Here is a 144,179-nt window from a genome sequence, read left to right as displayed (position 1 = left end):
TTTTTTTTTTAAATTGGCCCTGAGCTAACATCTACCGCTAATTTTTTTTCTTCTTCTTCTTCTCTCCACAGCCCCCCAGTACATAGTTGTATATTCTAGTTGTAAGTCCTTCTAGTTCTGTTATGTGGGGTGCCGCCTCAGCATGGCCTGACCAGTGGCGCTAGGTCTGTGCCCAGGATCTGAACCAGTGAAACCCTGGGCTGCTGAAGCAGTGCATATGAACTTAACCACTCAGCCACGGGGGCCGGCCCTTCTCTGATTCATTTCCAATACATTTTCTTAACTAAACCATGTATCAACTTTTTAAACTATTATTAACACCACATTTATTGAGATGCATTTTACAACCAGTGACAGCGCACCATGGGGAGAACCTCTGATCTGGGGACCTCTGGGACTGTGTGGTTCATGGCAAACAGACATCCACCTACTGTTTAATCTCCCTTACTGCTAAAGATTTCCACCCGAAGGCCAGCTAGGAGCACTCAGAATAAACAAGGACATGCCTTCACCTTACATGTTGCTTCATTTCTTTCTTTCTGATAATTTTTTAAAGTTATGTACAAGTTCAATTTATAATTCCACCATCCGGAAGCATAAACTGTCAACAAGTTGTGATATTTGCTTCAAGGCTTTATTTTCTTTAAATAAAGAGGGAATAGACAGAACTAAAATCTTTTAAAATGACCGTTTTCATTTCTATTCTTTTCGCATTTTCAGCACATACAATCCCTATTCAGATTTTGGTATGTGGTTTATTTCCAGATCTTTTTTTAATAGATTCGCATACACTGGATTCATAAAAAGTATATAGTAATTATTCATATATGTTTTGATTTATATATATGGTAATATAATCTCCATCTTACTTTTTTATTCAAAATTAGGAATTTTTTGTTTTTGATTTTAGATTACAGTAACAGCCAGTACTAATAGAATGTTTTCTATGTACTAGGAACTTTTAAAAATACGTTTCATACATTTTCATATTTAATTCTCACAATAAATCTATAAGTGGCATAATTATCAGCATTTTAAAAATGAGGGAACACTCAGATCTTTTAAATGGAGATGAAATTGTTGAGGGTTGAAAAATATCGATACTAACACAGCAAGTGTGGAGCCTACACTCTACTTCTAGCTTATGTTTTTTAATTGCTGGAGAGAATTTATCATAGGCACAGAAAAGTGCATTTCTCTATAGACCAACTGTTCACTATTTAGGTCACTTTCATTTTTTTTGCTTCTGGAGCAGTTTCTCTATAATGTGTTTTACAAAGTGAAATTACTAGATCTTGAGATATAATACTACAAAATTATAAAGTGGTCAGACCAATTTAGATCGCTAGCTGAAATGTATGAAAGCGTCATTTTCCTCTCATTTTTCCCAATACATAATGTTTGCCAAGCTTTAATTTTTGCCACTACCAGGCAACAAATATCATGCCACTTAAATTAATTAACTAATTTATTTAGTATCTTTCTGATTACTAGTGAATTTGAGCTTCTATTCACATTTGTGTTGGCGATCACATTTTTTTTCTTCCATTAGTTGTGTATTTTTTTCTTTTAGAGGAAGATTAGCCCTGAGCTAACATCCATGCTCATTTTCCTCTATTGTATATGTGGGACGCCTGTCACAGCATGGCTTGATAAGCGGTGCATGGGTTCACACCTGGGATCTGAACTGGTGAACCCCGGGCCACCAGAGCAAAAGGTACACACTTCACCGCTGTGCCACCGGCCTGACCTCTAGTTGTGTATTTTTAGTTTTTAAACAATCTTACTATTTTGCTGATTGTTTTTTCAATATTGATGTGAGAGAAATATTTATATAAATAAACTGAAAATGAGAGAAGGGAGAAGAAAGAGAAAAGTAGAATTAGATCATTGATTGTTGTATAGGCAATGGGTTACAGTTAAAAGATACCAATAAAATCTGATAAACCAGATATTAACAGGTTAAATAAGAAAGAAGGAGATGAGAAGCACTAAGAACAGTATACATACAAAGGTAACCATTAGGGCAAAACTACAAGCCCTCCTAAATACTAAAATTAAAGAAAAATTATAGATTAAAGAGTGAAAAATACACATTTCGTGGAGAACAAAATACAGGAAATATCACAAAATATACATAATTATACAATATTGTGACAGAGTTGAGACCAAATCTATAAGTCATATCAAAAATTGAATAAGTGTAGGGGCTGGCTCTGTGGTGCAGTGGTCAAGTGCATACTTTCTGCTTCAGCAGCCCAGGGTTCACTGGTTTGGATCCTGGGTGCAGACCTACACACTGCTTATCAAGCCATACTGTGGCAGGCTTCCCAGGTGTAAAATAGAGGAAGATGAGCACAGATGTTAGCTCAGGGCCAATCTTCCTCAGCAAAAAGAGGAAGATTGGTGGCAGATGTTAGCTCAGGCCTAATCTTCCTCCAAAATAAAAACCTGAATGAGTATAAATCACCTATTAAACGTAAAGTTTTCACTAAGCTCACAAAGTAAGACTCAACTGTATTCATTATACAAGGAATACACCTAAAATGAAGTTATTTAGAAAGGTTAAAAATAAAGAGATGGACTAGGGTACAGTGGACATACAAAAAGAACAAGAAAGTAAGAGAAGTAATTCTTATATAAGACAAAGAATTCAAGCCAGAAAGTATTAAATATGACTTAATGCTTAAAATCCACAATAATTCACAAAGAAAATATTAAGATTATAAATATTTTTCCACCAAATAACACAGCAACTACCTTTCTGACAGATAGAAATGCACTAGTAAGCAGAGACTAACACCCCACTCTTAGTACAAGAGATAGGACAAAAAATAAATGTGGAGATAGAAGTCCAAGAACACAAAAACAAAAATGTAGTTCTTATGGATATCTATCAAACTCCACACACTGATGACAGAGAATATATCTTCTTCTCGAATGCCTACATAATATACTCCAAAGAATACATTATCATCTCAAAAATAGTTTACGAAGAAAATTAGTACATTCTATTAAATAGAAATATTACAATACTCTGTGATTACAATGAAATAAAATTAGAAGTGATTAACAAAACACAAAGGCCCTTCCACCTGGAAATTCAAAAATCTTTAATTAAGACACTTCTGAATGAAAAGAAGAAATACAAATTGAAATTATGGAATGTCTGAAAAGTAATGATTATGATAACACTACATTATTCTAAGAACTATGAGATACATTTAAAGTAGTGGTCAGAAAAAAACCCACAGAACCAAATATTTTCAATGGTTAAAATGAAAATAAATTAATTAAATACCCAGCCCAGAAAACTACCAAAAGGAACAATGAAAGAAACAAAAAGCTCAGAAAAGAAATAATAAAGATAAAGGCAGAAGTTAATGAGGTGGTGAGAGAAAAATAGGACATGATTTACAAACAAATTCCTGCTTTTAAAAAAAATGAACAAAAAAGCCACTAGCAAACTTAATCAAGAAACAGGGAGAAATCCCACACAAATTAAGAACTGACAGGGAGGAAAGAACCGATTAAAGAGGAGAAATTTTTTAATGAGTTTTTTTTCAGACCTCTGTACAAATAACTTAAAAATCCTAGACGAAACGGATAATTTTCAATGGAAACATTATTAAAACGGACCCCATTTAAGGCAGAAATCTTAAACAGCCTAATCTCCATAGGAAAAAGTGGCAAAAGTGGGCACAAGGCCCAGATTATTTCACAGGGGAATTCAAACAAACTTTCAGAAAATCAGATACCCCCAATGCTGGCTATAAATTGTTCCAGCACATTGAAAATGAAGGAAAACTTTCTAATTCCTTTTATGAAGTACGTTTAATATTAATATCTAAATATAACAAAGACAGTGCAAAAAAGGAAATTGCAGACAAGTATCACTCATAACTATAAATACAAAATACTAGATAAAATACTAGCAGAATCAACATTAAGAAAATCATACACTATATCAAAGTGAATTTATTCCAGGAATGCAAGGTTGGTTCCATATTAGTAATCCATTAATATCATATACCATATTAATAAATCTAAATGGCAAAATTCATATGATTACCTCTATGGATGCTGAAAACAACTTTGACAAAATTTAACATTCTTTTTTTCTTTCTTTAATTTTTTTTTGCTTGAGGAAGATTGGCTCTGTGCTAACATCTATGGCAATCTTCCTTGATTTTGTATGCGTAATGCCAGAGGCTAAACCCCAGGCTATTGAAGTTGAGCACACAAACTTAACCAGTATGCCACCAGGCTGGCCCCCAAAATCCAACATTCTTCATAAAAATTAAGAGTTAACTGACATTTCCTTAACAAAGATATATATGTACATTTTTACATATTTTTATACATTTATATAAATTTATACATATATGTATTTGAAAAAGACATACTAAAAAAGGAAATTAGAGATCAAATCTAACTACAGATCTAGTGTTTCCAATGCGGAAAATAAGGAATAAGGCAAAAGGATGCCCTTTTCAATATTGTACTTGAAGTATTTGATAATGTAATCAAGAGAAATCAATTAGAGGCATAAGAATTGATAAAGAAAAAGAAAAATCATCTCTGTTTGTGGAAGACATGATAGTAGACCTCAAATACACTAGAGAATCAATGATAAAACAAACTCAAGCAATAAAAAATTCAGTAAGTTCTCATAATATACAATTAACAAGAAGTTGATCAGAGGATATAATGGTATAGAGAGAATCCACTTACAATAGGAGCAAAGAAGATTAAATAGTTAGGAACAAACTTAACAAGAAATGTATAAAACCAATACAAGGAAAATTTTACAATGTTCCTGGCAGACCCAAAAGTTGATTCAAACAAGTGGAAAGACATCCCTCTTCTTGAATAGGATGACTCAACACTATAAAGATGTCAGTTCTCCTTAAGTTAAATTCTAAATTTAACACAATCCTCATAAAAATTCCAAAACACTTTTTTAAATGGAGTTAGACAACTTGATACCAATGTTCAGTTTGACAAGAGTAAACATGCATGAATAACAAGACATTAAACGTACTACAGAGCCTATATAATTAACGCAGTTGAGTACTGCCATATGAATAGACAAGTATACTGGCAAAATAGAACAGCTCAGAAAAAGGCTCAAGTACATATGAAATTTCAGCGCATAATAAAGATTTCTCAAAACACTGAAACCAAAATAGACTTATAATAAAAGGCACGGGGACAATTGGCTTGCTATTTGGAAAAAGGTAAAATTAGATCCATACCCGGTATTTAAGAATACACTTAAAAAGGATTAAGGATCTAATAGTACAAAAGGAAACCTGGAATACTAGAAGAAAACATGGGTGGATTTCTCTTTAACCTCATTGTAGGGAAAGGCTTTCCAACTATGGCTCAAAATCAGAAGACAATAAAGGAAAAGATTGGTAAATTTGACTACACACAAAAAAAGTCATGACAAAAATCCCTAAACTTAAATCAAAAGAAAACTGACAAACTGGGAGAAAACTTTAGCACATATCACTGTCATAGGGCTAATAGCCCTAATTTCTAACGATCTTTAAAAATTGAGGTCAAAAGGACCAACATCCAATAGAAGAAATTGGGAAATGACATACTGACCAATGGTTTTCAAAAGGATCAAAGTCATGAAATACAAAGAAAATTGAGATACAGTCATAGATTGGAGGAGGCTAAAGACACGTGACGACTAAAGGCAATGTGGAATTCTGGATTGGATCCTGGATTAGAAAAAGGACATCAGTGGAACAACTGGAAAAATTCAAATAAGATCCATAGATTAGTTAATAGTGTATTACTGATGTTAAATTCCTAGTTTTGATCATTGTACTTTGGTTAGGTAAGTTTAACGTTAAGGGAAGTTGGGTGAAGGGTATATAGGAACTCTACAATTTTGCAACTTTTTCGTAAGTCTGAAAGAATTTCAAAATTAAAATTTTTAAAAAATAATTATTTATATATTCTGATGCTAATCCATTGTTTTACAAATATATTCTCCCATTTCGTAGCTTATCATTTTACCTTCATGGGATGTTTTCATATGGTATACTTTGTTGGTCTTATATAAAAAGCTTTCACTATAACAAACTCATAAAGATATTCTCCTAAATTTTTGTTTAATAATTTGATTTTTGCTGTTTACAATTAGGTCTTTAATCCGCTTGAAGTCAATTTTTCTTTCTAGAATAAGACAGACAAATGATAGTCTATTTTTTCCATATGGAGAATTATTTTCCCAGCCCCATTTATGTTAGACTATTTTTAACCCATTTGTTCTGTAATACCAGCTTTATCACAAATCATGTTTCTATATATACTTGGTCTATTCTTGTCTATTGCACCAATTTAGTTGCTCCTATTCCTATACCAATACCACACAATTTTATTTATTACATATTTGTAATATCTTGAAAATAGTAGGGTAAGTATATCTTTGGATCTTTCTAGGAATTATCCTGACTACTCTTGTACATAATTTACCTTTCATTTTACAAATTTAAGGATCAGCTTTTGAAGTTCTCCTAACAATCTTGTTGAGATTTTGATTAAAATCATATTGACTTAGTAGATTACCTTGTGGAGGATTGATAGTAATAAGTTAAATTGATATATCAAGGTATGTCAATTTCTACGCTGCCAACTCCCAACAGTAAAGTTACAATAACTCTCCGTTATTTCAATCTTCTTTTTGCCCTTCAGTAAAATTCAATAAATTCTCCCTTATAGTCACACGTCCATAATTTTGGTGAGGTTTGTCCCTTGATACAACACATTTTTTTTATTGCTATTTTAAGTAGATCAAAGAAAAAAAAACTCTGATGGAAATAAGAAAATATTTTTAAGGGATAAAGTAAGGAGGAACTTTTCCTCTCTTTCTATTCCCTAGTATAGTTTATATAAACGAGAGATTACCTGTTCTGTAAAATTTTAGTAAATAAAACTTGAAAAACTAATTGGGTCTGGTGTTTTTGGAAATAGTATATTTTATACCACCACTTTAGTTCCACTAACAGATACAAATTTAATTTAGTCTTAGACTTCGTCTTGGGCCAATTTGCATTTTTCTGGAAAATTGTCAATTTCTTCTAGGTGTACAAGTTTATTTGTATATCTCTTGAATTTTTAAAAAAATTCTACTTTGTATTTTTATGCCTCTTTACTCCTAGTATTGTTTATTTCTTTTAAATTCTTTTCATCTTGATCAGTCTTTTCGGAAGTTTATTCTACCTTGCTAGCCTTTTCAAAGAACTAATATTTGTTAGTGGTGACCATCTCTTTTGTTTTGTTTTCTACTTTTTACTTTGTGTTTGTATGTTTCTTGTTTCCTACCTTCTATGTTCTTAGTGTTTGTCCTATTGTGATATTTTTTAAATTAGCTTGTAATTTAAACACTTGGATAATTTCTATTCAGTTTTTCTTTGATTTGAAGCCATAAATTGTCCTCTAAATATTATTTTATCTGCTTTATATGTGTTGACATATTACTGTGTAAATATTTTATAATTTTCATTGGAGTATCATTTTAATCTATGATTACTAAGAAATGTGGGTTTTTAGCTTTTTTTTATGGTTGACTTGTAATTTAATTGCATTGTAGTTGAGATAATGTGTTCTGTAGATTTTAAACTCTGTTGAAATTTGTTGTCTACTAGTCAATTTTTGGTAAATAATCCTCAATGCTTGGGAAAATGTATGTTTTCTTTTTGATGGGTACAGGCAAGTTTCTATACATCTCTATTACTGTAATTATTCATTTTATTCAAACCTCCCCATGCTTATTTATTTTGTCTATTTATCTAGCAGTTCTTGATGGAGATATTTTAATACTTCCCAAGATGACACAGATTTTTCAACTTCTTCTAGTAACTGAGACAGCATTTGCTTTGTACATTATGAAGCTAAATTGTTAGATGCCTACAGGGTCGTGATCATTATACCTTTTAATTGAGCAGGGTTTTTTTTTGAAATCTGTAGATAATATCTGTCATTGTCTCCTTCAAAGAAATTCCTCATGATTTTTAATTTCTGCCTGAGATTTCATCTTTGGTGGAATTACCTCCTGTGGGAGTTTTCTCCCAAGACTGTCCTGGGTTTTATAGACTACAAAATGGTCAGAGATCTACATTGTCTGCCAGGCTCCACTGGATGCACTGGTTTTAAACCAGGTCCTGTGTTGGTGTGTTGGCTGGAACCTGGAGGATGGGGTGTGGGAATGAGTAGTTTAAATCTGGATGGTACATATGGAAGACCCACACTAAACGCACTAGGATTCCTGAATTGAGCCAGGAGGGTATACTTTGTTTCAAGTTTTATCCCAGTTAGTTGACTGGGAGAATAAGTTGAGGATCACAATTTCAGAGAAGTTGTGGGTGTGGTACTCCAATTTTAAGAAATTTGCTTGTGAAGGGGTATTGAGGAAGTTGAAGCAATGAGTAAAGGCTATTCTTTCAAGAAGTTTGGGGGTGACTGGAAGAAGAGACATGATATGATAACTTGAGCAGCAATAAGGTTAAGAATTATTTTTAAAAGGATGAATGAGATGTGAACATGTCTACAGGGTGAATAGAATGGATAAGCTAAGATTTGGAAAGGGGGTAAGTCTATTTTGACACCAAGTGGAAGGAAAATGAAAAGATGATATTTCAAAGAAAATTTATGGTGAAGGGAACAGAAGATGAGGAGGCTGCTTTGGTGGCCTCAGTCCTCTCAACTGAGGAGGTGAAGGCTTAGAAGCCTTGGAAAGATTCTCACGGACTCTTTCCATTCTGTTCATGGAAGAAATGTAACCAGAAACCCCATATTTTATTAAACTATTAAGTATTTTGATAGATGGAATTCTCTTTTAAGGATGGCCTCACTGTATGTAACTCAGCTGCAGAACAAGATGGTTCCCCTGGAAATTCCAGGAGTCTTTCACTACGTATGTTAAATCAGAAGTAGGATGGAGTTGCATCTACACTCCATGTTTTTTGCCTCTAGAAGATGCTGAAAACAAGGAGTCCTACCCTACCTCTAAAGGGAACAGACAGCCAACATAGTTCTGTGAGAGCTGTTTTTCTGGTATAATTACCCTAACGTCGTATTTATCCTCAAGGTCAGTAGTGGCTGTTAAAAGGCTGTCCCTTTCCCTGGAGAACAGCATCCTCCCCTCACAAATAATTTCTGCTGGAAGAACATTCTGTAAGTCCTGTTCTCACTACAAATATTATCCAAGTTAGCACTGGAGGACATTTTAAAAGCAAAGCTTTTCTTGATCTTTCTGAGCCAAAATGCCTTGGACTTCATTCCCTTTCCACGAAATAAGCAGAATCATTTGGATGGAGGATTTGTCTTTCAATGCTTAATCTCCATCTTCTTCACAAGTGTTTTAGTTTTGGTTCTCACATATGAAGGATGGATTTGGATAGACGACCTCCAAGTTCCCTTCTATTTCTAATGTGCTGGGGCTCTTTGAACCTGGGAGATCACAGCAATTTGTGTCTTATGTCCATAGTATAGTCTATGCTTCTTGAGGCTAAATAGGGAACACGCTCCATCCCTGGCTCCCCCGAAGCGTGTAGGATGGCGTGATTGTATCAGTAAATCTCTGTTAGTGAAAATATAAATGAGTTAATTAAATAAATGGCAATACCTCCAAATATCATAGCATTGCCCACGGATACCACCTTCATGAGAATTAGAAAAGACAGGCCATTCCAGGTGGATGAAACATCTAATTGCATGGCTTAATTGGTGGAGCACTGGCTGAGTTTCACCCCCAGCCTCCTCTCTTGGTCACATGCTCTTGTGCAGTGTACAACCTCTACAGCTGTACTGAGCAGCCCTGCTGCTGCCATACATCACCTTACCTCCTGTGAAGCCTGAAGAGCAGACTCCCTCATAGCTCCCCAATAGGTCTACATGTAACCTGAGGGGACTGCTGTCCTGGGAAGCACCATGCCACTAACCCAAGCATCTAGACCACAGCCACAAATAATACACACCCTCCTCTGAGATACTATTAGGGATCAACATCATCATGCCGCATGTCCCTGTTTACCTTAGGCACCTGCAGAAGTAAAGCCTTGCTGTTCATCAACTCTTAACCTCATACTATTCTGACCCAATCCCTTTTCCTCTCACAACCATCACTAGCCCTTCTCTTGCTCTGTCTTTACAAACTAACTTACTTTCCTTATCTTTAGCTTCTTCTCTTATCATTCCCACTGTTTCATGGTCTTAACTGAAATTAAGCTGCTCCTCAAAATTGCAATTTTTTTTTTTTTTTGCCAATTTTCTTTTGTTTTGTTTCCTTATCTCCGGTGGATTTCAGGATCAAGAGGCAATTTAGTTTTCTTCCCTGCTATACATTGTGACTTCAGGATTCATCAGCCTCCTTGCTCTCACAAAATCAACTTGTCCTCTAGCACTCACATCCCCTGGATATGGACACGGTAGATACGACTAGTTGCCTATGCATTACTCATTCTCTTTTTCTTTTCAAAATAGAAACTTGATTCTGCATGGAGCAGCAATATGCCCAGCATTTTTTTAAAAAATTAAAAATTAAATTTCCCTTGCGGCTAAAATTACCCAATTACATAGTTTTATCTAATGTGGTAGAAGCAGACATCACTGAATGGAATTTGCAGGAACCCATTTGAAAGGGAGGCTGACTCAGCTGACTCAGCTTTGGTCCCTCTCCTTTCCCTTCTCCTGACTATAACGACAACTTGATGATGTATGTAGCATTAGGTTGGCATTATGTCTTGGTAACCACGAGGCAGCGGGCACGAGGGCAAAAGACACAAGCTAAAGATGCTTTAGAGGAAAGAACAAAGGATCTTGTTGGTATAAGCCTGAAAAGCCTACATCCAGACTTCTGGTTATGCCAGAAAAATAGAACTTCTCACTTTTTGTTTTTAATAGGTTTTTTTTTTTTTTTTTTGAGGAAGATTAGCCCTGAGCTAACATCTGCTGCCAATCTTCCTCTTTTTGCTGAGGAAGACTGGCCCTGAGCTAACATCCGTGCCCATCTTCCTTTACTTTTTTATGTGGGACGTCTACCACAGCATGGCTTGTCAAGCATTGCCATGTCCACACCCGGGATCGGAACTGGTGAACCCTGGGCCGCCAAAGTGGACCGTGTGCCCTTAACCACTGCACCACCGGGCCGGCCCCTGAAGAACTTCTCATTTATTTAAGCCACATTTGAAGCTGCATAAAACATCTAACTTCTCCTTATTCTCCAAGGACTTTGGCTGTGACCTCACAATCTTCCTCCAGCACTCTGTACCTTGATTCCTGTCATCATTCATTGTGATATCAGGATGTGGGCGGTAACCCAATCAACATTTGCACCTATGGATTCTTTTTGAAACTCTTTTCTAACTAGCTTTGTCTCACTCTACCAAGGACTCACTCAGGATTTCATCATAACCAGAAACTGCACCAGCTCCAAAATCTCAAATCCAAACTTTCCATTTTCAGACACCATCTCCTGTTCCTCAAGATTGTTGATCAAGTAACCCCATTAAAATAATCTTTTGACCTTATCAGATGATCAGTCTAGTGAACTCTCCACTTTATGTATAAATACACATCTATATATCTACATCTATACGTATATATGTATAAGCAATCTAAATCTAGTTTTGTACATTTATATATTTAAAACATATATAAAATGGAATGATTTGGAAACTTTCTTTTTTCCTCAACTTTAGACTTTTGAGATCTCTCCATGATGATTCATATTTACCTACGTCATTCATTGTAAATTTTGTATTGTATTCCATAGTGTGTATTCAAAATCATTAATCTGAGAGGCTGCATTGTACGCTGATTAGAAGCAGGGGCTCCGGAGCTAGGCTGCTCGGGTTTAATCCAAGCCCCTGTCATTTACTAGCTGTGTGAATTTAGGCAAGTTATTGAAACTCTCCAACGTCAGTCACTTCATCTATAAAATGTAGTTCATAAATGTAGCTCCATTTTTGGATTAAACGAATTAACCTATGTAAAGCACCCAGAACCTTCCTGGCCTACTGTAAGCACACAGTACTAGTGTGTCAGTAGGAAAACAGATGGCACACTCAAATTAGGATAATTGGAAGAGGGCTTACTTATAAAAGGACTAATTACAAAAGTGTAGGCAGAGAGTAGGGAAACCTCAAAGAATAGTACAGTAACCCATGGCAGCAGGAGAGAAAGGGGGCTCTTAACACTTCCAGGCAAGAACAAAAACAAATATATGATTAGGAAACAATAAGTCATTGCAAATAAATTCACATCTGCTCTGTTTCCCTTCCCAATCTCCTTCCCCTCCTTTTCCCAAGAAAACCATTATTAGGCATTTGGTTTGTATCCAAACTATATTTTAAAACTTTTATACATACACATATGCAGACTCTTAAACCTCTTCAAAGAAACAGGTTACTGGAACCCAGAGTAGAGTCATGCAAGGGAGGCCTCCTCTAAGAGGAGCAGTGTCCTTCCATCGAAGGACACAGCCAGCTTGAGGTGCCTTCAAAGAAAGGGAGCCAGGAGACTATATACTCCCATCTCTTTCTTTTCTCTTCCATCAATCTCCTTCCAGGGCTCTCTATTCGGCAAACCCAACCAGAAGCCAGAGGGCAAGGAACCTCTTCTTACTGGCCAATCTCCCTGGACAGACAGTGTTTGGAAAGAGAGCAGAATAATTGAACAGCTTACTACATTTGTCCTCCCTTCCCTTCTCCCTGCTTATAATGTCCATCTGATGCTGGAAGTAGAGCAGCATTGAGCAACCTTGAAGCAACCAACATGAGTACAAAAGCCACAAGCTAAAGATGGCTTAGTGGAAAGGAAAAGAGTCCCTGTTGCTGTTGGTGTCACACTGCCATTGAAACGGTCCAGAGAGCTTACGTTCAAAACTTCTTGTTATGTAAGAAAGACAAAACTCCTAATTTATCTAAGCCACATTTTGAAATTAAATGGAATAACTTCCTTCACCCTCACCCTCCTGGTTTCTCCTCCTCAATCTCAAAAGTCTTTGTAGGGAAGGAAGGCATATTCCTCTGCCATCTAGGTTCTTCTGATTGGTCTAAGAATTAAGTTGACGTGAGAAAGAATAACAGAAGACAAATCAAACAAATTTAATAATACGTATATACATGGGAGAAACCCAGGAAAACTGAGTAACTTGCCAAAATGGCGAAAGCCTCACCTTAAATACCAACTTCAGTTAAAGACAAAGGAGGATGTTAGGGGTAGTAGTTTTGGAATTCAAAGGGGAGGAAGGCAATTCAGATGGAGAAGAAAAAGCAAGTTTTTGGCAAGTGAATGGTTGCCATAACTTGCAAAGACAGTGAGACCTAGGGAGGACTTTGATTAAAAGGGCCTTGCTAGCTTCCTCCCTGTCTATCATTATACTTATTTATGATGATAGCTCCTTCCTGAAATAGGCTTTTTGTCTTAAATTTTTTTAGGCAGTTAGGGGAAAGGTCAATGTTTCTTTCTGAGTCTTTTCTTCTTAAGAATAATAAAGCCAAAGAGAGACATTTGGGGTGGCAAATTCTGATCCTTCTCACCTTCAACTCCTGGCTCACAATCTTCTGCAAGAATTCTGTAATTGGTTCTTGTCATCATTCACTGTGGCCTCAATATTCATGTGGAGTTCCCAGCCAGCATTCAGACCTATGAATGTTTTTTGAGAAGAGTGGAAAGTGAATCTGGAGGGGAAAATATAAGACATCAAATGCAGTCTGTCCCTCTTACTCTTCTGTGTTCACTCTTGTCCTTTGTCTAGGGGAAAATTTGCAAGCTGAACACAAAGTACAAAGTCCCAGCAGCTAGCGTATTGTGGGGACTGGATTTGGCCACCCCAAGATATGTCTCTTTGGCATGAGGATTATTTGAGGCTGATTGCTTTTGATAAACTGGGACAGGCAAGGAGGCTCTGAGGAGTGGAACTTGCTTGCCCTTTGTTAGGAGACATTTACATTGTAAAGGAAATCTCTATCTGTAAATGTGCCTCCCTCTCTGTACCAGGAAGAAGAAAGGGAATGACCTTCTCTCTAGAAACTCTTAATCAATGCCAAAGGCAAGGACTTAAATCTGTATTTTGTTTACTGTACTTGTGTGGTAATCTCCTATGATCGACTCCCCCTCCCAACGTTTGCATTTCTTCAAGGATTAAGCATCTTTCCTTAGGCTAGGAACTGATTGCTGCACTCACCTGTGACCACCCAGCTCAAGACAATAGACTTGCCTCCTGCTATGTCCATCAATCGCTGTGCTGACAGGGAAATCTTGTGACTGTTGTGGGAGGGACATTTCAATCATATGTGAAATACCCTGTTTGGGGGTATATAACCACTCTGTACACCCCACTTCTTCGGTGCCCTTTCTTCCTTCAGGAAGAAAGGCCCCAGGCCATGGTCCTCATAAAGCTTTGTTTAATTTTCTCTTGCTATTCTGTCTCATGTGAATTTAATTTGTTCTCCAGCCAGACAAACCCACATTATGTAGAGGAAAAGTCTTCCTCCCCACAGTATCATCATGGGGAGAGATCAATTCATTCGTATGGTGACCTAAAACAAAAAATGTTATTTGACACTGATATATTTCAAATGAGGAACCAGAGAGAAAAGGAAGAGAAAAAAATTGTTTAACATAAAACATAGCTGCTACGAACTCTGATCTAAGTTTGCATCATAGCTGCCTTCTACAACATGTTGTATCTCGGGCAAGAGAGTAATAAAGCATGTCCTAATGGATGCCCTGGGTTCCAATTATAGTCCTTTCTGCCACCTTTGTAGCAACTGAATTTTTTGCTGGTTATTAAGATCAATCACTCAGGCCAGTAAAGTAACTCCCTCTCTGCCTATTGGCTTAGCAGCATGAAAACCCCAAATGACCAGAAGGCAGTCTCCACTTCCAATTTCTTGGAGACTTGGAGATATTTCCCAGTGAAACTATTCTTTGGCACTAGGATTTCCAAACCCACTAAGCCTAAGGTCAAAGGGCAGAAAACAAAAATTGATTAACTGAGACGGTAAGTGTAACGGTGAGTGGAGTCATTTCTGCCTTCAATTCTTGGTTCCTGAACCCATGCATTATATTTATGGTGGGGCTGGCCCTATGGATAGTCTGCTGGCTAAGAGATACACTGCATCTACCAGCACAGTATTCCAGCATTCAATGAATCAAGTTCCAGCTGATGCTGTAACTATGCCCTCACCATCCCATTTAGCTGCTCTATCAAGCCAGCTGCTTCTGCGCCTTGTGACCTATAGTAAAAACCAGTGAATTTCATGGGTGTGAGCCATTATCACACTCCTCTTTTGTCATACAATGTAATCTTTGATTGGAGGCAATGCTGAATGGGATGTTATGGTGATAAATAAGGTATTTTGTAAGATTGAAAATGGTAGTGCTGGCAGAAGTTCTGCAGGCAGTGAAAGTAAACTCATATCTGGAATACAGATCTATCTCTGTGAGTCAAAGTGCCCCCCTCTCTCTCACTTTCGCCAGTTGTGGTAATGACCATAACAGGACCTCAGCATTGGCCTCTGCTGTGGGCAGGTTGAATATTTTCACCCTATGTCTGGAGAAGGTAGTATACTTCAAAATGCACACTGAGAAATATCATTTCACCTTCTACATTCCTGTGAACTGTAAACTCTTCATAGACAAATTTTTAAAAAGAAAGAATTGATGGATTATACCATTTGGATCTTCTGACTAGAGTAAGCACATGATCTTTTTAAAAGTCATATGATCCCTTCTCTCTATATGTAGGCCCATCTTTTTCTTCTTTTCTTTAGCTTATCCATCAGTGGAGGGGAAGATACTAATCTGATTGGCAAAATCCCAAGGAATGGATCAGCATGGGTACTAGTGGTCAGGGGACCTCACGTGTGGCCTGCCTTCATGTGGTGACCTGACTTAAGCAAGACATGATCGTTCAGTGTATGCTGGCCTTCATCTCTCATCTCTTCCGCCTCAGGCCTGCATGCAGGGTGTATTGAATCAGGGCCTCTCTTAGGCCTGAGGTTTCTTCCCTTGCCTTCCCTTCCTTTTCCTCTCTTCTCTTTTCTTCTCATCTCTTCTTTCTGCTCTCTCTTCTCTTCTCTCTTCTTTTCTCCTCTTCTCCTCTTATTCCTTCTCGTATCTCCCTCTCTTGATGGGATTCAGTACATACTACCCCCAAATGTGGAACCTTAGCATATTGAGTATTTTCAGCCAAAGAATTTGAGGAAATGACAGAAGCAGGAAGCTCTCTCTGAACTTCCCCCACCCTTCACCCATGAAGCAGATCATAAGATGCTCATGTGAGAGGTGTCCTTCCTACACCTGGAGGAAGGGAACACCCTTATGTCCAAGATGGAGGGACACCAAGAAGAACTCAAAGGAACAGGTCTTGCAAATTTTCCCTCACTTTACTACACTTAGCTTATACTCTTTGTCCTCCCATATTTCTCCACAACTTTCCACTCTTCATCAAACCTAAGGTAAAAACACTCAGGTTTAACCATCTCTTCAGATCTTCATTTCCTTATGAGGGCTCCCATGTCACATAAAACTTATATTAAATAAATTTCTATGCTGCCATCCTGTTAATCTGTTTTTGTCGGTTTAATTTTCAGACCCAGCCAGGGACTGTAAGAGAGTTGAGGAAAACTTTTTCCTCCTCTACACACTTTATTCTCATCCATCTCTTCCTCTCTCCTTCTCCTCTGACCTCAGGATAGATGGTGTCACCTACAATACGTCAAGTCCTCAGGACACCCTGCCGACAGCTCCTCTTCCTGTTCATTCCCCTCCACTATATATCTGTGTGGATAAGATTTTTAAAAATCCAATTCTTTCTTCTTAACTTACTTTCTCTGTATGGCCAGCCAAAGAATGGTAAGATCCCAATATTTAAAATGTTCTTAACCAGACCTTTAACAAAGTTTTCGTTGGGGGACCAAGAGCTAGCAGAGTTATCAACAAAATAATACTCCTGGTTTCCTTTCTGCTGGTGATTCTTCAAAACCTGGCCAGAGTAGGAATATTCACTAGAGTATTTTTCTGGCCATCCTGGGTCTTCTGACTATGATAGTCCTAACTTTCCATTCTAACCCCACATAATTTTCAACAAGCACCAATAGTATAAAATACACTATATCTTTTTTTTTTTAAAGATCTTACTTTTTTCCTTTTACTCCCGAAAGCCCCCCCCCCCGCCCCAGTACATAGTTGTATATTCTTCGTTGTGGGTCCTTCTAGTTGTGGCATGTGGGACGCAGCCTCAGCATGGTTTGATGAGCAGTCCCATGTCCACTGCCCAGGATTCGGACCAACGAAACACTGGGCTGCCTGCAGCAGAGCGCGCGGACTTAACCACTCGGCCACGGGGCCAGCCCCCGCTATATCTTAATTTAGGTGTAAGTACAGGTTTCCTTTTTCACTGTGTTTATATTTTAAACCCACTCTCTAATTATTTTGTGAGAGATTTATCTTTCTGATAAATAATTCATACATTAGCAAACACACAAGAAGATTTCTGATAATGACATAATAAATAAATGAGGTAGGGCCACCCATTTCATCCTCGATGGATGTCAGGTATATTCTTCACTGACACTACCTGGAAAATATTTCTCTAACAAAGGCCACTGAATTTTATCTTGATCCTACCTGCAGCTGTTCAGTGATACCACCGTCTCCTACCCAATCCACTGGGCTCGGAACATATAACTGTTTTGAGGAAACAACTTAGTTTTACTATAATGCAGGCGCATTTCAAAGTCCAAACTATATATGAGTGAGGGAAATCATAAATTTTACCCGGTTTAGTTCTCTTAAGTCAGTTGGGAACATTGTGCTCTCATCAGATGTCCCAGAAATCATGCCAGGCAGATCTCTGTCCCGTGGCCTGTCGGCCACGCAGCTAATCAATTCTTTAAAAGGCCATACAGAATTCAAGTAAGGAATTAACAGATAATTCAAGCCATTAAGAAAGCTTCATTCTCAGAAAGGCAGGCGGCTTGGATCGAATCCAAGGCAGTTCCTGAAACTACTGTTCTTCCCAGCAGGCCAGGTAGCATGGTGGTTAAGGAACGCAAGATCCACTCCTGGCTCCAGAACTATAAAATTAGAATAATAATACTTCCTACCTCACAGGGTTCTTGTGAGGCTTAAATACAATAATGCATGTTAAATATAACATAATGCCTGGCACATAATAACGGCTCATTAAATGTTCATAATTGTTATTCACAGCTTTGTACAAAATCAGAACCAATTACCTCAGTCTCCAATAAAACTTAAGTATCATAGAAACCCTTCATTTTAATACTTTAGAGGCCTCCATACACACTTACATATACATTCAAAATAACTTGAAACTTTACATGGAGTTTTGAACCCTAACAAGAATTTGGCTCTTGATCGACCTCTGTCTCACTCAGCAGACAAAGTTAAGAAAATCAAAGCGTCATTAAAACAGAAATGCCAGGATGTTTATACCTTTTCTGTTTAGCATTTCAATCCTTTATTTATTTATTTTAACCTGCTTTTTCCACTCCCAAATCTCTTACTCCAGATTTCCACAGAGAGAATTTAGTCCTCTCAATCTTCTGGGAAAATTTCAAAAAAAGTTATCAATATAACTTAAATCTTTTAGAGAAAAAACAGAGTCATGAACAACTAATGATCCAATAAATGCCAGGATTGTCATGGGGGTGAAAGGAAATGAGCATTTATAGTAGTACCGACTCACAGTAAAGGGGACATTGGCCCCTTTTCTCTTCCTGAAAAGATCAAGAATATGGAGGTCAGGTGATCTTTCCTTGTCCTTAGATTCAGTAAAGATTTAATAAGTCCTCAATGCATGCCAAACCTTTCCTCCAAATTGTTTAAAGTTTTTTTTAAAAAACAAGACAATTTAGGTGATACAAACAAACTTTATTTAACACTTCATGAAGCGGGCAGTTTGCATTCTCAAGAGCCCAGAGAACCGTGAGGCAGGGGAGAAAATGATTAAGGCATAAAAAAATAAAAAATGAACAAAGAACAAGGAAAACATTCAAGTTACTCGGCTGTCAGGAATTGGTAGCTTGGATGGCGCGACTTCTGAGCAGATGGAATCCTTACAAAAACATGAAGCTTTAAATGTCGCGTTCTGGTTTGCTGACACAATCTCCCAGAATCAGTTAACACTCAGCTTACGGAGGAAAGGTCATTGTTAGGTTAATTAGAGATTTCAACACAAGGCAGAAAAGACTTGCCCAGCGAGCTGAAGGCAGAGTTTAATATCTGTTTCCACCAGCGTTTCCAAAAGTGTGTTCAGTGGAGCATTGGTTCTGTAGCATGTTAGTGGGTTTCTTGTCAAAGAAGTTTAGGAACAGCATTTAAAACTAAGTTAAGCAACTCTTTTCACCAGGACTTCTTAGAGTTTTAACTGTGCTAACGTGGGAGTCAGGGAAGGGTCCACAAACTCACATGGGGATGGGCTGGTTATATCAAGTGTCAGGGCTAGAGACAACATCTTCAGATTGAAACATTATTCAATGCTCGCATGCCATTTCTTGTAACTGCTTTGACCACTGCACCTATTACCAACCACCTTGACATTACTTGCATGACCAACAGGTGTCTGAGTTCCACATCAAAGACAAGGTCCTTACAGATAAAACCAGGACAGACAGAAATGGGGCTCATCATGTCTGGCTTTATTTTTTTTAATCTCAAAAACCTATGCAAATAAAAACCTCTTAAAACAACAGTAAGAAAACAAACATTGCATTTTAAAAATGGGCAAAAGATGGTGAACAGGCACCTCACCAAAGATTATATATAGATGAGAAATAAGCATATGAAAAGATGATCTACATCGTACAAAAAAATGAGATACCAACACGTCCTTCAGTAGGTAAATGGATAAATACATAAACTGTGGTACACCCAGACAATGGAATATTATTTGGTGCTGAAAAGAAATAAGCTATTGTCGACGAAAATAATCCATAACCAATCTATCAATGAAAATTTGGGTGAGTTTATTCTGAGCTTAAATCTGAGGATTATAACCCGGGCCTTTCTTCCCGAAGGAAGAAAGGGCACCAAAGAAGTGGGGTGCACAGAGTGGTTATATACCCCCAGAGAGGATGTTTCACATAGGATTGAAATGTCCCTTTTACAACAGTCATGAGACTGCTCTCTTGGCACAGCGATTGATGGAAACAGCAGGTAGGTCTTCTGTCTCAGTGAACACAGCAGGGTGGCAGTCTGTTGTCTCCAGCTGAGTGGTCACAGGTGAGCTGGGTGGTCAAAGGTGAGTGCAGCAATCAGTTCCTAGCCTAAGGAAAGATGCTTATCCCTAAGGAAATGCTAACGTGGGGGGAAGTTGCACCTTTATCTCAAGGGCCTTTGTTCTGGCCGTAGGAAATGTCTAAGCAGATATATAATGCGTGCTCAATAGCCACAGTCAGGCCCTTTTGGAAAAAACAAAGTCAGGCCAAATTAGGTTTATACCAAATGGCTTCCTCATATATTCCAATATATCCTATTGCGTACCATTTTTATTTGTCACCATCAAGCCACACAATAGACATGGAAACTTTAAATGTATATTACTAAGTGAAAGAAGCCAATCTGAAAAGGCGACATACTATACCATTCCAACTCTATGACATTTGGGAAAAGGCAAACTACAGAGACAGTAAAAGGATCAGCGTTTGCCAGAGGGCTGGGGAGAGAAAGAGACAAATAGGCAGAGCACACAGGACTTTTAGGACAGTGAAACTCTTCGCTATGATACTATAATGATGAATACTTGTCTTTATACATTTGGTCAAGACCTATAGAAAGTACAACATGAGAAATAAACCCTAATGTAAACTATGAACTTGAATTGTTAATGTTTCTGTGTAGGTTCATTGATGTAACTAATGTACCACACAGGGGAGAAGTATGTGGGACCTCTCTCTACTTTCCACTCAAATTCTCTAAAAAATAAAGTCTATTAATTAAAAACATTATACACAGCTTTTTAAAAAATGACATTGATCTAGTCAGTCATGTTTGCTGTCATAAAGAAGTCTATGCAATTACAAAATATTTCACATATTGTGTGAACATTATTATAGACCAACATCATCATTAAATATGCATCTGTGTAAGGCTCCCTGCTAAGTACAATGCAAAGGATTTTAATTAAAACAAGTATAATCCCTACACTTTGGGAATCAAGTTCACTCAAATAATACTCTCTTAAAAAGAAAATTCCCTGATACTTTGTTTTAAATATAGAGAATACATTGAACAGCTGGATCCCATTCAATTGACATTTTCATTAACCCTCACGAATTATCAAGTGTACAAGGTGAATCCTAAAGAAAATTGAGTTAATCATCTTATATTTGTCATCTGTTAATTTAAACCAGGTCTGAGTTTTTTGTTTTTTTTCCCCCCTGAGGAAGATTAGCCCTGAGCTAACATCTGCCAATCCTCCTTTTTTTTCCTGAGGAAGACTGGCCCTGAGCTAATATCTGTGCCCATCTTCCTTTACTTATATGTGGGACGCCTACAACAGCATGGCTTGCCATTCGGTGCCATGTCCGCACCCGGGATCTGGTTATTTTTGTTGATAATGATTCTTTTTTTTAAGGATTGGCACCTGAGCTAAGATCTGTTGCCAATCTTTTTTTTCCTTCTTCTTCTCCTCCCCAGCCCCCACCCCACCCCGGTCGCCCGTACAGAGTTGTACATTCTGGTTGTAAATGCCTCTGGTTGTGTTATAATGATTTTTAGATATTGTTTATATATGATGACTGAACACATTGTCATGGATTTCAATTGTATTTCTACATTTATCATTTGATTTTTAACCTTGTTTATGGGGTCTTTTTCTTCAAATAATTTCGTGAGTCACAGTTTTTTGTCTTTTTTATTATAGTTTCTGTCTTGGTGTAATGCTGTATTTTCTTTTAGTTCCTTATATGGTTTACTATTTGAAATTTCTATCTTCAGTTCATCTGGAATTTATTTATTTTTGGATGGTATTTAAAAAGTGTTTTGCCAATTATCTTCACTACACAGCTTTTTTTTGTAAAAAATCTATACATAGTTTTTTTTCTGCAACATTGACAAGGTGCTGCCTCTGTCAGATGATAAGACTCAACTATTCAATACACCTTTCCTGTGGAACAGAAGAAAAAACACTCATGCCTTTACTGTGGGTCTTTTGGCTGAAGGAACGAACACTGGTTGCCATAGAATGTCTCCTGGAAGACATCATCACTTGGCACTTATTTCACTTGAAAGAGGAGAAATTTGGGGCATAAAACAGAGAGCACTATTGGTGTCCTTCCGTATGTTCTTTCCTACTTTGAAATTTTAGTAGACCCACTGCTAGATATTGAATTAATTTTGAGTATTTTAAATATTAATTTTCACAAATTAATAAACATCTATAATATCAGAATTATGTTTTTAATATTTTCACAACTGTATTTCAATCTAATTTTTCCTGCAACCCTATGCATTTTATTTTATGCACTTAAAAACATTATTCTGTGTCTACAAGCTTCACCGAAGTTCCAAGGGGGTTTGTGGCATAAAAAAGATTAAGAACGTTTGTTTATCTCCAGTAAAGTTAGTGAGAGAGGAGATGGGGAGACAGGAGATTTAGGAACGGGATTGTGATAAAAGAGAAACATTGCCTCAGGCCAATCCCTAATAAGTGTTTTCCACCCTACAAAAGGGACAAAGGTTTTTCTTGTGAAGATGCATCTGGGAAACAGCTGGGGACCAACAAGTAGATTATGATGGTGCCTCCGCACTCAGAACTATTGTTTAAAATCGCCTCAAACTGAGGTCATTAATGTGAGGGCCAGAGAGGGATGGGCTGAAGTCAGAAAGCTTGTTGCTGGAAGCCTGGAATTCTCAGACTCAAAGACTCTTTCTGGACAGAATTTGTGGCTCTGAGTAGAAATATATAGATTAGCAGCTCACTAAGTTTTTAGAATATTTTTATTTGTTTTACTCTTTATTGAAGTGTAATACGTATACAGAAAAGTATTATAAGACTACAGATCTGTAAGTTTCCACAAACAGAACACACCTTAGAACCAGCACCCAGATTAAGAAACGGAGCATTAAGAGCTCCCCAAAGGATCCCCTTGTGCTCCCTTCCAGTCATACTCTTCTATTCTGACTCCTAACAGCATAGTTTGGTTTTGCCTGTTCCTGGACTTTTTATATAAACGATATCATACGGTGTGTACTCTTTTGCATCAGGCTTCATTAAGTTTTGGAAATTAATCCATTTTTTTGCATCTTTGTTCAATTGCATCATTGTATAAGTAGAAGTTCTCAAAGTAGGACTGAGGGACTCCTGGGGTTCCTGGGATCTTTTCAGTGTCCACAAGGTTTGGACCTTTTTCATAGTAACACTAAGAGGTCGTTTGCCTTTTCACCCTGATTCTGTCATGAGCGTCCAGTGGAGTTTTCTAGAGGCTACATGATATGTGATGATGGATGTATTCCTGTTTTAAAAAATTTCTCAGTTTTAATTTCCAGTAAATGTTAATAGGTATAACCCACATAAACAAAAGCTCCTCGGATTCTGCAATAATTTTTAGAATGTAAAGAGGTCCCGAGACCAAAAAGGTTGAGAATCAGGACTGTAATTGCGGGACTATACCACAACTTATTTTTCCATTCCATTGTTGATGAGCATTTGGGTTGTTTCCAGTTTTTGGCTGTTATGAATACTGCTTCTACAAACATGTCTTTTGGTAAACACATGGACTCATTTCTGTAGGGTATATATACCTAGGAGTGGGGTTGCCGGAACAGAGTATATATTTAGTTTCTAGTAGATACCACCAAATAGTTTTCTAGAATGTCTGTAGCAATTTACACTCCCACCAACAATTTATGAGTTTCAGTTGGTCTACATTCTCACTAACATAAGGTATTGTTTATCTTTATCATTTTAGCTATCCTGGTGGTTGTGTGGTGGTATTATATCAAAGTTTTATTTTGCATTTCTCTAGTGACAAATGAAGTTGAGAACCTTTATACATATATATATATATATATATATATATATATATATATATATATATATATACACACATACACACACCATTTAAATATTCTTTTGTGAATTATTCAGCTATGCTACATAGTTTTCTACTGGGTTGTGTATCTTTCTTTTTGATTTCTAGGAGTTCTTTTCCCTTTTAAATATTTTTATTGCATCTATTGAAATGATGATGTTTTCTCCCTTTTTTTTTTTGTCAATGTGTATTACATTGATTGATTTTTAAAAATTAAATCACCTTTGGGGCTGGCCCCGTGGCCGAGTGGTTAAGTTCACACGCTCTGCTGCAGGCGGCCCAGTGTTTCGTTGGTTCGAATCCTGGGCGTGGACATGGCACTGCTCATCAAACCACACTGAGGCAGCGTCCCACATGCCACAACTAGAAGGACCCACAACGAAGAATATACAATTATGTACCGGGGGGCTTTGGGGAGAAAAAGGAAAAAAATTTTTAAAAATCAAAAAAATCAAAAATCAAAAAAAAAAATAGCAACCTAAATTTCTCTTTAAAAAACAAAATTAAATCGGGGCTGGCCCTGTGGCCGAGTGGTTAAGTTTGCGCACTCCACTGCAGGCGGCCCAGTGTTTCGTCGGTTCGAATCCTGGGCGTGGACATGGCACTGCTCCTCAGACCACACTGAGGCAGCGTCCCACATGCCACAACTAGAAGGACCCACAAGGAAGAATATACAACTATGTACTGGGGGGCTTTGGGGAGAAAAAGGAAAAAATAAAAAAATCTTAAAAAAAAAAACAAAATTAAATCACCTTTGAAAATCTGGATTAACCCTACTTGGTCATGATGTGTATCCATTCTTTGTATAGTGCTGAATTTGATTTGCTAATTCTTCAAAGGGCTTTTGCATCTATGTTCATGAGAGAAATTAGTCTATAATTTTCCTTTTCTTGCAAATGTCCTTTGCAACAAGGTTATGCTGGCTTCTTAAAATGAGCTGTAAAATGTTCCTCCTTTTCCTATTCTCAGGAAAATGTTGTGCAACATTGGTATTATATCTTCCTTAAACATCAGAAAGAATTTACCCATTACGTCATCCAGGTTTGGGATTCTCCTTTTTACCCCTAGCTTTACTGAGATACAACTGATGTGTAACATTGTATAAGTTTCAGGAGTACAAGATAGTTATTTGATATATGTACGTATTGTGAAATGATCATGACAAGTTTAGTTAACATTCATCACCTCACATAGTTACAATTTTTTTCTCGCCATGAGAACTTTTAAGATGTACTGTCTTAGCAAGTTTAAAATATACAGTTATCATGCTGTACATTACATCCCTAGAACTTATTTATCTTAGAACCAGAAGTTTTTCCCTTTTATCCATCTTCTTCCATTTTTCCCACCCCTCCCCACCCATTCCCACCTGTGGCAACCATCAGTGTGCTCTCTGTTTTACAAGTTCAGTTTTTTAGATTCCACATATCAGTGAGCTCATACAGTATTTTTCTTTCTCTTACTTAATTCACTTAGCATAATGCCCTCAAGGTCCATCCATATTGTTGCAAAGGACAAGATTTCTTTCTTTTTTATGGCTGAATAATATTCCATTGTATATGTATATCACATTTTCTTTATCTATTCATCTGTCAATGAATACTCAGGTTGTTTCTATGTCTTGGCTATCGTAAATAATGCTGCTATCAACATGGGGGTGCAAATATCCCTTGGAGATAGTGATTTCATTTCCTTTGGATAAATACCCAGAAGTAGAATTGCTAGATCATATGGTAGATCTGTTTTTAATTCTTTAAGGAACATCCATAGTGTTTTTCATAGTGGCTGCACCCATTTACGTTTGTACCAGCTGTGCACAGTGTTTCCTTTTCTCCACATCCTCACCAACACTTGTTTTTTTGATGATAACCATTCTAACAGGTGTGAGATGATATCTCATTGTGGTTTCGATTTGCATTTCCCTGATGATTAGTGATACCGAGCACCTTTTCCTGTATCAGTTGGCTTTCTGTACACCTTCTTTGGAAAAATGTCTATTCAGAGTCTCTGCCTATTTTTTAAATTGGATTGTTTGTTCTTTTTTTGTGTTGCATTGTATGAGTTCTTTATATATTTTGGATATTAACCCCTTATCAGATATATGATTTGCAAATATTTTCTCCCATTCTGTGGTTTTCTTTATAGGAAGATTTTAAATAACAGATTCAACGTGTTGGCAGATGTGAGACTATTATGATTCTACTTCATCTGTCTGTTTTAATCAATTGTCTTTTTGAGGAAATTATGTTATCAAAATTATCAACTGTATAAAGTTCTTATAATATCCTCTTTTAATCTTTTTGCTGTTCATAGGATCTATATGGATGTCTTTTTTAAATTACTGATACTGATAATTTGTATTTTTTTACCTTAATATATTTTTATTTCATAAGTTTCAAGCCTACAAAAAATTACTATAATAATTAAAGAATTTCCATATCTTCTTTACTCAGATTCCCTAATTGTTATTTTTCCACATTTGCTCTCTGCTTCCCTACACACACACACACACACACACACACACACACACAATTTCTGAAACGATGCCTCATCAATGTAAATACTTCAGGATGAGACTACACAAAATGAGGACGGTTTCCTACTTTACCACAGTACCATCCTCCCAATCAGGAAGTCAATATTAATATAACACTATTACTCAATCCACAAACCCCTTCAAATTTTACCTACTATCCAAACAACGTCTTATTTTCTTTCTATTCCAGAATCCTGTGTGTGTGTGTTGCACTTAGTTATCATGTTTATCAACCTCCTTCAATCTTCAACAGTTCCTCTTTCCTCTCTTCATGTCTTTGACAATCTTAAAGAGTTCAGCTCTTTCATTCTGTACGGTGGCTTTCAAACTTAGCCTATCTCACATTTTCACATGGCCAATTCAATGGAAAACCATAGAATTAATGCTGTGGTCTTGTGGTAGTCTGAATAATGCACCCCAAAGACATCTATATCCCAATCCTCAGAATGTGTGAACATGTAACTTGACGTGGGTCTTTGCAGATGTGGAGACACTTGATACCCTGAGGCACTTGCTTCAGTAGGCACATCAATGCAATCAATCACAGGTAATAATTTGATTCAGTGTGACACTACTGCACTCCATAAATTACTAGTATGCCATTGACCACGGTCAGAAGCTTGGCACTGAGTTCAAGCCCAAGGATGCAACCAAACCAATCTCAAATTCCATCTCAGAGGGCTTGTTTCTTGCGATGATCTTGGTTTCAATTTCTGATTCAATCAGGGTCCAGTTAGGAGGTAAATATCACAAGTAATTTTAAAAGTAAAAATATAATATGAATAACTGTTAATTAAGTATAAAAATTGTTCACTAGGTATAGGGCAAAAAATGGGTACAGGAAATTATTACTGAGGTAGAAACTACAGGAAGCAGCTACCACCTCTAGGGATGGGAGAAGTGATAAGGTTGAATGATTAAACTTAAAAGCTTGGATAAGCTGCCCCATGGAGCTGTAACCCACACTTCTGAGGAGCAAACACTGTTCAATTGGTGCTAGCATCTCTGGGTTCCATGGAGGGGCACTTAGGGCTGGGAACAAGACCTCTGAGGAGCAAGGCTGTCCTCACGAATCTATCGCAGTTTCTGAGATGTACCTCCACCCTACTAAATATGCTCAATATGCTGGCCACAGAATGTTCTGTGACTTGAATTTGCCCGTGAAACAAATGTCAATCATGTGTACAAAGAACAGCTAAACTGGGGAATTACTGTCTTCTAGTCAAGAATAGAAAAATGATGACAGATGGGGCTGAGTTTTACGAGATCTGTGAGTCTTTTAAGTGATTGCTGCCACATCTAGCTGAAAATAGGGTTTCAAGCAATTAGGATTTTATTGTTATCTGTGCTTAATTTTCCCAAGAGAGAAACTAAATAAGCTGTTTGCTTACTCCATAACTGCCCTTCAAGGCCAAAAGTTGTTTTGCTTTCTTGTCTACTTTAGTTTTTTTTAAAAGAATCATCTTTATAAACATCGGGCATTTATCTAAGTGATGTGAGTGACAAGACAGCAGGAGTGACAGTCCTAAGGCTTAACCAGAATATACCACTTGCACTCCCTCCACTGCTAGAAGCCTGGTCCAAGCTACCAGCATCTCTGACTCGAATTAATGATTTAGCATCCTAAATGTTCTCCATTTCTACACACTTTGAGTGTACTTAATTTGTTCTTAATATGGTCACCAGAGTGATCACATCATGTTAAAAGCTATGGTCACATCTCTGCTCAAAGCATCCTGATGACTTCCCATCTTACTGAATAAAAGGCAAAGCTGCGGTGATAGTCTTCAAGGCCTCAGAAGACTTACGTATATCCCCTCCATCCTCAGGCCCAATGACTGCTATCTTTCTGACCTCACTTTCAACTTTTTTCCCCTCACTCACCCAGTCACAGCCACACTAAACTTGCTGTACGTCCACCAAGCCAGGCACGCTTGCACCTAGAATAACCGAACACACAGTTCCCTCTTCTGGAATGCTCTCCCTAGATATCTGCATGGCTTCCCCCACCCCCAACCTCCTTCAGAGTGTTACTCAAATATCTTTTCAGTGAGACTTCCTCTGTGATTCTAATTAAAATTTCAACACGTACACAGACACCCTGTCCTTAGCCCCTTGCTGCTTTATTGTCTGATTCCTCCCACTAACATCTGAGTTCCAGAAGGGCGGGGATTTCCATCTCTTTTGTTCATTGCTGACTTCCCAGTATCTTCCAGATACCTGACTCATAGTAGGTCATTAACAAACATTTATCAAATTAATAATTAGATGAATGGATGATATATAATAAACCCGGGCATTTTAGCTACTCATTGGTGGATTGGAAGCAAGCCTCTTCATGTCTTTGGACCTGAATTCATTCCTCTGTAAAATAAAGGTCATGATATTCCCATCTAACTCACTGCCTTTTCACCATTGACAGTGAATTCATGTTTAAAAGGCCTTTGACTTTCTGAATAAAAAGCACTGAAATATGAGATGCTCATATTTATAGGTAAAATTGAAAACAGATTTGGTCTCGGAGTCAGAAGACCTGGTTTAAGGCATGGATGAGTCATCTTGAAAATCGCTCCCTACTTCAGATTAATAGAACAATGACCTCCCTTCCTACCTCACAGGATTGCTGTGAATTTTGACAGTGAACATGAAACATAATAGGTATACAAACATGTTTCCTTTCTCTTTATTTCCCTGTCAGGCCAAAACAAAAGTTACAATAGTTAACTTTTTGTAACTTTAGTTAATGCTAAGAACATCAATAGGAGCTACTATTGCTTTGTCTCTGAGTGGTTAACTTAATTCTAAAATACCAAAGTTTTAGTTCCACATGGGTTAATTAGTTTAACTCAGTTTTGTCACTACTGACTCCAACCACACCTTGGCCATACATGGCTATCAATAAAGGCTGTCTCAACCCAGACCTTTGTTACACTACTTTAAAAGGAGTTTAAAGGTTCAGGTTTTGATGATAATTGGTTCAATGACACTATACTGCCACTAAATTACTTTTGCTATTAATTATCTCTGTAAGTGTTAAAAGACTTATTCGACTTATAGGACCTTATCATTGACTTTCAGGAGCTCATGGTATATTAGACTTATATAAAAAGAAGCGCACAGTACATAGACTAGTTAGAACAAAGTTCTTTTAAAGCAGTTTGTCTGATTATTTGATTCTTTCTAGACGGGGTTCCCTGTGTCACATAGCAGTCTATATGGCATCTATCTGTTCATCAGGAGTCCTCTGGAGAAATCCATACAGACTCACACATCACAAGAAATTCAACCCCATTTATAATCATTTTTCCCATTATTGATTATGAGATGGCACTCTGCACTTTATATAGACTTTATACAAGTTATCGACATTTTTTTCACTGGCAGATCAAGTCAGGAAACATTTTCTGGCAATATAGCAGGGTGGAGGGGTGAGAGAAACTGCATGCATGTCAGGAGCTGCGAATGACCAGAGGGATAGGCCAAAAGTATAAAGATGTCATTTAGAGAAATCTTTCCAATATCTTTCTCTCTCTCTCTCTTTAATATTAAATCATAACAGGTGGTATTGAAGAAATCTAGCTCTTAGGGGGCTCTGATAACCATAATGATCTTATCCATTTGTTCAGTATTTAAAATTTATAAAATGCCTTTACATATATTTATGTAATTAGAGCTGCACAAGACTTGTGCAATAACTAGAGCGGTTATTGTTACTCTTCCCATTTTACAGGTGAGAAGACAGAGGCATGGGGGCGAGAGGTGGCTTGCTGAAGATAGTGTATGGCTAAACGACAGGGCCTATGTTCAGATTATGAGGGGCTGGGAGGGAAGGGTGTGTTGCAGGAGTAAGTCCAGGAAAACCTGAGCTTTTGTGAGCCCCAAATGTGATCTCTTGGGAAAAACGACTTTGCCCAGAGAATTTAACAATAGTAAAGCAAACAATGTTCCAGGAATAAACACTGGGTCTATTTTTAGTCCAGTGGTATGCACAAGGCTACAGTAAGTCTGAAGGAATGTGTTTTGTATGATGAAGAATAAACTGAACTTATTTGGTACTGTTTCCTTTTAGCAGCTCCCTCTCCCTAGAGTCCCTAGGACCATTTGTATGTATTAGGGCTCTGTTACCTTGCGCACCGGGAAGAAACAAATGGTAAAACCAAAGGGTAAACGGGAAATGTCTTCTCTTTGGGGTTAAAATTGGTGCCTTAAAGCTCTTGGAGAATATCAGCCCTTCCACCTTTCCTTGCAGTTGCCACATGTGCAGAAGTAGAACGCTTCCACAGCCACAGTAGCTGCTATAACCTAACAGATGTAGTTTTCACACTGAAGGGCGAAATCTGAGAGGTTGAAATGCAGCGAAAATTTTAAAAAATAAGTTATGAGACCTAGATTCTCGACCCATCTTTCCCGCTAATTGTGTATGCTTGAGTGATTAATTTATTCTCACTATTCCTCCACGTGTTTTGTTTTGTTTTGTTTTCCTACAAAATGAGGTGGAGGACCAGGGGTTGAGGGAGGGAGGACAGTGAACCAAGCAGTTGCTTGATTCGGTTTAAGATGTACCACTATAATTCTGTGATAGGTTGTTTTGTGGAAAAACTATGGGATGGAGACTGGTCCGTTTGTCTAAAATTTAAAGTAGCAACAATTTTCTGAGTTGCCTGTTTGCGATGAGCAGAGATACAGTCTTGATATCTCTTCATTCACTGTTCATACTCAATGAAACTGCCTGTGCCTTCTGAGGAAAAGAATATATGTCTGATATATTTCTGGTATGGTCTTCCCAGATTGTTAAAGATGAGTACAAACTGGTTATGGGAGCCCTAGTTTTATACTTAGTAAGTCTGGGAACAATAATGACTGGCTTGAAATTTGCCATGTATGTTAGTATAGAAATATACTACACTTCTTGAGAGACTGGGGATCAGCTGGCAAAGTCTATCTGAACAAAGAGGAGCATCAGGTAAAAGAGAAAGTCATTAAACAGAAGATGTGCCCAGGCACGGCATCCTGCCTCTTCAGTCTGCTGAGACGCTGTGACCTCTATTTGATCAACTAATCAATCAATACAATAGTGTGTTGCACACCATAAATACACCGGAGTTCTGAGGAAGAGGACATGATTATGGACAGGCATCATTAGAAAAGATTTCAGAGAAGAGGTGGAATTTAAGAAGGAACTTGAAGAATAGGAGAAAATGCATAGATGGAGAAAATGAGAATGCTTCCAAGGTGAAGGACGGCATGAGCCCAGATGTGAAGAACAGAATGTCTCTGTGAGCACTGGGGCAGAGCAGGTTAGCCAGCATCAAAAACTGAGTGGAGAGCAGTGGAAGGCATGTCTGGAAAGACAAATTAGGTTGAGACTGAGGATGGTTGAGGAAAGAAATTTGAACTTGAGATTATACAGTTCAGGAGGTTGCAACCTGGTGACCCATGAGTTGGAAGTGACCTGCTGGTCTTTTTTTTTGGTCCAGAGGATTTTTTTAAAACTGGATTTGAATGCAGTAGGCTGGGCATCTGTTATTCTGTTTATCACAGTTTCCATCACTTTTTTTTAAATTTTATTTTTTTAAGATTGGCACCTGAGCTAACAACTGTTGCCAATCTTCTTTTTTTTTCTTCTTCTTCTCCCCAAAGCCCCCTAGTACACAGCTGTATAACCTAGCTGTAGGTCCCCCTGCTTGTGCTATGTAGGGCACCGCCTCAGCACAGCTTGATGAGTGGTGCCATGTCAGCGCCCTGGATCCTAACCAGAGAAACCCTGGGCTGCCAAAGTGGAGCACACAAACTCAACCACTCTGCCACGGGGCTGGCCCCACCATCACTTTTTAAAAACTTTTTATTTTGAAATTATTTGAAAAGAGTTGCAGGGTCAATAAAGTACTCCTTCATATCCTTCATCTAGACACACATACAGAGACATCTATTTTTTTTATAAATCATTTGAGAGTACACTGCAAATATAATGGCCCTTTACTTCCTAATAATTCAATATATATTTCCTAAAAACAAGGACATCCTCCTACAAAACCATTATACATTGATCAAATTCAGAAAATTTAGCATCAATATAATAATATTTACTATACTGCCTATATTCAAATTTTATGTCCTCTATATCATTTTTTCCTCTACTTCAGGATCCAGTACAAGATCTCTCATTCATTTAGTTGTCTTGACTCTAATTCTTCAGATTTTTATGACCTTGACATTTTTAGGGAGTAAAGGTCAGTTTTTAGAATGTCCCTGACTTTGGATTTTTAAAATAGTTCTTCATGGTTAGATTCAGGCGATGCATCTTGGGCAGGAATACAACATGGGTGATGTTTTGTCTTTTTCAGTGCATCATATCAAGAGGCACATGATTGGTGACATTAACTTTGTCCCATTATTGGTGACATTAACTTTGATCACTTGATTAAAATGCTGTCTGTGAGGTTTTTCCATAGTAAATAACTATTTTTTCTCTTTGTAGTGAATAAGTGATATGTGGAGAGATGTTTTGAAATTCTATAAGGATCCTATTCCTCACTCAAGTTTTGCCAAATAGCTTTACCATCTATTGATAATTCACGAGCAGGCTATTTCTTTGCTTTAAAAATTCCCAATGGCAGCAGGATTCTTTGGAAATCTCTATGTGAATAATCCTACTACTTGAAAATAAATATTTAAATCAATCAATCAATATTTATTTCCAGTCTCTAAATCTTTTATTTATGTTTCTTGACCTACTGCTGGCTAGGACTCAAGTACAATGTTGAATAGAAGGAATAAAAGCAAATATCCTTGCCTTATTTTGGATCTTAGGGAGAAAGCATTCTGTCTGTTCACTGTAGGATTTTAATAGATGTTCTTTATCAGAGGAAATTTCTTTCTATTCCTACTTTTCAGAGTATTTCATAATCATAAATGGGCATTAAAATTTCAAAATTTTATGCCTCTACTGAGATGACCATATTTTCTCCTTTATTCTATTAAGATAGCAAATTAATGGTTGATTATTAGTAGACCAAACTTGCATTACTGGGATAAAACTCACTTGGCATTGATATGTTTTGCATTTTATATATTGCGTGATTCAATTTTCCAATATTATCTTAGGGATATTTACACCTATGTTCATGAGGAATATTGATCTAACACTTTCTTTCCTTGTAATAAATATACTTGGTTATTTACATCACAGTTTTGCCGACCTCAAAAAACTAGATATGAAATATTACTTCTTCCTTTATTTTAGGAAGTGTTTGTGCAGAATGGCTTTATTTCTTCCAAAAATATTATAGAATTCACTTATGAAGCCATCTGAGTCAGAGGTTTTCTTTGGGAGAAGATTTTTGATAACAAAGTCAATTTCTGCTTCAGTTATCTATTGCTGTGTAATAAAGTACACAAAAATTTAGAGGTTTAAAACAGTAACAATTTATTATTTCTCACATCTCTGTGAATTGGCTGGCTTGGTATGGGCTCACTGATAGGGTTGCGTTTACCAAGAGGGTTCGCTGAGCTGGGAGTCCCAAGATGGCCTCACTCCCAAGTCTGTCAGTTGGTGCTGGTTGATGGATTAGTCTTGCCTTCCATGTTTTCTTTCATCCTGGGAAGTCTCAGAAGAGTGTTGCAAAAGATTAAAGGTGGAAGCTGCAAGGTATCATAATGTCAGGCCTCAGAAGCTGCGCACCATCATTTCTGCCACATTTTATTGATCAAAGCAAGTCACAGGGCCATTCCAGATTCAGGAGAAGGGCAAGAGACTCTGTTTCTAAATGGGAAGAGTAAAGGGACATGCAGAATGTAATGAATTGCTGCAGCCAGCTTTGCAAACAATCTACTGCAGTCAATTCAGGACAGAACAATTCATATCCCTTCCACATGCAAAATATACTCACTCCTCTTTCAGACCCCCAAATTCTCATCCAATCAGAGCATCAGGCTTAAAGTCCATGATCTCCTAATATAAATCTGGTCCAGATATTGGTGAAGTATCTTGGATGTAGTTCTCTTAGCACAGAGAACTGTGACCTAAAATGACATTATCTCTGCCCAAACATACAAGACAAATGTTGAAAATGGGTAGGATATTTGCTATAGGAATTCCTATTCAAAGGCAAAGGACAAGAAACTCATAGAAACACTGGTGTGTAGCAGTTCTCACCTCCAACCATGCGCCTGTTGTTAATTCCATCTTCTACAGGTGTACAGAATGTTCCTTGATTAGGGCCCAGTACTAATCCCTGAGAGGAGTTCCCTAACCTATGGTTCTTCTTATCTCTTGGTCTTTCCCTCTGAGTGTTGATCTTGCCCTCTGAGATACCTTTCTTTATTCATAAGAAATGATGACTGTGTTTGCAGCTGAGTAAGTTTTTCAGTGTACTTTCAGCCTGTAGAAAGTTAGGGGTTCAGAGAGCTCTTGCATTTTGTGTTGTCTTTGACCCTTCTTAATTTAATCTGTGTAGCTCGAATCAGCTCGTTAAGCTGTTGATCAAATTGATGGACACAGCAGGTAGGTCTGCTGTCTCGGTGAACACAGCAGGGTGGTCACAGGTGAGCTTAAAAACTTTGTGGGCTTTCTATGTATCAGGTTATATCAGGACAACGCCTTTACGATTCTTAGAAGGTCTTTTGCCTAGTTAAGAGAGTCTAGCTAGTATCACCTTAAATACTTCAAAGGATTCAAACAAAGAGTTTTACAGTCTTGACCTTAATTTTATCTATAACATGAGGCCATTTCTTACTTTGAGAATCTTATGCTAGTTTGAGACTAGACATGTGAAAAAGTTTCATTTTCCAATCTAATACATCCTGGGTCCTTCATATTTCCTTTAAATTCTGTTTGGAAACTGTTACTGCTTTAGATTGTCTCTCTTCTCACATCTTATGCAGCTTAAAACAAACAAACAAACAAAAAAATCAATTGATACTTTCAAGCTTCTACTTAGAAAACTTCTTACCCTTGCTTTGTTACAGTCAATTCTTCACACAAAAGACAGAACGATCCTCGTAAAAGTTCATGGCGGTGGTCCACCACTAACTCAAACGGTGTTTTGAGAGAGTTAAAAAAAGCTGTCTCTTCCTTAAGACATTTGCTGACATCTAATGGAGAATTATAACAAATATACCTATCTATGATGGCTACAAATGTGAATGGCAGTTCCTAAAGTTGTGCACTGCAAAATTTGCATAACTATACTACTGGCTTTGCGTTATTCCATGCTCAAAATCTTCTGATGGCTTCCCTTCACAGTTAGACAACAATAATATTAGAAGTCCTTACCTTCCTGTATGCAGAATATATAAATAGTTCCTACAAACTAATAATATAATGGGCAAAACACTTGAATAGACCCTCTAAAAAGAAGGATATAAAAATGGACAAGAAGCATGTGAAAAAGTATTCAACATCATCATATGTCAGAAAAATGCACATTAAAACTACAATGAGATCTATGAACCCACTAGAATGGCTAAAATGAAAAAAGACTGGGTTACATGGGTGAATGTATTTATCAAAATTTATCTAATTCTCTACATAAAATCTGTGTATTTCGCTGTATATAAATTTTGCCTCAATTAAAAAAGAATCTGCCTGGGTCCAACATGATCTTTCTCCTGACTGCCTCTCTGATCTCATCTCCTAGCTCACAGTGCCCCAAGCAACATGCCCTTCTTCTTCCTCAAACCCACCATATATACTCGCCCATTCTTTGCATCCGCTCTTTGCCTGAAACACTCTTCCCAAGATAGTTTCATGGCTTGCATCCTAGCTTTTTTCAGGTTTCTGCTCACCCGTCATCAGGTGAGAGATCTCTGACCACTCTCTCAGAAATTATATCTATTCCTCCACTTATCCTTGGATGCTATATGACTTTAACTTCTTTTTCTTCTATAATGTCTGAATTATGTGTTATTTGTTTATTTTCTTCTCAAACTAGATTGTATGTTTAATGATGGCAGGGATTTTTGTTGTTGTTCATCACTGTATCCTCAGTTCTTAAAACAATGTCTGGCATAGAATAGGCCCTCAGTAAATACTTGTTGAATGAATATCTCTAATGTACTTCGAAGTACATTATCTCCTGGTCTAAACATTGCCAGCAGACTCTCTCCCATTGCTTTAAAATCTTTTCCTTGACAAACTGAAATGGCAAGCAATAGGATATATTGGAGTATATGAGGAAGCCATTTGGTGTAAACCTAATTTGGCCTGACTTTGTTTTTTCCAAAAGGGCCTGACTGTGGCCATTGAGCAGGCATTGCATATCTGCTTTAAAACATTTCCTATGGCAAGAACAAATGGCCTTAAGATAAAGGTGCAACTTCCCCCGACACTGGCATTTCCTTAAGGATAAGCATCTTTCCTTAGGCTAGGAACTGACTGCTGCATTCACCTTTGACCACTCAGCTCACCTGTGACCACCCAGCTTGAGACAACAGACCTGCCACCCTGCTGTGTCCACCAACACATCAGACCTACCTGCTGTGTCCATCAATCGCTGTGCCGACAGAGCAGTCTCACGACTATTGTAAAAGGGACATTTCAATCATACGTGAAACATCTTGTTTGGGGGTATATAACCACTTTGTGCACCCCACTTCTTCAGTGCCCTTTCTTCCTTCAGGAAGAAAGGCCCTGGGCCATGATCCTCAGATTTTAGCTCAGAATAAACTCTCCCAAATTTTCATTTATAGATTGGTTATGGATTATTTTCATCGACACCTATAAGACTGCATCTTATCTCTCTCTACAAGTGCCTCCCTTACCTGCAGCACCTAGGAGGAAATTGTTTTCCTGTGATAAAGTTGTTCCTCTAACCCATGTTTCAGACTATAGTTTTGCTGGTTAACTGTGTCCTTCCAGGCAGGTATGGGTCACGCATATGCAACTCAAGACCCGTAGATCATGTCCACTCTCAGTATCTGAATTCCAATTCAGCTGTGTAGCTCGAATCAGCTCGTTAAGCTGTTGATCAAATTCACTTGTTAAATTAAAATGACTGAAATTATCAGGTTGACCAGGCTTTGGTATGGCCACTCAATTCTTATCTGTTCAGTTTAAGATAGAAAAGACGGACAGAAACAGACATTCACATATAAAAATAAGTTAAAATATTTGAAATAGAAAAGGACCCAATATTTTCACTGGAGATGGAGAATTGGCCAGTGGCTATAATTGATGGAGAACTTTGGTTGGCCTTCTAGGGGTATGATTAGTCATTATTAGGAAAATGAATGGCTGCATAAGTACAGTACTTGTATTAAGTATTTTATGCTCAAGATTAAACAAGAGGAATTGTCCATAGAGTATTTATCTCAAGCACCTCAGGCTACTTCTCATTTCATAACTGGCTCTGGGATCAAGGAAGTGGGACATCAAATTGAATCTCTTTGTTTTGACCTAAACACCTAAGTTAGTGGCTCCATAAAGACAGATAATGGATCAAACATGGCACATTGTTTAAATAAATCAGAAAAATATTTACATTTGTTCATTTCATGGCATAAGTACATTCTGTGCAGTGCTGAAACGAAGTAGTTATAGTAATGGATAACAGTAGTGAATATTTGATTCAACTTACCAACATTTTCTGAGCATGTGTTAAGCATTAGGCAAGACATTGTAGATACAAAATGAACCAGATGTTGTTCCCAAGCTTGACAGGAACACAGGTGGAAGAGAGCTGTGACGTAAGACAGATACGTACACAAATGAGTATTACACTTGAAGTCAAACTTTGAAATACACCATAATCAAATTTAGTGTACAATTAGAAAATGCAAAGGCAGATTCCGTCTTAAATGTTTTCAGGTGGGAATTTCAGGCAGAAGGGATATCATCATGCAAAAGGGTGTACAGACAGGAACTTGCATGTATATTGGTGGGATGCTGGTGTCCTACTTCAAGAAAAACTTAGAATTGGAAGGAAGATATAACGAGAAGTAAGTTTGGAAAATTAAGCAGAGGGAAAGTTGATGGAGGGCTGAGGAGTTTAGACTTTATCACATTTTCCACAGAGAACTCCAAAAGTTTTCTGAGGGCAGTAATGACATGGTCAAATCTGTATAATAAAAAGTTACCTCCATAAATGCGTGTTGGTTGGACTATGGGTAGGAGAGAATAAAGGCAGTGTCTATAATTAGCTGCAGATCACCTAGAATGGTGATAGATCTATTACGTGTTAGCAAATATTCTATACTCAAAAGAGCAGAGATACGTTTATATGGGTGTCTTTATACACAGGAGGAGGCATTTACACACACACACACACACACACACACGCACACACGTGCACGTGCACGCACACACACACATACATTGGTTTGGCAGAGAATCAGCGAATCTGAGAGGTAGAATATTACAATGCTTAAGGATATGGGCTTTAGAATCAGATGAAAGAAAAGCCTGGCTCCTTCAATAGCTGTATAAATTTGCCTAAGGTATTTAAACTCTCTAATATAAAATTTAAAAATACTGACTTTACAGTTTTGTTAAGCAATAAATGTAATAACTTACATGAAGGATTGAATATAGTTCTGGCCTATTGTAAGAATAGCTGAGAGCTAACATTACCACTGTTGCCATTTTCACTGTTGTTGCCAGTTTGAGACCTATCCCAAGTCAATGAGTAATTTGGTAAAAGCATTTACCAGAAGCAGCGTGGGGTCTACAGAGTCAGGAAGATAAAGCCCGACTCTCCATGACAATAGTTTTGCCGACACAGAACACAGAATCCTCCAAAGACTGTTCCAAGTTTCATTCCCAGAAATTACTTCGATGAGTAAACACTTGCTGTCTCTCTTGCAGCTTCTCTATGTATCTACTAATTCATTAGGCTGCTCTTGCTCAGGAACGATCCTCAAAGCGCTGAACACACCAAAGTTTATCAAACAGATTGTTCCCAAGTTTATACCGTAACAGCTTCTATGACTCAGAGACAGCAGGCTACAGGGATTACAAGGGATTTTTTTACTTTTTTAAAACAAAATTTTAAAAACAACTTTAGCAGAAACAATAATATTTACAACAAATGAAAAACAAAATAAAGAACTCAGAAAAGATGATGTGGGGACTTTGTCGTCAGCTCTGGTTGTTGACTCACTGCATGCTTGGTTCCAAAGAGAGAGTAAACGAACCAACATATTCCCTGAAAACAGGGATCCATGAGAGCAAGACTGAAGACTGAAGAATCACACACTCAGCACAACACAGCATCATCCGAGGGTTTAATGAGTCAGAAAGCTTTCATTAGAACAGCCAATCTCTCACAAATCCAATGACATGGATATTGAAGAGAGCATTGTCCCGGGCTCCACTGTCACTGGAAAGGCCTGGTTCCATAATGGACATCTAGAGGTCTGCCTCCCAACTATCTCCCTCTTTACATGCCCCATAAAGGTACACAGATCTTGGATTCATTTCCTTCTCCCTGACTCCCATATTATCTAGGTAGACAGAGGTGAGGGGGTACTAGAGAGAGAGGACCTGAGAAATAAAGCCTTAGATTACATTATTGAATGTACTCTGCTGAATAAATTTCCTCAGAATAGCAACAGTGAAATATAGACTTTTATCCACTGATAAATCGTGAAATAAGTGAGAACTTTTGTAGCTTTAAAACTCTTCCAATTATTTTTCTTGGGAAATAGGCTGTGGCCTTGCTCCTTTCACCCGTCTCCACTTTTCGAGCCTCCTGCTCTTCAACAGTCCCTCACGCGTCGGGGAACTCCATTCAGCCATCTATCCACTGACTTCCAAGCATACCCAATATACTTGTTCAAGCACCCTTGCCCGGAATTCTCTTTTTCCTCATGATAACCTGTAGAAATAATTCTTTTGACGTTTCACCAAGTTCCCTTCTCCTCCAAGAAGCCTTCCCAGTTGCCTCTTTTGCCTTTTAAACATTGCTATAAGACTTTGCTTCTAACATATTAGCTTGACATCACTTTGCTTTCCTAAATATCTAATTCCCCAAGCATATTGTAAGACCCCAGGAATCAGAACCATGACTTTTATATTGCTGCATCTTCTGAAATGCCTGGCATAATGGTTATTGCATCAGAGTTGAGAATGCAAAAGCAAATCCTAGCTTTACTATGTACCACCTGTGTAAATTTAGGTATATTATTTTTTATTATTTTACCTCTGATTCCTCGTTCGTAAAAATGGATGTAATATCAATTTCAAAGCGTTGTTATGAGGATCAACTATGACAATATACGTAAAATACTTAAAATGACACTTGACCCATTGTGTGTGTTCAACAAATGGCAGCTTAAACAACTTCTGTGTTCTATACAGTTGAGGTGTAATAATTATCTTCTCCAGATAACTCACTCAGATTATGCCCTCGATTTGGCCTGCAATTAAAAGCAGAATAGCCATTTGAGAGAAAGCACACCTAAGCACTTAATGACAACTCTAATCTACAGGAAGAATAGCTCTTAATGTGACATATTGTTATCAAACCCACTTGTCTCTGTGAGCAATTTATGCTATGCGGCTAGTATTACCTGCTGATTCCTATGGAATTTATTGCGATGAAAAACGTTCCAAAAACTGGAAAGTCTTTCCAAGACACATTAAATAGTCATCTGAATAACTTAAGAAAATTTTTAAGAGGAATGTGAGTTTTGTTTCAGTCAGGTGAATTAGTGAGCTTTCAGGGTTCTTCCCAGCCTTGCGATATTGGCACCATTCTTAGGTCATGTCTTCCTAACCATATTATCTGTGACCTGGGTGAACTTCTATTTTAGATCACTTTGGTATGTAATCAGTAACTATTAAGATTGACCATCGGGCAAACAAATCCAATTAAAGTGCATTTAACTCCACCAAAACATTTTCAAATTATCCATATACCCCTTTAGTTACAGAAATTATATTGCATATTGCAATTGCATTGACTAAAAGTTGATTATTTTATATATATATATATACATAAAAAGGATATATATCTTCTTTTCTGAAAAAATGGTCACTCCTTCCTGAGTGATCCCATTGTATATTACACAAAGTTCTTTTACAGCGCCATCAATAGTTTATTGCTCCTGGGGGGCAGGCAACAATTAGTATTTATTCATCTTTTAATCCTACTCTTAGAGCCCAGCACAATGCTGGCCTATGGTAGATGGTCAATGTCTGTTCTTTCAATCAATTAATACATTTTCTTAGTTGTTCCTACTCCACCACTTCCTTGCTCTACGACTTTGAGCAAATCATCAGTCTCTCTGGGCTGCACTTCTGTTTCTTCCATGCAAAAGGAAGGATTTGAATCTCTGAAATTCTATAATTTTATGAAAATAATGAAACAGCATGAAAAGAGACATTAGATACAATGGGTTTGTCCTTAGGGGCACTCCTAGATATGTGTACAGGACAATGCTGGTGCTCAGCTTTCCAGATCTCACTTTCTTCTTGCCCAGATTATCTCCCTCAGTACAGAGAGTGACAGTGTTAATAAGAGCAGAGATAAAACCACCTTCTTTATTAGATCTGGGTGAGGGCAACAGGCCCCCGAAACATGCAGAAAGTCAGATCTGCCTTGGCTTTAATATGGTTAGAGAGCGTTACTGGACCTCACCCTCTATTTTTTTAATGGACTGATTACCAGGCCCAAGGATCAAAGACAACATCCTGTTGTTTATCTTTACTCTTTTACTTTAATGACTTCTGACATCCATCAGGGTGTCTTGGAGATCCAGATGGAGTTTTGATTGCCATAAAAGATGAAATGATAGAAAACTCATCAGGCTCTATAATGTCCTACACTATGAATCTAACGGGGGATGGAGAATCGCATTACCCTGGTTTAAAATGAACTCTCCCTAATGCTTATTTTTTCAGATAAGGAACCTAAGACTTAGACAGACAAACTGATTTCCTTGTCCTGGGGACTGGTCAAGCAGAAAAGCAGAGTTTCCTCAAAATATCAGGAATGAGCGTTTCCTCGGAAAAACACTGCTTGGTGAACATGAACCTTTGAATTCCATCCCCAGTGGTGCTCCTCGTGCAATCTCAGGTACTAATAACCCTTCCTTTCCTTAGAATCCTAACAGGTATAGAGGGATAAAAGGTAGAAAGAATCAGCTTTACTAATGGCTGTTCAGTAAAACACGAAATACAGAGCTTCTTGGTAAAGCTAGATTTGAGATTGCAGCCAGGATCTTGGGCCAACCTGGGACCATCTTAACACTTTGCCCTAAATGTGGACATCAGCATCAGTGGGAAGAGTAGGGTCCAATTTATTCGTTCACATGACAAAGAAGAAGCTGGAAAATGGTCCACCTTCACCAAATGGAGGAACATTTGCCTCGGTTCGTCTGCTTCATGCTGGATGCGAGATGTGAGAAAGCCCTGTGCCCTCCTATAAGACAAGGAGCAGAAAGTACAAAAGGGAAGGAGAATAAGAAAAGCACTCATAATGTCATTCAATTTAATAAACACATTGCCAAGTGAAGTTACCCCACAGGGCATGAAGCTCTCAACTTTCAAATCCTCCACTCCTGTTCCCTGAGTTGGAACAAACATGGGTGGAAAGAGACAGGAAGTGTCCACTCCAATACTCTGCTTTAAGGGGAGTAGAGTAAAAATGTCTCTCCCATGATATTGTAAAGAAGGAAGAATCAGCTCCTCCTTCTATAAGCTTTTAGTTTAGGTTTTCATTTCTCACCTGCACTATGGCAACAGGCCTCTTAATTAGTATGTTCATCATCATTCTTCTCATTTGTGTTTTTCACAACGTCAAGGAAGATTTTCCTTTTAGAAGATTAAATCATGCTACCAACATTCTACCAAACCTTCAATATTTCCTTGAAAAAGTCACTAGTTCTTTCTGTGCCTCAGTTTCCTCTTTTATAAAATGGGGAATGATGGTAATTGCTGTGTAAGGTTTTTAAGGAGGTTAAATGAATTTATATCATAAAGCACTAATAGGTGCTAGCTATTATTCTCCTCATTAGATTTATCTTCTTCTGCCTTGGCTCAGCTACTCCTGGTTCAGTACATGGCATTCCTGTCAGTTGGTACTATACTGCCACAGTTCCTAGAGTAATATGGGTTTGAGGCTGGAAGTACTTAGCCCATTCATTTACTTTAACACCACCTAATAGATCTTGTTGACCCAGGACACAAGGGCCCAGAGATGACCATTGGGTTTTCCAGTTGAGCCCTGTCTTTCTGCAAATGTGGCTTAGGCTACAGTGCTGCAGAGCGAACTCCTGATCATCTAAAACTGAGGTGCTAGAGAGAGAGCGTGACTAGAGACACAAGTTGCAGCTTTAACCTTTTAGAAACAATCACAGCAGCCATGAAATTATCATAAATGAGTGCAAAGAAAAAAAGAAAGCCAAAGACAAATATGTAAAGAATATATTACGGGCAGTGGCCTTTAACCACCTATATGTCTTGAACCAATCATGAATATTGTCTTACGTGTTCCCACAGTAAACTGAAGAGGCAGTGAAAGTGAGGTAGTGGTATAGCATTATAATTGAGTCATTGCAGCTTCGAGATTAAAAGACTTGTCCAAGGTCACACAGCTAGTTAGCTGCATAGCTACAAATAGAACCCAGGTTCCCTACACCTTTGCTAAAGAAAACCTGTTGAAGTGAGCTGTGATGGGACTAGAGAAAGCCTTACTGTGGCTGATGCAAGGGTGAAATTTCAAGCTTTGGTCTTTGGGAAGGCAATGCCTTTTTCTGCTCATCTCACCTCACGACTTTTAAGCTCTTGGCAGAGAGACCCTGAAAAAATAGAAAATATTATTAGTGTTAGAAAAGTGCCAATTCCAGCTAAGCTCTGTTGAGCCAGTAATTCAATGTCAGAGGATCCGTAGAAAGGGTAAGAATAAATAGCTTCTAAGGTTCTCTGAGCATTTGAATTTATGATCTATAAAACTCCATCCATAAAAGGGAAAAAAATTTGGCCATGTAAAAATTACAGACAAGTTCTGCCCAGGACTTAGTCATTAGCAAAGGAGTTTCTCATAAATGTAAAGTTAAGGGTATTTCTGGGTTTTTAACAGACCTAAATGTTTTAGGTATTATGGAGCCTTACTAAGTGGAAGTGACCATGTAAAAAAACTAGATTGTTACTATCCCTCACCTTATGAAGCTTAGAATCTAGAGGAAGGGAAATGTAAGTCTGGAAGTCGTCTAGTAATACAATTTAGATTTTTCTTCCCTGAGTTACCTTTATGGAAGACAATAAAATGTATACCAGATGAACTTAATCTTCTATCATGCCTATCAAACACCTTAGCTAATGTGTTCCTTGAATTAACAAAATCTTTCTCTGTGAGGTATGTGGGTTTCTCAGTGGAGCTGGAGTACGTAAAGAGATCCCAGAGCAAGCAATAGAAAATTTGCTTTGTCTTCAAGGAGTTTGCAATCATATCAAAAAAGGTTTGAGCTGGGTTTTTTTTTTCCTTTTTAAAGTAATAAAATTTCAATGGGGAAAATATGAAAAGAAAAACCATCATCCCAAATCCCACCACTCTTACACTCTCTGGCCAAATCTTAGTTTCTTTTGCTTATCCCTCCTTCTCTTGTGGATTCTTAAATATATCCGACCCAGGGCTGGCACTTGGACTTTTCGTCTTTTCTGTCTTCACTTTCTCCAAAGTGCATCTAATCTCCTGGCTTTAAGTGCCATCTGTATGGTGATGGCTCCCAAATTTATAACTCCAGCCTGGATAACTAGCTACCCCTTCAGTGTGACTCATCGCCCTCCTCAGCCTCCAGCAACCACTAATATGTTCTCCAACTCCATAATTGGTCATTTTGAGAATTTTTTGTAAATGGAACCATACACAATATAATCTTTTGAGATTAGCTTTTTTTCATTCAGCATAATTCCCTTGAGATCCGTCCAAGTTGCCGCATGTATCAATTGTCGTTTCCATGCTATGTATATAGCACTATTTATTTAAACATTCACCCATAGAAAGGTATTTGAATTGTTTTCCATTTTTGGCTGTTACAAATAAAGTTTCTATGAACATTCACATATACGTTTTTGTGTGGACATATATTTCCACTTCTCTGGGATAAATGACCAGAAATGTGATTGTTGGGCTGTATGTTAAGTTTCCTAGGAAACTGCCTAATTATTTTCCAGAGTAGCTATACCATTTGACATTCCCATCAGCAATATGTGAGAGACCTAGTTTCTTCCAGTATTTTTCAATTGATTTAACCAAGGTTACTTTTTTGGCCCATATTTAGCATCTTACATCTGTAAGATGAGTTTTCTACAAAACATTGAGTTTTCTACAAAACACAGACTTAGAAATGTCATTCCAGCCATTTCCTTTCTTCCACTCCCAACAGCCAAGTGTGCCTGTCTGATGCACCCAAATCCCTCAGGGTCCTACTTTCTACCAGGGGTCAGGAGCTAATCTGAAAACCAAATTTATAGCAGGAAGTGCTATGAGAATGCACCATGCTCCCCAGTAACATACTGGTATTTTGTCCGGGGATTTCTGGAGACAAACTTAAATAAGAAGAGATTTGAAAGGTGGGAATTTTAGTCTCCAAGGAAGCTAATTGGAAAAAGACTTTCTCTTGCTAAAAGAGAAGCACTAGACATGGACTCTAATTCTAGGTTTGCCACTAATTGTGTGAGTTTGGATAAGCCGCTCCATTCTGTGCCTGAGTTTCCTCACCCGTAAAAATGAAAGAGGCAGAGCAAATTTAATGTTCTATAATTCTAAACCACACCAATGCACCATCTGATTGAAAAATGTGAATCTCATCTATGATGAAATTCTTGCATGACTCTGATTGGAAGCGCTCAAAGATAGGGATAATTTGAGCATTGAGCGTATTTAAATGACGCCTAAGAGCCCTCTGGGGTGAGCCAATTTTCTGAGCACCTTTCTAATAAAGACATAAGGTGTTTTCACTGCTTCTTCCGAGAGCACAGTGTTGAAGAAATCCTCCACTTCTACAGGTTTCCTGTATCAGGATACTCTAAAATCTACACTCTGATTCTCTGATTGTTTTATTTCTAATCTAAATCAACATTGAAAATCAGTGATCAGGAATAAATCAGGACAGAATGAGACCACCTTTTCTAAGGTTAAATGGAGCTTGGGGGTAGGGAGGGAGCAGGAATGAGAGAGGAGGAGGAGGAAGCTGGTGAATAGGCCTGAGATGATTAATTAGCCAGTAGGCAGATACACATCCATCCAATAAGAACAGTATCATTAAGATTGGTTTATAACTAATTGCAAAAGCATCCTTGCTTAAAAGGAACTTCACACAAAAAAGTACATCACCTAAGCAATTTGGAAATCTGTTTCAAAAGATGTTTTTCTCCCAACCTGTCATCCCAAGACAAAGGAGCAAAGAATACTGTGTATACATGGAGGAAAGAGAAGGATGAAAGTAATATTCAGCCTAAGAATGCTGACATTCTGGTGCTGGAGGAGAGACAGGCAGAAATGTAGGTCCAAGAAATAGGTAAGTAGAAGTCTAAGAAAACAAATAGTGAGGAGTGATAAGGAAGAGCATTGTCAGAAAATCATGTTGACATTCAGAAAACTACTTGGTTAATTGGATCAATAAAAGTTTTACAATCTTGGATTTGAAAGGATTTGAAAGGTCATATTGCCAGCCACCTTCCTCTTTTTCCTTTGCTCAAATTTCTTTTTCAAGGCAATCGTTTATTTATTCTCCCATTTACTCAGCACATACTTTTTTGAGGTCTTACTATGGACCAAGTACTGCCATAGATCCTAACACCAAAGTGATTAAGACAGTGCTTTTCATCAAGGAGTTGTCACTCTGGTCCGGTCTAGTCTAGGATGGACATCCAAAGAAATATTTACAAAATAACGAGATGTGTTTTTTTTGAGATACGTACTGGGGGCTATTGAAAACAAAAAGGAAGAACACTTATTTTTGCCTGGGTGAGTGGGAAACCCACAGGAAGGGGATTTATGGTCTGGGTGGGTAAGACTAGAAAAGGCTTCTTAGTTAGAGGATTATTTAAATCCAGCATTCCCCTTGAGAGTCTAACAGCACCAGTTTTGTTGTCTGAGGCACAGAGCTGGGGTGGGGGTTAGGGTGTGTGGATCCTCAAGCTCTTAGACTGTCATCAAATGGCAAAACGTCCCCCTCTTTCTTTTTGTGTTCTTACTTTCCACACATTCAAAATTACTGTTGTTTTATGTTCTGTTTCATGTCTATTTTGCTTTTTAGCCAGGGGATTTACTTGATAGCAGCACCATAGAATTTCAGCGCTAGCAAGTATCTCACAGAATGTAACTGGAAGTGACATTTCCACTGAGGAAACTGAGGCCCAGAAAAAGATGGCAACACACACACTGGAATATTCTAACACGGTTGGGACTAAACTTCTAATTGAGTTTTCTTTCCATTACCCCTCTCTCCCCACCTCACTCCCTTTTTTTTCTTTTTCAGGCTCTGCTTATAACCTCCCAAGGGTGCTACATAATACTTGTACATTCAGGCTATTTTCATTCTCGCATAATTTTCCCATGAAGATTTTGTTGTTTCCTCTTTCAGACGTGACCCGAGGACCCCGGGCTGGCCTCTTTAACTGATCCCTATGGCACCTTAAAAGTCAGTCCTCCCCAGGGAGACACATGGCTCAGGATTGCTTGTCCCAGTTACTGCATTCCCACCAGCCCTGGCCCTCTCAGCAGAGTGAAAATGCAAATGACTTGCAATCCATGTTGAGGAAAATGTTTAACGCATGCAGCTAGTTTGGCTTCCTTCAATGCCATTTACAAACTTTGCGGTTTGAATCTTTTCATTGAAGAATTAATTGATGGTTTTGAATGTTATTGGAGAAGAAACCCAACTAGTTTCTCAGGATATCCTTCTGGGAAATTTTCAGCTTCCGGAAGATTGTACTTCAGACGGTGTCAAAAAAATATAAATTCATGCCCTTGAAAGAATTCAGCTGTGGGTGGGCAGGAGATGGATATAAATTCCAAGTAAACAGAGATGGCTTAATAATGGAAAAGCGGGGCTGGCCCGGTGGCGCAGCGGGTAGGTTCACACGTTCCACATCTCAGCGGCCTGGGGTTCACCGGTTCGGATCCCAGGTGTGGACATGGCACCGCTTGGCACGCCATGCTGTGGTAGGCGTCTCACATATAAAGTAGAGGAAGATGGGCACGGATGTTAGCTCAGGGCCAGGCTTCCTCAGCAAAAAGAGGAGGACGGGCAGTAGTTAGCTCAGGGCTAATCTTCCTCGAAAAAAAAAAAAAAAATAATGGAAAAGCCGTTTCCCCTTCTGTATCCTTGTCTTTCTCCAGTGACTTATTCAGAATTCTAAAGCCACAGCTGGTATTACACAGAGGCAGGAAAGTGTGGCTACGTTTACATGTGATCTGGGAAAGCCAAAAGTCCTCATCTGCTAAAAGTTTCTCTCTCCGTTGAACTTCCATCTGGTTTGGCCTGGTAAGTGTCTCTTTCAGATGTACATACCCTGAATTATGTAACCAGAACTCACAGGAGGAGAATACTAAAATGTACATTTGAGTACAGGTAAAATCACTAGCACAATGCTAGGCACAGAGCCAAGGTGTTTTGTGTATTTGATGATGATGCTTTATTCATTCATTTGCTGAATTAAATATCTGAACTCCCAGTTTACATCCAGCACTGCAGTTAAAAGATAAAGTAAGACACGGTCTCAGCCTTAAAGAGCTCACAGCCCCAGCGGAGGGAGAGCTTTAAAAACAGATGGTTTCAATACAGTGCAGCGAGCGATTATAATGGAGGGAACCACAAGTATGATGGGAAAACACTGGCACAGCTGGGACAGGAAGGAGCCTGTGATATCTGACTCCTAAATGCCAGTGGGAGTTATTATCATACAATTCCTGGGAGCTGCAGAAGTTCTTCATCACTCAGAGTTATATAATTTTCTAGGAATCTATGGAGAAGCCACACATACCTGATTAGAAAGAGGAATATTTTGGAAAGGAAAGTTCCAGGAGCTGGAAAGGAGGAGAGAACATGGCATCAGCAAATCCAGAGTGGCTAGCAGGGGGCACAGAGGATTGCTTGGGAGGAGTGCAGGTGCTGCAGGAGCTCTGAGCACTGGTACTCAGGTAACAAACTGACTATATCCTCTGCAGTAAGGGAAGACACCTAGACAGATGCTGGGGAATGGAGGTCAAGTGCAAATTCCAAAAGAGAACACTGAAGGCACCCTCTAATTGCTTTAAAATGTCCCATGTTCCATTCTGCTCATAAAGCAGTGATATATTATCACTATACATTATTTCCATTTCCACTCCTGCATGTAATCCATGCATACCTGTGAGGGGTTACGTGGAAGGGAGCTAACATTTTTTAATAATTGCCATTTATTGAGCACTTACATTATCATAATATTTTTATCATAACATTATCATATTTTAAAATTATCACTTGTTAAATATATCTTCTCAACAGCAAACCAGTGAGATTGGAATTACTAATCTCCTTTTATGTATGAGAAGACTGAAGCTCAAAAAAGTTAAGAAAAGTTAAGCAACTTGCCCAAGGTAATATAACTAGAAAGATCTGAAAGAGGAATTCAGATCCAAAGCCTACGGTTTTTTTGTGTGTGTGATGCCATAACACTTTGCAAGTTTTGGAATCAGACATATTTGGATTTAAATTAATAAAAATAAATTTTTTTCTTGTCCTGTGTGATTTCTGTTTTTATCTCTCTTTCTTTACAGTCTATATGAGGTCTTTGGCTCGTTTGTTTTATTTATGAATCCTATATAAATACTTGCGTCTCTCATTTGCTATTTTCGCTTTCTTGAGAAAATGTTAGTGAAATTATTGCCAGTGCTTCAAAGAGCATGAGTTCCAGTCAATTCAGTTCAATGGTTTCACCGAGCAAATATCACGTATTCAAAATTAGTGCACACTCTCAAAATAAGCCAGACAGAGAAAGACGAATTCTGTATGACTCCACTCATAGGTGGTAGTTAACATATAGACAAAGAGAACTGATCGGTGGTTACCAGGGGAATGGGGGGCTGGGGGGAGGGCACAAAGGGTGAAGTGGTGCACCTACAACATGACTAATGTACAACTGTAATTTCACAAGGCTGTTAACTATCATAATCTTAATAAAAAAAAATTAGTGCACACTCTTGATAACCCTTAGGCCCTGAGTCATAATTTTCACTGGGCTTGTCACCATCTAACGTGGCATGTATCTGTTCATTGAATATTGTCCATCTCCTGCACTAGACTGTGAGCTCCATGAAACCAGGAAGATCCTCAGTTTTGTTCCAAGACGTATCCTCAGAAACTAAGTAGTCCTGGAGACTCAGAGATGCTCTCCAAGTATCTGTTAAATGACTGAGTGACCATTAAATACTGAAGGAACGTAGGACAAGCTCTGGGGGAGATGCTGTCTGGACTTCATTCGTCTATCCACACTGGTCATCATTGTGATGACCTTTGGTCCCCTCTCTGTGGTTCCTCCAGGACTGACAGTTCTTTCTGCCCCTTCTTTCTTATGCATAAAGGCATGGGAATTCTCGCGCTGCTTTTCAGCCATCACTTAAAGACTGCTTTTGGATCTCTCTGCCTAGATACTGTAAGCATCACACCCTCTCTGAGGTCTTGTCACCTTTCCTAAACTCTGTCTACAAATCTGGGTCTATTTTCTGCCCTTGAGAGCACCACAGACCTTATACCGCCCTCCCAGGACTATATTAGAGAAGAAAGGTACAAGGCCTTTCTCTCTGTCAGGTTCACAGAACTCTGCTCTCATCAACTTCCCTCTATTGCTCTCTCCCTTCCCAAACCTGGAGGAGTATTTTTCTAGTGTGGGATTCGAGACATCTCACTCTTCTCAATCCATATGTCTCCCAAACATTTTGGCTCTCCTCTAATCCTTTCCTGCAAGGCTCTCGGAAAACAAAGCCAGGATTAAGAGACTCACGAGCTTTGTGCCTTTCCCTGGAATGAGGAACACAGCTAATATCTTGTGTAGAAAGAAAGGAAATGGGGAAATATCAGGGAAAAAGGTTAATACTTCAAAAATGTTATTCTACTATATTCTTTTCCTAGTAAATCGTTGCATTTCTATGAAGACAATGTATTTCTCATCCAGTTTTACCTCTACTCCCTCCCTAAAAGGGTCGGACCTAAGTCTATCCTAAATTGGGCTCTCCAGGGCAATAATATCATTGATCAAAGCAATCCACACAAAAAGTAAATGACCTAGTCTGTATAATGGAGCTAACAATCTACAGGTCATGAATCAGTAGCCAAACTGGCTTACATGATTAATACTGGAATAGAGACGCCAGTTCATGTTCTGGGGAAAGAGCTGAGCACTCTGTGATTAATTAGATTTTACTCAAGTCCACTGGCTCCTTCTCACAAGGCATTTACTCAGCACATGCGTGTAATGTCAATATTTCTGTAGTTATTTTAGTAATAGGACACGAGTTCTTGAAGGTCAGCCTGCCTGTCAGTGTCCATTCTTGATCTTACATGGCACATTGCCAGAAAGTCTAAGATGATATCTGTTGAAATGGCTCCACACAGCATCAGTATTCTCGGATTCTTTCTTTGTTATCAAGCAGTTTTCTCTGCTGCAGACACCATGGAGATGGCTTGGTAAGAAATGGACCTCTGATGGTTACCACACTACTCTATGCTGCCATCACCATCATTTTCTACATCCTCTGCTGTGTGGGAGGTATCCCTACTCCACGCCTCATCGTTTAGAGTGTCCCCTGCCTCTTCATTCAGTCCTCCAGCGATTGCTCCCCCTGCAGCTAGAAGCCCTCTCTCTGAGTCACACAGATTGAGACTTTTTCTATCACTGCCACTGACATCACATTCTTTCTCACTGTAAGTATCTCCACGGGCTGACTCCCGTGTCTCTGAGTAGTGGTAAATTCCCTACTGGGCAGGGAGAACTTGATCCCACAAACTGATCTAGGTGGCATCTAACTGCAGCTCGCCTCTCTCAACTCGTCCCCACCCCAACCCAAACCGACACTTGATGTAATAAACAACCTCAGGAACTTCACTACCTGAATTTTACATCCTAAGCCCTTGTCATAAAGTCTCAACAGGAAAGAGCTTGCTTAGCATTTTTGCATCTTACTATTTTCAGTAATTCTAATTTGCTTCTGTCTTGCCATCTGTAGGCTCACTCCATTCAAATTCATGGCAATCTGCCCATTCAGTATTTCCCTAAAAGAGGGCCCTTTCTCCAATATTCACCTGTATCTGTATTCAGGAAGGAGATTGCTTCCTCAGATTCTTGAAGTCACTTCTTTTCCCTTTTTAACCTCTCTAAAAATGGTTTTGGGTACCTGCATCTCCCACTGTCAGGCTGTTACCGTTTCTTGACGGCCTGCCATATTCCAGGCACTACTGTTGGGTAGGGAAGGAGCCCAAGACTCACAAAGACCTCATTCCTTTGTGGGTAAACTCTGCAAAAATTAGAGGAAAGTGGGAAAGAAGAATTAATTCTCCTTTTCTTTTTTAGTTTCCTGCCTTAATAGTTACAGTGAGTCAAATAGAAGAAATAAATGACTATAAAGTCTAATAGTAGGGATTGTGCTACTCAGGTTAGCGTTTCAGAAACATTTTGTTTAAATAATTATCAGTCCTCTTATCTTTAAAAGGAAATGAGAGTCCTTAGAAAGAGGTGAACAATAAGAGCTGAAGCATCCAGTTCTTTATAGGTTGTTGCTTTTAAGTAGAAATACTTGAAGTAGCATACTAAATCTTCCATCCCTTAGTTCCTGACTCCTTCACCTGACATTTTATCCAGGTGTAACAGAGTTAAACTGAAAGTCAAGAAGCATCGATGGTGTGGTGGAGGGTCAGTTCTGCTCTTTATTTTGAGGCAGCTGAGGAGGGGTTATTATTGAGGCATTGTACATAAGCCTTTCATTTTCTTTGGCACAAACTCGGAGAAACACTTTTTCTTCAACCAGCGGCTTCTGGGAAAGCACCGCTTACCTACTAATGGGTCTTAATTTTATATTTTTATTTTCTTTTGTTTGGAATAAGACATTACATGTTTAGAGAACCTCTGTGAAAAGTGCGACCTAAGGGGTAAAATTTTATCTCCACAACAACGGCGTGTTATCCTGGAAAGAAGAAGAGAGCTACAGTCAGAAAATGTGGGCTTGAATTCCAGCTTTGTCACTTACTGGCTGAGTGATTTTTGTTTGGCAAATCCCAACTTAACTGTTTCTTTATCTGTAAAATGAGACTAATAGTCATGTCTACGTCATAGGTTGTGAAGATTAAGTAAATTAATATCTGTGAATAACACTTTGTAAGCTCTGAGTTGAATAAAAGCTCATCTGTTCATTATTTACCCGATAATGCATCCCACACTTCTTATTATTAAGCATTCTGGTATGACTCAGTTTTCATATTTGCCCCAACTCCTGCCAAGATCACCTATGATTGCATCATGCATATGGATGCCCATTCAACAACCTGATCTTAAGCTCCTTGACCCCAGAGTACTTCTATTTCAATAACCCAATCACACGGCTGAACCCTGACCTTGGAATATCCTCATATCTGGAATGTTAAATTCCAACATTTCAAACTCTGACTATCATCTCCTATCCTATAGCCATTATATTCCCCTATGTCCACCTATTCCTCCACCTCCTTGAGACTTTGTTCCTTTTTTCCCTTTTATCTCAATTTATCACTTTCCTGATGGTTTGCCTTCTTTTCCTATTCAATCTAAATCTATAGTGAATCTCTCAAATTACTCTCACCAGCAATTCAACGTCTACAGATCCTTACCCCTCTGTATGCACCCTGTCAATTACAACCATTGATAAACAAGGACATGTGCCTTTTCTGCTCATACATATGGAATGCTGAGCATCGCAAAAGGATATTACATACCTGTGTGTATTGTTGCCACTAGAAATTTGTGGACTCTAACTCAGTGGTACCCCCTGTACTGTCTGACAAACCTTCTACCTGTCCCTGCACAGCTCTCTTTTCTGTCCCTCACAGGGGCTAGTTCATTCTTTCTCCGTACTTCACAGATCCTTATTCCATCTCTCCAGCAATTTCAGCAGATGATCATATCCCTTAAGTTTATAGGAAAAAAAATTTAAGTTATCAGACATGAACTCCCTTACCATCTTATCTCTGACGCTACAACTTACGACTTCTTTAAATGTATATTCATCCTCACTATTTCTGCTTCTATATCAAAGGAAGAGGTTTCTTTTCTCAAGTTTAATGCTAATTTCTTCACGTGCTTTCTCCATCAGATCTCCTATTCCTACAAGGGAGCTTATGTCTTCACTATCCTCTTCTAACCTGTATTTACTGTCTTTTCCTTTTCTAACTCCTTTCAAGTAGGCTAAAAATATGGTTAAGACCCTTTAATAATAATTTTAAAACATCTTCTCCTTCAAACTTGCACCCTATACTTCTCCTTCCTTTTACAATTAAACTTATGGCAAGGCTCAGTCATCAAAATCAGAAAACTGGGAGTCATTCTAGTCTTCTCCCTTTCACTTATCCCCTCACATTTATTCATCCATTGAATCATCTACATATTCCCTAGTTAATATTTCTCGTATTCATCTCCACATCCATCTCGCTGCTATCTACTTAGTTTGGGCTTTCATCTTCTCTTTTTTCATTGCTGTAGCTTTCACCTAACTTGCCTCTATTACGCTGGACTCACATCTCTCAAATCACCACCAGAATTATGTTTCTAAAGCATAGTATTTTTCTTTAATGGCTCTCTACTTTTTATAGGCTAAAGTTCAAATCCTTTAGAAGGTCATAGAGAGCTTCCAATGACCTATTTGCATGCCTGCCTCAATGTTTTAATGTCCATACCCCTCAAATCTGCGTACCAAATGCTTATTCATTCTTCAAGATTCAATTCAAAACTTACTTTTCTCTGTGAATTCTTACTCTACTCCCTCCACCTCAAAACCTCTCTCAGCTCCTTCTGGTAGAACGATTCATTTTCTTTTTTGTACTACTAATTTCCTCATTTGTACTTATACCACTGCATCTTTTATACTTTATTACATTTAGCATTTATCTCCTCCTCTGGATTGCAGGGAAAGAGAAAGCAGGGGCATATCTTACTCATTCTCCCAATACCTACATCAATGCCTGGAAAATACCTAGTTCTTAATAAATATTTTTAAAGAAATAAGTAGATGAGTTGGAACCCTAAGTGGGCCTTAGAAGAGAGTGGAATAAAATGATATAGTAAAAAACAAAGTTGAAGGATGCTCCAGAAAGAAAGAGACAATAGCTGTGAAAATTGTGTGCTTTATATTTCTAGGAAGTGCCATTCACATGGTATTATGGAATGAAGTTTTGTGTTCCCACAAAATGCGTATGTTGAAGTCCTATCCTCCAGTGTCGTGGTATTGGAAAGTGAGGGCTTTGGGAGACACTTACGGTTAAATGAGGTCATAGGGTGGAGCTCTCATGATGGGAATAGTGTCCTTATAGGAAGAGACACCAGAAAGAGCTTCTTCTCACTCTCCCTTTCTCTCTCCTATGTGAGAACATAGACAGAAGTCAGCCATCTGAAAGCCAGGGAGGAAACTCTCAATAGGAACTGAATCAGCCAGCACCTTGATGTTAGACTTCTCAGCCTCCAGAACCGTGAGAAAATAAATTTCTGTTGTTTAGGCCATCCAGTCTAGGATATTTTGTTATGGCAGCTTGAGCAGACTAAGACACACGGTGCTTATTGTTAGAACCTAGAGCTTCTTTGGTTATCCTAACCAGAAGGTATTTATCTATTCTACGCAACCCAGAATGCCTCTCCCTTGACACTATTCTTACATTTACATATTGCAGGGTGTATGTCTTATCTAAATTGAAAGCATCTGGAGGACCGGGATTGAGTCTGATTATGAATCACGCCCCCTAGGGTTGTACAGTCTATCTGCATGAGCACACATGGCACTCCTATTCTAAATCTGTTTAAAAGTTATAATATATGCAGCCAGGTTAGCATCATTGGGAGGTCATTTGAGTTACATAAGGGTTAGAGAGGGAGAATGAAGATTTAAGAGCATGATCTCTTTTTCTATGAGTTCAGTTTTTTTTTAGATTCCACTTATAAGTGAGATCATATAACATTTGTCTTTCTCTGTCTGACATTTCACTTAGCATTAACACCCTCAAGGTCCATCCATTTTGTCATTTTGTCCCAAATGGCAGGATTTCCTTCTTTTTTAAGGCTAAATAGTATTCCACATTTTCTTTATCCATTCATCTATCAACAGACACTTATTTTCTCTATTTTTGATACTCTGGAAAATGAGGCCTTGATCCTGGAGAGACTGCCCCTCCTAGGGTTAGCTAATTCCTAGAGACAGCAAATGACTCCCCTGTGCATCCACCTTTGATATGCAAACCTACCAATCTAGAGCCCCCAAACCCCAATTGTCTCTTCTATGAAACTCTCACACACCAAGACAAAATACCCCTTGCCCTAAATCATCCCATGGCACTGGACAACTAGGAACCACTCCTATAGCCTGAAGCTCTCTGAAATTATTCAAACTACCCAATCCTAAATTTACCTAATGTACCTATGCTGCCACACTAACTCTTTCCCACAAGAACCCCAATAAAGGCTCTGAGCCGTGCTCTCCCCTCTCTCTCTTCTGCCTCCTGACCAACCTGGCTGTTTCCCCACATGGCCCTGCATAGCATGCTGTGCCTCCTGTTTCTAGGAATCTGTGAGTATAAACTTCTTCCTTCATAACAATCCTTTCCATATCTCCTGTTTTATCATACCTGAGTAAAACAAATCCCAGTACATTTCTAGGAAAAGGTCACATAGATTAGTAGTAAAAGATTTGTGACTAAGACCTGAGTCTCCAGACTGTCAGACCTCTGGGTTTTGCTCTAACCTGCTAGAGCATCTTCTCTTGGAGTTCTGAAAGGGATGAAGACCAGAGATGTATCTCTGGAGAGGATCAAAAGAGATCACAAAGATAATGTCCTTCTAGAAAATAAAAAAATTTTAAAAAGTTTTACACAAATGCACTGTATTACTAGTTTCTGGGAATAACCAAAGAAATCTAGGAACTACTTATGTCCACGCATATCTTCGCTTACATGTGGAAAGGGTTACTATGAAATTGGGCTGGTGCTAGAGAAGTGTACCTAAGTTTGCAGATCTGTGTTTATTCCTTAGCTAATGGGTATCTGTGCAAGGCACAGTGCTAAGCATGGTGGCAGCTTAGAGGATCAATGGGCCAAATCCTTGCCTCCAGTTGCTTTTAGTCTGGATAATACATATACATCCCTTCAACTCATCAGGGCTGGAGGGATGCAAGAGAAAAGGCATGCCAGGATTGCACAGGAAGGAGAAATCAATTCTGGTTGGGATAATCAAAGGTCTAAACAATAAATTCACCTATTTCATATAAACATTTTGTTTATCATGTGACAGGATCACATCTGAACTAGAAATCACTTTGGTTGTTTTATATACATATGGGAATGAAGATACCCAAGTATCCAACTGCATGTGGAGATATGCAGGGGGTAAGAGAACCTTGAAGCGAAGTTTCTGCTCACCACATCTGAGGAAATTAAGAGATGGTGTCTATTTCATAACCAGGTCCAGGAAGATCTGACACCCTTTAGAGATAAAGGACTAGGAAAAGCACCAACAAGCCATCTTCATGAGAAACACTGTGGAATTCGAGGCCCATAAAGTGCTGCTCTAGGGCCCAGATAGCCATGTGATGCAGAGATGGGAAAAGAAGTTCTCCTCATCGCTCTGAAAAAGTCAGCATGTTTCTAGGAAGACCAAGAAAACTAAAGAGAACAGAGCTTTCAAGCACTTGAAGGATTTGCATTGTTGAAACCAGTAGTCAAGGAAATAATGAGGGTCCCTCTCAAGTGACAGACAAGAAGGAGGTGAGAACAGAAAAAGGTGAATAAATTTATTCCTGAGCATTCATGAGACCAAGATTCCTTGACAGGGGTTGGAAGATTATGGTCCTGAATTATTTTAGGACTTTAAGGCAGGGAAATTTGGGTCATTAATATTAATATCACTTCATTTGTACATATCCTAGGGTTATATAGGACCTGGAAACATGTTGGTTAAGATTACCAATTAATCTTAAAATTATAACCAAAATAACCAAAAAATTAGTTTTCTCATTTTATCATCACAGCAGCACCATGCACCTAATGTTATTAACAACTCCATTTAATATATGGAGAAAAAAGAGAATTGAGGATTGTAAATGTCTATAATTGTAGTTATTAGTAACAAAACAGAAAGTAACCTCAGTTTTCTGACTTCTGCTCTACCACTGCCCCTGTTTTGTGTTGTTTCTGCACCACTGTTTGGAAGATGAAAATGCTATTTAATCACTAATCTGCATGTGTACAAAACTGACTTGACTGTCTTACTTCCCTAGAATGATCTTTTTCCCTTAATTGAATCATTTATTTTGACATTATATGGACTCTGTCAAATCCACTTGGAAAAGGAGACACAAACTCAAATATAGCGATTAAATAGGAGATCTATATTATTAAACTCTAAAGAGTAAATATTTACCAGTATTTAACTACTTACAATTCTGTGAATGCATAAAGTCCGCACATATATCCTGGGGGTCACTCCCTTTAATTATTCAGAGATCTCTGAATTCTTGACACAGTTCTTTTTCTTCATCTCAAGAGCTCACAAGGATATTATACCCTGCTATGGACTGAATGTTTGTGTCCACCTCAAATTCATATGCTGACTTCTTAAGCCCTGATGTGATGGTATTTGGAGATGTGGCCTTTGGGAGTTAAGTAGGTCATGAAGGAGCCCTCATGAATGGGATTAGTGTCCTTATCAGAAGAGATACCAGAAAGCTGATCTCTCTCTTCCCTGTGATGATACAGCAAGAAGATGGCCATCTGCAAACCAGGAAGGAGACTCTCACCAGGAACCAAATCGGCCAGCACCCCGACCTTGGACTCAGCCTCCAGAACAGTGAGAAACAAATGTTTGTTGTTTAAGTCCCCCAGTCTATGGTGTTTCCTATAGCAGCCCAGATCAGCTAAGACAGAGCCCTATAGTTGATTTAGTCTGTGGGGGCTTCACAAAGTGAATTTACCTGTTGAGAAGAGAGATTATTGGGCAAATAAACAGGACTACTGGCAATCTGTCTTGAAAAAACATTTAAAAAAAATCTTAGAGTCTTTATCATTAATGAAATTCAAGCATCTGTTATTTGGATGTTTCTCCTCTGAGGACAAGAGAAAAGTCAAAAGTCCTCTAGGGAATCAAGCATTTAACGTTCCCATAAACTTTTACTACTGAAAGCACAGTTAATCAAGTCAAACAATGCGAAAGAGAAACAATCACTGCTCAACTTAGTCTTTGTCTAAATACACAAGCCATACTTGACCAGAAACCTTGGTCTTTTCCATTCCTTGTGGCTTTTTAAGCCTCATTAAAAAAGGATTTATTGAGGTTTAATTTAAATACTATAAAATTCACTGACTGTATGTATACAATTCAATGATCTTTAGTAAATTTATAAAGTTTTGCAACCATCACCACTAATCAGCTTTTGGACTTTTTTAATCACCCCCCAAATTTTCCCTCAAGCCCATTTGCAGTCAATCTACTCTCTCATTACCATTCTCACTAGCCCCAGATAACCACTGCTTTCTCTCTCTGTAAATTTGCCTTTTCTGGCCACTTCATATAAAAAGAACCATAAAATATGTAGTTTTTTGTCTGTGGCTTCTTTTAAATTTAATCCATGTGGTAGCATGTATTATTATCAGTCTAAGGCTTGTCTTCATGTTGTCTTAATGGTGTCTTTTGAAGCACAAAACCTTTTAATTTTAATGAAATCAAACATCATTTTTTTAATTTTATGACTAGGCCTTTATTACCTTATCTAAGAACTTTTTGGCTAACTCAAAGGCACAAAGATGTTCTCCTATGTTTTCGTCTAGAATGTTATAGATTTAGCTTCCATATTTAGGTCTATGATCGATTTTGAGGTAATTTTTGCGTAGGCTCTGAAGTCTGAGTCTATGCCTTTTTTTTGCACATGGATATCCAATTATTCCATTACCATTTGTTGAAAAGACTGTCTTTTTCCTTTGAGTTGTCTTGGCACTATTGTTGAAAATCAACTGACCATAGATATGTAGGTTTATTTCTGGGTTCTCAATTCTGTTCACTCATCTCAATTCTTTTCCATCAATCTACATACCTATCCTCATGCCAGCACCACATTATCTGGATTACTGTAGCTTTTTGATAAATTTTGGAATTGGGTAGTTTAGTTCCCAGCTTTTTTAGTTTTTAAAATGGTTGTGGCTTTTCTAGGTGTTTTGTATTTCCATATAAATTTTAGAATCAGCCAGAAATTTACTACAAAATGTCTTCTGGTATTTTCTAAGGGATTGTGTTAAATCTGTAGATCAGTCTAGGGAGAATGGCCATTTTAACAATATTGAGTTTTCAATCCTTAAGGCAGAATGTCTCTCCACTTATATAGATCTCCTTTAATTTCTCTCACTAATGTTTTGTAGCTTTTAGTGCACAAATATTGCACTTTTTTTGTTAAATTTGTTCCTAAGTATTTTATTGTTTCTGATGCAATTGTAAATAGATTTGTTTTTTTAAAATTAATTTGCAGATTTATTTTGCTAGTACATAGAAATGCAACTGATTTTTCAAATAAACCTTGTATCCCGCAACCTTGCTAAACTTGTTAATTAGTTCTAGTAGTTTGTGTGTGTGTGTGTGTGTGTGTGTGTGTATTCCTTAGGACTTTGTACATGCGGTATCATGTCATCATTGAGGACAGCAGTTTCTACCTCTTCCTTTCCATTCTGATGTTCTGGACACCCCTCCTTGCCTCTCTTTTTGGCACCTTATTGCACTGGCTAGAACCTACAGTACACCTGTGAAAAGAAGTGGTGATGCTTGACACCTTATCTTGTTCTCTATCTTGGGGGAAAGCACTAAGTTCAAACTAACACAGAACAGTACAGATAAGATAGCAAAAAATCATCCCGTATCCCACAACCTAGAAATCATCAAAGTTAACATTAGTCGAACATCATTCCATAAATAGCTTCAGTGAAAACAGACCAATAGTTACACAGAAAGATAGATCATTCAGCTGATCAACTGCTATATAGCAAATAAATTGATAGACCAAGGGACCCTAGTATTCGTGTTATTTTAAAATAAAAAAAAATTAAAGTGCATTTCATTTGAATAAAAAAATAGAAAAGAGACAAGTAAACCAAGAAATTGTTAAACCTATGATAAATATTTCTTTAACAAACAAGTTATTAATTCTTAAAATTCCCCATCAGTTTAAGAAAAAAGATCATGATCAATATTAAGAAGGTGAGTTCAATTTTTGTTTAACAATCTCATGTATCAATTTTAGATTATTATATATTATATATTACTGCTATAAAGAAACGTTATTTTATTGAAAAGCATCTCCAGCAAAATTATGATTGATTGTGATAACAGAGTACATCCTTGTCTTGCTCCTTACTTTGTTGGGAATCCTTCGAAGTTTTATTATAAAGTGAGTCATATATTTGTGGTACAAGAAAGTTTCTTTATATTCCTAGTAGCTAGAGATATTATCATAAAGAGGATATGAATTTTATGAAAAGCATTCTCTGGATCTAATGGGATAATAATGTGAGTTTTCTCTTTTAACCTTTTTAATATGATTGACTATATAAAAAGATTTTCTGACGTTGAAGTATCTATGCATTCCTAGAATACCAATTTTTAGTAAGCTCTTGAATTTCATTTACTATTTTTTTTGTATGATTGAATAGTGTGTTTGAATTTCTGCTTTAAGAGAGTCTGAATTACAATTCTCTTGTTTTGTTGCTGCTACATATTGGATAAAATCCTTGGTCCAATCTTTCACTTACTAGTTTGCTCTTCAACTGAGTCCATTAGATTATTTAGTCCACTATTAAGTTTATTATTCAACAATTGTATACTCATTCACAAGATCTCTTTGATTCTTTCATAACCATCTATTAATGCCTCATGACTGCAATATCTCCTATCCTAACTCTTAAACCACTGTTCAGTCACTACTGTTTACGGAGATGTACATTTTCAATGTTTGTTGTTTCTGTTTCATGGTGCTGACACTACACAAATATCTTTTGCGGGCCAGCCCCAGTGGCCTAGTAGTTAAGTTCAGCATGCTCCGCTTTGGCAGCCTGGGTTCAGTTCCTGGGTGTGGACCTATACCACTCGTCTGTCAGTGGCCATGCTGTGACGGCAGCTCATATAGAAAACAGAGGAAGATTGGAAACAGATGTTAGCTCAGGGTGAGTCTTCCTTAGCAAAAAAAAAAAAAAAAAAAAGTGTTTTGATTTTCATTCTACGTATATGTTTGCCATTGAGAGTACCTGGACACAAAATTCTAGTCATAGTTTCTTGCTCTCAGACCTTTACAGACTGCTATATTAAGTTCTGGTAATGACTGTAGTTTAGAGAAGCCTGGGGCCAACACCATTTTTCTGCTTTGCAGGTAACTTTTGCTTTCCTGCTTAGATGCAAATAGGATTCATCATCCCTACATCCTGAAGAAGAACTACACCATGTCAACACAGACAATGAAGACACCGAAATTCTTAAAGATTGTGTTTACCTTGGTTCAGTCATCACATTAAATGAAGCCTGAAGCCAAGAAATCAAGAGAAGATGAGACTTGGAACAGCAGCAAGGAAAGAATTAGGAAAGATCATCAAGTGTAAGAAAGTGTCCTTAGAGACTAAGGCCAAGATTCTCCACAAACTCATTTTTCCAATTATTATGCACAGGTGTTAAAGCTGGACAGTAAAGGCGGCTGACAGGAAAAATAATTGATTTATTTGAAATATGGTGCTGGAGGAGAGCTCTACGGATGTCCTGGACTGTCAGAAAGATGGACAAATGGGTCCTAGAGCAAATTAAACCTGAACTATCAAGGGAGGCAAAAATGTTAAAACTGAGGCTGTCCTACTTTGGGCACATCATGAGAAGGCAGGATTCTTTGGAAAAGACAATAATGCTGGGAAAAGTAGAAGGCTGCAGGAAAAGAGGAAGACCAAACACGAGATGGATAGAATCCACAAAGGAAGCCACAGACGTGAGTCTACAGAAGCTGAGTAGGGCTGTTGTGGACAGGACGTTGTGCACAGCACCCATTCATAGGGCTGCCAGAGTCAGTCGACTTGATGGCACATAACAACCTTCCTTCCCTCTCTCTTCCTCTTCCCATCCCTCTATCTCCGTTCCCCTCTCTTCCCCTCTTTGTTTCTCTTTCCTCTCTTTCGTTCTTTCCTTCAAGTTCAGTTATTTCACTAGGCTATGTCCCATTGTTGAATATTCTGTATTAGCTTCTCTTTGGACATTGTACACCCTTTTAAACTATTTATTTCTCTCTATATAAATTCTCCCACTATATTTTTCCTTGTTTTCTCTTTTCGTCTTATTATTTGTATTGGATATCATTTATCTGTTCTCCAAAATTATCATCTCCCTGATCACACTTCCCTTTTATTCTTTCCTATTTTATGGTATTTTATCAAGGATGCCCTCTCTATCACTTATCGTATTTTCAAAAATGACTCCAATACATTTTGATGCTTCTTATTTGACTTTCTTTTCAGTAGTGTTTTATTTTTATCCTTCATTTTTTCTCTAATCTCTGCAAGCTCAACTTTTATTGTCTTTAATCTCTTGTTTTTATTTTTAGCTCATATTCAGAGTTATATGAAAATTTCTTTGAACAATTGGAAAAGATTTCTTGTGAAGTTTCTGTTTCTTTGAGCAGGGAGTTTCTTACTCTACCTTTTACTTTCATTCCTCTTGGTAGTAAATATAAGTATCCCCTGCACTGTTTATAACTTATCTTTGAAGAGGAAATCCAATATGCGTGGAAGCAGAGTGTGGGGAGTGAGGTTAATCTGGGGAAGGTAAAAATTTAACTTTAGGTATTATCTCAGAACACTTTTTCACAAAATCTTTGTTATTCCTCTACTCTTGGGATAGATCTCTCAGTTTTCATTTTTTTTTGTCTGAGATAAGTAAAAAATTGACGTGGTTCATAGTGAAACCATGTATGCCACAGGTTCCCTGGGGAGAGATTTACTGATTTTGGTCAACCACCACAAAGTTGTTTGCTGTTTCTCTTCTCACCTTTTCTCTGCCTCACCTCCAGGCAGTTTCTCTGTGTAGAAGGCTATGTCAAAGAAAATATAAGGATGGTAGCCCTTTCAGCCTTATTCTCCCTATAGTCTTTATCTGGACCCTGATCTTTATAGAGACATTCCCAACCTCCACCTATCTCTCCATCCCCACTTTCATAGCACCCATACTTCTGGATCTCATTAGTTCAATTAAAGAATCAGGATGAGCTTTCAGGACCATGCCATTTACTTTTTAAGTAGATTTATACTCCAGCAGATATCTACAATAAGGTTATCCACTCCTGGCCTCTGAAATGGACCTGTTTGGTCCATGCCATTGAATTACGTGTTATATCTGGTGGCTACAAGCATGAGGTTTTTGAGAAGTCCTTACGGACCAAAGATCCACCCATGAAATTCCTTCCATATTGCCTTCTGGAAGGCAAGACATCATGTGTTTCTTTAATAGGCCTCTCCAATATATTCTCAAGTTTGTGAACCTCTTTACATTCCACCATAGCTTTCTCATTAATTTGTCCAAATGTTAGCCCAAAAGCAGATTGCCTTCATATTTTAACGCTTCCTTATATGCTTTTCTTCAGTTTATTGAAAGTGGAGTTTTATTCTAAATTTTTGGTTGTTTGCTACATTCACTGCATTTCCTGAAGGGAAACCTTCAGTGTGTCACTGTAACTGAAAGTCCCAAAACTGATTTTTAATTCTTCCTGATCATTCTGATAATTGAGAATAATGTAAATCACAAAGCCAGAAAATAGATTAAAATTTTTCTTTAAAAATTAGACACATTTAAAGGCACAGATAGTTTCTATAAGCCCTTCTCTGGCCCTAATACTTTTCAGTTTCTTTTCAAGTAACAGACACATTAGAACCTATGCGTTTAGATCCAAGAAAGGACTAACTGAACCCACAGCTCTGAAGTTACATTCAACAGTTCTCTACTACTTAGACAAACAAAAAAATAATAATCTGCAAATGGACGTTGAATACTGGGGAGAGAGTAGAGATGAGAGAGAGTTTAAAGTTTTATGACAGTGTGGTACAGTGAGAAGAGCTCCAGACTGGGAGTCACCTCAGCCATTTATCGTTCCACTGTGCAGTATGATTTCCAGCATGTGGTTTTGCCAAAGATTACCAAACATGACCCTATGACCAAATCCAGTGAAGCTTTTCAAAGCTTGTCTTTCTAGACCTCAATGTAGCATTTGAGATTGTTGAACTCACTTCCTGAGATGGAACTCTCCTTAGCATCTCTAACAATTGATTCTCCTTGTTTCTTCTCTGATTATTTCTTGATAGTTGTGTTGTGTGTGTCTTAACAGGTTTTTAATCAGCGTCCAAAAGTCTTCATTATTTATGCAGTCTCTTTAGTTGTCTCATTCCTTCTCATCATTTAAACTAAGACCTATATGTTGATGACTTTTCCATATATCACCCTAATCTGACTCCATCCTGAACTGGAGATTCACATATCCTTTTGGACATATCCACTTGGATGTCCCACAGTCATCTCAAACTCACTGTGTTCAAAACTGAATTCACTTATTATTCCAAACTCAAATTTCTTAGTACTCAGGCACCAGTACTGAGGCACCATCATCTCTACAGCCACTCAAATAAACAACCTGAAAGCTACTCCTCACCCACGACAATCCCACCTCCTCATATTTCTTGAACCTGTAGCTCCTTGGCATTCCTATGTTGGCATATTCCAGTTTGATCCCTGTTCTAGATCACAGCCTCCTTACTTCTTGCTTGGGTTGCTCTAACCACTTCTGAACTGGTCACTTTTCCTCCACATCACAACAAGAACTGCAAGTAAATTCATGTTCAGAATATTCTTAGGCTTAAAGCTCTTTGAATACCCCGTAATTATTGTTCTAAAGGATGAACTCCACGTGTCTGCCATTGTCGCCCTACAAGACGTTGCCCCTATGCAGCAAAGCTCTCGCCACCTGCTGCCTGCACACTTTTCTGCTCATCAGTTCCTACACGTACAATCCTCTTATGCTTGTCCTCCTGCAGTCACCTTTCCCTGAAATGTCCTTCCTACCTTTCTTAGCTTGGCTAACTCATGTGTCATGTTCTCCAGAAAGGCTTTCAGAAACTCTAAGTCAGGCACTTTGTACACCTCTGTGATAGTACTTATGATACTATACTCAATCTTTAAATTTAGGGAACGCGTGGCTCTTCAAGCAGATATTAAGTAATTAGATCAAAGGTAGGCTTTGGGTTTTTTTAAATCTTTGTTCCCTGAGCTTCTAAGTACTTGACACACAGTAAGTACTTAATATAATTCTGCTGTATTAAACTTAATTGTGATATTGACTCTGACCTTGGAAAAGTCCACCTTTCTGAACCATATTTTTCATACTTTAAAATGCTAGGGCTGGGTTCATTGATCTTTTAGGTCCCTTCCTGATCCAAAATTATGATGATATAATTCCATTACCTTCTGGCTTAGTATAACTATAGCCCATCTCACATTTAATCTCACAAACAACATCTAACCATTATCTAATTCTGTATAACACTTGTGAGAACAACTGCATAAAATTTCTTCATTGTTTACTAAGCCATCCCAATGTATTTACAGAGATGTCTCTTTAGAATAATCTAATTATGCCTTTATTTTTCACCAGCAGAGGTTTTTTTATTCTCTTGTAATAAATACCATATTAATTTTATATTCTTCTTTCTCATGGCAATAAATCCATATTCACATATCTTGTCTAGAAGACACCTGCAGCTCATATAGTGAAAAATAAATGAAGCTTTCAAAGATCTCAGAATTCAGGGCTTCCATAGTTGGAAGAGAAAAAGATAGGCTTTCAAATATCAGAAAAGGTGCTTCTCTTGATTCTTCTTTCATATCTTCACTAAATAAAGGGGACATTTGACATTCTGTGAGATCAACCCAATCTAAAACCTTCAATTTACAATTAAATACACTCCTAAAAACGGCTGTTATAATAAGAAGTATCACCTGAATAGAATTCTTTAGGTTTAGGATTAGGGAAGAAACAGGTCACAGTTATGCTGGTAAGTGGCAATCACAGGAATTTAACAATTTAAAATAAAAGAAGAATTCAGTCAAATTGTTCACCCATCCCACAGATTTTCCTGGCTTAGCCAACTGAATCACAAGATTCTTTCAATACCATATTGATCCCCAGTGCTGCAGAGAGTTTCAGGGCATCCATTCTGAGAAAGAAACCAGGCCATTAAAAAAAATAGGGTCCTCTGTTGAATCAAAAAACTGTCTGCTACCTCATGTCGAATTTCTAGTGTATCTTCATTATTTTATGTGCTATGAATTCCAAGGATAAAAGGCATAGATGTACCAATAAAATTATTTTTCAAACCCAAACAGAAATTATTTTCATGTTATATGACATTTCAGATTGGACTCATTTCTACTTCCTCCTCCCTCATTATTCTGAAAAATCTGGAATTTTCAGTAGGCCCAGTGTGAAATAACCATCTTATTTGTAGGACTGATATATAGATTCTTTGTGATGTGGACTAAATGGTATTACGGAAAGAGAAAATACTATGTATTCAGGTTCCATTGGCCAGGTTATTCTGACAAAGCAACATTCGAAATATATTGGTATCATCTATTTTTACTATTTAATCCAAGGTTGGCAGTAAAATCATTGGCATTAGTAATCTGGAGAATATATTCTGAGGGAAATTAGGCACTTCTTTTTAGTTTCATTTCTCCGTTTATAATTTACTCTGGATAATTTTCCTCTGTTTCAAATAACATTTTGAAGGGAACACAAACATTTTAAATAATGTTTTAACTATTTGTCAAAGTAATCTAAGCATATTAAGGTAATTTACAAAATATACAAGAGTGTAAAGTATACAAATATTGCCCATAATATTATGTCTGGAGGCATCCACAATAAACAACTGGGGTTAACCTGTGCATATAGTGCTATGTTCTGCCTTTTAAAAAATTTAATAGTATATTGTTAGCATTTGCTTTAATGGCACTTTGAATAAAAAATGAAACATAAATTCATGTAAAAAATGACTAAATACTAAAAACAGGAAAATAACCTGTTCCATTAGTGAATCTATTTCAAGAAATAAACAAATTACACAGGTTTGAAAAAAAGGGGAGAGCTTGAGCCATTTCCTTAAAAAGAACCATAGAATCAACAGAGACGGTGATAATCTCCTGGTAGTGGAAAAACCAAAGGCATTACTGTGCTATGTAGGGAATTTGGAAACCAAATGAAAAGGATTGTCACTTAGGACCATTATAACTGAAATTTTTGTTAGTTGACCCAATATACACATGTAGTCCAGGAGAGGGGTCAAAATATTTGCACACTTTGCCCATCAAAACACCCACCAATTCTACAGACTGACTCAGAAAATAATGGCTAACATTTATAATTACTACTTCTCAGACACTGTTTTAAGCAATTTATATGGATCGACTCATTTTATGCTTAAAATAATTCTTTAAAGTCAGAATTGTTACCCTCCTCACTACCAAGGTTACAGACTGAACCTTGGCCATCCGGTTCCAGAGAATCTGACATTAACCGCCATACTAGACTGCTTCCCAGATCGGGATACACAAGTTGCTCCCTCTCTCCCTCTGGTCTTCCTCCCCATTTTTCTCTTTCTTTTCTGTCCATCCCCATCTCCATCCAGGTACTCAAATCCATTCTGGAGGAGCACCTTCTAGGCATCAAGGTCTTAAGCAAATATCCGGGCTCTATCCTTGATGGATGACATCAGATTGATACTATAAATCTTCAGAGGAGGTTTTTGGTCCTTAAATTCTTCAAAGCATGACACTTATAAGACAAAAAAATTCTTTCTCTTGATAATGTTGACTGCCACTTGTTATTATGCTAGCCAAGTCTTAATTTTTTTTTTTTTTAAGCAGATCTCCCTTTTCACAAAAATGGGCAGAGTAGAGAACAAGGAATAAGAGAGAAAGAGAACTCTATCCTGCTACAAGTGTAATTGAGAACAAGGAGCAATATGAAATATATTTCGAATAGTTTCATAAAAACACAATTCAATCATAACTGAATTTATGATGAACAAATTACTCTGAAGACAAATGTAACAACAAAAGTAATGTTTGTTTTATCTTATTTTACTTTTTGAGCTGGGAATTGTTGATCGTCAAGTCATTACGGAACATCTCCAAGATTGCTTTTGCTTGGGAACTGTTGATTTGCTTCTCTGAGAGAAAAATACTGCCACTACTGTTTACTATTGATAGGTTTGTAGATAGGCCTTTTATTTCTTTCATTTCATTTCATTTCTGATTTACTTGACAAATATTTTATTGAGCACTAACAATATACAAGGCCCAATGCAAGGGATGAAGGAAAAACAGGACATAGAAACATGAAATATATATTATATATATCTGTATATCACTTCATTTGCAGTGACAGAACATTTATCTGCATATATGTTTTATATATATATATATATATGCATATATGTGTACATATACATATAACAATTAGTCAAATTCCAAATTACCTGTCCTTTCCAAACTTGGAGGGCTCTGCAATACCCTGACAGAGTGACACTGAAGAACTCGGAGAGGCCACTGAATGTACATGGAGGAGGTCTGTGGCAGGGATTTTTGGTTTTGCCTCATTCTGCCAGTACAAGGTAAGTATGTTATGGAGGTCCCTTAACCTCTCTGTGTCTCAGTTGCCTCATTTGTAGCATGAGGACAGTAATACTGGCACAGGGTTATTACTGTAATACACAATTAAGGAGCACGTGTGAAAATGCTGAGAAAAGCTAGAAGCACATTATATGCACAAGGTACTGTTCCTTCTTGATGGAGACTCTAAAACACACACTGGGGTATCTTCTCATGGACGGAAACTACATGGATCATGGGGATGAAAATATTGAGAAATAACAGTTTGGACTGTGTTTTCTAGTGGACAGTACCATGACTTCTGAGTAAACATCATTACACTATCATTTTGATCTACTGGTGTTATTCTTTCCTAACTGAAAGACAAGAAAAGAGTTTTCTTCCATCAATCGTGTCTTTAGTGCTTTAAGTTACAATTTTACTATGTCATTGTTCTTGGAATATTTTGGAGAGGTGGCAGAAATTTACCTTTCTAAGATGACTCATGTGTTTTCTTTTAAAAAAGAGCACATATTACTCTAGAGTATTAGGTCCCACTTTCAACTACATAACATCCAATGCTGGCTTCACCTACCATTTATATCTATTATGTTTAACTTTCATGTTTCCCAAGGCAAGCAATAAAACTGTCCCTTTTCTAGAGAGGCAGGAAGACAAGTAGAAAGGAGGGGATCACAAGGATATCTCATTTCCAAAGTGTGACTGACATTAGAGAATCCTACAGGGATTAAGGCTTGGTGAATAGACGAGATGGAGGGCAGTGGTTTTGTAATCTCACCTCAGCCTTAGCTGGATGGGAGAGTGTTCTCTTGTATGTGGAGAGCACCCAGACAAATGAGACCCAAGTTCTAAAGCAGTCTAATCTGCTCAGTGTTCCCAGACACTGAGCCCAAGATGCGTCAATCCCGAATCTGACTGATCCGAATTCCATGCTCAGTGATTTCGCTTCCTTCAGGTTCTCCAACTGACGTTAAATTCAAAATGTCTCTCAATGCTCCAGCAGTAACCAGGTTTTCAAGTCCTAAACCAAATAACTTAATACAAATGTTGTGTGTGCTTGACCATTCTGTTCTTCCTTCCTGTTGCAGTCTTATTTTTATGTCAGCTATTTTAAGACTGAAGGTGCTCTAATAGTTAATGAATGACAGCTGTGAAAGGCCTCAAGTGGGTTCACGAGTCTCAAGGGAGATTCAGCTTGGACTAGGGGAAGGTCACCTTTATCTAATTGGAAATAAATTTGAATGTCTCACAAACACGACCCCAGAACATTATTAAAAACAAAGGAAGATGCACTGCCAAAAACATTACCCAAGCAAACTACTCAGGGGCTAGTCTTCTGGGACTGCTAAAATCACGTACATTTGCTTGAAGTCTGTAGGAATCCTACTGTGTCACAGCTGCATACTTACCAAGTTTATCAACCCCGAATACAAAGTATGAGAATAAACCTAAGACACAACTCACATTGTGCTGTGCATAGGAATAAACTTGAAAGCAAACTGTAGGCCTGGCGGACAAAGACAAGGGAATGGGCAGTTGTTCTTCAGCTGCAAATCTATTTTAGATACTCAGCGATGGGGACAGGAATGAGGTTGAGGAGAAAAGATATAAATAAAGGTAGCTACTGGTGATAACTCATTTTTGAAAGAAAAATGCCAAAATGGGAAGGCATTATCCGTAAACACACAATTTCCGCAGTGGTGGCTATTTCAGACTTTGACGGGGCACTTGGGATAACTGTTCCTCTAGGTGCTATTCTCAGAGAACAAATCATCAATCTTTGGGGCCCATTTTACATAAACAACTAAGATAGACTTCAGGGGAAAAAAACAGACACCAGAGGAATTATCCAGGCTGAGTCTTTACAAGGAACAAACTATCCTGTTACTGCTCAAGTCTCCCCTTCACTCTGGCTTTCATGGGCCACGAGCACAAGTGCTCTGTTATTCCATCAAGCACAGAGCATCCGTGAGACTCCCTGGTTCACCAGCTGAGCTGTAACTCCCACATTGTTTGGTCAGGCCATAGATAATTAAGTAGAAATGCCTGCATTCACTTAATAATTACCCAAAGACACTCAAGATCTTCCCAGGATACTGTTCTAACCATGTGATATTTCAGTTTAGAAGGAAATCTAGCTTTACTTTGATATTGAGGGAATCAATTTAAAACAAGTATCTCACCCAAATATTCCAAATATTGGCTTCTTGGTTCTTCCTGTTTTTTTCAGTTCAGATAGATAAGGCTGTTTATTTAAAAAGATTTATTTCTTTATAAAGGGGAAAAAAATGAATATTTTGAAAGTTTTCTATCTGTTGATAGCACCTTCATCTGTTACAATGAAATAAAATACTCTGGAGGCTAGAGGGGAATAAATAATAAGTAAAATAATAACTTACTGAGTAATTAGCATCTAGTGAGCTCCTACTGTGTTCCAGGTATATGTTGGTACTTACTCATAACCTCCAAGCATAACAAGAGCATTGTTTGTCCCTTTTATAGATAAGGAAACCATGCTTCAGAGATAGGAAACAACTTAAGATCATACAGAGGGAGAATGTGGATTTGAATTCAGAATGTTTTCACACCAAAGCTTGTGATTTTCCCACTTTACCATGTTTCTTCTCCACTTAATACATTTGTTAAGATATGAGTTTTCCTTTGTGAATAAAGACAACATTAATGGGCACATTTTCTTGAAGGTGATTGGTTTGGGATGATCCTTCACTCTGTCCTTTGTCTCTTTGGTATGCAGAGTCCCCTGGATCAAAAACCTTCAACCATCAACTCAAACTTCTTAACCTATTCAGACTTCTAGCCTCCATCCCTCACATCTCCAGCCAGGTTCCCATAGGATAGCCTGAGCTTACCTCTCCAACCTTTTCTGCCATTATTTCCCTTCACACACCCAGGGCATAGTCCAACTGCATGACTGGCTATCCTCTCTTACTCCGTGCTCTCCCACCTCCAAAACTTTACTCAGGCCATTAATGCCCTTAACGCCCAGGAATGCCCTTCTCCCCCTCCCCTACCACATTCACGTGCCTTAGTCCTACTATCTCGCTCAGTCTAGCTCAGATCCTTCCCTTGCTTCTAATGACTGGAAGTAATTTCTTCCTCTTGTGAACTTTTATGGTATTCTCTCGGTATATTTCTTATAAATACCATTTTCCACCTTGTAACACGGTTATTTATATTTGACTCTCCTTTGACTCGAGGGCAGGATCTATACTTGATTCACTGTTTACCTTCCACAGAGCCTAGCTTCCAATAGTAAGGATGCCAGAGTTAGAAAAAAAACTTTTAAAGGCCATTTAATTAAATTTGAATTTCAAATAAAGAATAATTTTTAAGTATAATATTTGAGTATTTTGCATATTCAAATATTACATGGAACATACTTACATTTTAAAAAGTCTTCCTTCCTTATCTGAAATTCAAATTTAACTAGGTGTCCTGCATTTTAAGTGTCAAACTTACTAATAGATACTCACCAAATAGTTTTTAAATGAGTTTCATCTAAGTGCTGCAAATTTGACTATGGTATCACTAGCGCTGATTGAAATATCCTCAAATAGTCATATACTATCGACAGCTTCAGAAAGGATCATAGTGGTAATTTAGTCCAACCTTCTAGTTTTAGGATTATTTTAAAAAGTGGGATCTCTCCAAGACTTGCTCCAAATCACACATTTAGCTGGTGTTCTAGAATACACTTCACCGAAACTGGAACTGGTAAAAATATAAAGTAGATCATTAGAGCTTTACAGGGCTTTAAGGCTGAAGGGAATGCGAACTGCACTTCTGTACGTGCTCATTCACTCATTTGAGGCTGGCATTTGCAGCTATTTCAGCCTTTGTTTTATTGCTCTCTCTCTCTCTCTCCACATTGCCCACACTGTTTCAAACTATAAAGTCTTGGAGTCAGCAACTGTCCTATTTGGTCACTGATCATTCCTGCATGCTAAATTAAATATAATTATAGAAAGAACACCCGAAATACATCTATCAATAGACTCAGGACAGACCTAAGTAAAATGACCTAGGCCACAATGCTTTTTCCCCCCAGTTCTGGGAGCGCTTTTCTTCCCTATGGCCCTGCTACTGCCGTTAGAAGACAGAGTGAACCCTGCCCACCAGGCTTCTTGCCTTGCAGAGCCTTCTCTCTCTGGCCCTTCTCTTTCCTCGCATGAGAGCTTTCCTGCCCTGCTTGCATCTAACTGCCAGGTGGGAAAACAACCTGATAACTATCTGAGCAAGGCGATAAAGGCTGACATGTTTAATAGGCTTAATGTGCACCTCCTCCAAGAGCCAGCTGCAATGTCCTACTTTTTGTAAAGACTCTATTGATTTCCCCAGGAGGTTAACTGCTTCCTCCTGGGAGCTACCACCACACTTCTATCAACTCTCTAGTACAGCACTTCTCTGGCTGAGGTGTAATTAGCTGTTTATAAACATACACAGACACACACAACAACCTCTTCAAGGACAGGGACTATACCTTCTTCATATTTATACTGCCAACACCTAATATAGTTTCTGCCTAATACTAGGCAATCAATATATATTTGTTAAATAAATGATTTTGTTAAAAGTATTTACACAGGGGATTCCTAGATATATAACAGCCAATACAGTGACTTCTTAATGATTAGAGGGTCAAACACTGAGAATAGCCAAAAAAGAAAGATTTTTTTTTTAAGTCTTGTGGTCTAACAAGTAGTCTTTAAACATGTCAGCCCTGAAGATCCCTTCTTAAGAATAGGATTATTACTGATTCAGAAGTGTTTACAATGCAGAGCATCATAAACTTTAAACTATTTTGTCTCCTCTAATTGTTACCTCTAATTATAACTATGCTATCTTGAATCTTTCTTTCGTTTCTTTAATAGTATCTTTGATAGATTCCCTAACTCTCTGGTCACTTTTAATTATTAAAACATAGACTTGCCAGTTGAAAACAGGAGGAGTGAGGGTGAAGCCTAGCCTGCTCTTCCACTGCTCCCTCTCCTCTTTCTATGTCTGTGTTCCCAAAAGTTGGGGGCAGAGGAAAGGGTCAGGAGAATCAGAGCTCATCTTATAAAAGCATTAATATACCAGACCAAGGTGTAAGGCATTTCTGGAATCTCTCTGACTTGGAAGGGCTCTGTCCTTTGCTGGTGGCTTCAGCTGATGTGGTGGTCTCTGTAGGATGGAGTGTGTATTTTCTTGGAGGTGTTCAGTTGTCCTAAGGTGAGTCTCCCTCCAGCCCTGCTGCAGTATTTCTTGCAGGTGGAGGCTCCCTTCCTTGGCTCTGCAGTGGCCAAAGCTCCTCTAGAGCCTGGCCTCCCCCTACCAACCATTGTATCCTTTCACATGGAGCCTCGGAAACATGGGTTGCCTTCCCAAGCACTCTTGCCTTTGGTACCCTAAGCCCTACAGGCTACACTAGTATTCTTTCTGCTTTCAGGAAATCTAAGTAAGAGATAGGCACTTTCCTCTACGTTTACAAACATGCTCTTCCTTTGAATTCTTTGTCAAGCTTTCCCTACCTTACTACCTTTTCCTTACCACACTCCACACCGTGTTCCAACGGGAGCTCTAAAGCAGGCTCACAGGTTCTACAGATCAGCAAGGAAGAGGAGTTCTCCCCTTTGTTGGCATCTCTGTCTCTACCCGTAACTCTCTTGCAGCATGTCCCCCTGACTTAACTCTCCTGTCAGCTGGCTTTTCTTAAGTAGGGTCACTGCTCCTCAGCTGGACAGCTGTAAGTAACACTACAACACTGTTGCACCGGGGTGCCCCCCTTGATGCTGGTATATAACTACCTTCGGAACCGATAGGGACTCTGTAACATGGGTCACTGAAAGCTGACTAGTCATCTTAAGACAAACTTTTTTACTGTTAGCAAACTAGTATGTTATTAGCAGTTACGGGCTTGGGCACATTTTTAAAGTTGTTTCTAAAGTGATATTCTGTCATGCTCCTTTCAATTTTATCTTGGTGTATTCACTAAGTGGACAGCTTTAGAATTCAGACACTCTCAGTCCTGGGTAAATCAGGATAATCCTCTACGCTCTGTTGAATAAAATGTTACTTTTCTCTATGACATAGACTCAAAGTGTCACCAATTGAATTAACTTTCCATTTGTTCCCTCAGAAAATATCCAGGCAGGGCTTTTTAAGAGTTCTGTTTCTAAGAAAAAGAAAATATACTGAGCATGTTGCCCTCAAAGTGCATTAGTAATATAAAAATAATAAGTAATTAGTACTCAATCTAAAAAGGAGGTACAAATTCAGGGATTGTATTCTACTCTGAGTGGAGCTGGCAAATTTATCCTGGCTTGAGCCTTCAGGCTATTTATAGATCCTGTTCAGTGAGGCTTTTAGTCCAGGATATTGTACACCATGTTTTATAGGTTGAATTGTGTCCTCTGAAAGAGATATGTTGAAGTCCTAATCTCTAAAACCTGAGAATGTGACTTTATTTGGAAACAGGGTCTTTATAGAGGTCATTATGTTAAAATGAGGTCATTACGGGGGACTTGAATCCAGTATGACTTGTGTCCTTTTAAGAATGAGAAATTTGGACCCAGACACACACACAGGGAGAATGTCACGTGAAGATGAAGGCACAGATCGGGGTGGTACATGGACAAGCCAAAGAACACCAAAGATTGCCAGCAAACCACCAGAAGCTAGGGGAAGGGCACGGAACAGATTCTTCTTCACAGTCCTTAGAAGGAACCAGCCCTGCTGACACCTTGCTCTTGTACTTCTAGCCTCCAGAACCAGGAGACAATGAATTTCTATTGTTGAAACCAGCCAGTCTGTGGAACTTGTTATGGCAGCCTCGGCAGACTAATACAATGCCTTTTTTCTAATCTCTTAATTTCTGAATTCCTATACAAAAGCCTCATCTCACACTTGGGAGCAACTCCTCTACGGGATGAGACTAAAACAGAGGGAAGAGCAACTGGGATTCTGATATGACCAGGCTACTCAACGTGTGGTTTTCTCTCTCTTACCTCTCCAGCCCCTGCGAGCTCTCTTTACTTCATCCCCTTCCTGAGCCAGAGATGTCACCATCCAGGAAAAATCAATTCTACTATATCCTTTACTTGCACTTTTCTCTAAAATGAAATAGTTTTCTCCAATGTAAGATTCTACATTAGCAAAGTGGTAAATAGTTGGAGAACTTAAGTCTTCTCAATTTTTATTTGTGAAATAAAAATGAGAACCTTTTTGTCCTTTTTCTTTTTTTTTTAAACAGGAAGGACCTATCAAACCATCTAGAAAAAGCCTCTATTTTACTAAGCAGGACACTGAAATAATAGAAACAATATATTGGTCTCTGCCTTTGGTTCCTGGAACAGAACTCGTAAAACACTTGTAATTTAAGGGTTTCCCAAGTGACAGAAGCACTACGAGCATCTTTTGTTCTAACACTCAGTCTTTGACCCTGGTTCCTGACACAGAGCTCCTAAATCCCTTGGAACTTCCTGAGTGATAGGAGTGTCTTTTGTTCCAATGAGCTGACTCCGACTGGGCTCCTGGAAAGCTTCAGGATGGAGGCTGGATGGCAGAGAGACCAAGGCATGACTAGAAGCTTGGAATTTTCAGTCCCGACCCCCCTCCTCTGGAGAGAGGAGAGGTGTTGGAAATTGTCTTAATAAGCAATCATGCTGTGGGGGCCTGGAATTGGCCACCCCAAGATATGTCTCTTTGGCATGATGATTATTTGAGGCTGGTTCCTTTGCAGACAGGAAAGCAATTGAAAAGGAGAATTTACTTACCCTTTGTAAGAGACATTTACATTGTAAAGGAACTCTCCATCTGTAAAGATATCTCCCTCAACCAGGAAGAAAGGGGGATGACCTTATCTCTAGAAACTCTTAATCAATGGGGAAGGCAAGGACTTAAATCTGCATTTGTTTATTGTGGTTGTGTGGTAACCTCCTGTAACCGACTCCCCCCACCTCCAACATCCTCCTTTGTCTTCAGCTGGATATGGTATTTCAGCTGTGGTGGTTTCGGCCATTTTGGCGAGTTGCTCGGCTTGCCTGAGCCAATGTATAGATATACATTGACAGATAGAAATGGCAATCAATGGGATGTGTTGGAGTACATGAAGAAGCCATTTGGTGTAAACCTAATTTGGCCTGACCTTGTCTTTCCAAAACGGCCTGACTGAGGCCGTTGAGCATGCGTTGTATATCTGCTTTAGATATTCCCTATGGTAAGAACAAAGGCCCTTGAGATAAAGGTGCAAGTTCCCTCCCCCTCCCAATGTTGGCATTTCTTAAGGATTAAGCATCTTTCCTTAGGCTAGGTACTGATTGCTGTGCTGACCTGTGACCATCCAGCTTGAGACAATAGACTTGCCTCCGGCTACGCCCTCTGAAACAGCAGACCACCACCTGCTGTGTCCATCAAGCGCTGTGCCGACAGGGCAATCTTGTGACTATTGTGGGAGGGACATTTCAATCATATGTGAAACATCCTGTTTGGGGGTATATAACCACTCTGTGCACCCCACTTCTTCGGTGCCCTTTCTTCCTTCAGGAAGAAAGGCCCCGGGCCATGGTCCTCATAAAGCTTTGTTTAATTTTCTCCTGCTATTCTGTCTCATGTGAATTTAATTTGTTCTCCGGCCAGATGAACCCAGAGAAGGTAGAGGAAATGTCTTCCTCCCCTACAACGCCTACCTGACAAAACTTCCATAAAAATCTCTGAAGTACCCATTTTGAAGGTTTCTGGGGTGGTCAACACATCCATGTGCCAGGAGAGTGAGGCATCCCAACTCCACGGGGACAGAAGCTCCTATGCTAGGGACCCTTCCAGATCTTACCCTATGTATCTCACATCTAGCTGTTCACTGGTATCTTCTACTATATAATAAACTGGTACATACAAGGGATTCCCTGAGTTCCCTGAGTTCTGTCCGCCATTTTGGCAAATTACTGAACCCAAGGGGGAGGGGTGGGAACTCCAATTTACAGGTGGTCAGTCAGAAGTACAGGTGACAACTTGAGACTTATAATTGGCCTCTGAAGTGGGGGCAGTCTTGTGGAACTGAGACCTTAACTTGTGGGATCTGACACTAACTTCGGGCAGTGTCAGAAATGAATTGAATTGTAGGACATCCAGCTGGTGTTGGAGAATTGTTCACTGTGGGAAAAACCCCACACATTTGGTGACCAGAGGTGAAATAAAGTTTTGAGAGGAGAAAGAGAGTTTTTCCTTTTCACTCCTCTAGAGAAGAATACAAAGTTAAAACATTATTTTGCACTGATAGGTAATCTGTCCTAATTTTAAGTGTTGAAAATATAGTGTCTGACACATACAAGTATTCAATGAGTTGCTGTTGACAGCATGATGGCCATTATGTTTGTAACCTATACAAAATCTCTGCAATTTTGTCAAGTCTGATTTATCTTAGAATCTTAGCTCAAATTTCTATCCCCCAGTTTGTCACCCCCCTGCATGGTTTGCCACTCTGCTTTCTATCTTCAAGGCTAAAAGGGAAACATAACAGGAGTGAAATAAAATGTCCTCACCCCCCCCCCCGCCCCAACAAAACTACAGCTCTGCTGTGGTTAGAGGAGAAATAAAGTGATTTTGAGATAAATAATTCACTGCCGTGCAGGGTAGGAATGATCTCTTAGCATAATTATAGTCTGGTTCATTCCTAAGAAATAAGGTCAAAATTATGTTAATACCATGATTATGAATTTCTCATTTAGAGCAAATAGTGGTTTTCTTAAAGAAATCAATCCTTGGGGTGGAGTAAATGTGTTTTGTTTTACTTAATATTAACTCCAGGAAAAACCCTTTAGAGGAGCCTGAGTCACTGAGCAGAACCAGAAGCAACTGACAATCAACAGATGGCCAAAGCTGTGAAATTTCTCTTTAAGACAAAGGAAGAAATGGAAAGAGCCTAGGACTTTATTCTTTCTCTTTGGAGTGATGGTAGGCCTTAGCGAAATAGGAGCTGGGAGGAACCCTTGAAGCTGCCAAATTGTGGGAAAAGAGGGTTACAATTGAGAGAATACCTACATAAGATATCCCAGAAGGCCTAGAACATCCTTGTGAGACTGTCAGCCCACCCAAAGCCTGCAGAGGGACACACTTCCTTGAATAACACAGAGAGCAAAGCAGTTACGACAAAGAATCCAATCAACTAAATCCTTCCCAAAAGAACTGCTTAATGCTCCAGAGGTCTCTTTTCATGGGTATTCTGTGTGTGCGTGTTGTAGGGAGGCGGTAGAAGTGGAGAGATCCAATCCTTCTTAGAAGAAGCCAGGGATACAACCTGCGGAACTTAAAGAGAAGGCGTCTACTGCACAGGTTACAAAAATCAACACTGCCCCCACCAGTATGCCATAAGGGTTCAAGATTAGGTAGCACAGTAGAGTAGCTAAGGATAGGGTTTCTCCTCGTAGATTACTTGGGTTCAAATTTTGGCTCCCTGGTTTTCTAGATGCATGACTATGAGCAAATCATTAAAGTTTTCTCATGTGATTTATGTTTTGATTTTTCATCTGAAAAATGGAAATAGAAACTATTCATGCAGTTGTGGTGAGACTTAACGAGGCAATACATGGAGATGACCTAGAACCTAGTATATCTTCCATGAATGTGAGTAGTTATTAAGTATCACATGCAAAAAGTACAGGAATGGAAATTACCTTAACGGGTTATCCTAGGAACAATAGTCATGTATCAATTTTGAATTTATATAATCAACCTGTTTACCAGGTTGAATCTATTTAATAGATACTGGGTGAAAATTGACAGGTGATTGTTTTTCAAATACTAAGGATGAAATTAGATACTATTACTTGATACTTCTACAGAAATATTTTGATAAAACACTCAGATACAGTCTCCTTTTTGAGAGAGAACAGGATTAGGGACTACAAAAAGAAGACACTGAGAACCTAGAAGTGATTTCCTTCTAAGGGATCACTAAATAGAGTCCATACTAGATATACTCCAGATAACAGAAATCATTAGCATAAAAGAATCCATAGGAATGATGACACTAGAACTGTGACAAAAAAAGCTAGTTATCCTGCGTTTTCTGATTTGTGATACTCTGTCATTACTGGTTTCCTTTTTTTAAACTTCCTTTTCCAAAATTTACATTACAAATAATTAATTTTAACATTAGTGTTCATTAATATTAATATTTTTTCCTGAGAATCTCGTTAACTCCCTTGAAATAATTGGAAACACCACAGGATAATACCAACATTGGAAATATTTAGTGTATAAAAATGTATTTAAAATGTCATATGGGACAAATAATTTTTATCAATATCCAATTTGTTTGGGCTATCAATTCCTAAGGTTTTCTATACTAACTATGTTAAAACAAAAAGAGGCTGGTATGAAAGTTGGGGAGAGGATAATAAGGGAGTAGAGTATAACATATCAAATTTTGCTTCTGTGGATCTGGTTCAGAGTTCATCACAAATTAGCAAAGGACATGTATTTTACAGTTTCAAACTAAAAATTCCATTTGAGTCCATAAGAAAGATACTGTTTAAAATATTGCAAATGTATAGCTCAGTTTCCAAATTCACTAATAAAGAGGCACACAGCTGAAGAATGAAGTAGAATAACAGGTCTGGAATGATTAAAAGGTAATAAAAAGCAGATACCTACTTTGAATTCAATGCTTTTCTCTTAAGCCTGAACTCTAAACATGTATTTGAAAGCCAATAAATTTAGAATCTAATTTTTTCCATCTAGAACATTGTGTTTGATGTCTATCACTGTAATTCTGTTTACTTATGTAAAAGAAAATGAAATCAAACTTTCAAAGTGTGTAAGATTAACATTAATACAACAGCGCCACCCAGTGAACATGCTGTGAATATAAAAATTTTACTAGAATTTACCATTTTCTTTAAATATGAGAGCAGTTTCAGTACATTTATAGGCCCAACCTTTTATACGAAATTATACACTAAAATACTAATTCAAAAATATACAAAAGCATTATACATTTTTACCTATTCATTCATAATTAACCACAGTTAAGATGTGCGAAGGGTATTCCAAAATTTGTGAAGAAAGGGGGTTGCATATTAGATGTTACCTGTAAGGTCAGCAAGCAATAAACGTTAGCTGATACGTGAAAGAGACAGTTTTCCTCATATGAAAAGTCAGGCAAGTATAAAACTATGACACTCCTTTGCTTTGAGAGGTTTTACCCATACCTCACAATACACAGTTTCAAAGATTTTCTGTCTGATGTCCTCAGTATAAGTACGTGTTCATAACTTCACTTCAGCCTGCTATTCGTGGATGTCATTTCTAAGACATGAATAAATTATTCACGATTTGTATAAGTGAAACGAATAATGGCATCAATCATACAACTATAGAATTTGTAAGTCAATCAAAAATATGATGTGGTCAAAAATGCTAGTATGAGCTCAGATAGCATTAATAGCCTAGTGTATACCAAACAGACAACAGTTGGAGTGTTGTTTTCAGTTTTAAGTTCATACAAATTGAATCAAACACTTTTTGCCATCTTTTTATTTTTCATAGGAACAATAAGCACATGGGGGGGAAGCATAAAGAATCAAAGTACATACAATAAAAAGTAAATTTTCTTTTCTCTCTGACACTCAATTTCCCTCCTCAGAGCCTACTATTATTACTAATTTCTTCTGTTAGATGCACCATGTTTAAAAAGGAGTGTTTCAGTTCAACAACAAACACTGACTGGGTGCCCAGTTTGTGCCACCTCAGTGTTAGGTGCTAGGGAATCAAGTCACTAAGAATCAGCCCTGTGTAGCAATGGAGACAGTCACAGAACAGATCATTTCAATATAAGATAAACTTTTATTTCATTTTTTTTGGTGAGGAAGATTGGCCCTGAGTGAACAACTATTGCCAGGGCCCTGAGCTAACATCTATTGCCAATCTTCCTCTTTTTGCTTACTCTGGGCTGCCAAAGCAGAGGGTACGAACTTCACTACTACACCACTGGGCCAGCCCCTAAACTTTTATTTTTTTTAAGTACACAAAGAATCCACTTCAGACCTCTCTTCCCACTGCCATGTATCCGTACATTTTCACATGTATGTCTCACAGGCATTTTGAGCTAGAGATGTCCAAAACTCAATAACCAGTCACCTCCCAAAAGGAGTTTGCCTCTATGTTACCTAAATCAGAGAATGACACCCCATTTATCTAGATGCTCAAGCCAGAAAACTCTCATTCATTCAACAGATGTTTACCAAGCATCTACAATGTCTAAGGACTTGTGTTGGGCTGTAGATATACGATAGCAAATTGAGTAGTCCCTGTCTTCACCAAAACTTGTTTATGGAACTCCATTTCCTTGATTTCTCTCACTTCTGCCCTCCCAGTTCCATCAGCCATCAAGTCCTGCCACTTCTACCTCCTAAAATCCTTGGGGATGTATTTCTATCCACACTGGCAATACCCTAGTATAGGCTGCCATCTTCTTCTCCCTGGATTACTACAGTGATGTCCTAACTGGTCCCCTCCCTCTAGTCTTGCGGCTCTTCAATTCCATTTTCTCACGTAGCCACATTCATCATCTAAAATATAAACTCAAGGGTTAGCCCAGTGGTGTAGTGGCTAAGTTCTTGCACTCTGCTTCGGTGGCCTGGGGTTCGCAGGTTCAGATCCTGGCCGCCGGCTTAGCACAGCTCATCAAGCCATGCTGTGGAGGCATCCCACATAAAACAGAGGAAGACTGGCACAGACGTTAGCTCAGCGACAATCTTCCTCACAAAAATAAAAATAATATAAAATAAAATACAAACCTAAATATGTTGAAACCCTTCAAACTTACAATTACCTTTAGGAGGAAGTCCCAACTCCTTAACACGACTAGTAATGCTCTTCATGATCTGGTCCCTATTTACCTCTCTCGCCCTCTGTCCAGAATCTCTCTTCCTAGACTGTGCTCTCCTCTCATGTCTGAGCCTTCTAAGAGTCATTACCTCTCTCTGGAACACATGCCTGTCACCCTTTAACCTAGCCAATTCCTAGCTGTTCTCACACATCAAGACAATCAGACTGAACTAATTTTTTTTTTAAGGAAGATTAGCCCTGAGCTAACATCTGCTGCCAATACTCCTCTTTTGCTGAGGAAGACTGTCCCTGAGCTAACATCCGTGCCCATCTTCCTCTACTTTATATGTGAGACACCTGCCACAGCATGGCTTGACAAGTGGTGTGTAGGTCTGCACCTGGGATCCGAACCAGTGAACCCCAGGCCGGTGAAGCTGCCGCACCACCAGGCCGGTCCCTGACCCAGTTTTTTAAAACATTACTTGTTTCCCTTCCCTATGAGAATATAAGCTCTGTCAGGTCAATTATCAGATTGGTTATTACCACATCTGCTTGTTCACAATTGTATTTCCAGTATCTAGCTCAGTGTCTGGCAGAAAATGAGGGGCTCAATAAATATTTTTTGAATGAATGCCAAGAAAGCCAGGAGGAAAGTCAGCTAATTTAGATTATGGCACAGGGAAAGACTTCTTGGAAGACCTCTGAATAAGAATAAGACCTCTGAAGAATAAGGAAAATCAAAACAGTCTAGAGAAAAGGTCATGAGAAAAGGTCTCAAAGTATAAAACAGCCTCATAAATGGGAAGTGGGTGTGATGGGAAACGAGATTGTTAGCATAAACTATGGCAAGATCATGGAGGTCCCAGCATGCCAGGCTATGGAGGTGGACTTCATCTTAAGAGATGCTGGGAGGAGGGGTTGTAGAAATTTAAGCAGACAAGTGAAATGGTCAGATTTACATTTGAGATTGATCATTCTGGCTGCTACTTCTTACAAGATGAATTTAGGGGTGTAGGTGGGAGTGGTAATGCTGGACAGCAGCAGTGAGATAGACTGGTAGCTGAAATGAAAGGAAGAGACAAATCAGAGCTGGAAGGGCTCATGAGTCCTCCCACACGGATCTATCCTGAAGGCAAGAAAATAAGTCTGAATCTCAAGGGAGAAGTCAGATACAGCAGTAGTTTTAGGATCCACGTAAAACAAGTGGAGGATATTCCCAAGGGGAAGATACAGACAAAAAAACAAGGTTGGAAGTTACACTATTTAAAGGGCAGGCAGAGAAAAAGCCCCCTAAGAAGTGTGAGGCAGGTAGAAGAAAAAGGAGAGAAGCGAAGGGAGTTAGGCTGCCAGGAGGGTCTAATCAATGGTATCAAATGCAGCTGAGAGGTCTAGAAAGAGAAGCACTCATCGATAGCATATGTGGAAGAGTCATATTTCATCTTCTGAGACAGCTAAGAGAGAGGTAGATAAATGTGGCAGTGAGGGAAATGGGGAGGCGGGAAGTTAAGGTATATGTTGCATGATGGCTTGAATTTTCTCAATTAACTGGGAACAAGGTTACTGGAAATGTCTGTGGCCCCTAGAGAATCTGTACTCAAATGAGTGGGTGCTTGATGGCAAGTCAGGAGTAGGACTCTGTCTTGGTATTTCACACCACACCAGACCAAGTGAATCAACTTTTTGCCCTAATTTATCTGCTAGAAACAAAGCGGAAACAACAATTTGGAACCCCTATCACTTAAAAAAAGACATTTGTTTTTTTTAACCAAAAGTACTAGCTACGGCAGGAAAACCACTTGCATTAAAGATAAAGTCCCAGTTGCATGCTGGCATGGTCTCACTGAGCACCCCCATCTTGTCACTCAAAGGTCTGCTCAGTCCTTACAGCTCTGTCATCCAGCCTCTAAAGTGCAATCTAGAAAGGGAACATGGAATGAAAATTAGAAAAGGAACAGGCATAAAAATTGCAGATGTGTGTGAATGTCTTAAGTGCTTGAAAAATAATTTTTAGACTACTCTGGCCACCTTCTAATAAAGACAGGAGTTGAGGCTAGAAAGGGGGTTGAGCAAAGTGGTAGTTGGTGAGAAATTACTGAAAATTATTTGACTGGGAATTGATGAATGATAAAGGATTGTCAAGAATCAGGGGGTGAGCTGAAGCTGAAGAGCAAGAATCTGTTGTATGTCACTTTGTGTTATTTTCTCCAGGGTAACCAGTTGGGGACTTATGGGATGGGTTCAGGGTTAAGGTTTTGACAGGCCCCTAGGTCAGAGGCGTCAGACACAGGGACTTCAGATGCCGATAAACTGCACAGTCTAGGTTGGAAAGGGAGGTAACGGCAGGAGGGCTGACAAGGAAGATGAAATAGAAGAGTATATGGAGCAGGTGAGGGTATATAGGTGTAGGAAAAAAAAACACTAAAGTCATAAAGAATACTGGAGTCTCATTTTCTGCTGTAGTTAGTGTCTTTATGGATGAGGACAAAGCTCTAGAAAGTCTAGATAGAGATTTCTGATGCTCTGCCCTCCACTTCACACTGACCAGTAACACGCAAGTGAATTCTGAAAAAGTCAGATTTACCCTCGTAACTGAGATAATTTGAATAAATATCCATTCATTTTTTCATAAATAATTTTAATTCTAATATAACTATCAGCTTGCCATTTCTATAGCAAAATTATCCCTCCTATAAACAAGCATTATTTTGTAGATACAGTTGTCCTGCTCTTCTTTCACTTCCTTTTTCTCTCTCCACATGGTTCATCCTATTCTTGGCTTACATAAAGCTCTCTTTTCTTGTCTGGACTCGCAACAACAGTTCAGACATTTGTTGAGCACTTACCATTTGCAAGATATTTTACTAGGGACAATGTATAAATAATAGCCAAAATAATGGCTTGTACTCAGCGAGTGCTCACAATTCTGCCAAGCATGGTACCTGAACCAATCCATTTAACGTGTATGACACCCTATAAGTCCGATAAGATTATCATTGTTATTTTAAAGATGCGGAAACCAGTTTAGTTAGATTAAATGACTTGCCTAAGTCCACACAGATAGTAAATAGTGTGATGAGGGATTTAAACCCAGCTCTTGCCGACTTCAGAGCTGTGCTCTCAGCCACTATGCCATACTCCTTTGCTCCACCTCTAAGGACACACGGCCTAGAGGACGATGGGCAGGCACAAGTAATCAACTTGATTTTAAGAGCCAACAAGAAGGGTCTTTTTTCTCTCCTTTACTGACTCTCTGATATTTTTTAAAGTCTATTTCCTAGCCTACGTTTTAATTTTATTAGATTTTAACCTTAAGAATTACATCAGTAAATGGACATAGAAAGGGAAAAAGCCCTAAACTACCAAATATGAAACGTACTTTTATTTAGAATAGGTATAAAATTCTATATCAATAGGCAGTCTTTCGTCTCCCACAACAAAGCACCAGAATTTGCCTTTACTTTCAACACGATCTTTCTAGCATTATTTTCACTTCATTCAGTCCAGACTCCCCATCCAAAATACGACCCTCACCTCACCGGATAATACTGTACCCTGCAATCAGAAGCAAGTCCTACTGTGTCCTCTAGGGCCACAAACCGCAATAAAACTAAATGGCTTTCCCCCCTGACAACTAGCCCAGTCACGTCTCCGCTGCAAGAACCTGACTGGACATCATGTATGAAGTGCCCTTCCTTCACGCTCCCTATCTGAAGAATCCAACTCACGCAGGGACGGGCGAGTCTGGGGACTAGCTCAGTGCTGGGAAGCATTGGAGTGCCTGCTGGCTCCCGGGGAGGGATGAATGGAGGGAGGGTGAAGCTAAGATCAGGAGACCTGGGTTCTACTCTAGACAGTGCCACTTACTGTAGAGATTGGAACAAAGCACTTCTGAGCTCCAGTTTTTCTGTCTGTAAAAGTGCTTACCAACGCAGAATCAGAGGATCTGTGTCCAAATACTGGTTACGCTACTTGTGAGAGCTACCTGCGCATCGCTTCAGGCCACGTGCATAACCTCCCTGGTTTAGATCCCTTATTTGATCACAGTATCTATTTGCCGCCTCCCCCCTCCCCTCTTTTAACGATGCCTAAGTGAGATAATGCCTCTAATACAGAGCCCAGTGGCTCATAATCAATGCTCAGAAAATATCAGTATTATTATTACTCTGGGCCTCCATAACTTACCCGGCCCCATTGAGAGCCCCATGTCCTCTCCCTCGTCACCTTGAGCTTAGTTCAAGTTTCCAGAAACCCTCCATTCGCTTTCGCTCTTCACCTGGGACCCTGAACGTGCTCGACTGTCTGGAAGAGCTAGGCGGCCACGCGGCTGACGGTGCAGCCCCAAACTCCTCCTCCAAACCCGGCGCTCCGACTTCCTGCGGAATGCCGGTCCGTCTCGACCCCAACTCCGCGAAAAATGGTTCCACGTGGAGCCCGGCGCGCTCCCTTGCAGCTCGAATCTTTTGAGCACTCACCCGCCTTGAGTCTTTTGAGCCCTACCGGCACCCGCCGCAGCCGGAGCGCAGGAAGTGGGCGGGGCGGAACGGGGCGGGACTTCCAGTAGGAGGCGGCAGGTTTGAAAAGGCACAACGGCTGATTGCTGATTTTTGCCTTTGCTTGTGGCTGCTCCACGAACTCGCCGCCTTCCTGTGGGCTGCTGGTGCGGTAGGTGACCGCGAACGGACACGGGAGGACGGAGGAAGGGAGACTGAGGGCGCCCTCTCACCCCTGGGAGGCGCGGGCAGGAGCCAGGACGCGGGGCGCGGCCGTGTTGTTGCGCGCAGCGCTGGGGAGGAGGCTGGAGAAGCCAGCCCCTGGGAGGTGGGGCGAGCGCACAGGTCCTTTTTATGTGGTTTTAGTCCCAGAAACAACCTGAGCTCAGTTCATACACGAGTGAATGAATTGGAACCAAAGTTGTACTATCAAGGAAAGAGAAAATTGGATATGGGAGGTGATTCCAAAAGGAAGCGTTGGAAGTTTGGGAATCCTGGAGGAGACAACCTTGGAACAGAAAATCCTTAGGTTATTAAATTGCGGAAGGTTTTAGAAACCAAGCAGAAAAATTTGAATTTGATGTGGTGTGTAGGATAAGTAATTGAAGTATTTTTGTAAAGATGTTACATGATGCATTAAGTGTTTTGTAAGGATTAGTCTGAAAGCAGAGTGTGCAAAACATATTAAAGAGAAGAGAGCGATGTGCCATAATAATTATGAAGATATTTTACACCTGCTCTTTCTCTCTTGTGATAATCTCCAAACCAGATATAGCTTGTTTCAGAAAAGTGACTTTTTATGTGGTCTTTCTTTGATCAAGTCTTTTTTATCATCCATTTTTAAATAGGACTTAGATGAAAATGTAGAATGTATACTTATGCTGAAAAGGGCATCTAATATGTGAGGTGTCAGAATCTGGATTCAAAAAGATGCTGGCTATAGAATGAAAGCTTGAAATTATGAAATTCAATAATAGGAAATGCAAATGCTTGCTGAAGGTTCAAATAATCAATTATGTAAGAAGAACATGGCGAAGTCCTGGCTTAATATAAGTGTGTTACATGAAGAAGTTCTGGGAGTTTCAGTGGACCTCATATATATATATATGTATTTGTCAGCAAGTGTCACAGTTGCCAGACTAGACTAGATGAGAGTCACTATTGCCAGTTGTATTAATACTCTGCGCTAGGCAGACCATGTCTGGAGTACCGTGTTAAGTTTGAGCGTTGCATTTTAATAAGACATTGACAAAATAGTTTTAGAGGAAAGTGAGTAGAATGGTAAAGTTTCTAAAACAATGTCATATAAGGGGTGGCTATACTTAAAATATACTTACTTTAGACAAGAGAGGGCTAAGCAGAGACATGATAGCATTCTTTACATTTTTGAAAGTGGAGTCATATAAACGGATTAATATATTCTGTGTAGTTGCAGTGACTAGAAATAGGACCAGTAGGTAAAAGTTAACGAACAGATTTCTACACAGTTGGAGGAAGAGTTATCTAATTGTTAGAGCCATACTAAGGTGGAAAAAAGTTGAGAATTCACAGTGAATTCTGTGATGTTCGCAGGTGTTGAAGTGGAACTGGGAATTTGTCAGTCATCTTTTAGAATGGCTTCCTACATTTATCAGAGGTTAGGCAAGTTGCCAAAGCTTCTTTTTAAACCTAAGAAACATTAGGAGTCTAAGGAAATAGATTTCCAGAATTGTGGGTCATTTCAGTTTGTTTGCAAAGTTGAACATTTTCACATTGGATCTCTGGGATCATGCTGCTTCCTTTGAGAGTAGGGGATCTGTAGGTCGCCCCTTACTCCCCCATTAGGAAAGTAGAGCATTCCTATGAAACATTTTGTGAGCCAAAATGATGGGAAGCAAAGAAGCAATTACCATTGATTTATATGGGAAAATTTTTTGAGCATCCTCAGACCCAAAAAATAGCGTACCAAAATAAATCGAGATGAAGCACAGATGTTCACTGACACAGTTCAAAGCCGTGGCAGCTTGATGCTGAGATGCTGAGTGTAGTTCCCAGGGAAGCAGCTTGGCGGCGCTACTATAGCTGCTCAGGGCGCGTGCTGCCTCTAAACAAAACAAACGCTGACCCATATTTTCGCCTTCTTTCCTAAAAGCAAAAGCTTCTCTTCGGATTTCTTGTGGTTATCCATACCTGTAGGTCTTTCGTCAAAGTGAAGTGGTGTAAAGCAAACTGTCGGATAGCGGGGGAAAGCTATATTGTTAACTTGGGTGCCTGGGACAGTGGCTTCTGTTGCTGCTGCTCCTCCTGCTATTGCTATTCTGCTAGGCACAGCTAGAGATTTGAAGAAAATGAAAGAGTCTTAGCTTACTGGGAGGTCACAATGCAGTGCCAGAGTTCTATAAATATTATGATGTAGTGCCAGAGTTCTATAAATATAATCACAATACACCTTGGCAAGTATTGTAACAGGGTTCAATGCGAGGCTCCAGGGCAGGATTTCTTAACTTCAGCATTACTGCCATTTTAGATTGAATACTTCCATGCTGTGGGACTGTCTTATGCATAGTAGGATGTTTAGTAGCATGCTAGGCCTCTTCCCTCTAGATTCCAGTAGCACGACCACTCCAGTCTTGACAACCAAAAATGTTTCCAAACATTGCGAGATGTCTCTTGGGGTGCAAAATTGTGAGAACTACTGCTCTAGGTGGGAATGTCTCATTATCAGAGGACATTAGGGGAAGAGGGCTTTTTGTGTTGTTAAAGTTTTCACCCTGGTGATTTGAATTCCTGCCAATTATACCATTGTATTCTTATTCTTTTTTCTCTTTTCCTACTTGGATCTTAAACTTTATTATCCATCTCACTATGTGTCCATTGCATAGCATGTCAAATCAGAGCACAGTTTTATTATCTACCCTATGTTGCTATTGTTTATATATAGATTCTGCCAATAATGTTGCCTATATATCTTGCTTTGCGGATTAATTCTCAGGTTTGGTCTTGTTAAACCCTGTACCCCCCAAAATTTGAAAAAGGAAAACATAGTTTCTCACCTGTCTCTTCAACTAAATTCCTCTTTCCCATATAAAAAAGAACAACATTAGGAACATTAGAAAATGACTACATCACTTTAGAATAAAAATTATTTTGGGAGATAGGTATATAGTTTGTGTTACCTTACTAGATGATTGATGATAGTTAATACCATTATGAAATGTTCAACCTTGACTTGTTAATTTTGTCCTTATGTTTATCAGCTTCTGGATACTGAGAACTGCTGGTTGTGTCATGTTTCTGATCTTTGCTTTTATTTCCTTCAGGCTAGCAGGAGACTCCCAAGATGGAAACTTTGTCTTTCCCCAGATACAATGTGGCTGAGATTGTGATTCATATTCGAAACAAAATCTTAACAGGAACTGATGGTAAAAACCTCTCCAAGAATGATCTTTATCCAAATCCGAAGGTAAAATGTGGTTGTGTTTGTGTTTGGCTAATGGTATTTGAAAACAAATTAAACTACCAGATCTATAGTGGGTGGAGAAGGGCCTGTACCCAACTATTTGATGTAGGTTAGTCATTTTAATCCAGAAAAAAATTTCTCACCTAGTGTAATTTTAAAATAACATTTAGTTTATATGGGGGACAACTTCTACATTCCCATCAGGAACTCAGTTCTTTAATATAGTTGTTTTCTTCAAAAAAAAAAAAAGCTTCTAAGCCATAGATATATTAAAGTATATTAAATTTTTTATTATTATTGTGTTGGAGTGGTAGTCTGAGGGTATCATTTATTGGTAGGCTTGAAGGAACTTGGCTCCAAGTGGTTTCCAACCACAAAAGTACTTAGAAACAATCCTCTTTGGGAGCTTACAAATTAATTTTCTTGCATTATGCCCTAAAGGGGAATTGACTTGTTTTGACAGACATTGTTTTTAGTTATTGAATGCAAAAATGAACTATTTGTGTATGTGTCACAGAAAATCCCACAGTCTTCTTCCAGTTTCCTGTGTTGGTCTTGAAGGGATAATATAATAAAACCTAGTTAATGATGTGGAACTCAAACTTTTTGATCGCAGTGCCCCTTTAATTTTTTAAAATGGATGAAGTAATGTCAGAATAAATGAACATGTGTATAGAGTGGAACAGGTTCTGCAGGCCAGCACTGGGGAGCTGCTGATTTACAGGATAAAACTTTTAAAAATCCCATACTATCCTATTAGATTTATACCCCCTGGACCAAAGTGTTCGCTTAAATGTCAACATCTAAGGGATCCTTAACACCTAAGGCATTAAACAAAGTTTCTCGTGACCTTTTTAAAAAGAAATACAGCCTCAATGTGTCATTTTTGCCACATGCCTAATAACCTGTTTTGAAATACTAACCCTTCTTCCATTCCCTAATGTGGTGGATTGCTCTAATTGGATTTGGATATACTTGTTCTCATTCTGTAAATAAGCTTAAACAACTGATCTTACTGATCACTTATTACATGAGGAAACTGATGAGTATATAAGGTGTTTTAAAACTTGGAAAAATTAAGAAATATTTCAAGGGAAATAGAATAATTTTGTCATTCTTTTCTTCTTTGTATGCATTACCTACAATTTTGGGCAGTAATGATAGTGATACAGCTTTAGAGTCTGGCATCAGAGTATTAAAAGTTGTTTTTCTATTGTAGCCTGAAGTCTTGCACATGATCTACATGAGAGCCTTACAAATAGTATATGGAATTCGACTGGAGCATTTTTACATGGTGGGTTTAGGATGAGTCAAAATTATGTTCTGTTGCTGCATTTCTCCTCACATTACATATAGGTTTTCAGGATGGAGAGTTCTTGACTTTATTTTTAATAAATTAAAAAAGGCTTATATAAAATTATTGCCACTTACAAAGAAATCTTAGGCATAATAATGGTTTATATCGGTAGCTTTAGTAAGATGAAAACTATAGTAAAAGACTTAATGACACAAATTATTGAAGCTACGCAGTTTTTCACAGATGTATGGATTTGTGTTCAGAGACTATGATAAACAACAGCAAAGTCTTCACAGATACTGTTCTCTCCTCAGGAAGGACTCCCAAATTAGAGTAGAAGATATGCCCTAAGACTGAAAACATTGAAATAAGACAACTGAGCTTTTATCAAATTGAGTATTTCTAGTAGGAAGATCATTTTCCTTAATCTTTTATTGTCCTTGTTAAACCATCAGGGCATCATCTGAAGGTGCACTAAAAACTGTAATATCTGTAGAATCTCACCAGTATTATTGCATTTTGTTTAAAAATCAAAGGCTTTGCCACTTATTTGCTTTGAAACCTTGCTAAGGCTTAGTTTCTTTGTCTATAAAATACAGATAGCACTCTGTCCTAGGGTTGTTATAAAAATTAAGAGAGAATATATGTACAATGCTTAGCATAGTACCTGATATTTAGTAAATGTTAATCATTACCCCTTCATTTTTTCATTCATTTAAAAAATCTTTATTGAGCACCCACTGTGAATCTAGTATTATTAGCATTAATGCAGCTATAATTTTGTGCTAGGATCTGTATTATCTAAGTTCTTTTTAAATTTAATGAAAATAAGTTAATATATTTTGATCTATGATTAAGCTTTCTCGAGGCTGAAGATTTTTCTCCTTTTGTCTAATCAATGTGTAACTTAGATTTTGTGATTTCTTACATTTAGATGCCAGTGAACTCTGAAGTCATGTATCCACATATAATGGAAGGCTTCTTACCAGTCAGCAATTTGTTTATTCATCTGTGAGTAGAGTCATTTTATTTTCATTTCCATTAATATTTGCATTACATTAAGCTTTCTTAATGACATGATTTTCTTTGGGAAGGCCTTTCTGCCATCCTCCTCTCTGCTCCATCCCATATATATTCGAAATTGTGGACTTTCAGCAAACAAACTGCCTCCACCTGTGACACTTTCTACTGAAGTTTTAAGATGTTGTGAATCTAAAGTTGTTGGAGGATTTTGCATTCTTAGAGTTCTAGTACCCCCAAGAGTGTGTGTTGTTTATTAGAATCTGTAACTATATCTTGGTATTGCATGCATACTTATGCCGTGTACAGAAAAAGTAGATTTCAGTGCTATGGGATTATGCATTGTAGTAGACTTCAGACTTGGTTCTTTGACATTGAGATATATATCCAGAAATTCTTTTTTGAAAATAAGATGTCTATATCCTCTTGCTTAGTATATAATTTACATTATAATTTTTAATTTTCTTTCTCCACTTCATCTTCAAGGGACTCATTTATGCCCATCTGTCGGGTGAATGACTTTGAAATTGCTGATATTCTGTATCCAAGTAAGTGAGAATTGAAAACAATTTTTAATGTCTAGCTTCAATCTAACATTGTCCTTTCCATCAATAAATGTTAAAAAAAAGAAAAAGAAAAGGAAATTGGCTTTAAAAAGTATATCCCCTTCTTAAGGATGAATTTTTTTATATCCTTTATGGGAATTTTTTCCTTTGTAGGGCCACAGAAAAGCTCTTTTTCTGATTAGCTTTTCCTAACTCTTTACGTTTGAAAAATGTTCTGTAAATTTGAGAATGTGAATACAATAATATGCAAGCTATGATGTTGCATAGTGGGTCCATCATACCAATTTTATCCAATGTAACAATTACTTTTTACCATGAATAAAATCCTTTTTAGCATTGATGAGAATAGTCATATTATATTAGAATGTAAAATTCTCCTATTCATGTCCCTTAATTCATTTGACTCTTTGATATTTATACATCATTATTTTATGTTGCAAGAGATTCAGTATGCTATTTAAAAATTTGTTTTCTATCCTCTTTCTTGAGTGAGCTTTGGTACTTTTCCTTTTTCAGGGAATTTATCCATTTCACTTAAGCTGGCAAATTTATTAACAAAAGTTGTTCATAGTTTTTCTGTATCGTTTTTACGGTCTTTGGGGTCAACAGTGATCTCCCCTCCCTCGTTCTGACATTACTCATTTGTTTCTTCACTCTTTTATATTTCCCTGACCAGTCTGACTAGAGGTGTATCAATTTTGTTGATCTTTTCAAGGCACTAGCTTTTGGTTTCATTGATTTCTCTGTATTTTATTTCTGTTTTCTGTTTTCTTGGTTTCTGTGCTTATTGTTATTCCTTCTTTCCTCATGCTTATTTTGGGTTTGCTCTTTTTTTCCCCCTAGTTTCTTTAAGATAGAAGCTTGGGCCGTTAATTTGAGACCTTTCTTTTTTCCTAATATAGGTGTTTAGTGCTATAAATTTCCCTTTAGCCCTGCTTAGCTGCATCCCACAAACCAATGATGGATTGTTTCTTCTATATGTGTGTGTGCACACATGAATTTTGGATTATAAATTTGAGCCTGTGTCCAGCAGGGTAGTCCTGTGGTCATCTTATGCTTCTGGACATGAGACCACATCCCTCCTGAGATATTTTTTGCTTTGGCAGTTATTTCAGGGTTGTCATTGGCTAAAGACCACTTTTTATCTTGATTCCTAATTTTGACAGTTCTTGGACCACATGTATAATTTAAGTCAAACTAAAAACCTACGTGGGGGAAGGCCCAAGGTTTAGAATTCTCAGAGGAGATTATTTTCTCACCAGAGACAAGGCTAAGACAAACTAAGTAACTGTCATTTCTCTGCACTGGTATGAGAGATTTTTGGTTTCTTAATCTGCCTTTTCACTAATGAAGTAGCCTTTCTAATATCCTACATCTTGTAGGAATCTCAGCTCCAATTGCTTGTGTCATGTGGGTCCAGAGCATCATCATCTGTTCCTACCTGAAAGTTAGTGATCCAGGCCTCTTGCATACTCATCCTGGAGTTATTCTCTCTTGGTTCTCCTCCTGTCTCTGGCTGCTTTTAAGATTTTCTTTATATTACGAGTTTTCAACAATTTCATTATAATGTGCCTTTTTGGGGTTTTCTTTCCGTTTCTTGTTTTCCCTACTTAGATTTGCTGACTTCCTTGGATGTTTATAGTTTCTATTAAATTTGTAAAATATTCAGCTTATTTTATGTTTTTTCTGCCACTCCTTTTTGTGTGACTCCAATTACACATTTGTTATGCTGTTTAAGATTGTCCCTCAGCTCATAGGTCCCCTTTTCCCTTTTTTCTCTCTGGCCTTCATTTTAGATAATTGTTATTGTTGTGTCTTCAGTTTCATTAATCCTTTCATCTGTAGGTTTGATCTGCTGTCAGTCCTATCTAGTGTATTTTTCATTTCAGATATTTATATTTTTCAAGTATAAAAGTTTGATTTAAGTCTTTAAAAAATGTTCCCTTTTTTCCCTTATGATACTTACGCTTTTCCCTACCTTCTTGAACAAATGGAATATATTTATAGGACATATTTATAAAGGCTGAGTCATGAAGATGAGTTTAGTTTGGAGAGGCCAAGGCAACTAGAATTCATGAATTCATAAATTCTAGTTGTCTTTGCTTCTCTGAACTCTAAAAATTCTCCAAACTCTGAACTCTATCTTCATGACTCAGCACAGCCCAAGAGTTCTGTTTGTTCTCTCTCCCTGGGGTACAACCTGAAAACTCTCTTAGGAGTGGGCTGGTGCATTAACAGGGTTCACCTCATTTGTTTCTTTTTGGGCTTGCTGTCCTCTATTGCCTGTTGTCTGGTATCTAAAATTTGTTGCTTTGCATATTTTGTCTAGTTTGCTAGTTGTTTAAGATGGGAGAGTAAATCTGGTCTCTGTTATTCTCTCCTGGCCAAAAATGGTGTGCCTTTTTTTTTTTTAGTTATCAATGCAAAGATCATTCTGGTCTTGAAGTTAGAGCAGATTTTCTGCATTTTGGTTAATTATAGCATACACACAGCTTTATTCTATATGCTATGAGCAGCATAGATGGTGGGGAAGGATGAATTTTCATTTTTACATTATGTTGTTTCCAAGATTTACTTAAGGACTCTTGCTTTCTATTTTAGAAGCAAAACGGACAAGTCGGTTTTTAAGTGGCATTATCAACTTTATCCACTTCAGAGAAGCATGCCGTGAGACCTATATGGAGTTTCTTTGGCAATATGTAAGATTTAAATGTATTTTGGGGTCACATATCAAATCAGTAACATCATTTATGAACTAATGATCTGTTTTGAAATGTTTGTCACAGATATCTAATTGTTGTATGGCCGTTAGAATCAAATTTATTTTTATATTTACGTGAAGTTGCAGATTTTAGTTATTGGAAAGCATATCTCAGAGTGAGATTTTTCTTTGATGTTTGTTAACAGTAGGGAGAGGCTGGGTGTTTTTTGTTTGTTTTAATCTTGTAACTGAGGCCCCTTTTCCTATATTAGGAAATGTAAAGGAAGAGAATAGTGATAAATTTACACTTTTTCCTTTAAAATTTAGTAGATAGCGTAGTGTTTTTTAAAAATAATTGAGATATTTGAGATTTATATTTTCTTTCTAAATAATGGCCTAATTGGGTGTTGTGTTTATCATGGTTGCCCAGCACTGCATCATAAGATGCATTCCAAGCTAAACACTTTGACAGATAGAAACTCATTTCATCAACAATTTAGAGAATTTGGAAAGATTATGGGTCATCTGTGTGATTTATTTTGGGGTACCGGACACTTAGAAAAGCACCAGAGTAACACTAGACAATTGGAACTTAAGCTCCAGCTACGCTGAGCTATATAGATGCACAAATCATGCTAAGCTTATACCTCCTAATCATCACACACTCTCCATAGCTTACACATGTATGTGCCAACACTCCCAGACACCAATTTTGCTTGACTAATTTCTCACTTTTAGGACACAACTCAAACATCTTCTGTCATTGCCACAAATCCCTCTGTGACCTTCCTCCTCAGCCATTTACCCACGTTGGGTTGGATGTCACTCTTCTTGGTTCTCATTATATTCAGTACTGTAACAAGTTGTTTTGTAGTTGTATATTCATGTGTCTGACTCTTCGAGGAGACTGAGCTCCATCAGTCCGGGAGCTATAAGTTAGTCTTCTTGGGTATTCCCAGCACCTAGCACAGTGCTTAACTATGGTAAGAACTCAACATTTATGTGTTGAATAAAGAAATTTCTAACTCCTTTGTAAAGAATGCCTAATTCTATCTTAAATTTCTTATTTCTGATGGTGAAAGCTGTAGAGCGACTAAGCATTTGCAGTCTGTACTGGTAGATATTGTTTTAACCACATCACTGACTATTTGGAAAGCACTAATATGAAATTATTAAAATTGCTTTAATAGAAATCTTCTCTGGACAAAATGCAGCAGTTAAATATCGCACACCAGGAGGCATTAATGAAATTAGAGCGACTTGAGTAAGTCGTAGATTTCAAGTAAAATAAAGGCAATTTCAAAATGCAAAATGAACTGTAAGTAGTATTTTACAAGCCTACAGTCCACATGAAGTCTCGTCTCTTCTTTACTAAATAGCAGAGTTTTTAAGTTTACCTTTTCTAAAAAAGAAAAACTAGTTTTTCTTCTTTCTAACTCTTAGTACCTAATATATTCTTTTCCTTCTTTCTTCTTGTTAGTGCATTAGCCTGCCTTGTGTAAAGCCATTAACTTACTGTCCTGAATTCTTTCTGGGAGTCTTTGTCTCATGCAGATGAGCAATAACTAACTGGACTCCTTTCTTCCTTCACAACAGTCCGCTCTGTTAAAATTTTTACTCCTTCAATAGAGGTTTGTGTTGTTTTGACTCATAGGTCAGGAGAATCATTCAAGAGTTATGATTTCTTGGCCTTATATATATTGATTTTGAACAGAAAGATTTTTTATCTCTTTTAATTTGTTAATATATTGAGTTTAAGGTAGTTGTGGTTGCCTATGAGTCCACACATAGATTTGGAGGTAGAAAGTTGGAGGCCATTTGATTTTTGTTTTCTCTCTGTAGCAGAGGCCAGGTCCTCTATTTTAAATTGTTGTCGTATGGAAGGAGGATAATTCAGAAACATGAAAGCAGATCGTTTTTTCACTTAAGTTATTAGAAGGCAGAGATTTCATTTTGGCTTTTCAAAGGTAAGAACTCAATATGTACTATTTTAATCTATTTTGCTGTGTTTAGTTCTGTTCCAGTTGAAGAGCAAGCAGAGTTCAAGCAACTTTCAGATGATATTCAGGAGCTGCAGCAATCACTGAATCAGGAGTTTCGTCAAAAAACGGTATCTGTTGTTAGACACCTTAAAATTAAAAAAAAAAAAATTGTTTTGTAGATGTAGAGGGAGTAAGAGCATGTTACATCCCATTAACTAAAGAAATAGGCTGTCCTGCTGTGCCCATTTGTGCCCCTTGTAGTGGATGTATACTTCTGTTAACCATGCCAAACCATGCTTCTTTATTTGTGTTGTCAAAGTTATATGCTGTCTTGCTGATAGAATTTTTTAGGATTTTCCTATGTCTAATTCTGCTGTTCTCAAACTTGTGCACTGAGGCACCCTGGAAACTGCAGCAAATTCTCAAAGTTGCTTCAGCGTATTTTAAGTTTTCAAGGGAAAACGGTATTCAGCATCTGTCATACACTGCTTGCACTACTAGCTTAAGGTAGTTCACAGTTTCAATATTAACTCACATTGCCTTCCTTTCACATCTTTGAGAACCTGGGCTTTTCGCATTTGCTGTGATAAAAAACAAATACCACATGAAAATCATCATGGAACAGGAAATGAGAATAGCTGTGTCCAATCTGATTCGAAGGTGTGTGAATTTGTGCAATGTCCAACAGGTACACATGTCCAACTTGGAAGCAGTTGTGGTTATTTAAGACTAAAATAAAAATACTATTTTTCTTTCAATTTGTATGCTTACCTTTTCAAGGGGCTGCTTAGTTGTTAGGGCGTAAATACTCAGGCAGTTATGGAGTTAACTGCTTCAGAAAGGAACTGTCAGAAATTTCTTTTGGCTTAGGGTCATTGTGAACAGAGAAAGTTTGAAAATATCAGGTCTAATCTATTTAACTTTTCTCCTTTCTTGCCTTTTTTTTAAAATAAAGCTTTGAGTGGCTAAATTTAAATCTGTTTTGAATCATTATAAAACAGTTGTTTTCTTTTTTCTTTAGATAGTCCTGCAAGAGGGAAATTCCCAAAAGAAGTCAGATATTTCAGAGAAAACCAAGCGTTTGGTAAGCATCCTTTCATTTAACCAGCATTTCAGGTTTAAATATGTGTGGAGGAGTATTTTAACTGTGTATGTTATTTATTTTTTTTTAAAGATTGTCCCTGAGCTAACATCTGTTGCCAATCTTCCTTTTTTTTTCTTTTTCTTCTTTTCCCCAAAGCCCCCCAGTACATAGTTTTATAGTCTAGTTGTAGGTCCCTCTGGTTCTGCTATGTGGGATGCTGCGCCAGCATAGCTTGATGTGTATTGCTAGGTCTGTGCCCAGGATCCGAACCGGCGAAACCCTGGGCCACCAAAGTGGTGTGGGTGAACTTAACCACTCGGCCATGGGGCCAGCCTCTGGGTGTATTATTAAAGTCATATGTTTCTCCCTTATCTTGGTTCCCCTAAAATGAAACTAACTTTTTAAAATTTAAATATAATAGATGACTATTGTTTTAAAAAATATGGAAGCATGGAAGTGTATGACAAAAGTGAAAATCACCTGAAAACTCACCACAGAATCTGATATATATCATACATTACATTTCTCTCTGCAAATATATATGTATAATTGTACATAAATGATATTACACTGATGTCTCAAATTTGCTTTTTTTTGACTTAACAGTATAAGTAGTTATCACATCAATAAAGATGCTCATTATTTTAACAGCTGCATATTGTTATGCATTCTGTGTATGTACCATAATATAGATCCTTTTAGTGTCCTATTGATAGACATTCACATTACTTCTAGTTTTTTTATTTTATTGAACAATAGCATATGTGTGCTACACTCCTACACGTATGTATATGTTTGTGCACCAGCCTGCTTTTTATCTTAGAATAAATTCCTAAATATAGGATTTCTGGGTTAAAGGAATATACATTTAAATTTGGCCCACATTGCCAAACTGACCTCTAAAAAGATATAAATTTACATTCCTACCAATAGAATGTGAAAGTATTCCTTTCCCTACATTCTTAGCAAAGTTGGATGTTTTTAGTTAGTTTGTTTTTAATCTTTGTCATATAAAGATATTTTATATCTTTTTATAAAGGGAAGAAAAGTGACCCAAGTGCTAATGTTAGGGAAATGATCTCTAATTTTATAGGACATTAAAAGAGTAGATAATGTGGTGGCTTGCTAAATTCTAAGAATTATATAACAGAAATATATTGTTTCAGACATTCACTTTTGGCCTCTGAGTTAGTTGATCAAAAGGTAAGAACTTCTGTTTTTTAGTTAAAAAAAATTTAGGCAAATTATGTAAGTCACATGGTAATACCTTTCTGTTGTAAAATATTCAAATGATATATATGTGTGTACATACATTATTATATGTGTTATTGTATGTATATATAATTATTAAATATTGTGTGTGTGTGTGTGTGTGTGTGTGTGTGTGTGTGTATACACACATATGAGAGAGAGTGTCAAATGTGAAAGGCCCTCCTCTCAGCCCACTTTACCTAGAGGTTACACCCTTCTAGTCCTTTCTCTGTACTATTGCGTGCACATTTATAGATGCAGATAGTCATTTGTCACTATGTTGTTGGTTTTCATAGAAATTGGTTTATGTTATATGTTTGTTGATCTGTGAATTGATTCTTTCACTTAATATTTCTTGGAAATCTTTCTATGTTAGTACCTAGAGTCATAGAGTATCCCAAAACAATGTAAACGTAATTTATCAATTTTTAATTGGGAAAGAAGTTCATATAAATTTTTTGTTTTAATGTAATTTTAGACTTGCAGAAAAGTTTTAAGAGAATTCTCAGATACTTTCACTGCAATTCCCCAAATGGTTTGGGATTCAGGAGAGAAGGAAATTTGTTTTAACCCCACAAGCATGTATAGAGCACCTTCTCACTGCTGTTACTATGTTTGGGTTCTGGGAGAACAAAGATAACTGTTCACAGCCCTAGGTTGTTCAGGCCTTTTAGAAACACGTATTAAATGCATACGTATAGTTTTGCATGTACAATATTGTACTGTTTATAGAAGGAACATAGAGGAAGTGGGAGCAGGATTTTCAGTGATTAATAGAAACTCCCAGGCAGTACAGGAGTGAGATGATAATATTCAGAAGGACCATACTGATCAAAGAGAGATCACTTATAATTATCCAAACATAAGACTGGTATTACCAGGTTGTACAGGATAGTAGGAAGCTGGTGGAAGATGAGGCTGGAAAGGAGGGTAAGAGCTACAGAATGAAAGACCTTGAATGTCATGCCAAGGAGCCTTAGCTTTGGCTTGTAGACACCTGTGAGCAATTAAGAAGGGGAGTGATATGGTCATAATTTAGTTTTAACCCCACTACAACGAACAGGGACCCAGTTTCTTTGTTCTTTTCCATTACTGTAATGGGAAATCACCAATTTCATTATTATATCTAATATATAAAAATGTTTTTTCAACAGAATGAACTAAAATTGTCAGTGGTTTCTTTGAAAGAAGTACAAGAGAGTTTGAAAACAAAAATTGTGGATTCTCCAGAGAAGGTTAAGAATTATAAAGAAAAAATGAAAGATACAGTCCAGAAGCTTAAAAATTCCAGGGTGAGTTTCCTTTTTATTTCAATGCTTTTCTTTCTTTTTTCTTTTTACCAACTCTTATTTAATCGTGTGTTAATTTTTTGATTTCCAGGTTATCTATATTCTCTTCCTCTTAAGCTTTTTGCCCTTGTCTCTCATTTATAGTCCTTCCCTAAAGTGGATATAGGGAAAAGAAGTATAATTTCAGGACATCTGTTCAATTATGCAACAGGGGCTGGCCTGGTGGCACAGTGGTTAGGTTTGCACATTCCGCTTTGGCGGCCTGGGGTTCGCCAGTTCGGATCCCGGCTGTAGACCTGCACACCGCTTGTCAAGCCATGCTGTGGCAGGTGTCCCACATATAAAGTAGAGGAAGATGGGCACGAATGTTAGCTCAGGGCCAGTCTTCCTCAGCAAAAAGAGGATTGGTGGCAGATGTTAGCTCAGGGCTAATCTTCCTCAAAAAAGAAAAAAAGAAAGCACCAAAAAGAGAAACAAAAAATACCATAGGGTGCTTTGAAATAATACCGTGAGAGCAGCCCAATTTAGTATCGTGGAAATCAGGGTTGGAGACAGGAAGGAGGTGAAAATTTATGCTGACATTGGAAGGCTGAACAGAGGTTATTCTAGTAATTTGTGCCTAGATGAGTATTCAAGGCAGAGGGAACAGCATATGCAAAATCTTAGAGGTAGTAGGGAGCAAGGTATGTTGAAGGAACAAAGCATGATAAGGATAAGAAGGAGAGTGGCATGAGGCGATGATGGGAAAATCGGCAACAAGCAGATTTTTCAGGGTGCTCGATTTTACCTTGAGAGCAAGGGCATACCACTGACTAATTTAAAAGGGGTGTATTGGAATATGGCATGATTTATGTTTACTAAGATTACGGGTTATTGTGGGAGATGGATTGAGGTAGAGCGGGACAAAAGTAGAAGTGGGTAGACGATTTAGCATCCTTTATGATGCAAGGTTTTTAAACTGTCAATTAAAAAAATTTTTCTGGTTTATCTCTGAGTTTCTTATTCACGTCATTCCTGATAATTAAGACTTAGCACACAGGAATGGACAAAGATTACCTGAACAGAAATGGGAGCCCAGAAATAGATCTGAGTATTTACGATAAAAGAGTGGTTTATTTAGTAAATAATTCTGGTTCAATTGGCTATTCATCTAGAAGAAAAGGGTGTTGGGTCTACACCTTGCACCATTTACAAAAACAAATTCTATGTGAATGAAAGAATTTAAATTTAACAATTTAACAATTTTAGGAATTTTAGGAGAACGTTTGTATCATCTTGGACTGAGATGGATTTTTTAAATTAAGATTGGAAACCTAAAATCTACAGAGGAAAGTAGACCTATGGAACATATTTATAGTGCCTATAACAGGTAAAGGGATTATGTCCATGATATGCAAAGATGCAAAGGGTGTTTACAAATTAGTAGTAAAAAGACAACAGAAAAATAAACACTATGTGATTAAGCATTTCCCTGAAGATAGAATCCAGCTGGTTAATAAGGTGGGAGGAGGGGTAGGCTAGCGGGGAGAAGGAGAGAAGTCTTTGCATTGTGACAGTGGTTGTGGTAAACATATGTTCATTTTCCAATTCTGCAAAAGGAATTAATCTTTTTAAAAGAATTAGCTGTAGTAATACATAGCTGTGGTAATTATACAAATGAATGGAAGATTATAATTGGTAATACAATTGCCCAGGACTAATCAGGAATAGTTTGAGTATTAGCGGAAATCAACTCTTTTAAAATCATCATGAATAACCTTTGGAAGGTACTTCAATGAGTGATTTAGTAAAATTATGGCAGTTTTCCTTTGTTTGCGGATATTTGGCAATTAAGAGGCATAATTATATGTGCTTAGACACATGTCAGTAATAGTGCTGCGTGACTCACCTAGAAACTTAATTGTTCTCTGCTCCTAAGCTTTCAGTATTAAGTGCAGAAATTATTTAAGAGCAAACAAATTGACGTTGCTGCACTGTCATGAAGGACAATATCAAACTGATTTCTGTGATTTTTTTCTTTCAAAGCAAGAAGTGATGGAAAAGTATGAAATCTATCGAGACTCGGTTGACTCCCTGCCTTCATGTCAGCTGGAGGTGCAGTTATATCAAAAGAAAATACAGGAACTTGCAGATAATAGGGAAAAATTAACCAATATCTTAAAGGAGGTTTGTATTGTGGGCAAATTGTATGTCTTTGTTATGTCATTGTTTACTATATTTCCTTGGATTTGCTTTTACTTTTTGTTACTAATTCCCTAAGGAAAAGCAGGATCATTCTACAGTATAATAAATATGGCAAGGTATGCTGAGAAATAAAACTTTTCTTTTTCAGCATAGCAGTAGTAAGACCCATTTTAACCTTCAGATGAAATGAATAATAAATTCACTAACACAGCATATTGCCATGTATATTTTGGGAAAAAAGTAATGGAATTTTAAATTTGCTCAGACAGTGGAAGTGATCTCATCAGTAAGCATAAAGTTCCAACTTACCGTCTGACAGTGTACGTGGGATCTGTGAAGAGATTTAAAGCTTGTGACATAGTCCCTGCCCTGAAGATGGAGACCTAATGCCGACGTTATTTAAGATTCTCAGGCTAGAAACTTGAAGATTTTTGTCACTTAACTTTATCATCCAATCCAGACTGTCCCCAGGATTACTAACACTGCATTGGATAAAAGATTTCTTTTTTGTGGGAGGAAGGGGCTAGAAGGTGAGATTGCCTGAGGTCTTCTTTCCCAACTACGTGCTCTCCTTATCTGCCATCGAGTCAGCAAAAAAGATTGAGATTCACGACTTTTAATTGTTTCTAGAGTCTACCCTTTTCTTCAGCCTCAACTTAGCCTCTTGGCTGATCTTATTAATTGATGCCTCTTTTCTGATCCTTGCTGATAAAATGAAATGATAAAAAGACCTCTCTCAGCATCATGTCTTTCTCAGTATTTCTAGGACCTTCCTGTTCTCTTTGTTTAGTCTGCATTCTTTTGCTGGGCTTTCAGGGTTTAAACAATTTTATCTCATTTTAAAGTTGTATTTTATTATAGCTCATGCTGGAAAATAGTCATTTGTTTTGTTTATAAAAATCCTAATTGGTTGTATTGACTTTAAATGCTTCTTGTAAAATACAGAGCCTGAACTTGGAGGACCAAATTGAGAGTGATGAGTCAGAATTGAAGAAATCGAAGACTGAAGAAAATTCTTTCAAAAGACTGATAATTGTGAAGAAGGAAAAACTTGCCACAGCACAATTCAGAATAAATAAGAAGCATGAGGACGTCAAACAGTACAAACGCACAGTGATTGAGTATGAAGTTATTTTCCTTTTAATGTATTAGAAAGTAATTAGGAAAAGCTGATACAGTCATGCGTCGCTTAATGATGGGATGGCTTCTGAGAAATGGGTCGTTAGGTGATTTCATCATTGTGCGAACACCCTAGAGTGTACTTAGACACACCTGGATGGTATAGCCTACTGCACACAGAGGCTACATGGTCCTAATCTTATGGGACCACTGCCATAAATGTAGTCCGTCATTCACCAAAATGTTATGCAGTGCATGACTGTACATTTTTTCTCTAAGTTTCCAAAACTCCTATAATTTCAAAAAGGTATCCTAAATGTAGATGACTAAAACAGATGAGTTAATTATGAATCTTATAATGCTTTGTCTAGATTTAGAGATGTTTTGGGTGGTAGTTTTTTTCTTTTCTGGATATTACACTTCCAGTTCCTTTGCATAATTCTTCAAAAGGGGTCTGGTGCCACTGCCTATTTCAGTGCACTTTAGACACAGTGGTCTAGAGTTGCATTAGGATGAATCAGCTGTTCACCTTGTAGTCTAACTGGTCTGGAGCATTATAGCATCCATGTTTTGAGAAAAATTCTTATTTTTTTATTCAGGTAAGAATGCCTCGCTAAGCATTTTTGTTCTTATTTTCTTGTTAGCCAGTATGTTCAGGTATTTTCTTGGTAGACTCTTCTTCCCATCAGTTCTAAGAATGTGTTTTTAGAATAAATGCCCCAGATATGTCTATGAGATATCACTGTTTCAGCCTCTAAAAGGTGCATTAGAGATCGGTTGAAGATTTCCTCTGCTCTTCTCATGCAGGTGAAGGAAAAGGGCAGAACCTGTGGATTTTCTATTTGTTGCTGTACTGCCTTGCAGAAAACGTGTACTGATTTACATTCCCACCAGCAGTACATGAGTGAGCACAACCAGGGAAATGTAACTTAAAATCTCCATTTTAAAGAATAGCTTTCGTGGGAAAGAGCTTGCTGTGCCGTGCCGTGAGCACAGCGCCACATGGGGGTTTTCATCTGTTTGCTCTCACATCTTGAGAAGAGTTTTAAGTTCATCAGACATATAAATGGACACTTTTGAATCATAATTAGAGTTAAATGTTTGCCTTTTTAGATACTTAAGAGGAATTATAATTTAGCCATCTCTATTTTCCTTTAGAGATTGCAATAAAGTTCAAGAAAAAAGAGGTGCTGTCTATGAGCGAGTAACCACGATTAATCAAGAAATCCAAAAAATTAAATTTGGAATTCAGCAACTAAAAGATGCCACTGAAAGGGAGAAACTGAAGTCCCAGGTGAGTATGTGTTCATAAGGAATTAATTTCAGACAATCTCACAAGTTTAAAATGTAAATTATGTCGTCTTCATTTTGAAGATTTTGTTGGTTCTCTGGAGTAGAAATTGACCTCCCAGGTCCTTTGCTTTTACTTCCATTTATAGCACCTTTTCCATTAAGTTTGCATGTCTGTCTTGTTCATACCTTTTTTCTTACTTGCCTTTTTCCCCTGACAACACCTGGCAGGATATTGTGCTTTGCAGTAAGAGTAGATGCTGCATAAAGGTTCTGAATTTTTTTGATAAATGAACTTGGATATCAATTTTAGATAATTCCCTCCAAAAAGTTTCTGCAGTTTTTTTCCTGAAAAAAGGATCTCAGGTGGGGCCAGCCCTCTGACCTACTGGTTAAGTTCAGTGTGCTCTGCTTCAGCTGCTCGGGCTCGTTCCTGGGTGCAGACCTACACCACTCATCTATCAGGGGCCATGCTGTGGTGATGACCAACATACAAAATAGAGGAGGATTGGCAACAGATGTTAGCTCAGAGCGAATCTTCCTCAGGGGGAAAAAAACAATGGAACTCAGGAGTATTTCTTAGCATTAAATGTTTGAGTTGTTACCTGCAACAAAGTGGCTTAGATTAGTCCCTGTGTGTTATGAGACTTTTAATATCTTTATGATTACTTAAAATTACTTAGTACTTTTATGCTTTGCTTGTTTTTAGCATATTTATTTCATCCTTTCATAAACAGTGCTAAGTCTAATGAGAACAGGCATCTTGTCTTCTCCGTTTTTATCTTCCAGAATGTCAGCACATTGCCAGATTTAAAATGTTTACCTGTTTCTATCCTTCTCTTAAGTGCCGGTGTCTCAGACAGGCACCCTGTTCCTGATGCACTGATTATGTCTCCTTCTCTCCTTGACTTGAGAAGTGTGACCTGTGTCCTCGACGTTCTTCCCAGCTGCTCTACCAGAAGTCACTGAAAGCAGCCCTTTGTTATGTAAAATCCCTTGGCCTCTTTTTTATTTTCTCCTTCTTCTTCACCTTGCCTACACTGACATCTTAGATCAAGGTTTCCTAAACCCTGATACCTGAAAAATATTTAAACACTTGCTGTTACTACCTTCCACCGCCCACATCCAATTTGCAAAGATTCCTAATAATAAAAGAGCCACGGGAGACAGTCCCCTCACCAGTTCTCAGGAGCTTTTTCTCCTCTGAAAGACGAGATAGCGAGCATGTGCCCATGTCAGTATGTATATATATATATATATACATAGTGAGGATTGTCTCATGGCTACTTCAAAAGGAAGAAAAGAAGAAAGGAACAGAAGAAAGAAAAAGAAAAGAAAATGATTGTTTGTCCCTTTCCGTGGACTACCCAGTACACTGTCCTGATTTTTTTTCTGTTCTTCCTTTTCTTTCTACATTCCAACGACTTTTTTTTTCTGCCTCTTCACTGGATAGTCACCAAGACTCAGCCTTTGGCCCTCTGTTTATCTCCAGAATGGGGGTTAGAAAGACCTTGGGAGATAGTTAATCCTACTTCTTAACCAAGTCAAATGAACAAATATTTATTTGTTATCACGTGGTCAGGTGCAGTTAATGGACCAGTTAGTAGTGTCATCACCCTTTGCCTGTCAGTCATGAAAGGTGCCCATGCCTGCCTTCAGTTAACTGTTAGTTTTGTGCATCCCACTGATAACATTTTAATTTTCTCAACAATAGCATTCATGTATTTTTTGTCTTAGTATGTCATGTCAAATCATGCCTAGAATGGTACCTTGTATATAGCATGCTTTCCACAGATATTTGTAAAATAGGAAGGTCATCTAGCCTGGGGTTTCTTAAAATTGGCTGTGTATTAGAATTCAATGAGGAATTAAAAAATGAACAAACCCTCACCCAAATACATAGATTTAGAATCACCAGCAACGGGGCCCATGAGCCTCAACTTTTTAGGATGGCTTTTGGGAACCACTGACATGTCCTGCCTCATTGTTTTCAGTATTATGGAGCTCATAACTACCTAGGCTGTCTGCTAGGACAGCTTTACTTGTTAAATTGTTACTTCTTATTTGGGGTTTAAAATATTTCTGTACTCTGATGAACCAGGATCTCTCTGGAACAAATCTATACCCTCTTCTACTTAACTTCAGATATTTGAGGATAATGATCGTGGGTTCTTTTAACCTTCTCATATGGGTTAATTAGCCCCAGTTTTCCAGCCATTGTTTATATAGCTTAATTTTCAGATTCATTACTATCTTGTTTACTGTCCTCTCTACTGTCTCCTGCTTGTCATTATTCTATTTGAAATATAGAACCCAGTAGTAAACATAGTCTTCCAAATACTGATGTGACCAGCCCCAGAGCACAATGCTTCTGCTAATGAAGCATCATATTGGGTTGGATTTTTAGCAGCAGCATCTTGCCCTTGTCTCATATTGAGCTTGTGATCAGTTAAAGGACCCCTATCTTTTTCACATGCAGTTCTGCCAAGTTAAAATTTTTTCACAGTACTTTAAAGCAACTGTTGTTTTGAACTTTTAATTTAGGGTTTTACTATTATTTCTTTTAGGTTTCATTTTATTTCAACCTAGATTTCCAAAATATCAAGATCAGTTTAAATCCATGTATCATTCACATTAACTATTTCTCATGGCTTAGTGTCACTTGCAAATTTGCTCAGCATGCCTTTTTCTCCAAAATAAAAATGTTGAGTAGACCCAGGCCCTTTGCTGCATTGTATTTCTTCCTTCAGAGTGGCATAGAACTGTTCATCAAAACCTCAGATACAGTTGTTCAACTTGCTAAGTTGTTCTGACCATTCTTTCATCAGTCTACATTGTAATATGTGTTTTCTCCAAAGCAGCCCGGGGAGTCTCTAAACCCAAGGTGAAACCAGGACAGGTTTTGTCAGAGAACTCCCTTTAGCATACTTTATGATCATCTTCCGTGAAAAGGAAAGAAGGATGTGTTAAGATTGCCAAATTGTTCTTTATGCGATTTTCTTGGCTCCTAGTGATCATCATATCCCTTTTTTCATTAAATATCCTTTCCCATAGATATTACATCTCTTCTAGTTTCAGTTATCGCCTTTATTTAGTAGATAGCTTTCAAAAATCTGTGTTTCCTGTTCTGTCCATTCACCTCAACTTTACTTATTCTAACTGCCTGATGGATATTTCCAATGGGCTAGCTTATCACAACAAAAATAACATTTATAAAATTACGCTCAACATCTTCCAGCATCTTTCCTCTCTCTCACTTTCTCCTTCCCCACTCTAGCTCTTTCTCTCTTTTCCTTTCCCTCTCTTTCACTCAGTTTCTTCATATGCCTCAATGGCCTTATCATTTTCAAAATATCTCAAGGAGTGAAAATTTTGGATTTTCTTTAGATAATCCTGACATCCAGACAATCACCAAGTTAATGCCATGATTTTTTTAAAACTCATCAGTACTGTTCATAACAACCCTTTCTATTCATACTATCATGTAATTTTGTAATAATACTCATGGATTGCAGCAAAAACTTACTAAATTTCTTTCTTGACTTAAGATTGTCCATCAGATCTGTCCTGAGTACTAAGCACTGCCAGATTTATCCTGCTGAATCATCACTCTTATTACTACACTTCCTTGTTTAAGACAGGAGCTCCCTGTTTTCCTGCAACTTGTTCATTCATTGAGTTAGTCATTCAACAAATGACCTCTGCACCGACTGGGTGCTGGGCATTAAACTTGGTTCAGGGAATATGTTGTGAACAAGGAAGGCATGATCCCTGCCTGCTGGAATTTTTAAAGTTTCATATCTGAACTATTCATTTCTCTTATTTAAGGGTTAATAGAAAGTGTATCCTCCATATAACTTTCTCTGGCTCCTTTCAGATAGCTTTGATTTCTCTCCTCTCTCAAATACCGTAGGATTTTTACCCTGTTCTGATCTGTGCTGTCCAATGAGGTAGTTACTAGCAACACGTGGCTATTTACATTTAAGTTTAAATTAATTAAAATGAAGTAAAGTTAAAAGTTTCGTTCCTCATTTGTACTAGCCATATTTCAAGTGCTCAGTATCTAGTCTGGTCTGGGTTGTATGTTCCTTTAGGGTGGAAAGCATAACTGCACCTTTCATCATACTGTTGTACTATTTACAGTGCTACTTGTGGAAGGTACCCAGTAATATATTTGGTCGATGAATTAAAACATACTTCGTGGATACCTGGCTACACTGGCTATAAAACTTTATGGATACTATATAATCTTAAATTTCTCTGATTTGAAAAGTGAAATAATTACCTAGACCAATGCTATCCAATAGAACTTTCTGCAATAATGGGGATGTTCTCCTGTACTGTTAGGTACAGTAGCCATTAGATACATGTGGCTATTGAGCACTTGAAGTGTGGCTAGTGCGACTGAGGAACTTGTAGCTATTTAAAAGTAAATTTAAATAATCACATGTGGCTGGTGGTTGTCATATTAGACACTGTAGAACTAGAGTTTGAGTTTAAAAATATTTAACTTCAGTGAAGCCATCACAGTACGATTTACTTATTATGTGAATTACATCTGACTCAATATTATAAAGTTCCACTTGGATACAGGATTTAATTGGAAACTAAAATATATAGCTTTTGTGAGGACTGTGATCCATTGCTGTTAACATCCTGTGAGGGTTGGCTTTGAACTTCCCATGTTTGTTTCCCTCTGTGGACGTGCCACTGGAATTGGGCTGTAATGCTCCGTCCATTTCTTGTGGCTCTACCTGCAGGATTTGTTCCTCCTTCAGAGTATAGTTGTTCTCAGAAGAAAATTCCTCCTCTGGGTGTATTGAAATGGTTGGTTCAGATATTTACAGATTATATATCTTTAGCCACACTTAGTTTTACTAGTTTCTCATGAGTAGTATCTTTCCACCAAATTTATTCAGCTTTCTTTTTAGTATGAATAAGTACATACCCCTATAGAACTAGGAAGTTAAATTGATCTGTAGCTGCTGAATGTGCTGATTTTTTTTTTTATTAAGGTTATGAAAGTTAACATCCTTGTGAAATTACAGTTGTACATTATTATTAGTCATGTTGTAGGTACACCACTTCACCCCTAGTGCCATCCCCCCACCCCCCTTTCCCCTGGCAACCACCAATCAGTTCTCTTTGTCCATACGTTAACTACCACCTATGAGTGGAGTCATGCCGAGTTCATCTTTCTCTGTCTGGCTTATTTCACTTAACATAATACTCTCAAGGTCTATCCATGTTGTTGTGAATGGGACAACTTTGTCCTTTTTTATGGCTGAGTAGTATTCCATTGTATAAATATACCACAACTTCTTTATCCAATCATCAGTTGCTGGGCACTTAGGTTGGTTCCATGACTTGGCTATTGTGAATAATGCTGCAATGAAGATAGGGGTGCATAGAGCTTCTGAAATTGCTGATTTCAGGTTCTTAGGATATATACCCAGTAGTGGGATGGCTGGGTCATAAGGTATTTCTATTCTTAACTTTTTGAGGAATCTCCATACTGTTTTCCATAGTGGCTGCACCAGTTTGCATTCCCACCAACAGTGTATGAGGGTTCCCTTTTCTCCACAGCCTCTCCAACATTTGTCACTCTTGGTTTTGGATATTTTTGCCATTCTAACAGGTGTAAGGTGATATCTTAGTGTAGTTTTGATTTTCATTTCCCTGATGATTAGTGATGATGAGCACCTTTTCATGTGTCTGTTGGCCATCCGTATATCTTCTTTGGAGAAATGTCTGTTCATGTCCCCTGCCCATTTCGTAATTGAGTTGTTTGATTTTTTATTGTTGAGTTGTGTGAGTTCTTTGTATATTATGGAGATTAACCCTTTGTCGGATAAATAACTTGTGAATATCTTTTCCCACTTAGTGGGCTGTTTTTTTGTTTCAATCCTGTTTTCCCTTGCCTTGAAGAAGCTCTTTAGCCTGATGAAGTCCCATTTGTTTATCCTTTCTATTGTTTCCCTCATGTGAGGGGTTATGGTGTCCGAAATGTGCTGATTTTTTTTTAAATGTTGTTTACATGCGTTAGCAACTAATTCACTGTACTTCTCCTACAAGATTTAAGAAATAGAGCTTTCAAAATTTTTTATTTTCCCAATGATTCATATTCCATGATAATTGTAGTACAAATTTGATGCCTGATTAGATCTTGGAAATCTCAATGCACTTTTCTATTTTTGTGTTAGGATTTAGTAACTGTCTATGTTTGAATTTTTGGAAAGTGTTTAGCCTTAAGCATCTGTTTATATTCACTTAATCTAGAACAGTCGCTTTCAGACCTGCAGAGGTAGCCGTCTCTGGAAACAGTGTTCTTCTTTTTCTGAACACTATGAATTCATACTATATTAAATTATAATCTAGATAATCTGTTCACAATTAAATAGTATCTACACTAGAATTTAAACTAAGTGGTAGCCAAACTATAGGTTTAAGAAAAATTAAATGGGAGCAACACTTAAAATTGAGAACATTATATCCATTATACTCATTTACTGCGTTTTCTTCCCACTGGAAAAGGTCTGCTGTTTTATCTCAGTGGTGAAACACCTCTCATAACTATTCAGAGTACTGCTTTTTCTTGTATCATGGTTTGAGAATTGTTTAAGAAAAATGAATACTAAAAGAGAATCAACATTGCATTTGATCAGTATGAGATAGAAGAAAATGTATGTAGGCTTATCTGCTTTTATTATTTTATTCAATCTATAAAAATTATTCTGTACTCATTTTTTCTTCATTCTTAGCACATCCACATAGGTTTATGTGAAAACTCATCATTGCTTATAGTAGAACTGTCTGATCAGTTTATTAAAATGACTCTGAAAGGTATCAATATATTTTTCAGTCCTATAGATGACTTATTAAATCCATTCATATATCTTTTAAATGATGATCAGGGTCAAATGCAGAAGTTATAACTGTTTACAGTAATCTAGGTATTTGTCTACATGGAAAGCTCCAGAGTAATAAATTTTTCCTTGATAATTAGAAATATGTCCTTAATGTCTTGGAGTCCAAGCCATTGTTACATGTCTCTGCTTTGTTCTTTCCAAGTAGCAGTCTTTTTTGATGTGTCTGTACTGCTTGCAGAATGAACTTTTAAAAAGAGTAGGCACATGTGTGTATGTGTATGTGCCTAGGGTAGTTTAGGCTTTAAAATATTAATAAATATGAAGAAGATTGTTGGAATTCTTGTAACATTTTAATTTAGGTTGTTGTGTGGAATAATTCTTATTCTATTTCATTTTCCACATAGGAAATATTTCTAAACTTGAAAGCTGCTTTGGAGAAATACCATGAAGGCATTGAAAAGGCCGCAGAGGACTGTTATGCTAAAATAGATGGGAAAACAGCTGAACTGAAGAAGAAGATGTTCAGAATGTCAACCTGATTAATACAGTCACATGGCTTTTTGTAAATAGCTTTCCCTCGTTTAATTTTATGTTTGGAAAGGGAATAGTTAAGTTGAAGTTAATGAAAGTATCAGAAGTACCAAATAATATTGGCTCAATCATTTTTTATATACTCTTAGAGCATATTATTCTGTAAGACAATGCATTCACTGTAGACTTTTATTAACTTACAGTTAACATAACTTGTGCAGCTATTCACATCTCTGCCCCTTGTTATAAGTAGTTGGAATAAAACAAAAATAGTTGCATTTGAAATAAATAATTTTTCTGTTGTTATCAGGCTGTTGTTGCTTTGTTTGTTGACATATAGAGGTGTAGCATTAGTGAGCCTCGACTGTGCACTAAACACTGTGGTAGGGATCTCATTTGATCCTCCCTCAAGCAACTCTAGAGATAGATGTTTATTAGTACTTCATAGGTGAAGTAACTATGAAGGTCCCGAATGATGAAATACCTGGATCCAAGTCTAAACTGTGCTCTTTTGATACTGAAGTCTGGAAAGCTTCTACTGTACCACACTTTCTAATGTAATTGTTCGAAAGAGAAAGTCTGAGTGTGGTAATCCAGTTGCTCACTGGCGCCGTGACATTTTTATGAGGAAAATGTGCAAAGTGCTTCAAACAGTGCCATGGTAGACATTCGGTGCAGATTAAATCTTAGTATTGAAAGTCATGGGCATTCCAGGTACTTTTCTCTTTGTCCGAGATGATAAAATGTTGTTGTAGGTAGAGACCAGGCTTTCAGTGAGAGGAAAAGTCCTGGAATAGGAGGAGCAGAAAAATCGAGGTGTCCAGGGAACGATAGTCAGGGAACAAAATGGAGCTATTGCCCTGTCCCTTCCTTGCTTCTCTGTAAACAGTCAGAATTTTAATCCATAGAAAGCTTCTGTTTATGAGGCTAGGTGACAGGTATAAACTTGACCATATCTCTCTTATATTTAAAAATTGTAATCTCCCTGGACCTATCTCCACTTTTAGCTACTACTCCGTTTTTCACAACCAGATTTCTAGGAAACCTAGTCTATACCTGTGAATCTATTTCATTCTCTGTCCATCGTGACAATGTTACTTCTATCTATACTAATTCACTGAACTTTCTAAGATCACCAATTCATTACCAGTTAGCAAAAGTCCCTGGACACTTTTTAATCTTTATTTTCCTTACATTCTACCCATCCGATACTTTTTTCCCTTTGTCTCAGTAACACCACTCCCTTAGTTCTCTTAATTCTCTGTCTGCTCCTTTGAAATGTTTTCCCACAAGGGCCTCATCTCTGAAGTGTTGTGTTCTTTAGGCATCTGCTCTTGACCTTCCTTCTCTTCTCAACCTCTGTCCTCCTCGAAAATATCTATATCCATGCTTCAATCACGAATTAAACAGCCACACAACTTTTACTACATTATGTATATTTGGCTACATTTTTCATATTTCTCCTGAATTTCAGACTTGCATATCCAATAGCCAGTAGATGTTTTTAACTTCTTGGCATTCTGGTGAAGCCAAATGGACCCTTCCAGAATAAGGTTTTTCATGCATGAAATAAAATAGTCTTGCAAGGGAAACCAATGAGATTCAAGTATGATTATTAAAATACTTAAAAACATATTATGCTAAATATATAGTATCACTAACTATACTTTTGCTCATGTTGGAAAAGGAACTCATCCATTTTCCTTCTTCTGCCACTGCAGATCACCTCTTTATATCCGTTCAGTTAGTAAGAACTATGGATTGATTTAGCCAAATCTTCCTTCTCCCACATCTTTGCCCATGTTGCAATTTGAATCGTCATCATTTCTCACCTGGTGTACTTGCAATATCTCTCTACCAGCTCCCAGTCTCTAACCCACTTCTACGGAGGCATTAGAATATTCTAAACGCGCAAAGTAGATTATGTCAGTGATTTGAACAAAGGGTTTTGGATTTTCAAACTGTGCTGCCAGGGTGCCACAGTGAACTCAGGAGAACCAAAGACTATTTTAAATTTGCAAAGGAAGCATAGTGATAGTTGCTATCTATTGGACATCACTGCCAACCACTAGCGCAAGGCAGTTCACAGTTTCAATGTTGGATCACACTACATTCCTCTCAACGGTATCTCTAGAAAGCTAGGTTCTTGGTGTTTGCTGTGATAATAAGCAAGAATCACATGAAAATCATGGAATAAGAAATGAGGGTGGCAATGTCCAATTTGATTCCAAGGTTTGAGAATTTGTATGGTGCCCAATAGGCACACATATCCAGTGAACAACTGGTTATTTAAGAGCAGAATAAAAATTTCAGTTTACATTTTACTCTTTTTAAATAGTTTACATTCTTAAAATGTTTAGACATAAATGCCTATTAAGTTGTTTGAGCCTAACTATTTAATAATGGAACTGTCAAGTATTCATTTTTTTGGCCAAGGGGCACAGTTTTCACTGAATTTCTCATACACCAAGGGCTTCGTGAACTGAGAACTGAGAAAGTCTTGGGACTTAGAGGATAAAGTAAATTTGAGTGGGTTTCAAGACCCTTCATAATCTACATTCTCTTGCCACTTCTCCTTCAAACTTTATCCCCAAGCAATACTGAACTATTTCAGTTGCCTGTGTGCCTCACACTTCCATGTGTTTGCACGTTTCTTCTTTTATGGTTTTCCTTTGTGTGTTCAACTGGAAAATAGTCATTTTTCAAGTCTTAATCCCAACTTGAGCTGTGATACCCTTTTTTGTATGTGTGAGGAAGATTCGCCCTGAGTTATAACATCCGTTGCCAATCTTCCTCTTTTTTTGCTTGAGGAAGATTAACCCTGAGCTAGCATTTGCGCCAATCTTCCTCTACTTTGTATGTGGGATGCCTCCACAGCATAGCTGATGAGTGCCTGGGATGCCAACCTGCAAACCCTGGGCCGCCAAAGTGGAGCTCATGGAACTTTAACTACTCACCCACAGGGCCAGCCTCTAAACTAGAGCTGTGATACCTTTTAAAACTTTGTTAGGTATTCCTTTTGTTATGTTATTATTTTCACTATAATTTGTATCATTATATCATAATTTTTTATATGTCTTCTACTTGGCTAGCCTCAATGTTTCATAAGACCAGGGCCCTGGTCTCCCTTTTTTACTACTTCCAGTATAGCACAGACCCAGGCACCTAGTATTCACTTGTTGTGTTAACTTAAGGACTATTTTTCTCTCCTGTGACCAAATAATATAGCCATTGAGGCCAGGGTTGTCTTAATCCATCAGGAAACACTTATCTTTCATGTATTTTTTTCATGCCAAACATCAACATACATTCCAGTAGTTCGATATCTTCACTGTCATCTTTTTTTGCCCCCAAACAGATAAAAAGCCTTATTCAAGAAGCCCTTAGTATACTGTTTTGATTGAAGAATAAATTACAAAATTTAGAATTTTTTTCCTAAGCCTTCTTGAAAATGACTATTTGGGCTATGTAAGCTTTTAAAGTGAATTAATATAAGGAAATTAATGCTCTGAAAGAAGGAAATGGCCTCATGTATATGTGACATATGCTGAGGCCTGATCTGGAAGGAAATTCTGTGCATATATAGACTTTAGTTATCTTTTATGAGTCCAGCTACTTAGCTATATGTAGAGCAAATATTTAATTTCAAGTTCAACTGACATATTTCAAGAAGCTAATCCATTTTATGACAAAGCAAGGGAAATTGAAATATGCACCTTGCAGGCTGAAGTTAATACATGTGATTTTAGTTTAACGGGACGTTTCCTATTTTTAGTAAGACCAGAAAAGTTTTATATGAAATTCCATTTCAAATTCAGGGCCTGCCACCTATTTCAATTAAGCTGGCTCTCTCCCTTTGATTGAAATGCACTTTTCATCTTCCTATCCATATTGCCACCAGGGGGCATAACACAGCTTGCATAACCAATGCTGGAATAACTCGATTTTAAGATTTCAAACATCAAAGCTGAAAAATTTAAAGTGATACTAACAATTCAAAAAAAGTGTCAGAGAGAACTTAGAGGCAATCTATTTAGAGTCAAAATAGGTTTTAAATAGTATCTTAAAATTATTTTAAAATTTTGCTAAAAAGATGAATTATGCCAAAGCTCCATGTTTTGATGGAGGCAGTATAGAGTAAGTACTACAGTAGTTCTCAAACTGTAGAGTGTGTGTAATTTGCCTGGGGTACTTGTTAAACATGCCTTGATTTGGTGGTCTCTGGGAATCTACACTTGAAACAAGCACAGTAAGTGACTCTAATAGCAATGATCCTTGGGGATCACTTTAAGAAGTGCTGCTGTGTGATTAAGAGCATGAACTTTAGAATCAGTACTTACATTACTCTTCTTTTTATAAAATGAGAATAATAAATAACATCTTTAGCTCATAAGGATTGAGTTTTTGAAAACAATTAGTACAGTGCCTGCCACATGGCAAACATTCAAATGGTGGCTGGTGGTGTTAGAAATATAACTGTGAGTAGATTACTCCGGGGACCAATCTGCTATGCTTTGTATCTTCTGCGCTACCTCTACTGCAAGCCTTTACACCTACTTAGTGATGAGTGCATAAATGTTTGCTAAATTAAAGAATCTAGTCTGCTTGCTTGACCAAAATGGACACAGGATTCTAAAGCAAATAGTTTATACGGAAAGAAGCCAACTTTGTATTTGTAGCGCAAAGATCATGACAGTTGTATCTTACCAGGGGAAGAAAAGCAGGTATTTTCATAGAAAAGGTGCAAACTTCCCTTGGCTCCACAGGGTGTCACTGCTGACTCCACTTTCCAGGTTGAGCATAGGCGTAAGCAGTGCATGGCCTTAGGAGGGTTCTCAAACCTCAGGGTTCATCAGAATCACCTGCAGAGCTAAAACAGGTTACTGCCCCAGAGTTTCTGATTCAGTAGGTCTGAGGGGCTGCTCTAGAATGTACATTTCAATCAAGTTCCCAGGTGAAGCTGATGCTGTTTGTTTGGGGATCCCACTTAGAGAACCACCGCATTAGAGAAATCCCCGCAGAGCTGGGGGTAGGTTTTTTTCACGGGTCTTCTATAGCAGTGCTTCTCAAACACTGATGTGCTTGCAAGTCACCTAGAGATTGTGCTAAGATAAAGATTCTCGTTCAGTTGGTTTGAGTGGGACCTGCGATCCCGCATTTCTAAAAAGCTCCTAGGTGATACTGATGCTGCTGGACCACAGACCACACTTTGAATACCAAAGTCGATAGCCCTACATGCCTCCCGTCATTGATTCTACCTTCATATCTCCAAGTTCTTTGCCCTTCAAGGCTGGGATGATATATGTAAAATGCTTGGTGCAGCACCCAGCACATAGCCAAGGACTTTATATGTGTTGGCAATTATGATGATGAAGTATTTAGTGCACTGGTTAAGAATGTGGGTTTTGGAGAGAGCTTTGAATTCCGTGTTTGCAATTTACCAGCTGTGTGAACTGGGGCGTGCTACCAAATGGCATCGAGCCTTGGGTTCCTCACTTGTAAATTAGGGATTATAGTGATCTTTACTTTACAAAGTTGCTGTAAGGATTAAATCCGATAATAAATGTGAACTACTTAGTACTACTGGTATATGGTGATTATTACTAGTAAAACCCAAGAAATAAAGGCTACAGGTGGTGCTTGGTGAGCTTTTACAGTTGAAAAGAAATAGAATCTAATCAGAAAAAAAAACGGTACTCACAGTTATGACCTACCTGCTACTAATGTTTATTTCTTGTTATCAGATATATTACCAGGCAAAGGAGAAAGGATTCAGAAAATACTGAGATCCTGAAAGCCATCTTTTAAACTGGATTTGAAGAAAAAAAAATTATAGAAACATTAATAGCTTTTAAAAAGTTCTCAGAAATCAATTGCATTTTATCTGGGAGGGCAAATTTGTCCTTACGTAATGAGGGCAACTTTATATCAGTGCTCTTTCAAGCCAGACATTGAGTGATTGATTTTTTTCTATAGAACTTAGCACATAATAGAAGCAAAATAATATTTGGTGAACAAATGAGTGAAGAAACCGTACTGTATTCAAAGGTGTAATAGAATAAGCTGTCTCTTACTAGGTTCTCCTATTAATTTTCTGTTTTTCTTAGAAGCATTACTTTAGTTCTCTCATTGTCCCAGTTTTTGCACTGAATGTTCCACATTCCAGGAAATCTTTCAGTTCTGGGCAAACCAGGGTAGTTAGTCTCCCTGAATATATATTCTCCATGAAGCCCTGTTTGCCCCCGTCTTCTAATACCCATCACTGATCTTCCTTTATTTTCACAGAATTTAGGTCCCCACCTCTTTTTGTTGTTGTTGAGGAAGATTGGCCCTGAGCTAACATCCACTGCCAGTCTTTCTCTTTTTGTTTGAGGAAGATTGTCCCTGAGCTAACATCTGTGCCAATCTTGCTCTATTTTGTATGTGGGAGCCCCAATAGCATGGCTTGATGAGTAGGGTGTAGGTCGGTGCCCAGATCTGCCCGTGAACCCTGGCCTCCAAAGCAGAGCAGGAACTTAAGCACTATGCCACCAGGCCAGCTCCAGGGTCCCCTTTTCTTCACTCAATAACTCAACAGACATTTACTCAGAGTCCACTATATACCAGGTCTAATCTGAGTACGTTGGAGGAAGTCAAGGTGAAAAAGATAATTTCTGCTCTCAACAAGTATCCGTGGACATTGTCAACTCTTAAAGACTTTCTCTCCACCCAATGTTATTAGTTTTCCTTTTTGACCAAATCCTTGTATTAGTTGTCTATTGCTGTGTAACATGTTGGATCATCAAACCCCAAATTCTGCAGGAGAAAGCGCTCACCCTCCTCTGCCAGCACAGAGAAGCCTGCGTTTCTTTTGCTTAGCTTTCATGTTCAGGATGAAGGAAACTGCCTAACTTCTTATAAGTAAAAACTATTTTCCAACTGCTCAGAAAGGCTGGTGGGGAACAAAGGTCAGAACTCCACATGCCCTCCTCAGCCCCGGGAGCATCTGCCCGGAGGCACCCCTCTCTCCCTCACACCCCGTCCATCTGCAGAAACCAGACATCCCAGGGGAAAAGCTACTCTCTACACCCTCAGCCGCAAAGTTACCCCCAATCCCGCACTGCATCCCAGCCCCCCCTTTTGTAAGTACAGTCGTCCCTCAGTATCCACGGGGGATTGGTTCCAGGATCCTCCGCGGATACCAAAATCTGTGGAAGTTCAAGTCCCTTAGTCAGCCCTCTGTTTTCGCGCGTTCCGCATGCACAGATTGAGTCAAGATCGGGGCTGCTTGAATCCGCGGAGCCCGCGGCTGCGGAGAAGGCCAGCTGTGTACAAAATGGAAAAAAATACGAACCTTGGGGATTTGTCTGGAGCTCTTCCCTCCAGTTGTGACTTTCAACTATGTAATAATGTACCAAGAAAGTTGTTGGTGTTCTAAGACTTGTGTGACTATAATATCTCTGCATTTGCAATTAGAAATACGAAAGATTTATTCAGATATTTAAAAAAAAATTTTTCTTCCAAATAGGATCTGACTTTCTTTTAACTTTTAAGAAAAGCAATCAGATCTTTATTAGCCATATTTCCAGGATTTAGGAACCCATAGCCTGAACTCTACATGCCCGGTGCAATTCCAGAGCTTTAGAGCTGAAAACTTTGGAAGCCCAGTTTGGCACCTCAGCTGGGGCTCCTACATAAGAAACACAGAGAGGAATCTTTTCTGTTGTGGCAGTCTGGGATGACCACCCACCCCTTGCCCCATATATGTCTTGGTTCACTGAGATTTTTTTTGAGGACTCAAGATCAGCCTCTTCTACGCTAATCCCAGTGATTTGACAGCTACACAGCGTGCCTAAAACAGTTGGCTTTCTTTCCAAAGGTGGGTGCAGAGTAAAGCAGGCCTTTCAAGGTAGTCTTGCTTCTATCAACTCCAGGAGACGTGTCCCTTCAAAGTCTTTTAAATAGATCATTCATTGGCACGCGAGTTTATGCGGCACTGCTGTAGTCGTCGAAGTCTAGGAATCCGGGTCAGACTTGTAAATACCCACTGAGAAGTTCTCTCTAACTCTCCCAGATAAAATGACTCCTCGTTTTCTATTTTCCCTAGGGCCACCATCTTTTTTTTTTTCTTTGCTGGTTAAAGTGAATTTCTGCTAAGGAATTATAAAGATCTGACATGGGGTACTAGACCAGAAACCCTGAAACAACAGGCTGTGTTTTGATATTCTACCAAATCACAGTAACCAGCACTGTTTTCAATGTAATGAAAACTCTATAACGTGCTTAATTTGTCATGAGCTACTTGAATCTATTCTGGGTATTCAGAATGTCAAGCAGACTCTTCAGTTTTCTTTTTTTAATTTGGTTGTAACATTTAATAGTAAAAATCTTTACATAATGATTGAACATGAAGACGTTTCTGTTCTCCTTTAAGAAAGGTATTATATTTCAGAAAGATACAGGGCTACTCCATTATGAATAATAATGAACCTCCATGTACTATCATCTAACTTAGAAAAGAAAATATTAGCAATACAATCGAAGCCCTTTCTGTAGCCCTCCGTGACGACAAGCCCCCTTGGTGCTCTCAGGTAACCATTATCCTGAAATGGAAGTTTACTATTTCCATGAATTTCTTTATATTTTTACTGCTGATGTGAAGCATCCCTAACGATATGTAGGAACAACGTCAAATGGGATACTTTAGATATTTTTCTGCCGCTTGACTTTTCACTTAATGGAAACAGTTTACTATGACTATTTTGTTCACTGTTGTGTCAGTTACATCTAGAACAGTGCCTGACACATAGGAGGCACTCAAATATTCCTTAAGAATAACCATTATATTTCTGAACTATTTCCATATTTATATGTGTAGCTCTTTTTACTTCATTTTTGCTTCTGTATAGTATTTCATTGCTGTACCGTTGAAAGACATTTAGATTTCTCCCTTTTTTTTTTATTGTTTGCTATTGTAACTGTGCTTTGCACTCTGAAAATTTGTTTATATATATCTTTATGCACACTCAGAGGAATTTTTCTGGAATGTAGACCAAAGGGTAGAATTATGGAATCTCCAAAGTGGCTTGCCATTTTACATCAGCACCAGTGGCATTTGTGGGTTCCAGAGATTTCCTATCTTCTCATCCTTGGGTATCATCAGACTGCTTCATGTTTGCCAGTGTGATAAGTGTGAAATGACATTTCACTGTGGTTTTCACCTTTTATTTTCCTGTTTCCCAGTGGGGATAAACATCTTTTCATATGTTTATTGACTGTTCATGTTTCCTCTTTGGTGAATTACCTGTTCCTATATTTTGGTCATTTTTCTATTTGGTTACCTATTTTTTCCCTTATTGCTTTCAAGGATACATTTTTTAAAATTCTGGATACTATCTTTTATTCAGTTGTAGACTTTGCAAATGTCTTCTTCCATCTGTGGTTTGTCTTTTTACTTTTTTCTCCCCAGAGCACTTTTTAAAAACTTTCATTGTCATACTCATTCCCCTGAATTGTAATTTTTAAATCTAAAGCATCCACTAAATCCATTAAAAAGTTTAATCCACTAGATTATGAGGTCTTTGAAGGCAAACTACTTATCATTTATGTTGAGGGCCTAGCACCATGCCTTGTACTTATTGGGGCTCAATAAATGGGTTTTGATTTTGATTTTTTGGGGGAGGGGGTGAAGAAGATTGGCCCTGAGCTAACATCTGTTGCCAATCTTCCTCTTTTTGCTTGAGGAAGATTGTCACTGAACTGACACGTGCACCAATCTTCCTTTACTTTGTACGTGGGACACTGCCACAGCATGGCTTGATGAGCAGTGCGTAGATCTGTACCTAGGATCTGAACCTGCAAACCCCATCTGCCAAAGCAGAGCACGCCAACTTAACCACTATGCCACTGGGCCAGCCCCTTGATTTTGATTTTTGATTTTTGAAATGGATGGGCTCTTTTTCCTCAGACAAGGTGAAAAGTGCTAGTGGGAAGTGGTGCAGGAGTTGGTAAAGCATAGCTCCCCAGCCAAACCAGCCTCATTCCCTGCTTTTGTAAATAAAGTATTATTAATAAAATAATAAAGTACAGTCATGTTCATTTGCTTACATCTGTCCATGTATCATGCAACAATAGCAGAGTTCGGTAGTTGTGACAAAGACCTTATGACCCACAGGTCCAAAAATATTTACTATCTGGCCTTTTACAGAGGAAGGTTGAGACCCCTGATCTAGTAGATAAAGGTGAATGACCAGGAAACACACTACTATCACGTATTTATGGCTTTAAAAGAAAGAGTGCACCTAATCTCTTTTCTGTCATTTTCTCAACATTGCCAGCCTATGTATTTTGCAACTCATCACCTCATCTTAATAGAATGAATAATAAAATATATAGACTATTTTAAAATAATCTTTATTAATGTAGGCTCCAAATAATGGCATCATTCTATCTTTAATCCACCGATACAGAAATGGATCTTATTTCATAAGAGTTTCTACCAAAAGTTGCCTCCTGGATCATCAACTACTTAAGGACAGAGGGAATGTGTTTGAATTCCTTTGTAATCCACCCTCCCATGGCCCCCTCCTCCAGCACCTCATTCAGTGTTTTGCTCACTGAGGTCACTCCATAAATGTTGACTTATGGCTGGTGATATTTTAGTGCATTATTTACCTGGTTGCACTTTGTAGGAAATAATTGGGGCCTGGGATGGGTAGGGGGAAGGCAAAGGGACAGAGGGAAACAATGGAGAAAGATGGTCTTAAAAGCATTTGCTAATTTACAACTTCTGGGGCTGCTGAAACTGCTTTCAAATTTTGCAGCCTTTGACATTTTTGTAATTTTTCCATGTCTTTGCTGCTGCTCCAGTACCACAGATAAGAAACCCTCAGACCTTGCTCTGTTCTGGAATAATGAGATTGGAAAGAAAAGATCTTTTTCATCTTTTTAACATTAAAAAAAAAAGAGAAACTAGTCAAAGCCCAGCAGTTCAACAAATATTACTCATGTCGTTGGCAAGAAGAAAAGGGAACTTTTGAATATAAAAAAAAAGTGGAAAAGACGGACACAAGAGGCATTGTTTGCATATCAGAAAAATTAATCTACATAGGAAAGTGTAAGAGCCTGCAATTCAGAAAACTAAGAATTAGGACAGCCCAGCTGAGAATAATTTTCTAGCCAGTTAATTTAATTGCATAAATCATTCCTTTGTTAGCAATAAAGAGATATAATTAAAATGAGATTGCCTCTAGTTTCTATTCTCTAGAAACTAAAGGAATTGATTTTGGGCAAAGTGTTCTTCCAAATACCAGATCGGCAAATTACATTTACCTTTTTAGAAAAGCTAAATTATTTTGCCGTAATATCATGGTGGGTTTAATTAATTATAGATCTGCCATATGATCTTAAAGAAATAGTTTATTTAATGTCCTTAGAACAGAAGTTTGCAATCACATGTGTATCCCTTTGGTAGATGATGTGCAGAGTTTTACAAACAGGTCAGAAGTTTAACAGGCAGCTGTCAGGAGGAATTGGAGGCAGTGTAACGATTGTTTGGGGTTTTGGTTTGCTGTCCTCGTTTAAAATAAAAAACGCCACCACTCAGTATTGCATAATTTAACTGAACTCATTTAGATTGGCTTTATTCTAAAATTGCTACTGGTAATTATTTGCTGTCTCTGAACCTTTGGGATTTAAAGAGCCTATAATTGTCTATTAAATAGGGGGAAATCAGATCAAAGAGGAATGCAAAAAGGCTCTTACTATAAAGCACAGGTCTGCTGATCAGTCAGTTGAATGTCAGGGAGAATTGCATGCCGTGGCAGAGAGGAGGCTCATTTTTATGGTAATGAATTTGAATTTTTTAAAATGTACTCAACTACCCTTGCTTGCTCCAGATTTTTGAAGTTCATTGGCATTACTTGGCAACAGGGATTTGCTCCGTGGTGGGAGGGAATCCCACCAGCCTTCAGAAGGCCTTGGGCTCAGGGAAAACCATGCCCCTGCACCATGGCTGCCACCAAAGTTTTCACACCATGTCAGAGCCTCCCAGGGGCCCGTGACTCTCCTTTCATTTTAAACTTCAATTTCAGAATAATGGTTACCTGAGAGCAGTGAGGGGTCTTGTCATCATGGAGGCCTATGGAAAGGGGTTGATTGTATCCCTAATGTTCTCTTTTTTAAGTTAGGTGATGGAACATGAATGTTCATTATTATTCACAAAGTAGTAGCCTTGCATATTTCTGAAACATAATACCTTTCTTAAAGGAAAACAGATTCATGTTTGGTTTTGCTGTTGAAGGTTTACCTTACTGACTTGTTAGAACAAGAAGTACATGCTACCATTCACCCAAATCCTTATAGCTCATGAGAAGGCTTCCAGAGGAGAAAATTAGCCCAGTACTTAGGAGAACTGAGATCTTCCCGCACGATTTCCGCTGCTTAGTGAAGATCTCCTGCCAAAGGAGCTGGACAGTGCGGAAGGCTGTTCAGACCCTTCTTAACTCCACATTCACTCTGTGGGACAGAACAGATGGATCTGAGCTCCCTCCGCTTAAAAAGTTGCAGCAGATGCCTGTCTCTGCTGGGGTGATTTCTGCCATGGGCGTCTTCTAGGTAGGTACTGCTAGAGCAGGGTCCAGCCCTTAGATCCCAAATGCTTTGTAGACTTTTCACCTAATGCCACGACTTTGAGTCTCACATTCCTTCTCTTGGCTCACTGCCTGACACCAAGACTGACTGACTGGTCCTTTGTCAGAGCTGGCATTATCTTCTTCCCTATGCCTTATCCTTTGTGACTAAGACCATTGACTTGAACGGGCTATTAATGCAACTAAAATAACTTAAAATTAATATTGAGGTTAATTAACAAATGTTACAATTCATTTGGAAAATCTGGACTGGAATATTAATGTGGAGGGCATATTTAGAGTTAAAATGATGGCTTCACCAAGAATCATTATGGACTCTAAATAATATTATATTGTTAGGATTGGAAACAGCTATTTACCCTCAAGTAGTGTTACCGGCACATGGGTTCTTGTTATCCCCCAAGATGGAAATCAAGAGAGACAACAAACGGGAGTAGAAAAGTAAAAGTTGATTGGCTTGTGCACATGAGAGGCACAAGGGAGCGGGTGCTGGAAGGAAAGGAGCAAGTGACTTGGTCATTATGGAGCGGGATTGTGGGGCTTTTACTAGGCAAAGGCTGGGGAGGAGGACCTTGTCATGGCGTGTAGAAGTGGGGTTGTGCTTGCACCTGCGCTGTCACGTAGCATGCTACTGATACATGCAACGCATGCAACACATGTATCAGTAGCATGCTGGCTGTCCGCTCCTGGGTGTGATTTTTACTATGCTAATGGGATTAGGGTCCCCTTCAGTGGACTCCTGGGTGCTAGGGCGCATGTGTAAGTCCAGGAAAGTCCAGAAACTGCAGAATGTTGATGTTGGTGGTCTCTGTCTGATTCTCCTAGCTTGCCAATGGGTTAGGGACCTTATTTTGTTAGGCCAGGGTCCTTGCTGACGGCCCTGTCTGGTTAGGCTGGTTCCTGTCTCAGTTTCAACCTTATCACCTCATTCTGGATAATCTCTGCTAATTAATCCCAACTTTAGCCTATTTAGATCTTGCTTTTATATATTGTTTTTCTTAATCCACACCAATCAGATGGGGATTCTGACTTGCTCCACCAATAATGTGGTTTTGTTCATAATAAACTTTCTGTTCAGTAAGTTTATTATGGGTGGTACAGATAATATTGCTAATTGACTGGGTATATCATGGGACATCCCCAAATGCAAAGCCCAGTCCCATTTACTTCGAATGTAATGCCTGTCCTGCTGATACATCTAAAACCACGTATTAGTGTCACCAGGTGTAACAAGAATACTTAGGATATCCTGGGCTGTCTCCTGAAAGCCTGGTCTGCTTCTGGGACATCATGACATTCATCCTCATAACATGGAGAGGGTCATATGCCATTAACCTAGATTATAGCCCAGGGAAATGAGGCTCAGAGCAGTTTAATGTTACATGTTTAGCCCAGATAAAAGGAGCAAGTTATCAGCAGTTCCTGGCTTTCCTGCCTTAAAGCTTAGACTCTGTTCAGTTACCTGGTCTGGACCAGGTAATAGTGAGTTGATATTTAAACAAATTATTTTGCATCAGTATCATATAGAGCCTTCTTTATTAAAGTGTTTGAAAATACATTCAAAATAGCCACAATTTTATGAACCATAACCAGTTATAAGGTCTTTATCTTAGTGAGTACTGATAAGAGTTAGTACAGTTACTTGATAGGACCTGTCTCTGTCCTAGATTGAGGCGTTTGGCCTGCAACCTCGGATCAAGCACATTATCTCCTTTCTGTAGGGGTCCAGACCATTACTACCTCCTCTCTCTTCTATGTCCCCACAGTATCTTCTACCTATCTCTTCATGTATCACAGGAGTTTATTATTATTTCTCTATTTGAATAACTCCTCCACCATCTGTGAGGTCTTGGGCTTATTCGATATTTGATCTTCAACATCCAGCACAGTGCATGGCATAGAGACACCAGTTACTATTTATTGTTGTTATTAACCAATATGGAGGAGGGGGAGGAACTCCACATTCTTGGCCTCCGTGGCATCCTATTCACGTCCTTTGCGTCCTAGACACGATTCTTATCGAAGGTATGTTTAATGTGTTATTCCACACCTAACACCAGCCCTTTCTCATGCTAGGTATTTAATACATTTTGTAGAATGAAAGTCATCCTTTGCTGTGACAGGCCTTTTAACAACTGCCGGGAAATGTATTCAGAGGACGTTGAGCATGCATAATGTTGGACATGGAAAGCCATCATGCTCCTGAGCAGCTGCAGCCTGACATGCCTCAGGGCTGGTCTGAGGCCCCCTTTTCATGCTCCACACTTTCCCTAGGCTTTATCTGCTCTTCTGATAACTCCCAATTCCACACGTGCAACCCAGACTTTCCTCTGAGCCTAGACCCATGTATGCAACTTCCTTCTGGACACCCCCACTTGGATGTACCATAGTGACCTCAATTCAATACATCCAAAATATAGCATCATTTTCATCTTCCCTTCTTAGCAAATGGTACCACCAGCCACCAAGCTGGATAAGACAAAAAAGAAAAAAGTCTCCCCTTATTCTTCTCTCTCCCTCATCCCCCACAACAACCCAATCAACAAGCTAACCAACTCTATTTTTCTAAATGTTTCTGGACCCAGTCATTTTTTCCTGTTGCTTGGACCCACCTGCTACATTCTACCTTGCTCCTCTTCAATAAAGTAAAGCCAAAGTATTATTTTTTTTAAATATTACTCATCTGCTTCAAAGGCTCAAGTATTTTCCCATTGCCCTTGGGATAAAGCCTAAACTCCTGAACGTGGCTTTCAGGGCCCTTGATGATCTTCTTTGTCCCATGACATTCTTGCCTCTCCAAACCTTAACACGACTGCTTCCTCTCAAGATGAGGACCTCAATGCAAATGTCACCTCCTCAAATACATGCTCCCTGACCACCTGAGCTAAAGCATTCCTACCGCTAACCCACTCAAACTCTATCTCATTACTGTATTTTTTTCCTTTGATTAACTTATCAATATATGAGGTTATCTTATTAATGTTTCCCTATTTGTTGTCTGTCTTCCTTTACTAGGATTTAAGCTCCTCTCAATATCTGTCATGTTCAAAGCTGTAGTTTCAGATTCTGGAACAGCGCCTGGCACATAGTAGACACTCCATAAATATCTGTGTATCTACTGAAGCTGCCTTTATATTTTGGTCATTTATACAATACATCGTTCTCTCTTCCTCGCTTTAGCGGACTTTACACATGGTGTTGCACACACACACTTTATTTTTTTTTTTGGTGAGGAAGATTGGCCCTGAGCTAACATCTGTTGCCATCTTCCTCTTTTTACCTGAGGAAGATTGTCACTGAGCTAACATCTGTGCCAATCTTCCTCTAATTTTGCGTGTGGGATGCTGCCACAGCATGGCGTGATGCATAGGTCCGTGCCTGGGATCTGAACTCCTGAACACCAGGCCACTGAAGCAGAGCATGCGAACTCAACAACTGCACCACCACCACCAGGCCAGCCTCTTCACATACACACACTTTTAAGTTTGCTAACTACTACTCAGCTCAAACATCATTTCCTCCAGGAAGTCTCTCCTAAGCTAGGTTAATCCTCTACTGTGGCATCCTCACATTATACACTTTTCCTATCAAAGACGTTCAACACTCTTGAAATTATTCAATCAATAGCTGCCTTCCACACCAGACCATAGGGAGCGTATTTCTTTTGCTCACCATTATATTCCCAGGACCTAGTATAGTGCCTGGCACATAATTAGTGCTCAGTAATAATTTGTGGAAGAATGTATGAATGAAATCAATGTTTCTGCTCAGTGGGGAATTTATTTTCAGATCAGACCCCAAACTGAAAACAGCACTTCCTCCCAAGAGGGTAGATAAACATCCTCTTTTCACCCCAGCATGCAGACAATCCAGTGGGACAGAATGCTGATGGCATATGGACCTCAGATTAGAAAACTGAGCTGCGGCACCAAGCAGACAGAGAAGCTATTCCTAGGGTAGTAAGCAATTAGTGCACATTTGGCAGCGTGCATTGGAAGGAGCAAACATCCTTAGCGGTACTGTTGGAAAACACTCAGGACTTATAGCTGCAAACAAACAATGATCAATTGCAGACAGCTCCTAAGAAAAATCTTCACATGGTAACAAGGGCCTTGCTATCTGGAGGCGTCATCCTAGAGACCAATGAACAGAGTATAATATATGGTAGAATCTCCAAAATTAGGAGTGGACAGAAGAGGAATCTGGTTATCTCTAGAACAGAGATTTTTTTTCTCTTGGCCACACCAAGCTAAGGAATTTTTTTTTCTAATTTCTTAATGAGGATGGAATTGAAGAGGAGAGTCCAAATCCGATTTTATGGTTGCTCTAGTTGATGTATAGGATGTTCTTGCTAAGTTAGTCATATTCCTTCAAGTGAATATTTTCATTTGCGGTTCATACTTTTGTGGTTTCATAAAGTCTTAGTATTTTTTTAAACTCCAGTATCATTCTACATTTGGACCAGTGCGACTGTGACTCTAGCAGTTGGCTCTCAAATTAGCAAATAAAGTAATTTGTAATTTTCCTTAAACAAGCTTATTTTTCTCTGGGTTAGCTACCTAAAATTCAATGAGATCATTTGGAGATAATGAAATCCATCAAATGACTTGCCCAACCAAAGCGTAGTAGGGTGTTCTGATGAAAGATAAGCTAGCCGGGGCTCAGGAGAAGGAGTTATTCATAATTGTGCATGATTCAGACACATCACCTCAACTCTGCATTCTCCCGTGCCCATTACTAGTCTTGTAGTTTCTCTAAAGAATGGCCTTTGCCATCCCAGTAAAGCCTTAAAATTAGGGTTGGCGGATTTGACTTTCAGATAAACAATGAGTAATTTTTTAGCATCAGTATGTCCCATATTTATATTTGTTGTTTATCTGAAATTCAAATTCAACTGGGCATCCTGTATTTTTTATTTGCTAAATCTAGCAATCCTAATTAAAATTCATTCATCATTAAAAGAAAAATACTGTTTCTCTCAATTCTCTCTACTCATCATCACATAAAATCATGGAAATTTAGAGAAGGAAGGAAATGAATATTCCTTGAGTTCTTGCTAAGGGCTAGTTGCTTTCACATGCAATATGTATGTTACATTACTTGGACTTCTTAAGAAGGGAAAGGAGTTAAGAGTCTGCTGAGGGAGGTGGCACTTGTGAAAGTGGCGATTGGATTTCCACGCATGATCTTGTGTTGTTCACATCTCGGTTAGCATAGCAATTTGCTGTGTTTGCTGCATTGATCTCCTTTGATAAAAGTCAGGGACCGATGAGGCTGTGAACTCAATTTTCAGAGTATACATTAACTCTCTTAGTTTAGGGACCACAGTCGACATTACGTTAGGAACAAGAGGGACTCTTTGATAAATCATAAACAACCAGCTGATTGATTAGTTCCAGAAATTTAAATATCTAGGCATTCATTTTAATTAAGCACTTCATTGGAAAACACATAACATAGACTACTGTCACCAGAATTGTGACAGCTATATTGCAATTTTATAGTCCCGAATTTAATCAGCAGGTGCTGATTAATCCTGCTCTAAAAATCGTCCATAGCAAGGCAGTCGCCCAGATTCTCTGTGCTTCAAAGTGGGGGGGGGGGGGGGGCGCCTGGCGCTGCTGAGAAAATAGATCATCAGCCTTTTACTTTTGCTCCCTAGTTTTGATCTCAGCTGAAAGCGAACATATCTCATCTCATTCTATTTTTATTTTTTATAAGTGAACTTGGATTGGTGTTCTTTTTTATTAGCTATTTGTATTTAGTTTTTTGTGAGTGATCTCTTCATGCCCGTTGTTCAGTTTTCTTTCTCTTTTTTTAAACTAGTTGTGCATTGAGTTGTATGTTTCATATATTAATAGCATATATTACTAATGGCTACTACTTATTTAATGACTACTAAGAAGCTAGCACCTTACATAAAGTATCTGGTCTAAATCCTCACAAAATGTTTTCAAGGTAAATTGTAGTATTCTCCCTTTACAGATGGGACAACTGAGGCCTGGAGAAATTCAGCATCTTGCCCAAGGTTATAGACGGAAGGCCCAGGTTCTACAGTCTGGTTTTAACCTTTATATACTGCTATTTTATATTGCTCATCACAATTTTTCGCAATGATTTTTTTTGTCCTACCTTCTAAGTTACTACATTACAGAGAGATGATCTCTTTACAAGTTGATATGTCTTTCCCACTGGACTTTGAACTTCTTACGGTTTGGAATCATATCCTTATGCCTCCTGCACCTAATGTGGTCCCTGGACATAATATACATTTCATAAATATGTGTTAAACTGAATTCTTTACTCTCACATTGGCACTGATATCTTGACAGCCAAAGTCTTTGTCTGATGGACTGTTACATATATTATGAGTCCCCCTTCCCCAACCAGATGTTATAAAATAAGCAGGCTAAATACATTAGATCATTTTACTTTGTCGATTTATTTTTCCCAGAATCAGGTAGTGATTGATGCCAGATCCATGGTCCGTAATTATGATTGAAAACAAACATCGTTGCGTTCCCCCATCCCCCAAAAACCTATGATCCTGGATGACCTGAGGTAGAAAATCATTCACAATACTGTGCAATCCTTTTCCATAGGACTGGAATTTGGCTGAAAGTACTTTGGTGGCCCCTTCCTCCCTCCCCTCAGAAACTGTTAGTAGTCAGTCCAACCATTTCTTGAAAAACAGTTCTGGAAAAAACTAAATTTAGTAACTGAAGACAAGACCTGCGTACAACTTTTATGATCTTTCTTATATATTGGTCACTTTGAAAATAAGATCCAAAGCTGTGTTTAGGAGAGAATAACATAACGATACTTTGAACTAGTGATTCATTTTATCGTACCAACTTAAAATCTGTACATGATCCCCCTGCTTTTAAATTCACTCTAACTTGGTCCAATTTTGAACTTTGTATCTTCTAAGTGCCAGATTATACCTGTTATTTCTAGGTAAAGTTTTCAAAATCCTCGGTCAAAATAGAAAAAGTTCTGCTCAGATTCATAAAAGGAAGCTTTTCCAATCTGCATGTATCTTGTTTGTGGGCACAGTTAAATCTTGGAAACAGGAAGGATGATGCCCATATGTATTTACAAGATGAAGGAGTTACTAGGTTAACAAATGAGTTCTCATAGGTGCTTACTAAAATTTGTGTGGATGTGCTTTCGAAAGCAAATCAAAATTAAATAAGCAAGACTCTTTCCTTTCCTGGGGGGACCTCTAGCTACCTCAGGGACAGACTGACAGAACTGCTGGCTTCAGCTTAGGAAAGTGTTGGAATAGCCTGGAAACGCTGAGCCATGCCTTTGTAGGAATGTGCAGCACCTGGCACTAGTGTTTTAAAACTCCCTGGAGAGAGTCACCAGTTTTTTAAAAGCTGAGCAACAACTTGCTGGCCTCCAAACTAGGTCAGTGAACGTAGAAGGTGGGAACTTTCTGTTAAGATCAACTTCTCATTATACTATTTAATAACAGTTTCAAAAACAAGGTAGGGGGAGCATGCTGACAGTGAAGGAAATGACCTTCTTAGAAGCATGCACATAGGATTTCTCAAATGGAAAAGACCACCTGGCTCCAAAATTCTAAAGTCTGTTTAATGATAGTCCAATAATTTTTCTTTTATGTTTTACAGTAGGGCTTATCAACCAGTAGATTGGAATCCTCTAGCGAATATGTTTTTCTCTTAAAAATGAGTATAATATCAGGTCAGAAATATGCAAATAGATCAGCTGAGTGGCATAGCATAAATAGTCTAGAAAAAAAATTCAACTATATATGAATTTATTAGATAATCAATGTGATGTTTCAAAATGATAGGCAATGGAATGTGTAAATACCAGAGGCTACTTACCTATTTTGAGGAGACAAAAGCTAAATTCCATTTTGTACCTTGCATAAAAGTAAATGTCAAAAGAACCAAGCATAAATGTCAAATTTATAGAAATATTACAAGAACTTCTGTCTGTTCTTCATTAATACTGCATATTGCCCTACATATTTGTTTCTGGATACCTGATAGTTTTTCTGCTGATGTGTACAAATGGGACACTGTTTTCAATTATAGTTTTCATCTGATTTGTTAATATCAAAGAAAGCTGTTTAATATGAATCTTGTATCCAGCTACTTTTTCTTTTTATTGTGGTCACATTGGATTATAACACTATATAAATTTCGGGTGTACATCATTATATTTCAATTTCTGTGTAGATTACATCATGTTCACCACCCAAAGACTAATTATAATCCATCACCACAAACACGTGCCTAATCACCTTTTTCACCTTCTTCCCACCCTGCTTCCACTCTGTAACCACCAATCCAATCTCTGTCTCTATTTGTTGTTGTTTTTATCTTCTACTTATGAGTGAGATTATACGGTATTTGACTTTCTCCCTCTGACTTATTTCACTTAGCATAATACCCTCAAGGTCCATTCATGTTGTCACAAATGACAAGATTTCATCTTTTTTGTGGCTGAGTAGTATTCCATTGTGTATATATACCACATCTCCTTTATCCATTTGTCCCTTGATGGGCATCTAGGCTGCTTCCCAGTCTTGAGTATTGTGAATAATGCTGCAATGAACATACGGACACATATATCTTTATGCATTCATATTTTCAGGTTTTTTGGATAAATATTCAGCAATAGAATAGCTGGATCATATGGTGGTTCTCTTCTTAATTTTTTGAGGACTCTCCATAGTGGTTTCCATAGTGACTGTACCAGTTTGCACTCCAACCATCAGTGTACAAGCGTTCCCTTCTCTCCACATCCTCTCCAACTCTTGTTATTTCCTGTCTTGTTAATTATAGCCATTCTGACAGGCATGAAGTGCTATCTTATTGTAGTTTTGATTTGCATTTCCCTGATAATTAGTGATGTTGAACATCTTTTCATGTGCCCATTGGCCATCTGTATATCTTCTTTGGAAAAATGTCTGTTCAGATCTTTTGCCCATTTTTTAATTGGATTATTAGATTTTATTTTGTTGTTGAGATGTATGAGTTCTGTATATATTTTGGATATTCACCCCTTATCTCATACAAGGGTTGCAAATATCTTCTCCCAATTGTTAGATTATCTTCTAGTTTTGTTGATGGTTTCCTTTGCTGTGCAGAAGCTTTTTAGTTTGACGTAGATTGTTTGTTTCTCCTATTGTTTCCCTTGCCTGGTCAGACATGATACTTGAAAATATGCTGCTAAAGCTGATGTTGAAGAGTGTCCTGCCTATGTTTTCTTCTAGAAGTTTCATGATTTTAGGTCTTACATGCAAGTCTTTAGTCCATTTTGAGTTGATTTTTGTGCATGGTGTGCTTTCGTTCTTTTGCATGTGGCTGTCCAGTTTTCCCAACACCATTTGTTGAAGAGACTTTCCTTTGTCCATTGTATGTTCTTGTCTCCCTTGTCGAAAATTAGTTGTCCATATATGTGTGGGTTTATTTCTGGGCTTTTGATTCTGTTCCATTGATTTGCATGTCTGTTTTTATGCCAGTACCATGCTGTTTTGGTTACTATAGCTTTGTAGTCTATTTTGAAATCAGGGAGTGTGATGCCTCCAGCTTTTCTCTTTTTTCTCAGGATTCCTTTGGCTATTTGGGTCTTTTGTTGTTCCATATAAATTTTAGGATTCTTTGTTCTATTTCTGTGAAAATCATCATTAGAACTTTGATAGGGGTTGCATTGAATCTCTAGATTGCTTTAGGAAGTATGGTGTTTTAACTATGTTAATTCTTCCAGTCCAAGAGCACGGAATATCTCTTCATTTCTTTGTGTCTTCCTCAATTTCTTTCAACAATGTCTTATAGTTTCAGTTTACAAATCTTTCATCTCTTTGGTTAAATTTATTCTAGGTATTTTATTCTTTTTGTTGCACTTGTATATGGGATTGTATTCTTAATTTCTCTTTCTACTGCTTCACTGTTAGTGTATAGAAACACAAATGATTTTTGTATGTTGTTTTTGTATCCTGCAACTTTACCACATTCATTTATTATTTCTAAAAGTTTTTTGGTGGATTATTTAGCGTTTTCTTTATCTAAAATCACAGCAGCTGCAAATAGTGACAGTTTCACTTCTTCCTTTCCAATTTGGATCAGCTTTATTTATTTTTCTTGCCTGATTGCTCTGGCTAGGACTTCCAAAACTATGTTAAATAAGAATGGTGACAGTGGGCATCCTTGTCTGGTTCCTGTTCTTAGAGGGATAGCTTTCAGATTTTCTCCATTGAGGAAGATATTATCTGTGTGTTTGTCACATACAGACTTTATAATGTTGAGGTACTTTCCTTCTATACCCATTTCATTCAAAATTTTTACCATAAATGGATGCTGTATCTTGTCAAATAATTTCTCTTCATCTATTGAGATGATCATATGGTTTTTATTCTTCATTTTGTTAATGTAGTATGTCATGTTGATTGATTTGTGGATGTTGAACCATCTGTACATCCCCGGAATTAATCCCACTTGATCATGATGTATGATCTTTTCAATGTGTTGTTGTATTTGATTTGCTACTATTTTGTTGAGGATTTTTGCATCAATGTTCACCAGTGATATTGGTCTGTAATTTTCTTTTTTTGTGTTGTCCTTGTCTGGTTTTGGTACCAGGGTAATGTTAGCTTTGTATAATGAGTTAGAAAGCTTCCCCTCCTCTTCAACTTTTTGGAAGAATTTGATAGATATTAAGTCTTCTTTGAATCTTTGGTAGGATTCACCAAGGAAGCCATCTGGTCCTGGCTGTTTATTTCTTGGGAAGCTTTTGATTACTCTTTCAATCTTCTTACTGGTGATCTGTCTATTCAAATTCTCTATTTCTTCTTGATTCACTTTTGGGAGGTTGTATGATTCTAAGAATTTATCCATTTCTTCTAGATTGCCCAGTTTGTTGGCATATAGCTTTTTGTGGTATTTTCTTATAATCTCTCATTTTCTGAGGTATCTGTTTTAATTTCTCCTCTTTAATTTTTGATTTTTATTGGAGGCTTCTCTCTTTTTTTCTTGGTGAGTTAAACTAAAGGTTTGTGAATTTTACTTATGTTTTCAAAGAACCAGCTTTTAGTTTCATTGATTTTTCATCTCTGTTTCATTTATTTTTGCTCTGACTTTTATTATTTCCTTCCTTCTACTGATTTTGGGCTTTGTTCTTTTTCCAGTTACTTTAGGTACACTGTTAGATTGCTTATTTGAGATTTTTCATGTTTCTTGAGGTAGGCCTGTATTGCTATAAACTTCCCTTTTAGCTTTTGCTGTATCCTATAAATTTCAGCATGTCATAGTTTGATTTTCATTTGTCTTCAGATATTTTTTGATTTCTCCTTTGATTTCTTCATTGACCCAGTCATTGTTCAGTAGCATTTTGTTTAATCTCCACATATTTGTGGCTTTTCCAATTTTCTTCTTGTAGTTGATTTCTAGTTTCATACTGTTGTGGTCAGAAAAGATGCTTTGTATTGTTTCAATCTTCTTCAATTTATTGAGACTCATTTTGTGGCCTAATATGTGATTTATCCTGAAGAGTGTTCCATGTGCATTTGAAAAGAATGTGTATTCTGTGGTTTTGGAAAGAATGTTGTTGTATACACCTACTAAGTCCATCTGGTCTAATGTGTCATTTAAGACCAATGTTTCCTTATTGATCTTCTGTTTGGATGATCTATCCATTGGTGTAAGTGGAGTGTTAAAGTCCTCTACTATTATTGTGTTACTATTTCTCCTTTTATATCTGTTAATAATTGCTTTGTATATTTACGTGCTCCTATATTGGGTGCATAGATATTTATAAGTGTTCTATCCTCTTGTTGATTGTTGTCTTTATCATTATGAAGTGCCATTCTTTGTCCCTTGTTACAGTTTTTTGTTTTAAAGTCTATTTTGTCTGATATAAGTATTGCTACCCCAGCTTTCTTTTCATTGCCATTTTCATGGAGTATCTTTTTCCATCCCTTCACTTTCAGTTTGTGAGTGTCATTAGGTCTGAAGTGTGTCTCTTGTATGCAGCAGCATATATAAGGGTCTTGTTTTATATCCAATCGGCCACCCTATGCCTTTTGATTGGAGCATTTAGTCCATCGACATTTAAAGTAGCTACTGACAAGAATACTTATTGCCATTTTGTTACTTTTTTTCTGGGTGTTTTAGTAGTTCTTCTCTGTTCCTTTTTTCTTCTCTTGCTCTTGTCCGTTGTGGCTTGATGGCTTTCTTTAGTATTATGTTTGGGTTCCTTTCTCTTAATTATTTGTGTATTTATTATAGGTTTCTGATTTGTGACTACCATGAGGTTCATATATAATAACCTAGGTATATAGCAACCTATGTTAAGTTGATGGTCTCTTTAGTTTGTCCTATTGCTAAAAACTCTACTCTTTTACTCCCCTCCTCCCACATTTTATGTTTTTTAAGATTTTATTTTTTTCCTTTTTCTCCCCAAAGCCCCCCGGTACATAGTTGTATATTCTTCGTTGTGGGTCCTTCTAGTTGTGGCATGTGGGACACTGCCTCAGCGTGGCTTGATGAGCAGTGCCATGTCCACACCTGGGATTGGAACCAACGAAACACTGGGCAGACTGCAGCGGAGTGCACAAACCCAACCACTCGGCCACAGGGCCAGCCCCCCACATTTTATGTTTTTGATACCATATCAAACCTCTTTTTGTGTCTGTGTATGTGTGTATCCATTACTGTCTTATCATGGAAATAGATAATTTTAGTACTTTTGTTTTTCGACCTTCATATTAGCTTCTTAGGTAGTTGATCTGCTACCTTTACTGTATATTTGCCTTTACCAGTGATTTTATTGTTTGTTTGTTTTTTTTTGATAATTTTCTTATTCTTATTTGTGGTCTCTTTTCCACTTAAATAATTCCCTTTGCATTTCTTTTAAGCCTAGTTTCTTGGTGATAAACTCCTTTAATTTTTGGTTGTCTGGAAAACTCTTTATCTCTCCTTCCATTTTGAATGATAATTTTGCCAGGTACAGTGTTCTTGGCTGTAGGTTTTTTTCCTTTAAGCACTTTAAATATATCATGCCACTCTGTTCTAGCCTGTAAGATTTCTGCTGAGAAGTCAGCTGATAGCCTTATGGGTTTTCTTTTATATGTAACTTGTTGCCTTTCTCTTGCAGGTTTTAGGATTCTCTCTTTATCTTTAATTCTTGACATTTTAATTGCAATGTGTCTTGGTGTGGGCCTCTTTGGGTTTATCTTGTTTGGTGCTCTCTGTGCTTCCTGTACCTGGATGTCTATTTCCTTCCTTATGTTAGGAAAGTTTTCAGCTGTTACTTCTTCACATAGATTCTCTTCACCTTTGTCTCTGTCTTCTCCTTCTGGGACATCTATAAGACGGATGTTAGTGTGCTTGATGTTGTACCAGTAGTCTCTTGGACTGCACTCATTTTTTTAAATTCTTTTTTCTTTTATCTGTTCAGCTTGGGTGATTTCCTCTAGTCTTTTGTCCTGCTCACTGAGCCATTCTTCTGTACCGTCTACTCTGCTATCAAGTCCCTCTAGTGAATTTTTAATTTCCAGTGTTGTGTTCTTCATTTCTGATTGGTTCTTTTTTATATTTTCCAGTTCTTTGTTGAAATTCTCACTGAGTTCATCCATTCTTCTTCCAAGATCAGTGAGCATCCTTTGGCTATTAGTTTGTACTCTTTGTCAGGTAGATTGTTTATCTCTGTTTTGTTTAGTACTTTTTCTGGGGTTTTGTCCTGTTCCCTTACTTAAGATGTATTCTTTTATCTCCTCATTTTGCCTCTTTCTCCATGCTTATATCTATGTATTGGGTAGGTCAGCTATGTCTCCTGATCTTAGAGAGATGGCCTTATGTAAGAGAGGCCTTATGAGACTCAACAGTGTGCTTCCCTCTTGTCACCAGTTCCAAATGTTCCAAGAGTGTCCCTTGTGGGCTACATGTGTCCTTCTGTTGTGGTGGCATGGTGGCTCTTGTTGCAGGTGCCTGCGGAGGCTAGGCTGTCTACCTGGCTGGCTGGTTGTAATTCTCAGCTGCATGTGGCTGAGACCCTTCAGTCACTTTATTGGTCATGAGGTTCCCCAGTACAGTTGGCTGCGAGGTCTAATAGCATACTCCTTTTGCAGTTTTTCTGTTAAGTGAGTAGGTCCCAATATGGCTGGCTGCTAGGCTCAGGGGCTTACAATTGCAGTAGGCCTCCCACCTGCAAAACTGTTGTCAGCTCTCTCAGGATTGCAACTGGGTGGGGCTGGCCCCAGGCATGGGAGCACCCAATTGTTTCAGGCTTTGGAAGATGGGGCCAATCCCCCATGTAGCTGTTTGAGAAGCACAAATCTGCTGCAGCTGAGAAGCCCCACTGCAAGCAGGGCCACAGACCCTGCCAATGCAGTCCTGCCCCATGTGTGTGCCCCAACTCACTGAAGCAGATCCAGTCATCCCACTGCAGAGGCCCCACACACTCCACCAATGCAGACCTACCACTCATGCATGCCCTGCCCTGCAGAGGCAGACCCACTGACCCTGCTGTAGAAGTTCCAGGCACCCTGCCTATGCAGGGCCACAAGTTACCTGAGGGCTTGCTGCTAGGTAGGGCCTGTCCCTAGGACTGGCTGCCTGCCTTAGCTTATCTGGATTAAATTGGTGCTTTAGTGGGTGGGGCAGACCCCTGTGCTAACAGGCCGGAGGAACAACTCCAATGGCGTCTGCCAGTGTCTGTGTCAGCACACCTATACTAGGTCCCAATATTGGCTGCCACCAATGTCTCGGTCCCTGGAGAGGTGGTCCCAGCCTGGGGAGGGGTGGTTCTCACCTCTCACCAAGATGTGCTCAGAGCCTACCACGTGAGTCTCTTTTCACCAAATGACAGTGCAACTTTGTGGTGATTTTAGGTTGATTTCTGAAATGAGTGAATTTGTGTATGGGCCCTTATTTACAGGCTTTTCCCCCCTTATGTCTGATAGCTTTTCTGGGGGTATTCCCCGTTGTAGTTAATAGCCAGCAAAGCCAGATATTGCCTTGGTTGTGCTGAGTCCAGAAGCTGCTCATAGTGGTAACACTCTCCTGCTCAGGTCCCACACTCCTCCAGGGAAGGCTTCCTACCTTAAGATTGCTCCTGGCTGGCCACGAAGTGCCACAGCTAGAAGGTGGCTTTTTCCTCTCCAGAAAGCAATTTCTGCCTCTTCCACCTCAGTCAGCACTGTCCCTTGTTGTGGGGATTTTTTTAATCCAGTTTTCAGTTCTCTCTCAGGAGTAATTGTTCCAAGAGCAGTTATAAATTTGTTGTGTCTGTGGGAGAAGGTGAGTTCAGAGTCTGCCTACCCTGCCATGTTGACGTCATCCTCCAGCCACTTCTTAAATTCTTTAGTAGTTCTAATAGTTGTTTTTATTTTGGTTGAATCTCAAGGAATATATATATGTCTTTTTGTTTCTTTTATTTCATTTGCTTTTAGTTCCAGAATCATGTTTAACTGGTAATTAGAGCAGGCATTTCTCTCATTTTCCACTTTAAGGAAATACATCCACTGTTTCACTGTGTAATTTTACATTTGTTATTGATTTCTAGTTCATGCTCTTTATTGCTTTTAGAAATTTTCATTCTATGCCTCTTTTACTCAGAATTTTTATTATGAATTGCAGTTTGCTTTTATTGAATCCTTTTGTTACAATCATTATTCAATGACTTTTCTTTTTTAAATAATATAATCATACTAAAGGTGAAAAACCACTGAACAAGAAGTGTTTTTTTAAGCATTTAAGAAAAACAGGGCTGGCCCCGTGGCCGAGTGGTTAAGTCTGTGCGCTCCGCTGCAGGCGGCCCAGTGTTTCGTTGGTTCGAATCCTGGGCACGGACATGGCACTGCTCATCAAACCACGCTGAGGCAGCGTCCCACATGCTACAACTAGAAGGACCCACAACGAAGAATATACAACTATGTACTGGGGGGCTTTGGGGAGAAAAAGGAAAAAATAAAATCTTTAAAAAAAAAAAATAAATAATAAAAAAAAAAAAAAAAGAAAAACAACACAAGTAATGTCACTTGTTGCTTCTTTTGCTCCAACTTAACCTTCTTGGAATAAGTTCAACATGGTCATGCAAAACTTTTTAATGAATTGTATGACTCATTGCTAATGTTTT

At 38.2% G+C, this 144,179-nt stretch overlaps 1 protein-coding gene and 1 long non-coding RNA gene across 5 annotated transcripts; one reads left to right on the top strand and one right to left on the bottom strand.

The window, feature by feature from the left end:
* Positions 1-34,026: 34,026 nt before the first annotated feature.
* Positions 34,027-88,804, bottom strand: LOC103549730 (uncharacterized). Of its 4 annotated transcripts, none has more exons than XR_544597.2 (6): positions 88,508-88,740; positions 44,261-44,364; positions 42,908-42,986; positions 40,764-40,980; positions 38,202-38,303; positions 34,027-34,387 (listed from the first exon to the last, which is right to left on the bottom strand). It is a non-coding gene; the product is annotated as an uncharacterized lncRNA (long non-coding RNA). The 4 variants fall into 4 exon arrangements; XR_011536858.1 differs by having other exon boundaries at positions 40,868-40,980; positions 88,508-88,726; XR_544596.2 differs by lacking the exon at positions 40,764-40,980 and having other exon boundaries at positions 88,508-88,804.
* A 26-nt stretch (positions 88,805-88,830) lies between these two features.
* On the top strand, positions 88,831-115,743 carry NUF2 (NUF2 component of NDC80 kinetochore complex). Its single transcript, XM_008518258.2, has 14 exons — positions 88,831-88,987; positions 92,115-92,257; positions 93,474-93,548; positions 94,486-94,562; positions 95,058-95,119; positions 97,739-97,836; positions 99,029-99,102; positions 99,852-99,948; positions 100,842-100,904; positions 103,310-103,447; positions 105,470-105,610; positions 106,574-106,749; positions 107,906-108,041; positions 115,311-115,743. The coding sequence occupies exons 2-14, from the start codon at positions 92,135-92,137 to the stop codon at positions 115,443-115,445; spliced, it is 1,395 nt and encodes a 464-aa protein (XP_008516480.1). The 5' UTR covers positions 88,831-88,987; positions 92,115-92,134; the 3' UTR covers positions 115,446-115,743.
* The last annotated feature ends 28,436 nt before the right edge of the window (positions 115,744-144,179 follow it).

Source organism: Equus przewalskii, unplaced genomic scaffold (genome assembly GCF_037783145.1).
Source record: "Equus przewalskii isolate Varuska unplaced genomic scaffold, EquPr2 ChrUn-3, whole genome shotgun sequence".
In the NCBI taxonomy this organism is placed as follows: Eukaryota; Metazoa; Chordata; class Mammalia; order Perissodactyla; family Equidae; genus Equus; species Equus przewalskii.
Note: the sequence above shows the minus strand (reverse complement) of the source record. Positions and strands in the feature narration are given on the sequence as shown.

Excerpts from the sequence above, each read along its gene's own strand:
- NUF2 (XM_008518258.2), top strand. The coding sequence starts at position 92,135 with ATGGAAACTTTGTCTTTCCCCAGATACAATGTGGCTGAGATTGTGATT. Across the intron at positions 94,563-95,057 it reads AGCAATTTGTTTATTCATCT|GGACTCATTTATGCCCATCT; the intron begins GTGAGTAGAGTC and ends TTCATCTTCAAG. Across the intron at positions 97,837-99,028 it reads TGGAGTTTCTTTGGCAATAT|AAATCTTCTCTGGACAAAAT; the intron begins GTAAGATTTAAA and ends TTGCTTTAATAG.